Below are 144179 nucleotides of genomic sequence, written 5' to 3'. Positions count from 1 at the left end.
GCACCCCTCTGCCAGGTGGAGCGTCTGCCTGCAGGAAGGCAGGAGGCCACTGTGCAAAGGGAAGCAGGGGCAGGCCTGCCTACCTGCAGTGCTCCCTCCGCATCTGGGAGCCCTCCTTAGCTTTCTTCCCGCCAGTGTGAGGCAGCCAGCAATTTCCACCTTTGCCCGTGGGCTGAGTTAGGTAAACTTGCAACTGGAAAAGTTTGGCTAACACTGTTTCTTTGCCGAAAATAAACCCCTTCCTTGCTCCTTGAGGGCTGAAATGCCTTTTACAGCAACAGCAATTTGGGGGGGAAGTTCAGTCCTGGAATGCAGACAGCTCTGGGAGACAGTACAGGCCTACATATTCACACCGAAGTGTAAGTGACTGAGAGTTCCTGATGGAGCCACAGTAACCAGATCGAGGCCACCGGAAAGGCCACTGGAGCACATCATGGATCAACCTTGCTGACTGCCTCTTCAGAGAACTGAAGCTGAGTGTAAGCTCTAACACTCCTTGCCTTAAAAAGCAAATTTCTAGCCATCTCCTGACATATTTCTAACAAACACTTAATATTTATTGACTTAATATTTATGTGACAGGGTCTCTGCCCTCCCCATCAGCTTCCAACACTACTAACCAGACATCCCAGCATTTGCAGGAGCCTCGCAATCTGTCTGCCTCTCTCACACCCCAGCTTCCCTCACTTCTCTTCGGAGCATCCACAGCGAGAGGGCAGCAGCGAGAACGGTACTGGCTAGAGCCAGAGAGCCTCTCTGTTCCAGAACCTTGGAATATCCGCCCCTCCCAGCCCACCTATCCTCACCCCACTCTCCCTAATAGAGGATTTCCATTTCCACTGGTTAAAAATCAAAATAATAAAAAGAGGGAAAATATAATTCTGGAATTTTATTCACCCAAAAGGAATGATGCAAAGGCTGTGGCAGAATCAAGCTTTGGGGCCTGGGCGCGTCTTAGGGTGCAGCCTTCTCTGAGCGTTGCAGTCCCCCTCAACCTCTTTCCCTGAAGCACCGACACCTCCCCTCACCTCCCGTGAGCCCCCACCCCCACCCGGGCCCTTCCTGACTTGTGACTGCAGCCCCTGGCCGCACACGGACTCCAGGCGGGGTTCACACGGGGCTGCTCTACCACTGATGCCATTTAGGGCTTCACTCCTGCAACAGAAGCCCGAGAGAGTTGCTGCTGTGTCCCAGTGGCCCCTCAGAGGCAGTGGGAAAATAAGCCATCTGGCCACAGAAGGGGCAAGCCAAGCACCACTGGCCTTTCATTGCCTGCTTGGGCTCACCCAACCAGGAAGCTGCTTACAGCCACACAAAAAAGCAGCCTATGGACGCGGCCAGATTTCAGCCTGGGCCGGCCACTCTCCTGTGTTACCGGAAATGGGACCTGGCCCTTAAGAGGTCTGCCTTGGACCTATGGGTAGTGCGTGCGTTCTTCACTACGTACAGAAAGATTTCACAACGTGAGTCCGGGTGACTATGAGGGTACATTTATTAAAGCTGGGGACGAAGAAACAAGGAAGGAATTAGCATAGAAGAAGCAACTGCAGAGCCTAAGCGAGGCTGCCCTGGATTTCTGGGAATGTTATAGGGAAGAAACAAGCCTAGGCAGGCCTTTTCTCTGAGAAGTCAGAGAAAAGGGGACCTTGGAGACAGGTTCAGGGGGTTGCCCCGGATGAACTGCTGCTCCCCATTGCTGCCCTGGTTACAAGCCTGGCAGGGTTTCCGAGAGTTTAGGAGATGCAGGTTTGTGGGAGAAGAGGGGAGGGGAAAGTTGTGAGTGAGCTCCCAGGAGGGGGAGGGTAAGTGTGCACTGGATCCTCCACCCTAAAAGCTTTTAAGGGTAGAGAGTTGAGGGGAGGTCCCAGAGGAGGGTCTGAATCCAGTTCCATCAGCTTTGCAGGTGAGCCCTCTCAGGGTGGTGATCTCTAACTAATTTGTGGGCTCCAGGGCAGGGGTCATTACCTGATGCACCTGCGCCAGAGGTCAGCTGCTGTGTCCCTGGTCTGGTTTTGCTGCTTTTCTGGGTCTGGAGTAGAAATACAACTGAGGCCTGCCTACATGTTAACTCCTAGATGTTATGTCCAGGAAGGAAAGGCCAAGGGAGGGAAGGGGACCCTAAGAGCGAGGTCCTTGTTTTCCCAGTTTTGCCCCCTGCATGGCCCAGGGGCTTTCTACCCTGGTGACCCTCTCTATCTGGCTACATACTGCTTGGCCATTGGTCTCCATTTCCCTATTCCACTTGCTAAGCCATTTTCCTAGCTTCTCACTGACCTGCATTTCCCCCTCAGAGACTCCCAGCCCTCAAGTCTTTTAGGGGTGATTTAGGAGAGTGGATCTTCAGTAGTCGCTTCCTGCTGACAGGGGTCGTGGCCCCTGCCTGATATGAGGGAGACGAGGGACTGGGGTCTGAGACTGGAACCGGGAGGCTGCTGGGTGACTCTCCCCATGCTGGGATGGGCCAGAATCCCTGAGGCATTGTGATACGCAACTGTTGTATCCTAGAGGTGACGAATTTGAGAAGAGGGCTAAACAGATGTGGCCCAAAGATGAGGAGGAGAACTGTAACTGCGAGGGGCCCAAGGAGGAGTAGCAACCAGGCAATGGCGGGGAGAGCAGACCTCACAGCGTCCGGGATGGAACTGGCAGTAGGGTCCTCTTTCCAAAGTTAGGAAGCCAGGTGGGCTGGCCATAGATTTTTCTGGTGTGTTTGTCTACTTGACCTGAAGAGTTGACGTAAGTGCAGCAGGTTTTGGTGATGACTGCACGTACCCCTCCCTCTGATGCCCACAGGTCCTTGAGGGCTGGTCTGCTATCTAGCACGACATCAGCAAGAGAATCTAGAGGCCGTTGTAAGTTTCTTCTTCTTTTTTTTAAAAAGTGAACTGGTTTTATTCCACGCAGCACCAGTACAGGGTGCTGTGGGGGCCTGTCCTGCACCCACTGTGACGTGGCATGCTGGGACTCGGACTACTGACACATAAGCCAGGCCTCTTGTCACCTGAGGGCCGGCCTGTGCTACGGGGGGCCCAGGACCCTCAGGGTGAGTGGGCCCACCCCTCTTCTCAGCCGCCAGGGCCTCAGTACCCACCTCCCCGCTGACCAGCAATGACACAGAACCTTCAATGTGATCTGTGGCTGCTAGTGCCACCAACTGCCTGCTCTGTAGGAAAGCCCATGTGCTGCAGCTGCTGGAGATGTAGAGAGGAGACAGAAGACTTAGGCAGCCATAGTGAGCTCTTGAGAACCTGGGCTTGCCCCTCAAGGAGCGAGGCCTGGATCCCCTCCTGCAGCATCTGCTCACCTAGGGCTGCCCACAGTAGGGTCCCTGTGGGGAAGCTGAGCCTGGTCCAGGCCAGGCCAACCTCTGTGGAGCCGTCCCAGGTCAGCTGCATGGGCCCCAGGCCTGGTGGAAATTGGGCTGAATCTTGCTGCGGGACCGAAGCCTAGGGAGGCCATGTGAGGAGGTCCAGGGGTGAAAAGCCTCACTCCAGGAAGGGTGGAAGGCAGCTCAGCCACACTGCCTGGGGTGGGAAGGAGCCTGAGCGGCCAGCACTCAGCCAAGAGCCTGCACAAAAAGCCCTCCTACAGCAGCTACAGCCACCACTCAGAGAGCTCCAGCCATTAGAAGACCCCAGCTGTGTAGGCCAGGCCAGCAAGGAAGCCACAGAGGAGATGCAGGACGGGTTGCTCAGAGGTGAGCAAATGTGTCAGGATGAGCAGTAGCCATGGTGACAGCCATGGTGGCAGTGCCCCATGGGGCCACCTAGGGTGGTAACCTAGCCCCACCAGCATGGCCAGATGGATAGGCATGTACCTGCAGCCGGCAGCTGCACTGAACACCCTGAGGCCTACCAGCAGCCAGGGGGAGCAGGGTGGAGGCATGCAGAAAACACAGCGTGCCCAGGTGGCACTCCTGCCACCAGCCCACTGTGGGCAGGAGCAACAGACTCAAGAGCAGGCCGGGTAGGGCCGTGTGGCCCACAGCACTGGTCAGCAGCCGCTGTGTGTGCCAGGGGTCCAGCAGCAGCTCCAGGGCCAGGGCAAGGCTGGGTCCGGCCCCCACCAGCCACAGACTGCTCATTAGCAGCATCAGGACTGAGGAGGCAAGAGGCGGCACTGGGGACAGTAGGCCGGGGGGCTTCTGTCATACACGGCTTGGCTGAAGGTGACCAAGGGCAGCCTTGGGGCTGCGTGCTTCCACAGAGCCCCAGCACAGCCCCTCTGGCCCTAGCCCCCCTTTCCACAGGAACGTCCCAGCATCCGCTTCTTCCCATGGTGCATCCCTGGGCAAGCTGTCCAACTTCTGAGTCTCCTTCCTTTTCTGTGAATGGGGATTAAGAAAATCCTGCCCTTATTGGGAAGCCGGAGGGCAGAATGGGAAGGACCTGGAAGAGTCTTCAGGGCAATAGAGAGTGGGGGGTCCCAAGGTGTGGGTCAGACTCAGCTTTGTGACTAGGACAAGTATCCAAATTCCTTGGGCCTCAGCTTCGCATTTGCAGCCTGGGGTGCCCCCACTCTCAGCCCACCAAGAGCCAGGCAGAACACCCATCTGGGAGTAGAAACTCTAGCTTCCCAGAGAAGTCTGGGCACCCTGAAACCGTTCTGCTCACTCTGGGGAGTGTGACCCCCAGTCAACCGCCCAGCGCGCCACCCTTTTCCCTGTCCCACTGTAAGTTTTTGAGGGCATCACTGGTACTTTTTTCTAGAGCAGCTATACTGTCTGTCAAATTGCATAAGGTGGCCTCATGGTAGACAAACCTTCCCCGTGGAGCTGCTGGACTGTTGGCTACCCCTATGCCAGCTGCTATGTGGATTGCCCTGTTATTTTGAGGGTGAGTGGCATTGTAAATAGTGACAGAAATCCCTCAGGGGCCAGGAAAGCCTAAGGCGTACTGGCCTTGAAATTGTGTGTTGCTAACACATTGGTAGACTAGAGCAGGTAATGGTTGGTAGAACCCGGTATAAGGTCTGCTATCATAAGGTCAGGTACTTTGGGGGTGTCCCAGAGAAAGAGATATCCATGAGGGCACATGCCTGGTGGGAACATGTTGTCAAACACCAGGCTTGTAGGTGACACCCAGTAGGTGTCTCCCTCGCAGTCAGGGGAAAAGGGTGCCCCTTCTATGCGGGGGTCCCTTGGCTCTGTGGGGGCTCTGTGTGCTGTGGCAACTTGGCACACGAGTTTCCAGCTGACATTAGCGTCTCCCTGCAACAGCTGCAGGTGTTCCAGGGTCATTCTGAGACTTAATTTCCTAGACCCCGGATTGGCTTGGTGCACACCTGTGTGTCACATGAGGGGTCCAAGAAACACTGTTAGAAAAAGACTTTGGATATATCAGAGATGGTACAGAATCATCTAGTTCGAGCTTATTGACACATTCGTTGGTGGTAAAACAGTGACAGCGGGGTTCCCTGAGGGCCCTTCATAAAAGCCTCAGTACCGACTGCTTGTCAGTCTGATCAACAACCAAGGTTGGACTGGTGCAAGGGAAGCCAGTGGGAACTGGAGGGAGATTAATGAAAAAGGACAGACCTTTTCAAAAGTGTGGGGGGACCCGGAATGTAGAATCAGATTTGAGGGGTCGTAGGTTGAGACTGGGATGGGAAAGCCATTGCAATCAGCTGTCTGTGGCAGATCCAGCAGTTAGAAAGTTGATTTCAGGTGGCAATGATATTGGAGAAGTTCACTAGTATATTTGCCTGCCATTCTCCTTGCAAAGGTCCCAAGTACGGCAGGGACATAAAATCAAGAAAAATACACGTTGTTGGTTGGCGGAGGGAGAGCTGAGACCTTCCCTGAAGTCCAGCAAAAACAGGAGAAATATCAGGAAAACAATTACATTAAATGCCTAATCACCATGACACTTCTCTGTGACAGGCTCTTGTTTCTTGAAGAGGAGCTCGAGGTCCTCAGTGGGTTCACAAGCCTAAGTCTTTGGTTGTGGTTCCCACGGGGACTCATTTAATTTGAGAAAAGTGAACCCAACTGGCTCTTCCTGCAAGCTTCGCTGCAGTTGGGGCGCTGTGGGTAACATGGACTCCAAGGACTCAGAGGTTCCTTGGCACAGCTTGGCTAGAGTCCTTCCCAGGGTTCGATGAGCTTTTCCCACCTCACCCAAGGATTGGAGTCTGCGTGATGAGTGTCGGTGACGGTCGATTCCCAGAGCTGGAGCCTGCTGCCGTGTGGTCCTGGCTACAGGAGGCCTGTCGTCACTCTGTAAGCTTCTTGGAAGAGCAAACCTAGGTGAGATTTCTTTAGCAAGTATTTGGCCACCTCAGCTGCCTTTTCTGTTCTGGTAGGCAAGGTTTCAATGCTTCCAGGGAAAGTGTCTGCAAACACTAGCAAAAATTTCAGTCGAGCTTTGGGGGCATCTGAGTGAAATCAGTTTGCCGATTCTCCCCAGGATAGGTGCCCCTTGTCTCATATTGGCATCGAGAGGGGCGGAGGAAGGTGACTCTGGGGTTATTTTTGGAGCATATTCCACATCCTCGGGTCATTTCCTTTACAGTTTTATGAAGCCCTTGTGTCACAAATGCCTGGGAGACAAGGGTGGCGAGAGCATCTCTCCCCAGGCAGGTGATTTCATGGAGCATTTTGATGCATTTGCATTTTAAGCTTTGAGGCGATAAAAGTCTGTTATCCCTCAACACCCTGCCTGTCCGGTCTCTAGTGTATTGTCTCTGACTCTCTCTGTGTCCCCCCTTGGTGGCCCCTGCAGTGTATTACTGCCATTTCCCCGGGGAGTGTCACAGCCACCAGGGATACTCACATTTCTTCACAGTGTTTCACGGGGTAGTTTTTAGTTGTTAAAACTCCTCTTTCCTTTCAAATAGCAGCATGGGCATGAAGTATTACCAATCCATATTTTGAATCAGTATAGATATTAACCAGGAGATTTTTTCCTGACTGTAAGGCCCTAGTGAGTGCTATGAGTTCAGGTTTTTGGCCTGAAGTGGTAGGGGAGGGGCTTTGCCTCTGTTGTCCTGAAGACCGACTCTGTCTAGTATAGAACCGCTGCTGTCTGCAAACCGTTCCACTTCAGGGTTATGTAAAGGTTCCTCTTGTAGGTCAGATCTGCTTGAATATACTTGTTCAGTAGTCTGTATGCATTGATGTGCGACCTCGGTTTTCTTGTTTATTGACAGGATTGAGAGTTTGGCAAACCTTTAGGGTTAATTTAGGAGAGTCAAGGAGGAGAGTCCGAAACTTACTTAGCCTCCCCCCCCCCACCCCGTGAACCACTGATGCCTGTTTATTTCCAGCACAGCTTGTACCTGATCGGGGCTGTGCACTTCGAGCAGCTGCCCTCGGCTGTTTCTTGGCCTCTCCTGTTAGAGCAGTGGCTGCTACAACTCATAACTGTATGGTCAGCCAGCTGACCCAGGTCCTGCTACAGGACCTAGCTGTTTTGAAAAGGAAGCTCCTTGCCTTGGAGTCAGACCCGATTTCTGGGTAGGGAGTCCAAGTGCTCTGCCTTTTCTCTCTGCCATGTACAGGGTAAATGGCTTTTCTGGGTTGGCACTCAGGGGTCCAGTCTATAGGTTCTTTGTCATCTCCCTTTGAAGCCTCATGTGGAGGTTTAGCAATGAGCCCGAACCCTGGTCCCCATAGGCAGTGGGAGGTAGCCATTCCTAAAAACCCTTGAAGCTGTCGAGGGGCTCTGAGAGCCAGCATGGCCTGTTTTCTTTGGGGTGACAGGGCCCTGGCTGTTGGAGTGAGCAGGTTACCCTAGGCATTGGACCCACTGGGAGGGTATTTGGGCCTTTTGGGGAGAGACTTTTTGTCCTCCGAGGCCCTGAGGGAGCATAGTCCATGTATATTGGCAAGTTTCTCTAGTTTGGGGGTTAGGCCTTTCCAACACGAATAAGTACTAGGAACCAGGATAAAGGGGGGTGCAGAAAAAGGCGTCCTTTACTGTATTAAATCTAATACAGTAAAATATTTGGCTTCTCCTGGGATTTGAGTTAAGATAGTGGAGGGGTTTGGAGCTATAGGATGGACCAGAATCACAGCCTCATTTTCCTCCCTCAGGTCTTGTGCAAACCAGAGCTCTCTGTTCAGCTCCTGCACTGGGAGAACAGGGCACTGCATATGGACTGGCAGGGCCTGAGAGGCCCACACATTAAATGTCTTTTAGTGAGAGGTTCAGTCCCTCTTAGGCCTCCGGTTTTAGCAGGCTCTGTCTCTTGTTAGGGTAGGACACCCCCGGTATCAGAGATACCCTGACGGGGGTGCGTTTGTGGCCCTGCCTGATATTCCACTTTCCCACACCTCAGGGTTGACGTGCACGAGGTCAGACTCTGGAGTATTATACTTCTGGGTTCAGGGTGAGAAATTAGATTGGCCATCAGGCATCACAACAAGGGTTCATTATATTTTATGGCTGATATTCCTAGGGTGGTGGTAGTTCCTACACGGGATGAGATGTCCCTCCCTAATAAGCAAATGGGGCACCCTGGAACCACAACGAAGTCATGACTAAGAGTGGGATTTCCGAGGCTGCAGCAGGGGGCGAGGGAGTTTCGAGTGAAATGGTAGCGTTGAGGACGTCCACTCACTCCAGTGATCAAACAGGTTTTGAAGAAAGAGGCCCTGGTGCGTGAGTCAGAGCAGAGTGAGCAGCCCTGTGTCCATTAAAGATGTAAAGAGCTACCTGCCTCATGAAGGCTCACCTGAGGCTCCTCTGGTGTGATGGTCAGCTGGTCAGTGGGGCAGTAGGAGGATGGGGGCACCGTCAATTCTTGGGTCATGGGTGTCCTGACCGTCATTGGTTTAGAGGCTGTAGGTTTCCTTCGGAGCCTAGCATGCTCCCCTTTCCGATGGCCTCCCCTCTTACAGAGGGGGCACGGTCCTGGAGGGGCACGGCGGGGCTGAGTTCGTTGTGGGCTCTCCCTTTCCTAGTGTTTTTCTGGTGCTTGGGAATAGCGTCGCCCCTTTGCTGTTCTTTGTAGCCTGGCGGCCGGGGACCAAGGTGGTGTGAGACTGAGAGCAAGGCTAAACGAGTGAGTCTTTGTTCCCACAGGGTGGCTACACTGAAAACCATTTCTGCCAGGTGCTCAGTGAGGGGTCAGAGGTCCCAAGGTTAGCTTTGTGATTTTCTCCTTATCTCTGGAGCTGCCTGCAGGAAAAAAGACATCCCCAGAAGTGCACCACCCTCAACAGGGTGGTGTCGATGTACTTTTGTAACACTTCAGTGAATTGTCCCCAAAAAGGGCAGGATTTTCAACCTCTTCTTGAGTGGCCTCTTTCATTTTGTCATAATGAACAGACTTAATGGTGCAGATTTTCATCTCTTCTATGAGACCAGTAACCATTATGGGTCTGGCGATCCCTTCCCTCTCATCCTTCACCTGCCCCGGTGTGATAGGGACACCGCCTGGTTAGGTTCCTGACCTGGGATTGCACTCCCCCCACCCCCCCGGACAATGGATGTGATGTTGAGCATGACAGCCACCAAGTCACAGCGCTCCATCACCGGTGAAGCAGTGGGAGAGGACAATCTGTAAGTCACCCCCAGTCAGGTCATAAGTCAGTGGTAAGTGATTAAACCCCTCTGTGAATGTGCTAGGATCTTCTGAAAACCAACCAAGTTTCTCTTTGCAAAGTGTCAGGTCAGACGCAGAGAAGGAAACATGTACAGGAACAATTCCTAGGCCACCAGGTTCCTGGTTTGCCACTTCCCCCAGAGGGAACGTGTTAGGAGTTGGGTGGTATGGAGTCTGCTCCCGGTAGTAGCAGGACTACAAGCTGGGGCAGGAGTCTGCTGCTGTGCAGTGGCAACAGGATTTTACGGTGAGGGCTGCACTTTGGGAGACGAGAGGGGACAAGCTGGGAAGCAGGCCATTCAGCCCCTGGGGTGGGTTCTGTTTGATCCGCGGAGGGCAGAGCCCAGAGGTGCCCTGCCAGGGCTGCGAGGAAGGTGTCTTCTAACTCATCTGACTTTGTGGCACACACATCCCACAGGACTCTCTTAAGTCCCTGTCTTGGTAAAGGGCTGTGAACATCTGAATGTAAGGTATTTCACTCCATTTGCCTTCATTTTCACAAAACAAATCTAACTGGAAAATAGTGTTATAATTCAGAGACCCATTTATAGGCCAGCCCTCCCCATCCCCTAGTTTGTATTGAGGCCAGGAGATATTATGAAAGAAAATGAGGCAGGTTTTTTTGATCCTCACTCTTAAAAAGTGGCCCAATTATTAAGGAGACACCCTAGGGGGGACTCTTGGGGGACGCTTTCTGCAGTGCCCATTTCGTCTCTTTCTGACCTGGTCAGTACAGCTGACACCGATTATGGGACCCCCAGAAGCAGGAGGTGGGGCACAGCCAAGGCACCCAACAGTTATTTCTTAGAGGGTCTACATATCTTCATCTGGGTTAAAGACGTGACCTGAAAAGTTACTTATTATTATATATATAATTTTTTAAAGTTTAGAATAAATCAGAGTTCTTTTCATTGATTTTTCCAATGATGAAACACATTTGCAAATGCATCCCAGTGAGGCAATAACTGTCTCCAGTGATGGAAATCCTCTAAAGACATGGCTACTAAAGTACAGAGAAATCCTTGTCTTCCTAACAGAGTGAAAAAGAACCAAATTCCAATTCTGTTTTTTTTTCTTTTTTAAAAAATATTTTATTTATTTATATTTTGAGAGAGGGGAAGGGAAGGAAAAAGAGTGGGAGAGAAATTCAATGTATGGTTGCCTCTCATGCGTCCCCTGCTGGGAACTGGCCTGCAACCCAGGCATGTGCCCTGACTGGGAATTGAACTGCGATATTGTGGTTTGCAGGCCCACGCTCAATCCACTGAGCTACGCCAGCCAGGGCCTCCAATTCTGTTTTAGCTTAAATTCATTGACTTGAATTTATTATCCAGCTTACCCACATGACTTCCTCTCAAGATTCTTCATCACAGATCTTCCACAGCCTTCAAAACTTTCGACAATTTTCACAAACGATTCAGAAATAATCGTCTTTAGTACATCACACTTTCAATCCTTGTCCTTCAAAAATGCATTTCCAGCCCTTTCTTTCTCTGCAACCATCATGGCTCCTGTGAAAAAGCTTGTGGCGAAGAGGGAGCAAAAATGAGAAGCAGGGTCTGAAGTCCTCCCTGGGACGCACCCACCCTGTGGAAGGTGGAGGTTGAGTGCCGCAGGTTTGGTTTTGAGCAGTTTCTTCGGGAGAGAATCGAATTTGGGAGTGAATGGAAATTTCGCTGGGAGTCTTGGCGGAGGGCTGTAGCCCTTGAAAGAGGCCAAGGTAAGATCGCTGTGATCTCTGAGGTGCCTTCTTCCCAGAGGTATTTGAAATATCTTACCAAAAATATTTGAAAAAAAAATCATCGTTCCTGCTGCACGTAGTTGCTAACCACAAAGAGTTATGAATATGGGGAAGGAAAAAATAAGCTTCTAGAAGGACTTTGGTTTGTCTTTGAGCCTTTTAAGAGATAAATAGGGGAGGTTCGGGGATCTCGAAAGGACTGCTGAGTTTTGATGTTCTGGAGCCGCCCTCTGGCCCAGTACACGCTTCCCCTGCAAAACAACGACGGTTGTTTTTTGTTTTTCATGCCTTAACGGCCAGGTCGCTGCTCAAATGTTTAAAGGACTGACAGTCTCGTCCACTTATTTTTGAAATGTTTTTTGCCATCTGGGTATATATTTCTAAATACATTTTACCCTCCTGGTAAACGATGTTTGGTCATTATTGGTTTCAAGAAAATCTCACTCAGGTGAATCCGAGTAGATTTGATTGATAAAAATATATGTTGTCCCATAATATTTGCAGTTGGAAGGGAACAGGTTCTGATTTAAAAACAGACGGTAGATATTATCTCTACCGTTTGTATGAGCTTACTCTGAGGGAGAGCAATAGTTGCCAGAGGAAAAGGGGGGATTAGGTGAATAAGGTGAAGGGATTAAGAAGTACAAATTGGGCCCTTGCTGGTGTGGCTCAGTGGATTGACCGCCGGCCTGAAAACCAAAGGTCGCCGGTTTGATTCCCAGTCAGTGTGCATGCCTGGGCTGTGGCCAGGTCCCCAGTTAGGGGCCAAGAGAGAGGCAATCTACCTACTGATTGATGTATTCCTTGCACATTGATGTTTCTCTCCCTCCCTTCCCTTCTCTCTAAAAGTAAATAAATACAATCTAAAAAACAACAAAAAAGCGCAAATCACAAAACAGTCCCAAGGAGATAAAGTGCTGCATAAGGAATATAGTTAATAATATTGCAATGACCATGTACGGTGCTGGCTGGGTGCTTGAAATATTGTGAGGGTTGGTTTATGAAGTATATGACTGTCTAACCACTATGCTATACACTTGAAATTAATACAAAATAATGTTGAATGTAAACTGTAAAGTAAAAAAAGAACAGAAAAAGTATGTATAAAGGCCTTAGTAGTTTTTCCTTTTATGGTAATTTCAACTTCTCCCGAACTATTAGTAAAGAAAAGGGAAATGCCACTGGAGCAAACCCATGCCGGCCTCCGCCTCCCCTCTCCTTCCAAACCCCACTTCCGCCTCCTACAATTCCTCCTCCATGGCCTGGCTTCCCTTCTAAAGGCAGACTCCTGCTCAGAAGCCTCCAGTGGGCCCCACCCAGCAATTCTGTTGCCCTGCTCCCAGGAAGCAGCAGGCACGTTCACCGGGACAGTCAGGACCATTCTCCCTGAAAGTTAAACCAGATTCCTTTGCAAACCCATCAGGGTCCCAGAGAAAGGAATGCACACAATCCCTGCTGATGGGAGCCTCCACCCACAGGTCCCCTGGACAGGGCTTGTGTGCGGAGCAGGCTTACTGCCAGCGTGGAGACGGACGTCACGCTGAGGACTCAGTCTCCTCAACCGAATCCACTGTCTGGACTCCCAAATCCTGCTGCCTGTTGGCTCCTGTCCTGTCCCCCTTTTAATAGTGATGTCTGTTGAGTCTAAGACTGGCAAACATTGTTCCTGGGCAGCCCCCAGTGCCCATAGTGAGGCCTCACCTTCCTCCTCCTCTGAGACCTGACCATTCAAGCCTCACCTGCTCTCCTGCTCTCGGCTTTTACACTCTGGGATAGGCAGGCAAGGCCGGGGGACATGGGAGCAGAGAAGGGCCAAGATGTGGGGGAGCTTTGCCCACAGAGTGCCCCGTCCGCTGTGGATGAGAATAAATCATAATCTGCTTGGGGAGGAAAGGTGGCCGATCTCTCAAAGGAGAAGGGCCAGAAGCCTTTTCTTCAACGGGCTTTTGTTGAGTTCATTTTGTGCAGGAATACAAGTAAAGCTCATTAATCATTGTCAGGCAGAAAGGACCAAACAATAGATAGCATACAAAGAACTACTAGGGCTTATTCTGAGTCAGGGTCTGTTAGCTAAAGGGCTACAAATCTCTGGGAAACAAACTCATTTCCTGCTCGGACCCTTATCATTTATTTTATTTTATTTTTTAAAAATAATTTTATATTTATTTTAATTATATTTTATTGATTATGCTATTATAGTCATCCCAACCCCTTTGCTCCCCCTCTACCCAGCACCCAGCACTCCCTCAGGCAATCCCCACACCATTGTTCATGTCCACGCATCACACATTTCCTATACTGTGTTTTACAATCCCATGGCTATTCTGTAAATCCCTATTTGTACTTCTTTTTTTTTTAATTGATTATGCCATTACAGTTGTTCAATTCCCCCCCTTCATTCCCGTCCACCCTACTTCCCCATCCCCACCATTACCCCCCCTTTAGTTTATGACCATGTGTCTCAAGACCTTTAGATTCTATATTTCCCATGCTATTCTTGCCCCCCCATCTATTTTCTATCTACTGTCTATGCTACTTATTTTCTGTACCTTCTCCCCCCTTCTCCTTCTCCCACTCCCCTGTTGCTAACCCTCCTTGGGATCTTCCTTTCTATGTTTCTACTCCTGATCTAGCTGTCCTTTTAGTTTGCTTTTGTTTTAGGTATGGTTGTTAATAACTGTGAGTTTGCTGTCCTTTCACTGTTCATGTTTTTTTAACTTCTTTTTCTTAGATAAGTCCCTTTAACATTTCATATAGTAAGGGCTTGGTGATGATGAACTCCTTAAATTTGATCTTATCTGAGAAGCACTTTATCTGTCCTTCCATTCTAAATGAAAGTTTTGCTGGATAGGGCAATCTTGGTTGTAGGTCTTTGGATTTCATGACTTGGAATACCTCTTGCCAGCCCCTTCTTGCCTGTAAGTTCTCTTTTGAGAAATCAGCTGACAGTCTGCTGGGAATTCCTTTGTAGGTGACTGTCCCCTTATCTCTTGCTGCTTCTAGGATTCTCTCCTTCATTTTAATCTTGGCTAATGTAATGATGATGTGCCTTGGTGTGATTCTTCTTGGGTCCAATTTCTTTGGGACTCTCTGAGCTTCCTGGAATTCCTGGAAGTCTATTTCCTTTACCAGATTGGGGAAATTCTCCTTTATTATTTGTTCAAATAAGTTTTCCACTCATGGCTGTTCCTTTCCCCCTTCTGGTACCCCTATAATTCGAATGTTGGAGCGTTTAAAGATGTCCTGGAGGTTCCTAAGACTCTCCTCATTTTTTTGAATTCTTGCTTCTTGACTCTTTTCTGTTTGGCCATTATTTGCTTTCTTCTGGTCCACTCCATTGATGTGAGTCCCAGTTTCCTTTTCATTGCTATTGGTGTCCTGTGCAATTCCATTCATTTCAATTAGTTTCACCTTCATATGTTTCTCTAATTTGTGGCTATAATCAACCAGTTCTGTGAGCATCCTGATCACCAGTGTTTTAAACTGTGCGTCTGAGAGTTTTGCTATTTCTTCATCGCTTAGATTTATAGATTCTGGGGCTTTGAGATCTTCTTGAGTCATTTTTGGTCTGTTCTCGCCTGTTAAGTGTGAGGAGCGGAGCCTGGGACTCCCAGGTTGCTGGGTTGTGACGCTGTATGTGGAGGCGGGGTCAGAGCGGGGAAATGGCGACCCCCTCTACTGTTTCTCACTGCTGGGTGAGTAGCAGAGCCTTAGGTGGTTCACCAGGGCCGGGCCACTCAGAGTCGCTGGGTTATGACAAGTGAAGAATTTGTTGTTATCAGACTTCCGAAAAGTTCAATTTTCTGTGTTCTGGCTGTGTTTTCTGTTGCTAATATTTAGTTGTCTCTAAACTTGGTTGTGTGAGAAAGCACGGTGTCTCCACCTATGCCTCCATCTTGGCAGAAGTCCGGACCCTTATCGTTTAATTGAGAGCATTTTTAGCAGAGTAGGTTTCGTAGGATTTTATCTATTCTTTCTTAGGCCTGATCACCCAGGGAACCCACCCTTTCCAGCACAGGGCTGCACCGCCCTCTGTCATTCTTTCAGGCTTAAATCAGGCAGGGGAAGTAAGGCAGCTAAGAGATTAGGAGACTTCTTGCAGACAGAATGAGGACTTAGGCTACGTCAAAGCTAAGGGGCAAGGGTCCATCACTCCCTTTTGCTATAGCCCCAAGTCCTTCCCTGGGGGCTCCCCATGATTGTGCCTGTCTTAGGTAGTTCCTCCCTTGAGGAATCTTACTCATCATTGGCTAACTGATCAAGGATTGGGGGCCAGGCAGGGTGAAGGAAAAGAAGTAGCGGTGGTGCCCCTACCAGGAGATAAGCTTTGTCTCCTTAGTGGCTTATGGTCCAAAGGTCGCTCACTCAGCCTTAGCCATGGGGGGTTACAGCTTCTGAAACCAGGCAGGCCAGTTCCCAACACCAAGCTAGGCAGAGCCAGCCAGCTGTGGCCAGGTCTCCACTTGCCCCAGCACACAGCATTCTAAAACAGGTCTGCTGAAAACGTGGCCCACCTGTCCTCAGATTCTCTTGAACTAAGAAGAGGAACAGTCTTCCCAGGCTATTTGAGTTACTGGGTCATGGGGAGACCAGCTGTTCCCCCAGCCCCTACAGCCAACCCTCACTCATGCCTGAGCCTGCTCCACTTTAAGACACTGCAACTCAATATCCACATATTTTCCTGAGTAAACATCACAAAAATCAACTTTTGGTGTCTACTTGGTGTTGGGTTGACTTTTGGAGAAGGGGTCCCCAACCCCCAGTCTGAGGGCCAGTACAAGTCCCTGGCCTGTTGGGAGCTGGTGGCACAGCAGGAGGCGAGCGACCCCCTGAGCTCCACTTCCTGACCCCTCTCCATCACCCCCACGGCTATGGGGGAATTGTCTTCCACGAAACCTGTCACTGGTGCCAGAAAGGTTGGGGACCGCCGTCGTAGATCGTGGTGGGTCTTCCCATTCAGACAGACCTAGATGAGGGTCCCATTAAGCAAATTCCTTGAGCTGAGGATCAGTTGCAACACCTTGAAATGGGAACGCAAACCTACCTTGCTTTATTAGTGTGAGAATTAACCAAAATGATTGTTATAAAGTGACAGTGTCTAGTACAGACATGCAAGTGCAATTTGTTCTCCTTCCCTCCCTTTATCAACCCACGAATTCTCCTTTCCCAGCGTCAGTGTCAGGGGCTGTCCCTCCCTCCCTCCCTCCCTCCCTTCTTGCATTTACATTACATCACTTGTTAAACACCTTCTATGTAAAAGCCGCTGCACGTTGTCCACGCACATAGATAATGGAAACATACAATCTGAAAGCAAGAATTAAATGTTAAGACCAGGATATAAATAATTTGGCAGAAAGCTAAAAGTATCATAAGGGAGGTACAGAGAAAGTGGGAGATTAAACACTCCCTGGCCTCTTGTCAAGTTTAAAAGAAGAAAACTGCCCGGCTTAGATTTTATTTGACAAAACATTTCTCTTGCACTAATGGACACCACCAGGATGATTTTCCCCCTTCCCTACAAGGAGAAAGCCTCGGATTCTAATTATCCTAACCCAGGCAATGGCTCTGTTGCGCCTTTCACTTGACTGTTCAGCAATTAGTTACTCCACTGGGTACCATGTTCAGATTGCAGATTCCTTCCAAGATTTAAATTGGACCGCCCACGAGGGATTGCAAAGCCAACAAAACAAGCTAAATGAGGAGCTGATGGATACATTGAAGACAGCTGCCTCGGGCCCCATGTTGCCGACACAACACAGCGCAGGTGAGCCAGGCAAGTGCGGGCGTGCGGCGTCAGCAGCCAGCCTCCGCCCCTGAAAGACCTCTCCCCACCACCGGAGTCAACGCCAGGAGGAACTGGGGGGAAAATATCTCCCTAAGAAAGTGCCTGACAAAAAGCCTGGAGCTTCGTTTCTCAGCCAATGAGAGAAATTTTGTTGCTACCGAGAAGCTAGGACCGGCCAGGGTGGTGAATAAATGAGACACTGTGTCGTCTCTGAAGGCCACTCCTCACCTCCGCAGGAGGACACTGGCCCCAGGATTCCTGCGAAGACGTTGCCAAGAGAATGCTGCTGATGCTGCCAGTCGAGTTGTTGGGTGCTGTGGCTTCAGAGACAGAAGACCAGACTGCCGCTTGTCCACCGCGTGTGTTTGGGCGGGCTCTCCATTCACTAATCCACAGGTAAGTGGGGCGGCCACCGCCCCCACCCCCACTCCAATGGCCAGATTATGCGGCTGTGACTGTGCTCTTTGGGAGCACAGGAGGCACGAGGCATGGTGGATAAGCCAGTCCTTCTGTTCTGCAGGGTAGATAGTAAACCAAGGCAGGGAGGGGGAGGGACACGTATCACACCCATCAACTCAGCAGTCCTGAGCCTGGTCCCATAAGATTGCCAGTGATTCCAAAAATCACAAGAAAAAGCGTGATAACACAGGAGGAGGAGAGCCCTTGAAATTCTGTATGTATCGTTTCCACTATCTGGGAAAGAAAGCCTTTGCAACTATGTGTTAATATCCCAAGGTCTGGAGAGGGAAGGAGAAGGAGAACCTAGAAGCTGGCTACAGGCATAAAACCCCTAAGATCCCCATAGTTGGGGCACTCGGACTAACTGGGTGCCTGCGTGCAGATTTGTGCTCAGGTGTGCTTCATAAACAAACTTACTGCCTCATTTCCACTATATGGGTCATCTCTCGCCTGAATTAATCTCTAGCGAGCCAAGACAAGAACCCAGGAGGGGGAGCCCCCTCGCTTGGGTCTCACCAGTGACACTTCCATCATTCATTAGCTCAGGCAAGCGGCTCCCGTTCCTGAGCCTCCATTTCCGCATCTGTGTAGAAGGCTGGTTTGTGTGTGGATTAAATGAGAGCACGCACGCAGAAGCAATGGTGCAGACCAGGTTGCTCCTTGGTTTGTATGCCCTTCCCCCAGCAGGGTGTCCAACCCACAGCCCTCAGACGGCATGCGGCCCAGGATGGCTATGAATGTGACCCAACTCAAAATCATAAATTTACTTAAAACCTTTGCTTAGTTCATCAGTGTTCGTAGTGTTTGTGTATTTAATGTGTGGCCCAAGACAACTCTTCTTCCAGTGTGGCCCAGAGATGCCAAAGGCTTGGACACCCCTGCAGGCCTAGAGCTTTGCTGTCCACACTCAGCAGAGTTTCCCTGGGTCTGGGGCAGGGAGTACAGGGTCTCCTTGGGCCCCCAAGCCACAGCCCACATCCTTCACTAGCACCTGAGGCCCGTTCACTACACCAGCAGGCACAAATCCACACTGCGCCTCTGCATGCCTTTACAGGACTTCAGAGTCATTTTCCCAGTGCTGGCTTTGTGAGTTCAGGGGTTTTAACTCTTTGGGCCTCAGCACAAAGAGATACTCTTCTTCCTAAGGCCATTGATAGTTCGTTCATACAGGACCTCTGTGGGAATGAGGGCCAGGCACCCCACTTAGCAGACAAAGTCCACACCAGAGCACACAGTGGAGGGAAGGCTGGATGGAGTGTGGCCCACTCAGCCACCAGCTGGACCCCTCGTGCAAGGGGCAGACATACCATAAACCTGCTCCTGTGACTAAGAAACCACAGGGACTCAAGTTAGCGTGACTTTTGCATGTCCCCCCACCACCCCTAATACTATCCCTTCTCTACGTGTGGACTCAATTTGTTCCCCACTGCTGACGGGCTCCCCATGATGGGTGGGCGGGGTGAAGGGAGGTGAGGGGCATATCCACAGACAGCTCCAGGCAGGGAACGTCCCAAGTTAACAGTCTCGGAGGCAGAGCCTATCCACTGGCGGCGCAGCTCGGCTCACTGGCCCTTCTCTGTGGCCAGGACAATGGCCCTGTGACTGGCAGCCCCTTCAGATCTGCATAGAGGGGCTTCACCAAGAAATGTGGGAGGGCATGGTGAACAGCCAAATATCAGACATCACCTCACTGTCAACGGGGACTGGAGTTTGAGGAAGGCTTAATAGAGGCCATCCAGTCCAGCCTCCCGCAGACACACAGGCACTTACCATCTTTATTCTCGGTGATTCCCTCAGGCCACCTGTGTGGCCTTCGGTGCTTGGTTTCCTCATATCTAGCCAAGTATTTGAATTTGATGGTGGCGTCTGAAGACCCTCCCAGCTCTGATCATCCAAGGACTGTCATAGCTACAAGAAATGAAGCTTTCTTGGGCTTCAGCCCCAGACTGTGCGGGAGCTCGTGCTAAAGTAACCAAAGTAACCAAAGGCAGCCAGGGGAAAGGACTGAAGCCAGGACAGCAGGAGGCCAGCCCCAGCAGAGTGAAGATCAGGAAGTCTCTGGGCCTGGGCATAGCTGGAAGATCAAATTGCTCGTGAATGAGAAAGAACTGGTGTCAAACCATTCGAGTGGTCAGGGTATTCAGGAACTTGGTCCTTAGGCTGCCTGGCCGACTGGGAGGAGTATGGGGCCAGGGGGGCAGGGATTTGGAAGCCCCAGAAGAGGAACCAGAGAGGGTAGAAACTACATGTGAAGTGAAAGCAACTCAGCTTCAAGCCAAGGAGGTTGGGCTTTTCCTTACTTGGCTATTGGGCTGCCAGGGCCCAGGTGGGATGCACAGGTGAACACCTTAAAGCCAGAAGAGGCTGAGTCTCAAGGGTTCCCAGAGGGTGGTGCCCTCTCTTGAGCTGTCTGTCACCTGGGACCTCTGGCAAGCATAGACTCTGGGCAGGAGTCACCACGGGAGACTAGTTCTGGGGTGACGCCTCCACAAGCTCACCGAGCGTCCCGAGCCAGGTGCCTTGGAATTGCTCACGCAGCCCCGAGAGGCTTGGAGGAAGGGCTGCGTTTGAAACACATGAAGCCGGCTGAGGACAAACAGGAGTCTCCCTCACAGAAGGAGGCACCAAGGGACAGACACGGATTGATTCCAAGTGGTCTGAGAGATAATGTTAGTAAGAGAGTCACAAATATCTACTGAGAAAACTCAGAAATGGCCTCAAAAAACCCTATGAGGTAACCCTGAGACGGTCAGCAGGATTCTGCGAAGAAAGCAGTTTGGCCAATGGCTCTGCGAGTCCTGAACTTGCCATTCATCCCCCAGTTTCCTCTCCAGTGAGGTGTCCTTGAAACACGACTCCTTCCCCAAGGGAGTGTGGGTACTTAGGGTGCTGCCCTTTGGAAATACGATACAACTTCTAGAAAAAAGAGACTGTTCGTTCTTCCAGCTCCTTCATTTTCTGGGTTGTCAGTTTTCATACCAAGGGAAAAACTGGTGGGGGAAATGATGAGAGAAGAGAATCATCTTAAGTATTATGGTCTTCTGGGATCTCTAAACCAGGCGGTTACCATGTAGATCAGGTGCTCAAAAACTCAGTTCAGGTTCATAACTTCCTGCTCAGTTAGCCAGTCCCGAGGGGAGGGGAGAGAAACAATTTCCAAATACATAAAAATGTATTACCAACTTCTTTAAAAACTTGTTTTTAGTTTATTGGGGCAACATTAGTCAATACAATTATACAGTTTCCAGGTGTACAGCTCTATAACACATCATCTGTATATTGCATTGCACATTCACTACCTCAAGCCAAGTCTTCTTCCATCACTGTTTATCCCGTTCCTCTCTTCCACCTCCCCCAGCCCCTTGCACTCTGGTAATCACTGCACTGTTGTCTGTGCCTATGAGGTGTCTGTCTTTCTTTTTTGCTGAATCCCTTCACCTTCCCCCAGTCCTGCAACCCCTCTCCCCACTGACAGAAGGAAAAGCCCATCACAGTCCACGCTCCAAGTGTGAACAGTCCAGGTCCGCAGGGAGCAGACACAGCACAAGACAGACAAGGTCTCGAGTTTTTAGATTAGCTGGATTCCGTGGAAACAGTGATCACAGAACAGAGTGGAGTCAAGAGAACTTAATTATGAGGAAAAGAAAAGAACAGAAGCCAAAGAGTGCCCTGGGGGGAAATTACACTAGGCGGGGCCGCGAAGACAGTGGTTAAGAAGAGGAAACATCATCATCCCAAATCATTTACTAAGCACCAAATAAAAAATCCCTCGCCATTTCCGAACATAGTTGTCAGAATGAGTTGTGGTCAGTTGACCCTATGAGGTAGGGAGGACAGCTGAAAGGCCTCATTCCCGGCCTGTCTCCATGTGGACACGCAACCCCATTCTGGCCCAGAAGATGCAAGTGGAAGCAACGGGTATGAATTCCATGCTTTCCCAAAGGTGTCAAAGAACATCCTTGCACCTTCCTCCTTTCTGCTGCCTAAAAATGTGAGCGCCTTGGTGGGAGCCCCTGCTGTTGTCCGGGCCATGAGGAGACCCAGGCAAAAGAAGCACGCACAGTGCAGAAACAAGCCCCGAGGATCCTGGGTCCCCAGTGCCCACGGAGCCTCCTACCTCCAGACTTTGATGTGGAAGGAAAAGAATTTCTTTCCTAATCTACTCATGTATGATGGTCTTGGGCAAGTCACTTAGCTTCTTCTCTATATCCCAGTTTCTTAGTTTGTAAAACAGAATGATAGTGTCTACCTAACAGGCTGAGAATAAACTGAGTGTCATACACAAAGCACAATAAAAGCTGCTATTTTAGTGACTTTTTTTTTATTTAATTAATTTTATTTAGTTATTTTTCAAGTACAGTTTTTTGTCTATTTTTCCCCATCCCAGCCTCCCCTGCCCCTTGCTCACCACCTCCCTCCCATTTCCACCCCCTTTAGTTCTTGTCCCTGTGTCCTTCCTATTTGTTCCTCCAAATCCCTTCCCCTTTTTCACCTTAACTTCCCTTCCTTCTCCCCTCTGGTCACTGTCCCCTTGTTCTCTATTTCAGTGTCTTTGTTTTTTTTTTTTTTCTGCTTGCTTGCTTGTTTTGTTGTTTAGCTTCCTGTTAAAGGTGAGATCATATGGTATTTGTCTTTCAGCACCTGACCTATTTCACTCAGCATAATGCTTTCCAGTTCCATCCATGTTGTTGCAAAAGGTAGTAGCTCCTTCTTTCTCTCTGCAGCATAGAATTCCATTGTGTATATGTACCACAATTTTTGGATCCATTCATTTACTGATGGGCACCTAGGTTGCTTCCAGCTCTTGGCTATTGTAAATTGTGCTGCTATGAACATTGTGGTGCATAGGTTCTTTGATATTGATGTTTTAGGATTCTTAGGATATAATCCCAGCAGTGGAATTGCTGGGTCAAAAGGCAGGTGGATTTTTATTTTTCTGAGAAAATTCCATACTGTTTTCCATAATGGTTGTACCAATCTGCAGTCCCACCAACAGTGGACTAAGGACCCCTTTTCCCCACACCCTCTCCAACATTTGTTGTTTGTTGCTTTGTTTATGATAGCCATCCTGACTGGTGTAAAGTGGTATCTCATTGTGGTTTTAATTTGCATCTCTCTGATGGCTAATAATATTGAGCATCTCTTCATGTGTCTCTGGATATTCTGTATGTCCTCCTTGGAGAAGTGTCTATTCAAGTCCTTTTCCCATTTTTTAATTGGGTTAGATGTCTTCTTAGAGCGGAGTTGTGTAAGTTCTTTGTATATTTTGGAGATTAAACCTTTGTCTGAGGTAACATTGGCAAATATGTTTTCCCATACAGTTGGTTGTCTTGCTAATTTAATACTGTTTTCTTTAGCCACGCAGAAGCTTTTTATTTTGATGAGATCCCATTTGTTTATTCTTTCCTTTACATTCCTTGCTCTAGGGGACATGTCAGTAAAAAAGTTGCTGCGTGGAATATCTGAGATTTTCTTGCCGATGTTCTCCTCTAGGACTTTAATGGTGTCATGACTTACATTTAAGTCTTTTATCCACCTTGAATTTATTTTGGTGTATGGTGTAAGTTGGTGCTCAAGTTTCATTTTTTTGCATGTAGCTGTCCAGTTCTCCCAACACCATTTGTTGAAGAGGCTATCTTTACTCCATTTTATGTTACTGCCCCCTTTGTCGAATATTAATTGACTGTAGAGAGTTGGGTTGATTTCTGGGCTCTCTGTTCTGTTCCATTGGTCTATGTGCCTGTTTTTATGCCAGTACCAGGCTGTTTTGATTACAGTGGCCTTGTAATATAGTTTGATATCAGGCATTGTGATCCCCCCTACTTTGTTCTTCTTTCTCAAAAGAGCAGCTGCTATTCGGGCTCGTTTGTGGTTCCATATAAATTTTCGAAGTGTTTGTTCTATGTCTGTGAAATATGCCATTGGTACTTTAATAGGTATTGCATTAAATCTGTATATTGCTTTGGGTAGTATGGACATTTTGATGATGTTAATTCTTCCAATCCATGAACAAGGTATATGTTTCCATTTGTTTGTGTCTTCCTTGATTTCTTTCTTCAGGGCTGTGTAGTTTTCTGCATACAGGTCTTTTACCTCCTTAGTTAGGTTTATTCCCAGATATTTTATTTTTCTTTTTGCTATAACGAATGGGATTTTTTCCTTGATTCCTGCTTCTGCTGATTCACTGTTGGTATACAAAAATGCCTTTGATTTATGGATATTGACTTTGTAACCAGCTGTTTTGCCAAATTCATTAATTAGTTCGAGCAGTTTTTGGGTAGATTCTATAGGATTTTCCATGTACACTATCATGTCATCTGCAAACAGTGACCGTTTTGCTTCCTCCTTTCCTACTTGGATGCCTTTTATTTCCTTTTTTAGTGACTATTTTTAACAGTTTTATTGAGATATAATTTATACATCATACAGTTTGACCATTTAAAGGTACAATTCAGTAGTTTCTAGCATATTTGCAGAGTTTGGTAATTGTCACTGTAATCTAAGTTTAGAGCATTTTTATCAGCCCCCAAAGAACCCTCGTACCCATTAGTAGTCCGTCACCCCCCATTTCGTCCTTCCTCCTCTCCAGCCCTTGGTGTGGTGTTTCTTTTTAATAGTAAGTTCTCTTTAATCACAATTTTAAGGGTGTTTGAAGCTATTTTGTGGCATTAGACACTCCTTAATTTAAGAGACACATTTTTTCTATTTATTTAGATTGTCTTCAAGACAAGGACCTGACCTTGTACAGTAAAGTAAACCCCATTCACACGTGTTTCCTGGATTTTTCTTTAGATGTTAACATGCAAAATAAAATCATGATTTAAATACACTTTTAGACAGTTTTCTTTGTGTCCATTTTCAATGTAATATTGATTTTTACCAAAGCAAGAAATGTAATTTTTGAAAATCTAATGTAGTGTCGTGCGGTTTGCACTGACAAACAGCAGCTCCCTCCCAGTGCTCCCAGCACCGCCCCCGTCAGCTCTGAGAACCCTCCTGCCGCGATTTCCACATTTTGGAATCACATGCTTATCCTGCTATTCACTAGCTTCTAATTTTAGACATTATTGTACACAAAGAGTGGCGGATTTATTCTTACACCCTTTCCCATCCCAATATACATTGTTGTTTACTATTTTTCTTAAATCACTCATTGGTGTTTAAATTATAACTAAATGAGCGAGTCATAGTTTACTATCATGATATTTACTTTTTAAAAATGTTTTGCCCTGGCTGGTGTGGCTCAGTGGATTGAGCGCCAGCCTGCAAATCAAAGGGTTGCTGGTTCGATTCCCAGTTACGGCACATGCCTGGGTTGTGAGCCAGGTCCCCAGTAGGGGGTGCACGAGAGGCAACCACACATTAGTGTTTCTCTTCCTCTCTTTCTCTAATCCCTTTCCCACTCTCTAAAAATAAATAAAATCTTTAAAAAATTTTGATATTCTTGGAGTTAATGATCCCATCTACCCCCCCTTTTTTCCCAATTGCTGTTTCTTTATAGCTGTTATTAACTCAACCCCAAATTCCTCTTACTGCGCTCAAACACAGCAGCTCCATTTGCTCCCTTTGTGACTGCGCCCATCCTTCCAGGGATTCCTATCCTCCAGTTGGTTTGTCTAGACTTGTGAAGGTTACTTGTGCCACATGCAGTTCTGAAGGACACTTTATCTCCTCCTGCCTACCAAGACGAGCTCGCCCCTAAACCTAGACTTAAGTTCATGGAGCTGAAAGAGGCTTAGAAGTGCTGCTTTGATTTAACCACTTGCCTTGCCTCTCAGAGATCCTCCCCCATTCTCTCTGCTTGAAATTCATTGGGTCTTTTTTCTCCATCTGATTCTAGTGAATGGGGCCACCGAAGCGGTTTCAGGGAAAAGCATTATCAGTGGGTACTTCCCAGGCCTCAGCACACTTAGATCACAGTTAATAATAAAAAGTAAAACACACTAGCGTGCTCTGTTGCTGATTAGAGACTCAGGAGTCAGATCATTAACATGACACTTAAAAGGGCAAGGATGTGGTCAGGTACCTGTTTGGGTGCTGGCATGGACTGATTGCAACACAGGCTTGAACTTTTTTTTTTTTTAGCATCTATGGAAAAATTATTTCTTATAACGATGCAATATTAGACTCCACCTCAGAGAGCACAAACTGGTGGCCCTTGGACAAAATCAGAAATGCAGGCAATTTTTCTTGGCCAGCATTAATTTGAATGCTTTCGGGTTCAGGCATTCACCTTAACTGCACTGTTCTCTGCACCCCACGCCTGCCTCGCCCTGAAGGTGTAGCAACTGAGAATTCTAATAATCCAACCCCGTTAAATTATAGAGGGAAAAATCCAAGGAGGGGTAATTTCAAGACACTAGCTAATTGACAAAGCAAGGACTAACCCAACTCAAACAGCCTTCCTGATACACCACATCGCCACTCACTTCAACTCCCAGACATGTGCCCAGACATGAGCAGGCTCGCTAAGCACATACTCAGAGCAAAGCGATGGAGAGAACCTACAGGGTTATTCCCCGTACGTAGGCTGGATAAAACATTCCTGTCTCAAGACAGGGCGTAACCTCCACGTCAAGCTCCCAGGTTTGAGTGCACCAGCCTTAGCGTCTTGCTCCAAACACTGCTGGCATTTAATTCTAACTCCTTTCAGGCTTCTGGCTGACCATCTCTCTTCTCACTTAAACATAATCCTTTGTCCAAACACGGTATGATGCAATCACTCGGTTAGATGTCAGCATCTGGTGACTGGTGAACTCCTGGGACAATGCAGCTTCTGAAGTGCTCAGTTTCCCAGGTGGGCAGCGGGGGCCCAGGTGAATGCCTTTCGCAGTGTCCATGACAGCCAGGAGACAAGCCTTCCCCAGCAGGGACAGCTCCCACAGCAGAATCAGAAATACTTACATCCGCACCACACCTCCCTCTACTTTCTTTAACTCCTGTTGCACTGCCCACACCACTCGTTTTGACATATTTAGAAAGATTAAATTTATCGCATGTGTACATCTCAGATTCCTGTATTTTAAGCCTCTGAATGAAAAGAAAAAGACAGCTCTGAGACATGTTGCTGGGGTTCAAATCCCAGTTCTGCCATTTCCTGGCTGCGCGACCTGGGCGAGTTACGGAACCCGAGCCTCTGAGTTCTCTCTCACCTGTGCACCACAGATAATACAAGCGTGCACCCACCTTTCAGTATCAGGAGTCGTCGTCTTCTCAGGACTTAGCACACGACCTTACCTTCAGGTGCTAGCAAAGTATTAATTGGCCAAATTTTTTATCCACATTATAATATTCAAGATTCAATGTGGAAAGTCATTTTCATGGTCGATTTGGCTGAGCCAATGTTTAGCAATAAAACATCACATTAGAATTGACACATAAATATGAAGTACTGATTATGATGTGAAGAAAAATGACAAAAGACATCCTGCCAAATGGACGATGCATAATAAAGGTTCATATCAGTGGCTGGACTGAAAATAGTTGTATTAGATTTAACAATCCTTAATTGGGTTGTAAACTATCTCCAGTCAAAATTATTCATAATAAAATCGGTAATTATAACTGGTGTCAACACAAGTGGGATAATACTGGTTAATTGCAATGGTTGTATTTACTGGTTGGTTCTGAACACCAAGGAATTCACTGCCATTGTTCTTTTGTTAGAGAAAGAAATTGTCCAGACAAAATTTTCCTTCTTTCTAAATTTAACCATTTAAGGGAGCTTGTAACTTTTCTTTACCTCTTTGAGTGAACCAAAGGCAGCAGCAATGTAGTCTTCTATTCACCAAGAAATAAGAGTAGAAATAAGAGCAGGGTGGTCCAGTGAAGGCCACCAACCGCACCCCCCCCCCCCAATTCACACCACTGCTGAGTTTCCCAGATAGCGGGATGAGATGTGTGTGGGCACTTCTGTTTGGACAAACCACACGCCAAAGCAAAAATATGGTAACGTACAGTAAATTTGGACCATGTTCCGAATGTTGTCTGACACCATGGACGCTTTGCTTCCAGGGAGGTTGAGAAGCTGCTGCCGCGCAGAAGCCAAGCAAGAGCGCCCGTCCCCTCCTCAGAGGACAGGAGACGCAGCTACTGCAAGGAGTCACGTTCTACCCAGCGCTGCACCAGAATGCTCAGGAGCCTGAACTGGCATGACAGGTAAATTCTGAAGCAGCACTGTCAGGAAGCAGCAGCTTTAGGTGTCAAGGAGAGAAGGGAGAACATCAGGCAGAAAACTATTAAGCCGGCTGCACTTCCAGCTTAATCTAAAAACGTGTTATCATTCTGGGCATGTTCATCTTCTCCGGCCACACCCTGTCTCTTTAACCCAAACGCACTAGGAAGGCAGTAAGAGCTTTTCTTCGGATGCAGAAATTCTTTGTTCTTCCCCATAAGCTGATTAACATTGTTTAATTTCAGACCAGAGACCGGTTTTTCTCCTCACTGGTCTGTCTGCGCACCATTTTAATCAGCAGAATGTAACTAACAAGCTTACAGAGCCGCTCAGTCCTGAATCAGCAGCTCCTACCATATGCTGTGGGTAAAAACATACTTCCCAAAAAAGCTAAATGCAGAAAGACTAAGGATAGAAGATGCGTTTGATACTTAAGAAGTCTAACAGGATGTGCTTAGTATATGGAACACTGAGATTTTAAGAAGTTATTTTTCAAATATATCAATCCTAAAACATCTTTCTTCTCTTGTTACAAAAAAATCAATTAGAAAAACAATTGCACCTTGTATGAACTCCTAGTGCTTTTTTTTTAAAGATCTAAACAAGTTATTTAAAGCTTTTGATTGCCCCATAGTTTGGTAAAGATACATATTTTGCTGATTATGTTATTACGATTGTCCCAACTTTTCTGCCTCTGTGCCCCTCCCTTCAGTATCCCCCATTCCTTCTCGCAATCACCCTTCTTAGTTCATGTTCATGGGTCATGCATGTAAGTTCTTCGGCTACTCCATTTCCTGTACTGTTCTTAAGAACCCTGTCTATTCTGTACCCACAATTTGACTTTTTTTTTTTTCAAAGATTTTATTTAGAGGAGAATGGAGAAGGGAAACAAACATCAACGTGTAGTTGCCTCTTGCATGCCTCCCACTGGGGACCTGGCCCACACAACCCAGGCATATACCCTGACTGGGAAATCAGATATTTTGCAGGCCAGCACTCAATCCACTGAGCCACACCAGTCAGGGGAGGGCACAACTCAACTTCTTAATACCTGTACCTTTCCCCCCCATTCTCCCTCTTCCCCCTCCCACCTGATAACCTTACAAATGATCTTCCTATCTATGATTCTATTTCTGTTCTGCTTGTCTGCTTAGTTTTTTAGATTCAACTATTGATAGCTGTGAATTTATTGCCATTTTAATGTTCTGTTTTGCTCCTTTTTCTTAAATAAGTCCCTTTAACATTTCATATAGTAAGGGCTCGGCAATTATAAACTCCTTCAGCTTTACCCTTACTGGAAAGCACTTTATCTGCCCTTCCATTCTAAATGAGAGCTTTGTTGGACAGAGTAATCTTGGATGTAGGTCCTTGTTTTTCATCACTTTGAATCACTTGCCAGTCCTTACTAGCCTACAAAGTTTCTCTCAAGAAATCAGCTGACTCTTATGGAAACTCCTTTGTAGGTAACTATCTGCTTTTCTGTTGTTGCTTTTAAAATTCTCTCATCTTTAACCTTTGGCATTTTATTGATGTCTTGGAGTGGTTCTCTTCATGTCCATCTTGTTTGAGACTCTTACGCTTCCTGGATTTTTATGACTATTTCCTTCACCAAATTAGGGAATCTTCATTTTTTTCAAGTTCTCAACTTCTTGCTCTTTGTCTTCTCCTTCTGGCACCCTTATAATTTGGATGTCTTGGGGTTTTAGGGGGGGTTCTTTTTTCTTCTTCTCATTCTGATTGTGTATTTGTGTGTATATGTATAATTTTATGTTCTAAGTCATTGATTTCCCAGCTTCATCCACTTCACTGTTGGTTCCCTGAAAAAAAACTTCACTTAATGTAAACTTCATTTCTGCCTGGGTCTTTCTTATGCCATTGACATACCCATTGACTTCCTTGAGCATCCCTATAACCAGTGTTTGGAACTCTGCATCTGACAGATTGCTTATCTCCATTTTATTTAGTTCTTTTTCTTGAATGTTGGTCTGTTCTTCCACTTGGGCCAGATTCTGTCTCCTCACTTTGGCAGCCTGTGTTTGTTTCCACGTTTAGGTACAGCTGCTTTGACTCCCTATTTTAGTAGTTGTGTCCTCTCGTAGAAAAGGCATAACTGAAGGTCTGGTTGGCTCATTAGCATATTCATGATAAGCACGGCTTACTTTAAGGGACTGTCAATCTGGGGAAGACAGCCCTGAGGGGTAACCAGAATGGTTTTCATTTTTCTGACTGGTGATTACACACCTTTTCATGTGTATGTATTACTTAGATTTCCTTTTGCGTAAAGTCCCTCAACTTCATGAAAAACAAGTTTTGAGATATAATTCACATACCATCCAATACACCCATTAAAAAGTCCAAGATTCAATACCTGTTAATATAGGTAGTGTGTGCAAACATCAAAAGTCCATTTTAGAATATTTTCATCTCAAAAAGAAACCCCAAACCCTTTAGCTATCGCCTCCAGAGACTGCCAGCCCTACGCAGCTGTTACTCTACTTTATTTCTGTGCTTTTCCTATCTGGACTCTCACAAGAATGGAATCACACACAAACTTTTGTGACTGGATCCTTCACTGTTTCCAAGTTCATCCAAGTTGTAGCATGTATCAGTACTTCATGTCTATGATGAGAGTAGCATTCCACTGTATAGATACGCTGCATTTTGTGAATCTGTTCATGGGATGAGACATTTGAGTTATTTCCACTTATTTTGCTATTATAATACTACTGTAAACATCTGTGTCCAAGTTCGTGTGAACATGTCCACCTCTCTTGAAATACACCTAGGAGTGGAAATGCTCGTGGCTGAGGAAATACCAGACTCTCTTCCAAAGCAACTGCACCACTTTACATTTCCACAGGCAGTGTACGAGAGTTCCAATTTCTCCACATCCTCCTCAATACCCGTTTTCTGACTTGACTCGATCCCCTAATGGGTATGAAGCAATAGCTCACTGCAGTTTTGACCTGCATTTCCCTGATGACAGTCTGCATCTTCTCATGTGCTCAGTAGCCACCTGCCTATCTCCTTTGGAGAAGTATTTGTTTAGATTCTTTGTCTTTTAACTGGGTTAATGAGTTGTAGTAAGACTCTTCAGTCTTTTTCACTTTGTGATTTTCTTAATTCCAGTATAGCTAAGTGTGTCCAAGTTTATGGAAGGTGTTTGTGACTTGAATCTTCTAAAGTCGAGGTCATAAAAGTATTTTCCTGTATTATTTCCCATAGAATTAAACTAACTACTAAAAGCCTGGTACTTTTTGCCTTGTACATTTGGGTCAAAAATTCACGGGAGTTGATTTTAATATGCATATGGAGTAGGGATCCAATTTCATTTTATTATATAAATAAGCCATCATTCCATCACCATTTATTGAAAGACTGCTCTTTCCCCCCATATTCACAAGGCCAGTCACTAACTTTTAAACTCTCCATCTCTTTCCTGTAAAACAAGAGAATAGTCTAAGTCAGGGTCCTCAGTATGAAAGGTTTTGTTAAAACCCAGATAAGTCTGGTTCTAAGTCTCACCAGAGACTGGGCGGGACAGTGAAGACAGGGTGGAGGGTTGCTCTAGAACTGTGGACTGGTAAGTTCCTTGGCCAATGTGTATGCAGCCAACCTGGCCCCTGCTAGCAATGGACACTTTGGGTAAACCACCGGGAACGATTTCCACGGTTTCTTCTAGTTTTAAGATCCTTCACTTTACAAAGTCTCTGTGTTACTTATTTCTCCCATACCACTTCGGGATGAATATATGTTAAAGTCTTATTAACAAGAAATACAACGCATATCAAATTCCACAAACTACATGATTTTATTTATAAAATTCAACGTATGGCCTACTATCATTGCCCATGTCCATTTAAGTATTCCTCAGTTACAGCTATCATTTTTCAAAATAAAGATCTCTGGAAATGTACTCAGGTAGAGCAAAGTATCACTAAATATTTTATTAAGTTGATATCCCATGGGCATCATTTGCCATCACTAAGAAAAAGGAGTAATATAAAACAATACAAAAGTGTTACAGACAATAGCTTATCAATATTATCTTCAATCCACCAGTGGGAGTTTCTCACGTAGTAACCTTTATTCGTGAAATGATTTCATTCACAAACCCATTATTCTTCGCCACCACCTCTGCTTTCAGCTGTTTTAACTTCCTTGTGATGTTTTCTCCCGACATTTCAGCAAACGGTATTTGCTTCACCTTGGATAAAAACTCTTCAATAATTTTTTCACCTTGCTGAAAAACAGGTGTACGTTCCATTAGTCTTTAAAATGTCTTTTCTAAAAGTCACAATAAATAATAATGAATTGTTTAATTAAATTTCCATCTAAACACACCACTCAATATTTAAAGAACATTCTTTAAATTTTAAGTGTGCACCGTCTAGAATATACAGTTGACCCTTGAACAGAACAGAGGTTGGGGTGCTGACCTCCCCTGGCAGTCGCATATCTGTGTATAATTTCTGACTCCCCCAAAACTTTATTTTAGGGATATTGTATATAATACATATAATGTAAAAATATGTGTTGACTGTTTATGTTATCAGTAAGGCTTCTGCTCAACCAATAGGCTATTTAAAGTATTTATTGGGGGGGAAAAAAAGCACATATAAGTGCACCTGTGCAAATTCAAACTCCTGTTGTTCATGGTGAACTGTGTAGCAGAGCCCTTCATTGACCATATTTCTCTATAGCAAGACATTAAAAGGGTACTCATACATTCAGCTGCTAACGAAAAAGGGGCTGGATACTTTAGCATTACCAAATTCCTCAGTTTTTATAATTGATATATATATAGTCAGTCTTCTAGGAGAAAAAGAACTCAAGGTTTACAAATACGGTATAAACACTAACGGAAAATTTAATACTCATATACAGGATTTTTTAAAATTTTATTTTAATGCCCAGTTATTATCATTCCACAGAATGCTTATTACTTGGCCTGTGGGCAAATTCTTTATCCACATTCCTCATCCATGAAATGAGGATAATACTACTACCAACCTCACAGGGCTGTTTCAAGAATTAAAGAGTAAGTATGTGTAAAGGGCAGTGCCTGGCAAAGGGTGAGCACCATGGAAGTGTCTACTGTTGTGCGTGAAGCAGGTCTGCGTGTCACACAGGGAACTAATTGCTAATAAGTACCTTAAAGGTGAAGGAAAAGTAGGTATCGAAGTAAGATAAAGGAAAAAATACTTCTCTATTAGACAAGTCCACTTTTGTCTCTCTCGGCATAAAATACATTGTAATTAATATTACTGAAAGTGCACGACTTCTGTTCCAGTGGGAAACCGGGATTTTGTGAAAGAGCCTACCTATCCCAGATGACTGCAAGCTGTGGTGCTGACACCAGCCCACTTCACCTGCAGGGCGGCAATCTTCCACACTGAAAGCCGTTAACAAGTTATAACACATTTCTCCTGCTTTACAAGTACAACAGATAAACCATACTTTTAAGATAAAAGTACCATATGGTAACAATCAGCTATCCTTCAAGAACAAAAAACTCATAGGGTAAAAGCTAAAAACGTGCAAAGTAAAAATGCATACCACGTAGTAAATGTTGCCAGAACCCAGCAATGAGTGAATAAGATTCATTATTACAAATCCTTTAATTTTTTAAAAGGATGCTGGGCATAGGCTTGTACCTTTCTGTGTGAACCTCTAATTCCCACCCACTGCTCAGAGGGCCCATTTCTCCCACGAGAATGGAAATGCCCTGCCCACAGAGAGCTTTCCCGAGCAAACATCTGTACCTGCCACTTTATCCCGTAACATCTTCATTACTTTTCTCTCTCCAACTATGTTCTGAACAACTGGAGGACAGGAACTATTTTCAATTATTTGGTATCATCTTAACTAAGCACTGAGTAAACATGCAACCTAAATGGACTTGATCTATTCACTTATGAAGTAACCAAAGATTTACTTGGACACCTGTTAACTCCTCTGACTTACTTATCTTAAACCTGGACTAACAGCCCTATCCCCTCCTTTTTAAATCTGGTATTTGAAAGGTTGTCCTATGATCACGTAGGTGGTATATAGTGCAGAAATCAAAATAATAGACGAAGCAAAGAAATGTTAAGTGAACTCCAATAGTGATCAATCAGTAAGTAAACATAATCACAGGGAAAAAAAGACTCTATCTCAGTGACCTGATACATATATTAACGACAGAGGTTATATAACTACAGAGCCCGTCTGACAAACCTCTCTTTCCAGGTAGCACCTCTTTGCTGCTGGCTCCATTTCATCCTCTTCTCGCAGCTCTCCGAGATTCTGAAACTCCTCCAGCTCCAGGGCTTTCTGCTTAGCACACTCTATTACGTGCCTGGGGAAATTAGCAAGCTCGGCAACGTGAATCCCGAAACTTTGATCACAGACACCTAGAAGAAATCGGGGGCGGGGGGGGGGGACAGGGTGAGAGGCAGGGTAGGAAGAAACAGCAATTTGTATGAATGGAACTTACCCTTCTTACCTCGTCGTTACAAAACTCAATTCTGTATTAGTTCAAACACATTAGCTGAATATTTCAGAGTAACTTAGACAAGGGAATTTTAATTAAGCCTCCAGTAAATAGTGATTATGACTTGGCACCATGTTATAGTTTATCCTTGAAAAATGTAGTAGAAAAATAAAAATAGCAGAGAAAAGGCTTGACAGTCCTCAAAGGCCTAGACAAATATCTGAATCTGAAATTAATCAACTCTATCTCTCTGAGGTTTTCTCCCTTTTATAAGGGAGAGATTAAAAGTACTAAGGAAAATAAATGGAAAAGTGTCACTAACTAAAAAGAGCATTTAATTAAAAATATATTGACTTATGGGACTTCCGCCAAGATGGAGAAGTAGGTGGAGGATCCACCTCACCTCTGTGCACAACCAAATCTAAGAACAACTATTTTTAACAGCAGTCACAACCAAGCCACACGGAAAATCGACAATACGGAGTCCAAAGGACAACTAGATACTCGGCTGGACCGGTACGAGGAGCGAGGCCAGCAGCGGAGCAGGTTAGCAAGAAAAAATTCCCGGGGCGGTGCGCGGAGGCAACCGAGGGCGCTGATCGCCAGTGAGCTGGCTGCCAGAGCGCACAGGGAAGAGGCGCGGTGGGTCGGTCGGCCGGTCACGCGCATTTACGTGCGGAGAAACCAGTGAGAAGGGAAACCCGCGCAGTGCAGCAGGCTCGCACAATTAGGATCGGATAAGCAAGCCCGAGGCGTGTGAGTGACTGGATGCGCTGGGCTAGTGGAGAGGAACGCCATTGCTCCCTCTCTGACCCCGCCCCCACACACAGCGTCACAAACCAGCGACCTGGGTCGCCCCGTCCTGGTAAACAACTAAGGCTTCGCTCCGCTCACTTAACAGCACGAATAGACCAAAAATGGCTCTAGGACAACTCAGAGCCCCAGAACCGATAGACCTAAGTGATGAAGAAATAGCCAGTCTTTCAGATGCACAGTTCAAAACACTGGTTATAAGGATCCTTACAGAACTGGTTGATTTTAGTCACAAATTAGAGAAACATATGGAAGCTAAATTAATTGAAATGAATGCTGATACAAAAGATACCAATAGTAATGGAAAGAAAATTGGGACTCAAATCAAGGGAGAGGACCAGACGGAAGAAAAAAATGATCAAACAGAAAGGAATGAAGAAATAAGAATTCAGAAAAATGAGGAGAAGCTTAGGAACCTCCAGGACATCTTTAAAGGTTCCAACATCCGAATTATAGGGGTACCAGAAGGGGGAAAGGCACAACCACCAGTTGAAAAATTATTTGAACAAATAATAAAGGAGAATTTCCCCAAGATGGCAAAGGAAATAGACTTCCGAGAAATCCAGGAAGCTCAGAGAGTCCCAGAGAAGTTGGACTCAAGAAGGAACACACCAAGGCACATCATAATTACATTAGCCAAGATTAAAATGAAGGAGAGAATCCTAGAAGCAGCAAGAGATAAGGGGACAGTCACCTACAAAGGAGTTCCCATCAGACTGTCAGCTGATTTCTCAAAAGAGACCTTACAGGCAAGAAGGGGCTGGAAAGAGGTATTCCAAGTCATGAAAACCAAAGATCTACAACCAAGATTGCTCTACCCAGCAAAACTTTCATTTAGAATGGAAGGACAGAAAAAGTGCTTCTCAGATAAGATCAAATTCAAGGAGTTCATCATCCCCAAGCCCTTATTATATGAAATGTTAAAGGGACTTACCTAAGAAAAAGAAGATAAAAAAGATGAACAGTGAAAGGACAGCAAACTCACAGTTATTAAGAACCACACCTAAAACAAAAGCAAACTAAGAGGATAGCTAGATCAGGAGCAGAACCATAGAAATGAAGATCTCATGGAGGGTTAGCAACAGGGGAGTGGGAGGAGGGGAAGGGGGGGAGAAGGTACAGAAAATAAGTAGCATAGACAGTAGTTAGAAAATAGATAGGGGGGAGGGTAAGAATAGTAGGGGAAATACAGAATCTAAAGAATTTGAGACACATGTTCATGAAGTAAAGGGGGAAATGGTGGGGGAGGGGTATGCAGGGTGGAGGGGAAGGGAGGGGGGAATAGAGCAAATGTAATGGCATAATCAATAAAAAAAATATATATATATATTGACTTATTAATGATTGGTCTACCCTTTGGATCTGCCTACATTATTTTCTAGAGATGCTGATTCCAGAAAACTGGCTGGATAAATATTTATAATACTTCTCCTAAAAAAGTTATTTACCATTCTTACATAATCTCATTCTGATTCTATACTACTACAAATGACAATGAACTATTTTGACCCAATCTTCATTTGCAGAAAATAAACTGACTTAAGACATTCCTTCCAAACGTTTAATACAGGTGATGCTCACAGTTACAGAGCTTCCATTTTTGCCTCAATTACTTATCAACTCTAAATTGTGAGGGGACTGTTTTTACATCCCATGTACTCTTGAGCTGGATGCTTCACATGACTGAGAGAAACAAATAATCAAAACAGAAGCATATGTTTGATAAACACCCACAGTGAAGGACAAACTTATTCCTATCTTCTCTGCACTTCATTTGGTCTTTTAAAATATACCGAACCCATTTTTATATCACACAAAACACAATAATTTAAAAGCAAGATCTCAACTTTATGCTCAATGCCAAATCCAACTAAAAGCATCTATAGCCTATGTCAATACTAGTAATACAAACACAGTAACTCAAAAGAATTCCTACTGAAGCATAAAAAACACAAAGGATAAAAGAACCAAAAGTAACATCTCATTTATGTGCAACCAAGTGATACAGAAAAACCTGTTCTTGGAAAATCAGAACGCCATCTGATCAAGTTATTCTGATGACTGGTGAAATGTTTAATAAAAACATTAAGAGTATGTTAATTGTATCAATTCAGTAATCTGATTAGCTGCAAGATCCACAAATAACAAAATTTTTCTGAAAGGATAAAATGCCAGTGCAGAGTTCTGGCCACGATGGGAGGCACAGATAGATACACTTTGCCTCCCTGTACAACCAAAAGAAGGAAACAACCAATTTAAAAACAAAAATAACCAGAACTGCCAGAAAATCGAACTGTATAGAAGTCTGACAACCAAGGAGTTAAAAAGAAGAAACGTGTTCAGACTGGCAGGGGGGGCGGGGACGGGCAGCCAGGACAGAGAGGACCCGTGGTAGGTGGTGGCTGCACAGCTGGCAGACTGCCTGGTCCCACATTCATGTTCAGATAAACCAGCAGGAACTGGGGAGTGAGAAAGACGGCATAATCCAAGGTTACAGCTCGGGCAAGATAAGGCCTCAGCACCTCTGGCTATAAAAACCGCAGGATTGTTGCAGAGGAAAAAACTGCTGGTTTCTTGAAAGTGGGGCAAGAAAGAGGCAACCAGCATTGTTCCTTCTGACCCCTCCCCCAATATACAGCTCTGCAACACAGCAAATGGGTTGCCCAGACCTGGTGAATACCTAAGGCCCTGCCCCTTACAATGTAAGGGAGACAGAGATGTGAGGAGACAGAGAAATATGACCCAAATGGAAGAACAGATCAAAACTCCAGAAAAAAACTAAGCAACAAGGAAAAAGTCAACCCATCAGATGCAGAGTTCAAAACACTGGTCATCAGGATGCTCACAGAAATTATTCATCATAGCCACAAAATGAAATGAAGGCCATGCAAAGTGAAATAAAGCAAAACATACAGGGAACCATCAGTGAAGGGAAGGAAATCAGGACTCAAATAAAATATCTGGAACAGAAGGAAGAAAAAAAACCATTCAACCAGAACAGAATGAAGAATTAAAAAAAAAAAAAAAATGAGGAGAGGCTTAGGAACCTCTGGGACAACTTTAAACATGCCAACATCTGAATCATAAAGAGAAGAGGAAAAGCAAGAAATTGAAAACTTATTTGAAAAAATAATGAAAGAAAACTTCCCCAATCTGGCAAAGGAAATAGACATACAAGCCTGGGAAGCTCAGAGAATCCCAAAGAAGTTGGACACAAAGAGGAACATGCTGAGACACATCATAATTACATCACCCAAGGTTAAAGATAAGGAGAGAATCTTAAAAGCAGCAAGAGAAAAGAAAAGAGTAATCTACAAAGGAGTTCCCATCAGACTATCAGCTGATTTCTCAAAAGAAAACTTGCAAGCAAGAAAGGGCTGGAAAAAAGTATTCCAAGTCATGAAAGGCAAGGACCTACATCCAAGATTGCTCTATGCAGCAAAGCTTTCATTTAGAATGGAAGGGCAGATAAAGTGCTTCTCAGATAAGGTCAAGTTAAAGGAGTTCATCATCACCCAGCCCTTATCATATGAAATGTTAAAGGGACTTATCTAAGAAAAAGAAGATCAAAACTATGAACAGTAAAATGACATTAAACTTACAACTATCAACAACTGAACCTAAAAAAACAAAAACGAAAACAAAAATGAACAAAGCAAACAACTAGAACAGGAACAGATGCACAGAAATAGAGATCACCTCTGGATGATCTCTATTTAGAGGGTTCTCAGCGGGGAGGGGGAGAATGGGGGGAAGGTACAGTGGGTAAGAAGCATAATTGGTAGGCACAAAATAGACAGGGGGAGGTTGAGAACAGTATAGGAAATGGAGAAGCCGAAGAACTTGTATGCATGACCCATGGACATGCACTAAGGGGGGCAATGCTGGAGGAAGGAGGCACTGCAGCAGGGCAACGGGGGTGAAAGGGTAGAAAAAAAGAATGGGACAACTATAATAGCACAAAAAATATACTTAAAAATAAACAGAATTGTGCAATGAAAAAAATCCCAACGAATCATTCCTTATATGATAATTACGAACAATTTCAGGATTTCTGCAAACCCCAGCTTCAAATGAACCTGTGCATGTAACATACCTTTAACAAAATCATATAATTACAATAGTTTATTAAACAGTAACAGCTAGAGCCTTGGAACAACAGAGCTTATGGTTACTATATTCTAGCTAAACTGACAAGAAAAGATACTGTCATGGGAGATAGCACAAAATTCCTCTGCGAATACATTCAAGAGCATAAATTATTGTTTCTGTGATTGTTTTAGAATGACTGGTCCTACTACAAGACAGAGAAATAACGTACCGTATCTCCGCCCCCAGACTGTGAATTAAGAGACAAAGGTTTCCGTAAAAACATCAGTAATTCATACTAATTTAGACTGAAGCAAACTGCTGATGATTTCAAGGGTAGAAGTTTCCCGCTGTCACACTCTGAATTCACAGTACACCAGTGGTGTATACTCACCTTTCTTCACCTGATAAAGCATAGTTAAGGTATCTTCAGTAGTTAGTGCCGTGACGTGGAGATTATTAACGGTGGAAATCTGATTGGCCAGGGCAGTAAGTTCATGAAAATGGGTTGCAAACATGCAAAAAGCACCAATTTTTGTTGCAATGTACTCTGATATAGCCCATGCTAACCCAAATCCATCGTACGTGGAGGTTCCTCTTCCTAATTCATCTATGATTATTAAAGAATCTTTGGTTGCAGACCTAAAACACACAATTACGTGAAAATTTCCAAAGTGTATTCATGCAGAAAACAAAATTAAGAAAATATAATAGAAAAGATGTGCCACAAACATAACGCTTATTATTTTAATATTAACATTTCAACAACGTAAATAAAAAGCACTAAAACTTCAGGAGAAAAAAGTAGGCTTGGACATGAACAAGGAACAACTGATGGAAAAGGAAGCAAATGGCAAATAAATCCAATCAATCAAGACTGAGAAAAATAATACCACCATGTAGGGGACTGGTCTGTTTTAGTCTGGCAAATGTGACTCAGCTCTGTATGGAAAACCTACAGAAGTGAGGTGGGGGGCAGGAGGCAGACCTTCAAACTGAGTTTTCCCATGGGAATCTGGCTAGAAAATGCATACAGACTTCTATGGCTTGCTTTTGCTAAAACTCCAACACCCTGGTCTGAAACAGTAGATGTGTACTGTCTATCTTCAAGGTAATTTCCAAAGCCTGCGTAAATTTTCCCAAAGAGCTAATCAGTTTACCATCTTTCCCTTCTGCATGTGTTATTTTCATTTCCTTGATTGTACCTAAAATATAGACAATAATATTCTATGTAATAGATAACAAATCCTTCTTTGATGTATGACCCAAGAAAAACAACAAAAGCTTGTCTAGGCAAGTGTCAAAGTGCTCTCCTCTTGAGGGAGTGGCCGAGGCATCCACAGGCACTCTCCCCTTGAGAGAGTGGCCGTGCTGTTCCCTTTTTCTCCACAGGATTGTTGTCGCCTGTGCATTCATTCTCACCATCAGCCACAACAGGTGGACTCTGCTGGCCAGGGTCCACCACCCCACCCCATGAAGATGGGACAAGGGCATAACGAGGAAGACACTGGGCTACAGGGCTGGTGGTCATGACAGTTTGTGTGCAATACTTAACTAAATGTAAGGAAGGGGCATTTTTCTAAATAAGAGAATTTGACAGTTCATCTACTTACTGGTCATGTATCTATTTTTCTGTGAACTGTCATTGATATCTTTTTCTTATTTCTTTAAACTGTAAGTTATAAATATTAACCTGTTGACAAATTACTATACTGAACAAACAATAATCAAGCCATAATTTACTAAGGACACCAAAAACCAAAAGGCACAGCCTCTGTGCCTTCAGAGAAGCTCCTGAAATGTGAAATCAAGAGATTTCAGTAACCTTTACAATAAAAACCTAATACATTTCAGACGTGGCAGAGTTCCCTGAGGAAACACAACATTAAGCTCACATGACCCCCCCCCCAAATCACTGGAGAAGTGAAATTTCTGTCACTCAGGCCTATAAAGATTGGAAGGGACTTGAGTAAAGGGCAAGAAGGAAGAAGGTGCCATTTGAGGTAGTGTGAACAGTGCAGGTAAAAGCATGGTAGCGGGGAAATCTCAAGAAGACAACTTAAAAACTGGAAGCTTTCCATAACTACCACAAATCACCTTTTCAAGACAATACAGTCCACAAATTATTACACTAGACGGAAGTTCTTAGGTGTTTTGTGAGTGGGCCTGCAAATGCACTTCTCAAAGGACAGGAACACTCATTTCCTTTTCCAGGGGGCTGGGAAATGCACTCACCTGAGAATAGAAGCAGTTTCTAACATTTCAGCCATGAAGGTGGAGACTCCTTTCAACTGACTGTCACCAGCCCCAACCCGAGCCAAGATACAGTCCACGATGGACACTTCTGCCGACTCACATGGCACAAAACAGCCAATCTGTGCCATGAGAATGATCACCCCAGTCTGGCGAATATATGTTGATTTACCTCCCATATTGGGGCCTATAAAACAAATTATATCAAAAAGCAAACTTACTGGTTTATTTCTCATCAACTGTCAGTCCTAAATTACACACTGGTGACTAGTCACCTAGGTAATGTGAGGTGACACAAAAGAGGCAGAACCATACGCTGCCCAAAGATGTGGCCAGAGTTGCTGGCAACACTTCCCTGAAGCGATGCTATTTTCTCTTCAGACAAACCTACACTGCTCCCTTCACAGAGGGGACCCATGAAAAAGGTACCTTACCTACAACTTGACAATAGCCTAGAAAGACCACACAGACACTTTCCCTCAGCTCCCAGGGCTACCTGCAGAATAATGTTATAACATCCAGAAAAGGATGTTATGTACAGGCCTAACTCACAGGACACAGTAACACATTAACACATGGGTTGTTGTTGTGAATGGACCAGTACGGTCAAATCCTTCAAACCACTTAAAATCCACACGGAAATCCTAAGACATGATCATATTCTTGGAAAAGGTACAATTTACATGTCTGGGTTAGATTATGTAAACAACTTGAAAATCCATTTGGGGGAAATGGAATACATTTGCCCAAAGACTCCTAACTCCCTCCCCTTTGCCTTTGGGATCTGGTTAGGATCTCTCAAAAACTCTCTAGTTTGAGACATACTACATTAGTCTATAAACTTGTCTACCTTTTCTTTGAGTTTCACATGAATATAGTGTCATGTCTTTAAAAGAATGGCTACCCTAAACTGAGGTCATTCCAACAGCCAATTATGCTTGATCTTAAATGACCTCATTTTTAAAAGTCTGTCTCAAAGGTACACTTTGAGGAGGAAGAGTTGTTCATTTCCACATACTTGGATTTCCTGGAACAGAAGTTTTATATTATAAATACAGTATTCTTTCATAAGTCTCTCCCTACCTCTTCCAATTCTTCCCTCTAATCCAAACATACATATATTACTCATTAATATGGACATGTTCTTTTTCTAATGTCAAGAACTAGAATTTTCTTCATCAATTTTAAGCATATTTCCACTCCAACATTAAAAAAGGAAACAATACCCAAAATAACCCATAAACTAGGTTTTATACCAGTAATGATGTGGAACATCTGTTTATCTTTTTCAAAGTGAACATCATTAGGAATAAATGCAACTTCATCTTGAACTTCAACACAAGCATGTCTGGATGCTTTCAAAATAATTCTTCCTTGTCCTTTCTCCAAAATGACTGGTCGTACGTATGGAACAGGTGCTCCATTTGACACATGAGCAAAGCTGACAACAGCATCTAGCTGAGCTAACACATCATTGAGTGTCTGCATTGGTTCTACGTAGCCTGTATAAAAAAAATGTGCAAAGGAATACTGAATCATAAAAACATACGTATAAGCAGCTATGAGAATAAATTCAACTTCTCCATTTGAGAACTCAAACTATTTCCTAATTTATGTAATTTTAAAAATTAATAGAAGTTTGCCACAACTAAACTTGAAAATAACACCTAAAACTCAACATGAGGTTAAAATGTGTTGCCATGTCTTAAAGAGTATGATGCCCTCTTACTAAAATCCAGTAAAATATAAAAGCACACAGCTAATGCTCTAACCCGCGTGGCTCAGTTGGGTCAGTGTCGTTCCACAATGTGAAGGGTCGCCGGTTTGATTCCCAGCAGGGCACCAGCCCGGGCTGTGGGGGCCCATCCCTGGTTGGGGCGTGTGCACGAGGAAACCGACCAGTGCTTCTTACACATACTGATGTCTCTCTCCCTCTTCATCTCCCTCCCTTCCATCCTCTCTAAAATAAATAAAATCTTAATTTAAAAAAAGCACACAGCTGCTTATAAAGAAATGAAGTAGATTTTTAAAAAACCTAATAAGGAAAAGCCATCCTAATTTATTGATAAGGATAAAGAAAAGCAGGGTACAATAATATCTGAGGCATACCTACAATTTTAAGAAACACCTTTTTCTAAAATTTAAGAGTCAAAAACCAAAATGGCATTTCACAATTACTGTAAAAAACATGCCAACACCAAGTAGTAAGATACAATGTGACCACCAAGGCCTGTGCATTTAAGACCATTTTACTTCAGAACTTTACCCATCAGTTATCACATACCTAATTATAACATAAATTTAGATCCATTATTGTCACTTAAAATACTTTCAACAAGATTCTACTTTGCTACAGCATTAAAACTAAAAGCTAACTAATTGAAGGGCGTAATGACAGTAACAGCAGAGGTGTTTCTTGGTTCACTCAAATACTTATTTGATAAAGTATGACTTGTCTTTTGGGAAGTTATAAATAAAACTCTGTGTCTATTTGACAGTTCTTGTTTGGTACTGAACATCAATCTGACACTGATGAGCTTACGGAACTTTTCATTATAAACAAAAGCAGATCAGAGACAATGTCTTATTAAGTTTATGGGGGAATAGAATTGAGGTTCATGAAATAGATATGACCTGAGTTTTTACGGTAGTGATCTCTGTATTGAAACTTTCAGTATTTCCTTAGAATTATTTTTATTCCATAGAGACTAAAATCTTAATATATAAAATGAAAAAAAGACAAACCTAAAAGCTATTCAATGTTATGTACATTAAAAAGTCCCTGAGCCCTGGCTGGCATGGCTCAGTGGCTTGAGTGCCTGCCTGTGAACCAAAGGGTTGCCAGTTCAATTCCCAGTCAGGGCACATGCCTGGACTGTGGGCCAGGTTCCCCTGTGAGGGGCGTGCAAGAGGCAACCACACATATTGCTGATTCCCTCCCTTTCACCCTCCCTTCCCCTCTGTCTAAAAAATAAAATAAAATCTTAAAAAAATAAAAAGTCCCTCAAACATGTTTAGGCAATAAAAAATGGTCACAATCAGAAGAGATTCTAGAATTTCAAGCAGTTGAAGGGGTCGGCATAACCGACCCACATGTCCTGTGGAACTACCACACTGATGCCAATGTGTCAAAAGCTCCAAGGGACAGTCAAGAGAATAATGTCCCATTTTAGAAGAACACACATTATGACTTCACACAGCAGAAAGTTTGACTCACCTCTGATTCCCTGGTTCCCCATGAAAGTGATAAAATGTTTTGAAAATAAAAATGAACACAAATGGCCAAATAAAAATAATTCTTACTTTGTTTTACCATTTAAAAAAAAGGGGTAACAGAGTTCACTGTACCCTATCGTGCAGCAAATACGAACCTGTGAGAATTACTTAGACATGAGTGGAGTACTTACTCTAAGTACTTTAGTAAAACCTCTAACGTATCAGTAAGGATAGGCCTATAATAAAAAAACCAAAAGCCTCTTAATGAAGAGGTTTTAATGAAGAGTCCATATTTAGTTTCTCCATTCATCTGGCTCTTACCAATATTATTTTTTTATTGTTCAGTTACCGTTGCCCCGCCTTTTCCCCCCTTGCACACACCTACTCCGTACCCCCCACTCCCACAGACAATCCCCTTAACAATATTATCTTTTTAAATGCAAGATAGAAAGCTACAAAAATGTCCCGCTATGTTTTTTAAAGATTTTACTTATTTACTTTTAGAGAGAGGAAAGGAGGAAGAAAGAGAGGGAGAGAAACATCAGTGTGTGAAAGACACATAGATTGATTGCCTCTCACATGCCCCCAAACTGGGGACCTAAATCCCAGGCAAGTGCCCTGACTGGGAATCGACTTTTCGGTTGTTCATAGACTGGCACTTAATCCACTAAGCCACGCCAGCCAGGGCTGATCCACTATATTTTTAAATAAAGATAGTTTAAAATGTAACACCTAAAATGCATGTTAGACCAAAAAGAGGTTTTATTTAAATTCCGGGTGACTCCAAATATAAGACCTTCAATTTAAAAATGTTAAAATCTAACAGCTTTAACTTACTTAGTGCTTAATGAATATTAATGGTTTTTTTGAGGAAGACTCACAGTTTGGATATATTGCATTTAGAGGGTTCTTAAAAATATAATCACTGAGGAAAATAATTGAACAAGTTATCATAGGATAGTTATGTTACCAGCAAGCAAAAACATAATCTTTATAAATCTTGTTCATCTCAAAAGTAATGTATAAAGTGTATTAAAATCTTTAAGTTTTATTTCTGATTTATAGTAAAAATTCACAGTAGTAAAACAATTTACAGAATTATAAATGCCCATAAGTTTTTAAATGACCTTCACCCCTAAATAATTCAGCATGCATATCCTAAGAACAAGGACATCCTCCTATTTAATAATACACATCAAGGAATGCAATACTAATACCATATTATCTTATATTGAACTTTGTCAGTTTGTCCCAATAATGTACTTTATAGCTATTCCCCAAATTAACCCCTAACCCCTGATCAAATCAAGGATAGTCTATAGCATTTGACTATCCTGTCTCTTTAAGTCTCCTTTAATCTAGAACAGATCCTACCCATTTTTGCTTTCATGACACTGACATTTTTAAGTAGTTGAGGCCTTAAAAAGAATGTCCCATAATCTATTCACCTCATTTTTCTCCCTATGATAACCTCATTAGATGTTTTTATCAATAATATTACAGGGGTGATATTGTGTCCTTCCCTCTGCATCACATATAATGTCATTTGTCCCATTGCCAGTGATGCCAGCTTTGATCACTCGGTTTAAGTATTTCTTTGGTATATTTTTGCAAGGCACGATAAAAGCTGCAGTCACTATCAACATGACAGACAAAGCTTCCAGCTTCACACATCCCCATCTACCCTGCCTGTGCTAAACATACATTCACCCATGCCAAGGGAAATACCATGGTGCCAAGTCATGCTATCCCTTTAATTATAAAACAATCACCACAGGCAAAGGACTCTGAACATCTATAAATGGCACATGGAACTTGAAAGGGTCTGCTTGCCTCACGTATAACTTCTACTTGCTTCTCAGTGGTTTTTATTTCTATAGCCTAGAGCATGAGCCCATAGACAACAGCCCTTGGTGTGTCTTCCCCTTGTTACAACTGCAGTACGTTTTGTGCTCTTTGGCACGTCTTTGTTGTTCAGGGTATTCCCATTCCTTAGTGTGCACTAGCTCAGCCTCCTATGTACTGGAGTCATTTCCACTTACTTTTCCTACCACAGTGCACCATGCATTATGTGGCAGGTAGTCTAACATAATTAACAGTATAACAGCTTTTTATAACACCACTCTTCAAACATCCCAATATTTTTTCTATTACAAAACCTGGTCATATTCCGAATTTGCCGGCTCTATTAAATTTACCTGAAGAAATATTGATGATTTCTTTAACAATGGCATTCTGGGCTTCCTCGTATTCAGTTTTATTTTTGGTATATTCTTCATTAAGAGAAGTCAAAGCACTGCAAATCAAGATAATGATATTTTAAAAATGAAAACATTACTAAAGGAAATGAAAACACTAAATAAAATATAACCAGAATATCCATCCTATAAAAGCATCAAAACAATAATTAAAATGGAAACAGAAGGAGAAAATATACAACTTCACTAGGGAAAGATGTGGTTGGAATTCAATGCATTAGCATTTATGTTGTTTGCAATAGCCTACCAGCATAATTCTTCCTGTAACAATGATTCCATTGGGTAAAATTCTGATCTGTGACCCTTTCTAAAATACTTGAATGAAATAACTCTTCATCCTCACTTAGGATAGAGGCCACGCCCCCTTTAAAATACACCCCTGCATAGTTCCTCCCAATACTGCAGTGTATTTGTCTTTTGATACTAAAGGTTGTCAAAATAAGGAAAGGGTTTCAAAAACTAAACCTTATTGAGGAATTAAAAAAAAAGTTTAAAGTTGAGAAAAAATTGCAGAAGATGAGAATAAAGTGAAGAGAAAGGATTCATTCACTGGTGTCAAAGGAAGGGACTGAAATTAAAAACCAAGGACGAGGGGGCAGAGAAAAGAAGAGGTGGAAGCACTTATCTGAAGAAAGGCATCAGTAAACCGAGACAATAACTGTGAACTTGATGGAATTAACCCATGACACAATATACACATACAGCTTAAGAACAGCACGTGGGCAAGCGGCGGCACAAAACGACTGCCACAAAACACGCCAACGAAAAGAATTACAGAAAGAAAAGCAGGAGGCAAAGACACTGTAAAAGTGAGACTGCTGTGTGAAGGGGCGAGCTGCCAGAGACAACAGCACAGGTGGGCCAGGACCAGACAGGACAGGTCATGATAAACACTTCGGTTTTCTGAATGACAGACAGACATCGGAGCATTTTAAGAAAGAAAATTATACAATCAGATCCAGATATAAAGCAAAGCACTCACTCTTTTGAAGAAAACAAAAATCAACAAATGAATTCTTCACAACTTTTGGAATCACTGTTATCATTCAGTTCAATTTTTATGCATTATAATTAACAAATGAATGATTTAAAGATTATAACACCCCAAAAGTTCCAGCTTATTTAAGCCAATATACATGTATTTCTTAAATGGGGATCTAGTGTGGTGGAAAAACAATAGCTACTAAATTTGGCACTAGAAGATCTAGGTTTGAGTATTTAGCATTTCTAGATGCCTCATCCTGGGGAACTGAGTTTCAGCTTCTGCATCTAAAATAGGAGAGAAATATGCCCAACCTATTTATTTCAGCAAACTGTTACGAGGCACAAACAACACACACTATGTTCATTACTGGAGTGTCTGAACACATAGAATAATAACTGCACGTAACAGACACTCAAAATACTTTTAAAATAAATTCTACTTAAATAAAACCTTAAAAAAAAAATCCTGGCTGGTGTAGCTCAATGGATTGAGCGTGGGACACACGAGAGGCAACCACACATTGATGTTACTCTTCCTCTCTCCTTCCTTCCCCTCTAAAGATAAATAAAAATCTTTAAAAAATATATATTCTACTACAAAGGAGAAAAGAAAAATGCCTTTCCCCACCCAAGTCACAGATTTATTTTAAAATAATTTTTCTTCAACTATGAATAACTTCCTAACGTCAGCCAGGGAAAAGCAGAACAAAATTGGTAAGATATTTTTTAACATGGACCATGATTTTTTCCAAAGCTATAATCTAATGGGTAGCCTCATTACCGTTGGTAGACATCTCCCTAAACTAATTCATACAGCCACTTGATATACCAGAAGAAATTTTTTTACTTGATGAAGGATAGCAAAATTTTCTCAGAAAAAATGAACATGAGAAAATAAGTAAAGCAGAGAAGTGAGGGGGGAACTATCTCTGATATGGAAATGTACAATAAAACAAATACAAGCTTTTTCATGCTGACGAAAGAATGGTGAGACAGATAATATGAAAAATAATCTTAAACATAAACACGAAGCGCCATTTCTGTTAATGAGGAAAAGAGTGGTTATTAAATAAGCGGTGTTGGGACAGCTGACTAGACTTTTGTAAGAAATAGAGCTTCGATCTTACCTTCTGCCTCATTTCAATCAACAATAAATAGGGCAAAACTTCCTTATCACAGAACATTCACATTTCATCAGACAGTAATTTTGTTCTATGGAACTACTGAAGGCTTAACAATATAATACAAGCTTACGCACCTATTGGTAAATTTAACGCCGTTCTTCTGGATATCTACGGTACTGAAGTTTTTATTGTTACGAAGGACTTTTTCCTCCTTACATGTCACGCGAAAATAATATCCAAACTGTGAGTTGGAATCCAGTTTAATCTGTTTGCCGGACTCCAAACCTTCATGATCAGGAAAAAAGGAAAAAGTGTATCATAGATAATATCAATACCCATTGTTCCATATAAATGTTTAAAATAATTAAACCTCAACTTTTACTACATGATAGCATACTGAAAATTAACATTATCTAAGAAAGATACAAATCCTATTTCACTCAAAAGTTACACAAATTAAAGACATCTATAAAATCCTTTAACCCCCTTATTAACGTTCGATTCTGACAGGGAAGCACGGTTTGGGCAAAAAACCGAGGCTATGGGGCAGTGGCCACGGGCAGCACCCGCTGTTCTGGATACTGTTTTGGATGCTGGGGCCGTGACAATGAGGAGATCTAGCCCCCGCCCTTCAGGAGTGCTGCCTGAGGGTTCTTTAGTTAACCAAAGCATTTCTCTGGAAGACAGAGCAAATCAGAGTGAACAAATACACTTTTCAAACAAAAATATGAGACTGACAATGAAACTCGAGAAAAACTAGGGCATTTTTTGTTCAATGTAGGAGACTTCACAAAACAAAGATAGATCAGCTAGACTTGATGCAACAAAGATTTTTGAGTTTATAAAAAGATTTGATTTGTTTATTTTTAGAGACGGAGGGAGAAACAGAAACTTCCACTGGATTCCTCTCACTTTAATGCCCCAGCAGGGACTGGGCCACAGCCCCATCCCTTTCATGACCTTTTCGCCCTGTGGGTCAACAGCTAACGGACTGAGTTTTTCTAAGTCTGTCCTCTCCTTATATCTCATTCAGCAATGTGATCTTTACACCAGAAAACCAGAAGACGGACAGTATCTACGAGTTTACGTGCTGAAGCATGGCTCTCTGATGTTAGCAGCAAACAACTAGAGAGGCAGACTCCACCTGACTGGGGAGCAAGGAGACTGTGAAGAGCTATGGTGTGAGGAGGGTATATTTCAACACTCTTCAAAGGCAAAAATTCTTGAATCTAGCATCTAGTCCATACATGGACTCTCCATGGAAACTATGTGTGCATTGTAAAATATGAAGATATGGGTGTAGATCTCCAACAAGAATCTATAACCTTCCTCGGATTCTCCAGAAGTTTAAGTATTCCTGCTCTGAGGAATCTTCTAGTTCAAATGTTAGGATTCATTTACTCATTCAGCACACATGTGAGTGATGTTCAAAACAAAGAGGTTTACAAATTTAGAACAAAACAGAGTGAACAGCCTGAAGAGTAGCTTAGGGGAATTAATCTAGTACAGCAGGCAGACATTTTAAAAAATTGATATGAATGAGGTGCTCAGAAGCCCAAAGCCAAATCAATGAGCTATTTCTAGTAGAGTAAGGCTATAGAGAAGGTAACATTTAAAACAATTCTTATTTAAAGGACATGATAGGGCCTGCTGGGTGATTTGTTGGCTGAAATGTGGAGTCAGTCAACCTGGGGCTGGAGGGTTCGTAAGAAATGAGTCTGGAAGAGCAGGCAAGGCTTCGAATGTCAAGCATCCTGGTCAACCGTGTTTGTAATTTTATTCTGTACAAAAACGGGCTGGCACTTTAAACAAGGATGCTGGGTACAATCAACTGTGTCTTCTAGGAAAGTAATTCCCACACCAGTGTGGATACTATGTAGACAAGAGGATTAGTCAAACCTTCAAGAATCCATTCTTACCTAGATCTCTAGCTGTACTTATTAATGTTGATTGCATCTTTTTTTCTAAATCATCCATTATTTCTCTTAATTCACTCAGATTAGGATCAAATGAAGGTTTTACAAGGAATTCATGGTTTTCCACCTATAGACAGAACAAAGAATAGTTCACTTTTATTAACAATGGATAAAGACGAAAGTCATTTACTTTCTTTTACTCATTTAAATTTCACTGATGTTTTGAGGTGTTCAGTTACAGCTGTAAGAAGCATCTATTTAATAAGAGATGTAAAGATCTTTTTACCAGAAGCTGAGAGCTCGAGGCACAAAATTATTTGTGTGAAACAGACAGAGTGCTATTGATGCATATGTCACCATTATTTTTATTTACATTTCCTCTTAACGAAGTTCAAAACAGTTTTTCTAAACATTACTAAAGAATGTTTGGTGTTCAGCCCTTGCTGGTATGGCTCAGTGGATTCAGTGCCGGCCTGCAAACCAAAGGGTCACCAGTTCTATTCCCAGTCAGGACACATGCCTGGGTTGTGGCCCAGGTCCCCAATAGGGGACGCTCAAGATACAACCACACACTGATGTTTCTCTCCCTCTCTCCCCCGCTCTCTAAAAAAAACTTTTAAAAATAGTTCTACTACCCTAGAAATAACTAGATAAATATAAGCTTTTTTTTTTTTCCAAATAAATGTATAGTTGAGTTGGAGAAAACCACTCGTCTGATTTCCTGCAAAGTAAGAGAGTCCATGGTGTAAACCAGGCCAGGGCTGGGACATTTAAAACATCCACCTCATGATCAACAGCAGTAATAAGAGAAACCTGCCTGGGCCCTGGGGAAAGGGGAGGTGGGGGTAGAATGTACTCCCTGACAGTGTGTGACGAAAAGCCTGCTTTCATCCATGTTTGGAATTCAAACACGCTGTTAGTTTTGGCAGTGAAAAAGTCTGCTGGTTTTTGGCCATTTCCATTGTCTCCTCCTTCTACAGCAATGAAACTGACAAATTTTCACGAGAAACATAACTACTAAGAATGAATACATTTTGCACCTAGGTGTGGGCAGTGCTAAATTCTGGCCATTAGAATGGGAGCAGAAAGAATGTGTGCCATTTCCAGAATGTGCTCTCCTCTTCCCCTTTTGTCCTCGCCCATTGGCTGGAATGAAGATAAGGTAGTAAAAGCCGACCTGGACCTTGAAGGTAAAGACAGCACACTAAGGGTGCTGGAGCAGCCAGGGAGCAGCCCGGACCCAGAGAGAACGGGGCTGTCCTGCCGGCCCTGGGCTGCTATACCCACACTGTTATAACAGAAAATTTTAACCCTTATTCCTCTTCAAGCTACTGTTTTATATATATGGGGTTTATATTTTAGCAGCTGAATCTTCACCCTAACCAATCTACAAAGCTCCAGACTGAGCAATTAACTTAAAAGTGGTCCTGAGTGAATCACACATTGTCAGTGTATGGCAAAAACAGAAGCAAATTCCCCCCTTCCCTGGAGAAATATATTATTTGCTTGTATAATCTGCTCAGATAGAGCCCAGATATATAAGAATTCATAATCTAAAGATACATAAAAGACAAGGAAACCAGACACTAAAAGTAGAAACAAGGAGCAGATTTAAATCCAAGAAATTTCTGACATGTAATATTAAGTGTATTTTTAAAGTTTAAACAAATATAAGTGAATGGAACACATGGGAAAAGAATAAGATATTACTTAAAAAAGACTAGGAAGAGCCAGAAATGAACCAAACATCTTTTATGAATGAAAATTATAATTATTGGGGAAAAAAGCCCCAACGGACTGGTTAAACACTGTAACGAGAGCTGAAGAGATGATACTCAGTCAGAACATCTGAGGGAATCACAAAGAGAGCAACAGACACAAGGCAGCGAGAACATGAAAGTCTAACATATGCTCCCATCGCGGTTTAAGAAAAAGATGATGAACAAGCACAATACTCAAACACATAATGACTGATGATTTTCAAGAACTGATAAAAGACATGAACTGTCTGATTAAGAAAACACCAGCTCTAACAGGAAAAATAAAAAGCAACCCATTTATGGACGCATGGTAATAAAAATAATCAATATCTGGAACCAAGACTTCTAAACATCAATACTAATGCAAGCCAAAACAGAACAATAGAATTTCGTAGGTACTAAGGAAAAGATAACTGTCAATCTGGAATTGTACACCCATATAAAATACCCTTCAAAAACAAGGGTGAATTGCAGACATTTTCAAACAAACAAAACCTGACTAACTGACCCCCAATAATGGAACTTCTAATGACTATCCAGGAAGAATGAACAGCAAAGAAATTGGTAACTAACTATATGGGCAAATCTAAAGGGGTAAAAAGACAAAACTAAAAAAATATATATCAGCCAATGATGAAGAAATGTAATCTGATATTAGGTATCCTAATATCCTAGTGTTTAGGGGCAAAAATGAAAAGATACTGATAAACTTTAATCTTTGATGAGTTAAGCACACATATTTTCTTAAAATTTGTGAAAAATTTCCATAAACTAGTGTATGTGTTTGTTACAGGATGAGAGAGGCAAAATGGAACTTAAAAAACCCAATCATGAGGGGTTTGGCTGGCCCTGGCTGGTGTAGCTCAGTGTATTGAGTGTGGGCCTTTGAACCAAAGAATTGCAGTTCGATTCCTAGTCAGGGCACATGCCTGGGTTGCAGGCCACTTCCCAGCAGGGGATGCATGAGAGGCAATCATACATTGATGTTTCTCTCCCTCTCACCTTTCCTTCCCCTCTAAAGATCAATAATAAAAAAAAAAATCTAAAAAAACTAAACCAAAAAAAAGGGTCTGGCTGGGTAGCTCATTTAGTTGAAATGTCATCTCACCAAGGTTGCTGGTTCGATCTATGGTCAGGGCACATACAAGAACCAACCAATGAATGCATAAATAAGTGGAAAAACAAGTAAATGTCTCTGTCTCTCTCCCCTTTCCTTTCTCTCTCCCCTCTCTCAAAAAAATCAATAAATAAAAAAATTAAAAACCCAATCAACACAATAGATGGATAAGGGCCCCGGCCAGTATGACTCAGTAGACTGAGTACTGGACCTGAAAACCAAAAGGCCGCTGGTTCAATTCCCTGTCAGGGCACATGCCTGGGTTGTAGGCTAGATCCCCAGTCGGGGGTGTGCAAGAGGCAACTGATTAATGTTTTCTTTTTCTCTCACCCTTACCCTCTCTCTAAAACAAAATAAATAAAATCTAAAAAAAAAAAAAGAATGGATAAGGAAGGCCAGAAAGAATTGGAATCACAAAATGATTTGGTAAGATATCCAAATTGTCACCTTATAAAGAGATTAACAAATTGAATTTAAAAATAAATAAAATGTAGCTATATGCTTTTTAACTTAAACCATGAAGACTAAAGAAGGATGAAAAACATAATGCCATGTAAAACACTAAAAAGGACTCTGGCACAGCACTCTTACCATCAAACAAAATAAACCTAAGGTATGAATCATTACCAAAGATAATGTCCCTAAATAATAATGAAAATTCAAATCACCAAAAATAAACAGCTCTGTGCCTTAAAAACAGGAAGCAAAACTGGACAAAACTATATGGAGAAATATAATTCACAGATCAAAAATTAGTACATATACAATGTGAACAAAACAACTAAAGCTTTATCTAGTGGACAACTAGAGACCTCTGCAACCAAAATTAGGGAGCATACGTGATCCTGAAGTATGTGGAGAAGGTCTATTAAACTGACACATACAAAGCTTAGAAATGTGGAAACTTAATTGTGAATAAATGACAAACCAAAGAAGCAATGATAATGGAATAAACTACTTAAATCTGAGTAAGAAATTGTACCCCTCAACACTCATGGGATGCATTCAACTCAAGTAACAAAAAGAAAAAAAACATAATCTTAAATGCTTACTCAAAAGGAAAAGGCTGCACCCTGACTGTTGTGGCTCAGTCAGTTGGGCTTCGAATCCCAGTCAGGGCACATACCTGGGATGCAGGTTTGGCCCTTGACTGGGGCGCCCAGGAGAGGCACTTCCGATTTGTGCTTCTCTCTCACATCAATGTTTCTCTCCCTCCCTTGCCCTCACTCAAAAAAGAAATAAAATCTTAAAAAAAAAAAAAGGAAAAAAAAAAAAGGGCTAGAAAAATAGTGAACACACAATTAAAGAGGCTGAAAAACAACCAAGAAAAATGGAAAAAAATATATATATACAAGAATTGAAATTAATGAAATAAAAGTGAAGATATAAAAGGATTTATAAATCAACTGATGAATGCATAAATAAGTGAAACAAATCAATGTTTCTCTCTAAATCAATCAATAAAAACTTTTTTAAAAGGAAAAAATAAAATTGGGTTATCTTCGCCACATCTACAGCGAAGCTAAAGACCCTGCTCAGCATCAGCCTGTTGAGATTCCAGAAAGGGCCCCAGAGGCAACCTGTGAAGGGTTTTTAATCACATCAATGTAGAACTCAAGTCTGCTTGGAAAGAAAAAGAGGCTCAAAGGAGCCTGACAAGGTCAAAATTAAATATTAAAAAGAGAAATGGGATACGTTTAGATATGCCTTTGCTTTTCAAATATATTCTGCTGCTTGAATTGCAGAGTATGTTACATACCTGATCCATATCTAAAGTTGTTTCTATCATTTCCTGAAACTTGGAGAAATCCGAACGAAGATCAATAAAAGGCGTCACAAAAACTGCCAACAACAATGACTGATGTTTTCCTGAAAGAAATAAATACATATATATATTTAAAAAGTCCTTTAAAAAAAGACTACAGATAATAAAACTTTGACTGGATAATGAGTATCATTTAATCCAAAAGCAGAAGAAATAGTGCATCAGGTTCCCAAAGTTACTATTTTCCCAGGTATTCAAAGGTGCTTGGTCCTTATTTGTTACAGGAAGGGGAGAGGATCGGGCACCCGAAGCTTCCTGCTGACAAAACACTGTCCCTCCCGTCTGCCTCCCTCATGTGGAGTGTGAGAGATGCAGAGACGGGACGTTAATTGTAACTAAACTACACTTCTTTGTAGATTTGTATTTTTTATTAAGTTCATTTAAAAAAAACAGATTGTACTTATTAGAGACAGGGGAAGGGAGGGAGAGAGGGAGAGAAACATCAGTGTAAGAGAGAAGCACTGACTGGCTGCCTCTCATTCGCACCCTGACCCAGGGACCAAACCCACAACCCAGGCATGTGCTCTGACCGGAATCAAACAGGGAACCTTGTTTGCGGAACGACACCCAACCAATTGAGCCACACTGGTCAGGGCTCTTTGTAGATGTAATAACTCAAAAGTCATTAAAATTAAATGCCTCTAATACACCTTATATCCCTAATTTCCATTTATAATACTACGGTGTTCCAACTAAGAGAGATTAATCAAGTCAAGTATTTACACTGGAACTTTGCTTCCTGCTATTTAAGAGTACATGCTGAGGAATCATGTGAGAAGTAAGTGAAGTCACAGAAAGTCTACAGCATGAAGGGCATATAGTCAAGATCCAGGCGTCAGCTGTGCAGATCAGTTGGTTGGGCATCCCCATGCAGAGCAAAAGGGGGGGGGGCAGTCTGATTCCAGTCAGTCCACATGGGTTGTGGGTTTGGCCCCCAGTTGTGGCGCCTGCGAGAGGCAGCCCATTGATGAAGTTTCTCTCCCTTCCTTCCTCCTTCCCTTCCCCTCTCTCTAAAAACAAATAAATAAATCTTTAAAAAACAGAAAGATCTAGGTACCAATCCCAGCTCTGCCACCTACTGGCTTTTGTGATCTGAAACATATTTCTGAGCCCCCTTTCCCTTGTCTATTACAGTGGGAATAGTAACAATAGCTCCACAGACGAATACATGAGATAACTACACACAACTCCTAGTAAAGTGCTTTGTGCTTAAGAGAAGCCCACCAGTTACCACGTATTATTATCATTATCCCACAAGTATTCTTTTCCTGATCTGCAATAAATTCCCTTATAAGAATTCTGCAAGTGACCACTAGCACTCTGCACTTCACTCCCAAGCAGTAGTGTCCAACCTCTTCCAGGAATACAAGTAGCTCCTGAATGAGAAAATAAAAAACTACTATGAAGTCAACAAAACTGTTGTGAGAATTCATTTTATTATTAATCACAACAGCACCTACATATAGTCAGAAAATAGTACATATGTGTGAAACATTTCTATAAACAACACTTTGCCCACATAATGTCTGTGCTACAATGCCCAGTTCTTTATTCTGAATTAGCTCCTATACTATGGGTAAATAGGGGAAGGATGGCAGGAAACAAAACAGGTAGTGCTGGTTCACGAATTATTTTTTCCCCAGCCCACTGTTTTGAAGTGATCAAGAACAACTTCTCACACAAATTGAAGTTTAAATTCAGCTATATTTGACGACCTCAGAGTAGTTGGATTGATGACCATTGCACTTCCCAATATGTTGGAAATGCAGGGAAGCTGGGTACAGACAAAGGGTGCAAGAACATTTGCAAGTATGTAATTATTTTTCACTAAGTTCTACACGTTGGTTCAGATCCTTAACTTTAATGAAACTGACTTCTATTAGAGGTAAATGCCCTCAGAGGGCATCTCAAAAGATGAAACAAGAGTCCCAGACCTTAGGGCTACAAAGAGCATCTGATGCTGGTGCTGGGTAAAAATGCAACTGAGATTTATGCAGGTTGCTGTTTTCTTAGTTTGTTAGTGCTTTTGTTAGTGATCTTTTTAAAAGATTTTATTTACTTATTTTTAGAGAGGGGAAGGGAGGGGAAAAAAGGGGGAGAGAAACATCAATACGTGGCTGCCTCTTGTGTGCCCCCTACTGGGGACCTGGCCTGCATACCCAGGCATGTACCCTGACTGGGAATCAAACCAGTGACCCTTTGGTTCTCAGGCTGGTATCCAATCCACCGAGCTACACCAGCCAGGGCTTGTTAGTGATTTTTAAAAAATATTTTATTTATGTTTTAGAGAGACGGGAAGGGAAGGAGAATGAGGGAGAGAAATATCCAACGGTTGCCTCTCACACTCTCCCGACCAGGGACCTGGTTTGCAACCCAGACATGTGCCCTGACCAGAAATGAACTGGAAACCTTTCGGTTCTCAGAATGATGCCCAAAGCACTGAGTCACAGCAGCCAGGCTTGTTAGTGATTGATTAAAAAATTTCATATATTTTGATGTCTATCTTAACCCAATCTTTATAAGCTCTGTTACGTTTCTATCATGACTTTATTGGTAAGGTTTTGCAAGAATACATACAAGATATTATTACAAACTACCTGTATAAACTTCAGAACCTGTCATCTTCAAAGTGTCTTCTAGCCCCTCAGACACAACGGACCACCTTGCTATGGCTCTTCTCATACTCCATAAAGCCCTTTCTGCATCAACCTGCTCCTTAGACCAAAAACTTTCACTAGCACCTTAAATTCTTTCCCCTATTTGTAATTTATACCGAGCCCCAGCTGCTAATTACCCACTTGGTTTTTGTCAATTGATTATGGTTTTTTTTAAATTAAAAACAACAGCTTTACTGTCCCTCTCCCCTTTTTTTACAACGGCTTTACATTTTGTCTAACATCTTGGCAAGGCTGCAGAGGTAGCAGCTGCTCTCTGACCTTCACTATGCAGTCTGAGGACAAGAAGAAGAAAGATGTTAGAAAGATGGTCAAGACAAACAAAGTCCCAGTGAACAAATCTGGGGGCAAGGCCAAAAAAGAAAAAGTGGTCCAAAGGCAAAGTTCAGAACAAGTTTAATAACCTTGTCTTGTCTGACAAAGCAACATATGACAAACTGTAAGGATGTTTCCAACTATAAGCTTATAACCCCAGCTCTTTTCTCTGAGAGACTGAAGATCTGTGGTTCCTTGGCCAGGGAGTCCTTAGTACAGTAGTTATTAAACTAGTTCCACAAGCACAAGTAATTTAGATCAGAAACACCAAATGTGGAGATATAAACAACAGATCCCACCAGCTATCCATTTTGAAAAATAAAACTTTATTAAATTTTAAAAAAAGGAAAACAGTTTTATGGGCTATAATTCACACCAAACCAACTATCCAGTTTAAAGTGTACAATAAATTCAGTGATGTGAAATACACACAGATCTGTGCAACCACTGTCACAATCTATTTTATTAGGACACTGTAATCGCTCCTAAAAGAAACAAGGGATTCTGTACATTTCCCTCTAACCTCTTGCCCCTCCTCTAAGCCTAGGCAACCACTAATCCATTTTGTAGATCTAAAGATTTGCCCTTTCTAGACATTTTCCACAGATGGGTCATGTGACACTGCAACAGCCTTCTTTCACTCTGTACGTTTTCAAGGTTCATTCATGCACGTTGTACCACCATGTATCAGCACCTCATTTCTTTTTATTGCAAATAATATTCCACTGCATAGACATACCATTTTATTTATCCATTTATCAACTGATGGACACCAATTGGGTTTTGGTAAAGCTCCATTCTCCAATAGTCATTTCAGTCTAGAAAGCCCTACACAATCTATCTCAGGGTCTTAACTCAAGGACCACAGACCCGTGAATTCAGAGTAGTTCATAACTGAAATCTAGCATGTCCACCATTACTGACAAAGGCAAAAAAACCACAGTCAGTACCTATGTCTTTGTCATCAATAAAAATCCCAGATATACTTTCATATCATATACTTTTCAGAGATAACAAGTATCATTTAAACTCATTATCAGTTCAAAACTGGTTAGCAGAACTTCATTCAGATGTTATTAAATGCAATAATAAAAAATATTTATCAAAGAATTTGTTTTGTAAAATGTACTTCAATACAATTGGTTTCCTTTCCAACTCTAAGTTTTTCTTTTATGCGTTTAGAAACACCATTCTGGAGGGGTGTGGTAAAAAATAATTTAAAAAAATAAATTAAAAAATGAAAACACTCTGAGAAGGGGTTCACAGGCCTCATTAGAAGCCGAAGGGTGCATAGCACAAAAAGGTTAAAAACCTCATACAGGCCTTCCCTCTGTGGCCTCATCTGCCAACAACCCCCTTATTCCCTATATTGACCACTCTAGCTTTGTTTCACTCCTGTCAAGTCAGGTCTGTGTGCCAGCCGTAGGCACCTGCATTAACTGGTCCCACTAGCCTCCCCACAGAGCTTAACAGCAGGGTTCTTCTCATCATCCAAGTTTCACCCTAGACAACTACTCCTTAGAGAGAAAATCCTTGACCCCCAGACCTAGTGTCTTCCTGTCCTCTGACCGAGTCACTCTATCACATCAGTATATTCCACTTTCTTTATTGTACTTATTACTTATTACTACCCGAAATCCTTGCTCATCTGTTTATTGTTTTTATCGTCCACTGTTATAAAACCTCTATAAGAACAGGGACCTCATAACTCACTTCTGTGACTGTACCTCCTAGAACAATGGCACGGAGCAGGAAATTGATAACTGTTTGTTGAATGAATGACTTAATGAAGGGAGCAAGGCACTGCTGAAGCAATCGATCGCTGGTCATTAATTAGCTTTGATATGCACAACACTCATTCAGCAAGGACACCAAAGACCACCCAGGAAATAACTGTTAACTTCTTAAAGGCATTAAAATGTGAAATCCCAAGTAATCTAGTCACTACATTAATTTTTGTAAGAACTCCAGCTTCACTGTCAGCCCCTAGATTCACTGATAACTCCTTGAAGACTTCACTTTTTAGGAATGGTGCTGTACCTCACCAACGGCTGCAATGTTTTAAGTCAACAAGCGTTAAGCAATTACATTTCTACAACAACCTAAAGCATAATTACCCACCGTTAAACATTTCATCTTCATTTACTATGACACAAATTATAACAAATTTCAGGGTTAACTGAAAGCCCATAAGTCTATCGAGAGTAAATGGCCATTAAAATATACCCCTGGAAGGCTGCCCAGATCACCTTCTAAATCTAAACCTTAACTGTATCATTGGTGTATCAATTCTGGGACTTTTATTTCCTCCATCTTATCTATGTTCATGCCTCATTCATAGATTGAGAGAAATACTAAAGAGAACATCTTTAGTGAATTTAGAAAGATTAATTTGCAAATGGTAACACATCAATGAAAATTACTATGGCATATGCATTACCAAAAAATAAAATGTTGTACTTTCTTGATACACCACTTCAGAATGCTCTTTTAACTTGTATAACTTATCTATCAAAATTATATTTTCGGAAGGTGCAATGTACATCATGGTGACTAGCTAATAATAATGTATGGGCTAACTTCTGGCCAAGATGGAGGCATAGATAGATACTTTGCCTCCTCACATAACCAAAAGAAGGACAAGAAATTTAAAAACAAAAAATAACCAGAACTTCCGGAAAATCTAACTGTATGCAAGTCCGACAACTAAGGAGTTAAAAAAGAAACATTCGTTCAGACTGATAGGAGGGGCGTAGACAGGCAGTAGCACCTGGGACAGTTGGAGGTCCTCAGCAGCCAAGGAGACAGCTGGTGGACTGGGTGGTCCCACATCTGCACGGAAAAAATGGGAGAAAACAACTGGGGAGTGAGACAGACTATGCAACCCAGAGTTCCAGTGGAGGAAAAGAAAGCCTCAAAACCTCTGGCTGTAAAAACCTGTGGGGGTTTGTGGTGGCAGGAGAAACTCCCAGCCTCACGGAGTTTGCTGGAGAGACCACAGGGTCCTAGAATGTACACAAACCCACTCACCTGGGAATCAGCACCAGAAGTGCCCAATTTGCTTGTGGGTAGCAGAAAAAGTACTGAAAGCCAGCACAGAGCCAAGCAAGCTGCACTGTTGCCCCTCGAACCTCTCCCCCACATACAGCATCACAACACACTGACATGGGTTGCCCAGCCCTGACCAATACCTAAGGTTCTGCCCCTTACAATGTAATAGGTAAGCCAAGACAAAAAAAAAAAAGATATGGCTTAAATGAAGAACAGATCAAAGCTCCAAAAACAGAATTAAGCGATGAAGAGATAGCCAACCTATTAGATGCACAATTCAAAACATTGATAATAAGGATGTTCACACAAATGGTGGAGTATGGTCGCACAATAGATGAAAAAGTGAAGGCTATGAAAAGTGAAATAAAAGAAAATGCACAGGGAACCATCAGTGGAGGGAAGGAAACCGGGACTCAAAACAATGATTTGGAGCAGAAGCGAGAAATAAACATTCAACCAGAACAGAATGAAAAAAGAAGAATTAAAAAAAAAAAAAAGAGGAAAGGCTTAGGAACCTCTGGGACAAGTTTAAACATTCCAACATCCAAATCACAGGGGTGCTGGAAGGAGAAGAGGAAGAAGAAGAAATTGAAAATTTATTTGAAAACATAATGAAGGAGAACTTCCCCAATCTGACAAGGAAAATAGACTTCCAGAAGTCCCAGAAGCTCAGAGAGTCCCAAAGAAGTTGGACCCAAGGAAGCACACACCAAGGCACATCATAATTACATTACCCAAGATTAAAGTGAAGGACAGAATCTTAAAAGCAGCAACAGAAAAGGAGACAGTTACCTACAAAGGAGTTCCCATAGACTATCAGCTGATTTCTCAAAAGAAACTCTACAGGCAAGAAGGGGCTGGAATGAAGTATTTGAAGTCATGAAAAGCAAGAGCCTACATCCAAGATTACTCAGCAAAGCTATCACTTAGAATGGAAGGGCAGATAAAGTACTTCCCAGATAAGGTCAAGTTAAAGGAGTTCATCTTCACCCAGCCCTTATTATTATAAGAAATTTTAAAGCGACTTATCTAAGAAAAAGAAGATGATTAAAACTATGAACAGTAAAATGACAACAAACTCACAAGTATCAACAACTGAACCTAAAAAAACAAAAACAGAGCAAACAACTAGAACAGGATCACAGAAATGGAGATCACATGGAGAGTTAACAGCAGGGAGGGGGAATAATGGAGAAAAAGGTACTGGGAATAAGAAGCATAAATGGCAGGTACAAAATAGACAGGGGGAAGTTAAGAATAGTATAGGAAATGGAGAAGCCAAAGAACTTATATGTACAATCCATAACATGAACTAAGGGGGAAAAATGCTGAGGTGGGGGGAAGTGTAGGGTATAGGGGAATAAAAGGGAGAAAAAAATAGGACACTGTAATAGCATAATCAATTAAATATACTAAAAAAATTAAAAGTACATTAGGAAAAAAAGTTAACTATCAGTTCATTGAAAAGGATGCAGAGACGGGGGAAAAATATTAAACATGAGGTATTTAAGAAATATATTAAACAGCAACAGATGATTAATTTGATATGAGAAGAGTTAGATACCTCAGTACAATAGCTGTTATGATAAAAAACACCAATAAAATAACCTGCATATTTAAGAGTTATTTCAAGCATTATCAAGAATTTGTGCCCTGGCTGTTAGGACTCAGTGGATTGAGTGCCAGCTTGTGAACTGAAGGGTCGCTGGTTCAATTCCCAGCCAGGGCTGGGACATGGCTGGGTTGCAGGCGAGGTCCCCAGTAAGAGGTATGTGAGAGGCTACCACACATTGATGTTTCTCTCCCACTCTTCCTTTCTTCCCCTCTCTAAAAATAAATTAATAAAGTATTTTTTAAAAAGAGAAAGAAATTTTCCTAATTGCATAATACCATTATATTAGGTTTTACATCAACTTGTTAATTTTAAGAGAAATGAGGAATAATGAGGGGCAAGTGTATTTTTCCCCGCTATTTCTGACGGGGAAAGATGATATAGAGTAAAGCTTTTATCAGTCAATGTAAAAGGACTTTCTGGCCCTGGCTGATGTAGTTCAGTGGATTGAGCGCAGGGCCTGCGAACCAAAGGAATGAGCTTCGATTCCCAGTCAGGGCACATGCCTGGGTTGCAGACCAGCTCCCAGTGGGGGACGCATGAGAGGCAACCATACATTGATATTTCTCTCCCTCTCTCCTTCCTTCCCCTCTAAAGATAAATAATAAAATCTTTAATTTAAAAAAAAAAAAAGGGGCTTTCTGTACTGCTGCTGCCCTCTGCTGTCTCTGAAATTTTGGGTTTTTTTTTCCCAGGAATAACATTAAGATATTAAATCTAGAGTTACCAAACACCAAAAATATCACAAGGTACCAGAAGAACATACCCAATTTTTATCAACAAACTAATATATTTTTAAAACTTTTAAATCATGACTTCGCTTTTCAAGGGAGCACATCTGGTTTATTTTCTTTATACATTGGCCCTACTTTTGGCTTTCTCTTTGAATCAGTAAGACAAGGAGGTATGCTGAATGCTGCAAAGTATTATTCTGGTGCTTTCTGTTTTGTTTTGTTTTAAAAGCTCAAGACAGGCCCTGGCTGGTATGGCTCAGTGGATTGAGAGCCAGCCCATGAACCAAAAGGCCGCCAGTTCAATTCAGGGCACACGCCTGGGTTGCAGGCCAGGTCCCTGGTGGCAGGCGTGTGAGAGGCAACCACACATTGATGCTTCACTCCCTCTCTCCTTCATTTCCCCTCTCTCTAAAAATAAATAAAATCTTTGAAAAAACGAACACACTCAAGACAGGTCAGTTAGGTTCCCAATAACCAGGATACACCTGAAGTCTCCAATATTCATGTTGTAAAAAGAAAAGAACAATGCTCTTAGCAACCATGACACCTGAAGTCTTTCTCCTCTAGTATTTTCTAGGCTGAATAACTTCAAATACCTGGACACCAGTTGCCAAACTGTTGCAAAACTCTCAGCAAATGCATTAGGCCACATACACACAGAGAATGTGGCATTATTGGATCATATTCTATTTTTTTGCCTTCTCCGTAAATGGTACCTTTTCAGGTCCCAAAAAAGGGAGTAAGAAATTCTGCTCTGCATATTCCTTGGGTGATCTTTATCCTACCCTTGGAAAAGCATCAAAGTCAGAAACTGGGGTTGAGTCCTGGCTGGTGTGGCTCAGTGAACTGAGAGTCAGCCTGTGAACCAAAGGGTCACCAGACTGACACCTGTTGATTCCCAGTCAGGGCACATGCCTTGGTTGCAGCATATGCAAGAGGCAACCAATCGATGTTTCTCTCTCACATTGATACTTCTCTCCCTCCCTTCCCACCTCTCTAAAAATAAATAAATAAAACCTTAAAAAACAAAAGTTCTAAGTTGTCTCATGACTTGTGTGATAAGCTACAGGGCAACACAAACCTGTTTTTAGAAAAACATAGCAAATTATCAGAATCACATTTGCTATATAAAGACAGCACATTTGCTAAGTATGTCAAGAGTGAAAGAAAGAAAACAAAAACAAAATCATTTTGTTACCTTCATATTTTTCCAGAGCCTGTATAACATTAGGGAGTTGATTTATGCCCTGATAGAGTCGGTAACAGTCTTGTAAGTTTGCTGCTTGTCTCTGAAATTTCCTGGCAAGTCGGTTAAGATCTGGGAATCGACGAAGCAAATCTTCTTGTAAACTTTGTCTCAATTCTGCATCTTCCACAAAAGCTTCCACTAAATTTAATCTGAAATAAATTACACTAGAATTAATCTTAAATATTTCAGTAGAGAATTACAGTTTGTCAACTAGGCACATAGTCTCAACTAAAAGAACTGAAAAATTCCATGTAAGGATCTTAAATCTTTTCTGAAATGTTAGCTTTTTATGGAGGATGAAAAGCTCCATTAACACTGTAATGTAAGCAGTATCTAACTAGTTGTTAACCAAAGCAATGTTTAGTTGAATGGCATAGGATAATAAAATACAGCCATTTTGTTTAACTGTCATCAGAATGACATTTCTTCAATAGAAGAATTTCACACTGCAACACTGTTGTTAGACACATACTGCACATATAAAACAATAATCTTTAATATAAGAGAATTACCATTCAAAAAGGTTGCCAAATTCAGTATTTATTTAATCAGGTCTTATAAGTTTTAAAAATGCATTCTAAAATTACCTGACAGTACAAAGCCAAAAATTTCTACTTAAAAAACTGAAATGTTTGTTTCCTGGCTAGTGTAGCTCAGTGGATTGAGCACTGGCCTGTGAAACAAAGGATCGTGGTTCGATTCCTAGTCAGGGCAAATGCCTGGGTTACAGGCCAGGTCCCCAATAGGGGACACATGAGAGGCAACCACACATTGATGTTTCTCTCCCACTCTTTCTCCTTCCCATTCCCTCTGTCTAAAAAGAAATAAATAAAACATTTTTTTAAAAAAAGAACTATAAAACACGATGCCCATATTGTTTTTGTAATTTACTGGAATCGGTGGCTTTCCCTTTTTTTCCCCCCACTGCAATCCACAGGAAGGATTTTTTGCATCATGACCCAGAACATGCATGAATAGATATTGTAGAAGGCAGAATATGCCACCTCAAAATGTGACACTTGGGCATAAGAACTACTGTGAGCTGTAAACAACTAAGCAGCTGAAAAAAGAAAAGCTGTCTTCTCCCATCTGCGTAAAAAGCAGGACACACATTTAGTAAAGTGTCTCCCCTCTTTCTTCTTTACCAGGAAGGACAGAAGCTATTCACCCTGGACGATATTAAACCCTTATCAGCCTGAAGATGTCAGCAGGGGGAACCTACATAAACTTTTACTAACTAGTTTCCCAAATATCTGCCTCCCCACAAATTAGCCCTACAAACTCAGTCTTGTCATTCCTCTAAAATTTTGTTGTTTCTTTGCTACAATGTTATGTAAGTTCAAGTGCCAACCAACCCTCTTGTTACTTCTCTCTGCGCATTTCCATAGATAAACATAAATTTCTGCCCCGGCTAGTGTAGCTCAGTGGACTGAGCGCAGGGCCTGTGAACCAAACAACTGCAGTTTGAGTCCCAGTCAGGGTACACGCCTGGGTTGCAGGCCAGTTCCCAGCAGGGGGCGCACGAGAGGCAACCATACATTGATATTTCTCTCCCTCTCTCCTTCCCTTCCCCTCTAAAGATAAATAAAATCTTTTTTAAAAATTAAAAAAAAACAAAAACAAAACATAAATTTCTGTTTTTTCTCTTGTTAATCTACCTTTGTCACTCCAAGCAATCTACAGGGCCCCAGCCAGACAACCTATGATGATGGTAGGATGAAGGAATCTTTCCTTCTCTACAAAATATAAAAAGTATAAGTGTCAAAGAGCAACACTATATATGATGCAGTGATATTTTTCTATCATATTTGACTTATTAAAAATGCTGATTATCACCCACTACACTAATTTCACAACCCACTATTGGGTCACAACTTGAAGTTTAAAAAAAAACAAGTTGTAGATGTTACTGAAGTTAATAGCTGGAAGGTAAGTTTTAACAATCAAAGGCAGAGAAAATGGCCATGGCACAGCAAGTGACTGAAGGTCAGAAGGCCACCTATCAGATGAACAACCTCTTCCTTACATTTGTAAACTACATTAGAAGTAAATTAACCCACAGCAGGTTACACAGGACCAGGGTAAGGAAATAAATTAGCTTTCTAAATCTCTTAACTATTTATCGGTCTCTCCATCAGCATTTACAATTCCTGCATCATCAAAATGTTCATCCAATATATTATATGAGGGAAAAATTTGTGGTCCCTAGAGTAATTACATAATGACTACACATGAGGTCTGTCCAGAAAAAGTCCAGCCATTGTCAATGTAAGGCGAAAGGTATATGTGTCATTGATGTAACCTGGCAGCCAAGGGGAGTGGACTTGAATGCACCTGTGTGAACAATGACGACTTCACTGTACTGGGGGGGCGGGGAGCGGTTACTGTTGAATGAGCATCTGTACTATGTAGCTGTTGCATTCAAAATGATTAAGTGAGCAGAACAACTAATGTGCATCAAATTTTGTATTAAGCTTGAACGTAATAGTATCTTCCGCAGACACTATTTGGATGATTCAGAAGGCCGTAGCTATGGGCAACTGGTGACTGACAGCTTCATCACGACAACACAACTCATTCATGCATTGTGTCTCGTGCAGTTTTTTGGCAAAACATCAAATCACCCAAGTGACTCAGCCCCACTATAGCCCAGAGTCGACACCCTGTGACTTCTGGCTTCTACCAAAACTAAAATCACATTTGAAAGGGAAGAGATTTCAGACCATCAGTGAGATTTAGGAAAATACAACAGGGTAGCTGATGGCAATTGGAGGAACTGTGTGAGGTCCCAAGGTGCCCACATACAATGTACCTTGTATCTTCTTCAATAAATGGCTCTATTTTTCATATTACGTGGCTGGATACATTCTGGACAGACCTCATCTATCTAAAGGATTTCTCAGCCTCGGCAATATTGACATTCCTTGTTGTACGGGGCTATTCTGTGCTGTTTAAGAGCATCCCTGTCTTCTACACATGAAAATGTTTCTAGGAACTGCCAAGTGTCCCCTGGAGGAAAAAACTGCCCCAGGTGCCACTGGTTTAAAGGAACCTAAATAAAAACTCACTCTTTAAAAAATGAAAATAAAGACAAAAATAACTCAAACTCTATAGACTGTCAAGATATCGAGAGACAGCAACTTCTGCCAAGATGGAGGCATAGGTGGAGACGCCATGCTTTCTCTCACAACCAAGTTCAGAGACAACTAAATATTAGCAACAGAAAACACAGCCAGAACACAGAAAATTGAACTTTTCGGAAGTCTGGTAACAACAAATTCTTCAGCCTGACCAGTAAGAGGGGCGAAACCAGCAGCCGGCAGAGCGGAGTTGCACAGGAGGACTCGACCAGACAGACTCAGGCGCGCGGAACCCAGGCTCAGGGTTGAACCTAGTAAGCGACTCAGCAAGCGACCTCGGGGAAACAGCGAAGGAGCAGGGCTGCGGGTTGACTGTGGTCGCGCATTCGTAGGCAGATAGACAAGCGAGGGAGTGGGCGGTGAGACTACGGGACTAAGCAGGCCCCACGGCGAGCGGCAGCAGAGGGCACCGCCATTTCCCCGCTCTGACCCCGCCTCCACATACAGCGTCATAACCAAGCGACCTGAGTGACCCCGCCCTGGTGAACCACCTAAGGCTCTGCTCCTCACCCAGTGGAGCGAAAGGGGGTCGCCATTTCCCCGCTCTGACCACGCCCCCACATACAGCGTCACAACCCAGCGACCTGAGAGTCCAAGGTGCCGCTCCTCACATTTAAAGAGCGCGAACAGACCAAAATTGGCTCAAGAAGATCTCAAAGCCCCAGAGCCTATAAATCTAAGCGATGAAGAAATAGCAAAACTCTCAGACGTACAGTTTAAAACACTGGTGATCAGGATCCTCACAGAACTGGTTGATTATAGCCACAAATTAGAGAAACTTATGAAGGCGAAACTAATTGAAATGAATGGAATTGCACAGGAAACCAATAGCGATGAAAAGGAAACTGGAACTCAAATCAATGGAGTGGACCGGAAGAAAGCAAATAATGGCCAAGCAGAAAAGAGCAAAGAAGCAAGAATTCAAAAAAATGAGGAGAGTCTTAGGAACCTCCAGGACATCTTTAAACGCTCCAACATTCGAATTATAGGGGTACCAGAAGGGGGAAAGGAACAGCCACGAGTAGAAAACTTATTTGAACAAATAATAAAGGAGAATTTCCCCAATCTGGCAAAGGAAATAGACTTCCAGGAAATCCAGGAAGCTCAGAGAGTCCCAAAGAAGTTGGACCCAAGAAGAAACACACGAAGGCACATCATCATTACATTAGCCAAGATTAAAATGAAGGAGAGAATCCTAGAAGCAGCAAGAGATAAGGGGACAGTCACCTACAAAGGAGTTCCTATCAGACTGTCAGCTGATTTCTCAAAAGAGACCCTACAGGCAAGAAGGAGCTGGAAAGAGGTATTCCAAGTCATGAAATCCAAAGACCTACAACCAAGATTGCCCTATCCAGCAAAACTTTCATTTAGAATGGAAGGACAGATAAAGTGCTTCTCAGATAAGATCAAATTCAAGGAGTTCATCATCACCAAGCTCTTATTATATGAAATGTTAAAGGGACTTATCTAAGAAAAACAAGTTAAAAAAACATGAACAGTGAAAGGACAGCAAACTCAGTTATTAACAACCACACCTAAAACAAAAGCAAACTAAAAGGACAGCTAGATCAGGAGTGGAAAGAAATGAAGATCTCCAGGAGGGTTAGCAACAGGGTAGTGGGAGGAGGAGAAGGGGGGAGAAGGTACAGAAAATAAGTAGCATAGACAATAGATAGAAAATTGAAGGGGGGGCAAGAATAGTATGGGAAATATAGAATCTAAAGGACTTGAGACACATGGTCATAAACTAAAGGGGGGTAATGTTGGGGGTGGGGGGTAGGGTGGAGGGGAATGAAGGGGGGAACAGAACAACTGTAATGGCATAATCAATAAAATAAATAAATAAAAGATATCTAGGCAGCTGGCAGCAGATATATTTGTTGTGGTAAGTGGGAAAATAATCTGCTACCAAGCTTATATTATGAACCAGTCACTGGGGCTATAAACAAACACCAAGAATAACTCAGGCACTTATTGCTCTGGAAAAAACGTCTATTGCATGTACTCTAGATTAAAAAACAGAACAGATGTGGCCAAATTACAAAACCCAATAAAGCAAACTAGGCTTTCACAGCTAAGCCTCTGGGCTTTATCTGTACTCTTCCAAGTTTGGTCCAAGATCGCCAGCATCAAAATCACTGGGAGATGGATAATATTACAGAATCCCTGGTGGGGATGGGGGAATTCTATGAAATTTCAATGAGTTTCTCGAGATTCGTACGCACACAACAGTTTGAGAAAAGGCTGAGTCCTAAGGATCACAAGCAATTCCTGAGGTGTAAGGGGTGAAGAAAGGATGAACACTGATGCTGACTGACTTGACCCTTCATCTTTCTTTTTCTCTTCTTTCCCTAAAATCCCACATTCTTAGGCCACTCTCAGATAAATGGTAATAATGCAGAGAGAAGGTATTTCTGATCAAGAATCTTCCTATGCCTTTTCCCTGTTCCTGCTATCTTATCACTGATTCCTCTCAAATGGACCAGAACACGAATCATATGTAATCCACACTGTTCAAGAACACAAGAGTTCTAGTAAGAGTTATTAAGAAGTTAGACATCAAAGAAAGAGGCTTCTAAAATTCACTGTATAAGACAATATACTCAGCCCCTCAATCTTTGGTTTGGATATCATTAAAAGCCTAATAAATTGCTAGTTTCCCAAGTCTACTCAGTACACCATTTCAAAATTAACTACAGTGTCAGTTTATTTTCTAGTTAACCGACATTTTTAAATGAATGCTCTGCTGCTTCCAGGACAATGCCATTTTCACATCACAATTTTAGAAGTACCAAGATGAGTGAACAGACATATGTTTTTGCTTGTTCAGCCACAGACTTTCCATGGGAGGGTACAGGGCAGTGGTAGCAATCCACACAGAGTACGACAAGAAATGTGTTCCTGGAGACGCAAAGGCCCTGAGGAAGGGGTCCTGGGAGCTAAGAGACCAGGGTAGGAGACTTATTACTGTATATCCTTCTGCTTTAAATTCTGACACACATAAATGTAGTTACCTACTCAAACAATTAAAATTAGAAATTATAAATTGCCTTAATTACTTGCAAATACTCAATCTTTCCTATTTCTTATATTGTCACTAAATCCCACTCTTCCCTTATTTGTTTATTTATTTTTGCAGGGAGGGGAAGGAGGAAGAAAGACAGGAAGAGAAATATTGACACGATGAAGATTAATCAGCTGTGAACCAAAGTGTTGCCGGTTCGAAGACTCCCAGTCTGGGCACATGCCTGGGTTGCGGCCAGGTCCCCAGTGGGGGCCGTGAGTTGATTCATCAATCAGTTGCCTCTCACTCGCATGCACCCCGACCAGGGACCAAACCCGAAACCTAGGCATGTGCCTGACCAGGAATCGAACCAGTGCCCTTTCACTGTGTGGTACAACACCCAGCCAACTGAGCCACACTGGTCAGGGCATTACTACCATTTTAAAAGTGAAAAAACTGACACAAAGGTTGAGTAACTTGCCCAAGATAAAAGCTAATAAGTAGCAAAGCCATGTTTTGAACCAATGTACTCTGGCTCCAGAGTTCATTCTCTGAAACGCTATCCATACCATCTTTCCAATAAAATTTTACTTTTATAGTGTAAAACATAATTAATAAATTAATCTAAATCATTACCATTTTATTATTATAATTTAGCACTCTGTGAAGTAGATGCTATAATATAGGTACAAAATTGCATATAAGAGTAAGAGGTACCCTGCCTGGTGTGGCTCAGTGGATTGAGCACTAGCCTGAGAACCAAAGGGTTGCCAGTTCAATTCCTGGTCAGGGCACATGCCTGGGCTATGGGCCAGGTCTCCAGTAGGCGGCACATGAGAGGCAACCACACACTGATGTTTCTCTCCCTTCCCCTGTGTCTAAAAATAAATAATACAATCTTTTTAAAAGAAAAAGAGTAAGTGGTATAATCAAACGGAGTAACTGCATGTTACTCAAAGCTAACAAAAGTATACACTAGTAACATACCTCTCTTCTATTCTGTTCTTATCCATGAGAGGCTGCTTAATCCACTGGCTAACCAGTCTTTGTCCTTGAGGGGTTTTGCACTTATTCAGCAATGCAGCCAGAGACTGAGTGCCAGTGGTGTCTTCAACGGAACCCTGGTAAACAAAAATCACAAAGAACAGCATGCTCATTAGTAAAAATATTACTGTGCCATGAAAAATAATTTTGAGAACAAGAACATTTAATATTCTTCAAATATTAAATGAGAAATTTGCACAAAAGTTCTCCCTAAAGTCAAATTTTCAACCTGTTAACCTGTATTTTGCTGGATATTCCCCCAAACCAAAAGCGCTTTATAATTATGGCAGTTTTAAGACATAAAACTTATTAGAATATAATTCTTAAAAGCTGCTGTAATATAAAAACGTATTCCTAAAGCCAGAAAAAATACCCTTTGTGTATCTTCCAGGTAGAAAAATACAATAATTCAAAACTACTTATCTAAGTATAATATTTCAAAATAGTTAAGGTCCTTAGTGAAATTTTTCAGGATATATCAGAGGAAACAATTTTTTAACCATTCCATTTTTTTCACGTTTTTATTTTTTGAGACAATTTCTTTTTTAATAATCATCTGTGTATTGAACTGTCCGTTCACTACCCCAAGTCCAATCTCCCATCACCATTTATCCCTGTGCCTTTACCCTCTTCTACAGCCCCCACTCACCTTCCCCTCTGGTAATCCCCATACTTTTATCTGTGTCTATGCATTTAAACATTCAATGTTTTTGATCCATGAATTATTTTTTACCTGGAAAAGGTTAAGGGCTCTGACTGCTGCAATATCCAATTTCATGTATTGGCTGAAGTCAAATGTAGTCAGTTCAAACTGTCCAAAGTTTGAATCATCTGATAAGAGTTCTAAAAACTTGATAACTGCAGACAATGATGAAACTGCAACCTAAGATTAAGAATTTAAAAGACTGCTATCACTACAAGTCTAGAGATTTTTTTAAAGGCAAGCGGCAAAATAAAAATAAATTCCAAACACATCGTTTTCCTTGGTGTTTCTTCCCAATCCAAACCAAGAAAATCAAAGTTTAAGCAAATCTCTTAACATTAGAAAATGATTTTCAGAAAATAAAAGTATACTATAATAGCAGCACTGTTCATAAAAGTCAAAAGTAGAAAATACTCAAATGCCCACTAAGAACAAAATGGATAAATTAAAGTCTGGCAAGTTTAATGTTCACCCTAAGGAATACCACACAATATAACACACAATGTACAACTACACGCAATCCAGATAAATCTCAAATATAATACTGAACAAAAGAAAATTAAACACAAAGAATGTGTGTGTGTGTGTGTGTGTGTGTAAATGAAATGATTCCATTTACATAAACAACAAAAATAGGCCAAACAAATCTACACTGTCAGAGGTAACAACCAGGGTTACTGTGGGTGGGTGTAATGGATCAAAGAGTATTTTCAATTCTCAAGTCTTATTTAAGTAACACATTTTGTAAGGCTGTAGCTACCATTAATAGTGATTCCTCTGATGGATCTGGACAAAGAACTCTGAAAGCCTTCTGCAAAGGATTCATTATTCTAGATGTCATTAAGTTACTCTTGGGAGGTGAAAATATCAATGTTAACAGGAGTTTGTAATAAGTTGATTCCAACCCTCATGGATGACTTTGAAAAGTTCAAGACTTCAGTGGAGGACCCTACTTCCGCCAAGATGAAGGCATAGGTGGATGTGCCGTGCCTTCTCACACAACCAAGTTTAGAGACAACTAAATATTAGCAACAGAAAACACAGCCAGAACACGGAAAATTGAACTTTTCGGAAGTCCATTAACAACAAATTCTTCAGTCTGACCGGTAAGGGGCGAAACCAGCGGCTGGTGAAGCGGGATTGCACAGGTCTCGGTCAGCCGGACTCAGGCGCAGAATCCAGACGTGCGGAATCCAGGCGCAGGGTTGGACCTAGTGAGCGACCGGGCGAGCCACCAGGCGAGCGACCGCGGGGGAGACAGTGGGGCAGCAGGGCTGCGTGTTGACTGTGGTCGCGCATTTGTGCGCAGGCGGACAGGCGACGGAGTGGGCAGTTGGACCAGGGCCCGGCGGGTCCCTGCAGCAAGCGGCAGTGGAGGGCGCCGCCATTTCCCTGCTCTGATCCCACCTCCACATACAGCGTCATAACCCAGCGACTCTGAGTGGCCCGGCCCAGGTGAACCACCTAAGACGCTAATCCTCACCCAGCTGTGAGAAACAGCAGAGGGGGTCGCCATTTCCCCGCTCTGGCCACGCCCCCACATACAGCGTCACAACCCAGCGACCTGGGAGTCCAAGGCACCGCTTCTCACACTTAAAGGGCCAGAACAGACCAAAAATGTCGCAAGATCTCAAAGCCTCAGAGCCCATAGATCTAAGCGATGAAGAAATAGCAAAACTCTCAGACGCACAGTTTAAAACACTGGTCATCAGGATCCTCACAGAACTGGTTGATTATACCAACAAATTAGACAAATATATGAAGGCGAAACTAATTGAAATGAATGGAATTGCACAGGACACCAATAGCAATGAAAAGGAAACTGGGACTCAAATCAATGGAGTGGACCAGAAGAAAGCAAATAATGGCCAAACAGAAAAGAGCAAAGAAGCAAGAATTCAAAAAAATGAGGAGAGTCTTAGGAACCTCCAGGACATCTTTAAACGCTCCAACATCCAAATTATAGGGGTACCAGAAGGGGGAAAGGCACAGCCACCAGTGGAAAACTTATTTGAACAAATAATAAAGGAGAATTTCCCCAATCTGGCAAAGGAAATAGACTTCCAGGAAATCCAGGAAGCTCAGAGAGTACCAAAGAAGTTGGACCCAAGAAGAAACACACCAAGGCACATCATAATTACATTAGCCAAAATTAAAATGAAGGAGAGAATCCTAGAAGCAGCAAGAGATAAGGGGACAGTCACCTACAAAGGAGTCCCCATCAGACTGTCAGCTGATTTCTCAAAAGAGACCTTACAGGCAAGAAGGGGCTGGAAAGAGGTATTCCAAGTCATGAAATCCAAAGACCTACAACCAAGATTGCTCTATCCAGCAAAACTTTCATTTAAAATGGAAGGACAGATAAGGTGCTTCTCAGATAAGATAAAATTCAAGGGGTTCATCATCACCAAGCCCTTACTATATGAAATGTTAAAGGGACTTATCTAAGAAAAAGAAGTTAAAGAAACATGAACAGTGAAAGGACAACAAACTCACAGTTATTAACAACCACACCTAAAACGAAAGCAAACTAAAAGGACAGCTAGATCAGGAGTGGAAACATAGAAATGAAGATCTCAAGGAGGGTTAGCAACAGGGGAGTGGGAGGAGGAGAAGGGGGGAGAAGGTATAGAAAATAAGTAGCATAGACAGTAGATAGAAAATAGATGGGGGGGAGGGAAAAGCATGGGAAATATAGAATCTAAAGGAATTGAGACACATGGTCATAAACTAAAAGGGGGTAATGGTGGGGATGAGGGGGTAGGGTGGAGGGGAATGAAGGGGGGAATAGAACAACTGTAACAGCATAATCAATAAAAAAAATTAAAAAAAAAAAAGAGGGGAGCACCCCCCCAAAAAAAGACTTCAGTGGAGGAAGTAACTGCAGATGTGGTATAAGCAGCAAGAGAACTAGAATTAGAAGTGCAGCCTGAAGGTGTGACTCATAAAACTTAACGGATGAGGAACTGCTTCTTATGCATGAGCAAAGAAAGCGGTTTCTTGACATGGAATCTACTCCAGGTGAAGCTGCCATGAAGGCTGGTGAGGTGACAACAAAGGATGTAGAATATTACATAAACTTGGTGAATAAAGAGGCAGGGTTTAAGACGACTGACTACAATTTTGAAAGAAGTTCTACTTTGGGTAAAATGCTATCAAACAGTATCACATGGTACAAAGAAACCGTTTGTGAAATCAAAAGCCAATCGATGCGGCAAACTTCACTGTGTTATTTTAAGAAATTGCCACAGCTGTAGTTAGCAGCCATCAACACTGAAAAAAGACCCTCCTCAGTAAAAAGATTACGACTCGCTGCAGGCTCAGATGATGGTTAGCATTTTAGCAGTAAAGAATTCTTTAGCTAAGGTATGTACATTGTTTTACAGACAGTGCTATTGCACTTCACAAACTAACTATAGCATAGTATAAACGTAACTTTTACATATACTAGGAAACCAAAAAAATTCATGAATTGCTTTAGTGAGATAATCGCTTTATGCGGTGGTCTGAACTGGACCTGTAATATCTCCAAGGTACTCCTGTATGTACTGAACACAAAATAAGAAGTTCAGGACAGCGAACTGATAGCCCAATGATATATTGTATTTTCGCTGTATGTAACACATACCTTTTTGCCCAAATTTTTGAGGGAAAAATAAGGGTGTGCATTATACACAGCGAAATACAGTATTCTACTTATAAATATACTTCAGGTGTACACTTCATGTGTGCTGAGTACACCCTCCTCTTTGTAGTTGAGCCTTGGTTGCTGTTGGCAGATCAATGGGAGGAATTGGCCTTACTCAGGCCAATCAGCTGCAAGGGTTGGCTGTGACCTCTTACCACCTCTTACCGCCAACCTTCACCCCCCCGTGGAGGATCAGCTGAGCAGGTGCAGGATGGTGATGCTTCCATGTGGTCTGTACTGTCCACTGGGCTAGCTGGCCCTGGGGTTTCTCCGGTGCTGCAGGCCAATATCAGCCCCGACCTGTGCTTTGCCAGGGGCCACCCTGCCTGAGTTACAAAGCAACCTGAGATGGCTGCTACTTTGTGCTGGGCTTGGAGACTTCCAGGCGAAGCCAGGCTGTGAATCTAGGCTGCTAGTTCCAGGTCTGGGGCTCACTGAGGCCAGCTGCTGCTCATTTGTTCATATGGAAAAGCAGCCTGGGTGGGCCAGGAAGTTGAGTGGGGCAGAGTCTCTGGGGATCTCCAAAGCGGGTCAAACAGTGTTAACCAGGTTGATGGAGCACCCAGCTTGGGTGACAGGGAAGGCTGTGCCACCGGACCCTACAGGACACCTACTACATTAGGGCACACTACCAAGACACCAAGTTAAAGCAGCTCTACCTAATACATGGAAACAAACACAGGGAGGCTGCCAAAACAAGGAGACAAAGAAACATGGCCCAAATGAAAAAAGAGATCAAAACTTCAGAAAAAGAACTAAAGGAAAGAAAGATAAGCAATCTGTTAGATGCAGAGTTCAGAACATCGGTTAAAAGGATGCTTAAGGAACTTAGGGAGGACCTTGACAAACATGGAAAAGATCCAGTCACAAATGAAGGATACACTAATTGATATGAAGAACAATTTACAGGGAAACAAGAGTAAAATGGATGAAGCCAAGAATGAAATCAACGATTTGGAACATACAGAAACAAAAAACCACCAAGCAGACCAACAACAACAACAAAAATCCAGGAAAAACAAGGGTAGTATGAGCAGCCTGTGGGACAACTTTAAGCAATCCATCATCCACTTCACAGAGGTGCCAGAAGGAAAAGAGAAAGAGCAAGAAACTGGAAGTCTATGCGAAAAAATAATGAAAGAAAATTTCCCTGATTTGGTGAAGGAAACAGACATGCAAGTCCAAGAAGTACAAAGTCCCAAACGAGGACACAAAGAGGCTCGCCTCGAGACACATCATAATGAAAACACCAAAGTTTAAAGATAAAGAGATGGGGGTGGGAGAAAGGGTGAGAGGTGAGGGGATTAAGAAGTACAAACAGGTAGTTACAAATGGCCATGGGGATGTAAAGTGCAGAACAGGAAAGGGAGTAGCCAAAGAACTTACACACATGACCCATGGACAAAACAAGGGTGGGGGAATTGCCTGAGGGAGTGGGGGGTGCTGGGGGGGGGCAAAGGAGAAAAAAAATCAGGACAACTGTAATAGCATAATCAATGAAATATAATTAAAAATATATATATATACTTGATCCCAGATTCATTATAAATGTACATACTTTTCCTAGTTGATAACACAGTCACCTATCAGCCCTTGCCAAACTATAACAAATGTATAAGGCTGCTATAAGAATCTCCTGCTATGTCACCAGGAGACAAAGATAAGAACAGTTCCTAATATCCCTAAAAGCGTCTTCATTTCCAGAGAGGGGAAGGGAGGAAGAGAGGGAGAGAAACACCAATGTGTGATAGAAACACTGATCAGTCAGTTGCCTCTCACATGTACTCCAACCAGGGACTGGGCCTGCAACCCAGGCATGTGCCCTGACTGGGAATTGAACTGGTGACTTTTTGCTCTGCAGGACAATGCCTAAACAACTGAGCCACACTGGTCAGGGCGCTTCTTCATATTTTCAACAGAGACATAAGTTTCTCCAATACTGGAATTATTGCTCAGCTATATTGGCTTTTGATTATGTCACACACACTCAAAAAGAGTAAAAAAGATAGTTTATAAGAAATTATTGGGACTTCCACCAAGATGGAGGCATAGGTGGATGTGCCGTGCCTTCTCACACAACCAAGTTTAGAGACAACTAAATATTAGCAACAGAAAACACAGCCAGAACACGGAAAACTGAACTTTTTGGAGGTCCGTTAACAACAAATTCTTCAGCCTGACCGGTAAGGGGCGAAACCAGCGGCTGGTGAAGCGGGATTGCACAGGAGGTCTCGGTCAGCCGGACTCAGGCGCGGAATCCAGGCGCAGAGTTGGACCTAGTGAGTGACCGAGCGAGCAACCAGGCGAGCGACCGCGGGGGAGACAGCGGGACAGCGGAGCTGTGTGTTGACTGAGGTCGCGCATTTGTGCGAGGGTGGACAGGTGAGGGAGTGGGCGGTTGGACCTGGCCGGCAGGTCCCCACGACAAGCGGCAGTGGAGGGCGCCGCCATTTCCCTGCTCTGACCCCACCTCCACATACAGCGTCATAACCCAGCGACTCTGAGTGGCCCGGCCCAGGTGAACCACCTAAGGCGCTGCTCCTCCGCACCCAGCTGTGAGAAACAGCAGAGGGGGGCCGCCATTTCCCCGCTCTGGCCACGCCCCCACATACAGCGTCACAACCCAGCGACCTGGGAGTCCAAGGAGCCGCTTCTCACACTTAAAGGGCCAGAACAGACCAAAAATGTCGCAGGAAGACCTCAAAGCCCCAGAGATAAATCTAAGCGACGAAGAAATAGCAAAACTCACAGACACACAGTTTAAAACACTGGTCATCAGCATCCTCACAGAACTGGTTGATTATACCAACAAATTAGACAAATATATGAAGGCGAAACTAATTGAAATGAATGGAATTGCACAGGACACCAATAGCAATGAAAAGGAAACTAGGACTCAGATCAATGGAGTGGACCAGAAGAAAGCAAATAATGGCCAAACAGAAGAGTCAAGAAGCAAGAATTCAAAGAAATGAGGAGAGTCTTAGGAACCTCCAGGACATCTTTAAACGCTCCAACATCCGAATTATAGGGGTACCAGAAGGGGGAAAGGCACAGCCACCAGTGGAAAACTTATTTGAACAAATAATAAAGGAGAATTTCCCCAATCTGGCAAAGGAAATAGACTTCCAGGAAATCCAGGAAGCTCAGAGAGTCCCAAAGAAGTTGGACCCAAGAAGGAACACACCAAGGCACATCATAATTACATTAGCCAAAATTAAAATGAAGGAGAGAATCCTAGAAGCAGCAAGAGATAAGGGGACAATCACCTATAAAGGAGTGCCCATCAGACTGTCAGCAGATTTCTCAAAAGAGACCCTACAGGCAAGAAGGGGCTGGAAAGAAATATTCCAAGTCATGAAATCTAAAGACCTACATCCAAGATTGCTCTATCCAGCAAAACTTTCATTTAAAATGGAAGGACAGATAAAGTGCTTCCCAGATAAGATCAAATTCAAGGAGTTCATCATCATCAAGCCCTTATTATATGAAATGTTAAAGGGACTTATCTAAGAAAAAGAAGTTAAAGAAACATGAACAGTGAAAGGACAACAAACTCACAGTTATTAACAACCACACCTAAAACGAAAGCAAACTAAAAGGACAGCTAGATCAGGAGTGGAAACATAGAAATGAAGATCTCAAGGAGGGTTAGCAACAGGGGAGTGGGAGGAAGAGAAGGGGGGAGAAGGTACAGAAAATAAGTAGCATAGAAAATAGAAGTAGATAGAAGATAGATGGGGGGGCAAGAATAGCATGGGAAATATAGAATCTAAAGGAATTGAGACACATGTTCATAAACTAAAGGGGGGGTAATGGTGGGGATAGGGGGTAGGGTGGAGGGGAATGAAGGGGGGAATAGAACAACTGTAACAGCATAATCAATAAAAAATTAAAAAAAAAAAAGAAGTAAATATGCAAAAAAAAAAAAAAAGAAATTATTATGTAATAAGCAAGCACTGCCAAATCATAATAGTTGAAGTTCATTCTAATTTGAAATCTACTTTGAAAATTATAAAGTTTATTTTGTCTTATTTAAATGTACAAGAGCCTCTAATATTTTACCATAAAAATACCTCTCCCAAGCCATACACACCTTGAAGAGTTGAATAAGAGAAACTTTAATCACTGAAAATCCCATAGTTACATTTGCATATTCATTTCTACCACTGAATGTACATAACTTGTGCAAATTTTTTAGCTAAATTGTTTAGATTTAACATTGATTATGCAATTATTATGTGCTGTATACAATTTCACTCTTATTATATACTAATCTCCATAACAATGCTTAGCTAAAAATACCTATTTTTAATCTTATTTAACATATAATGAAACTGCCTCTCAGAAAGATAAAATAATTTACAGAAGATTCCACAGCTTGTACGTTATAAAGCTTTGACTTGTATGTTAAAGCTTGTATGTTATAAAGCTTTTGTCTTTCCCCCCTCTGGTCAATAAACTTTCTCATAGATTTAAGTGACAGTAATCAGGCTCTTTTATATGGACCCAATAAAGCTCTTCCTGCCCCAGGGATACGTTGTGTAATTATGACAGAATTATATTTAAGGTTATGCTTAAATTTTCCCAGTCATTTCCTTGAGTTTTTCACAAGCTTTCATTGATAAAATAAGTGTAATATCAGTGATCCAGAGTTTAGGTTTGAAATATATGTGACAAAAGTAGCCTTCTTTAAAAGTCACTACTGCCCTGGCCATTGAGCTCAGTTGGTTAGAGCATTTTCTTGTAACCAAAAGGTTACGGGTATGATCCCCCAGCAGGGCACATGCCTTGGTTGCAAGTGTGATTCGTGGGACCAGGTGCATACAATCCCTGGTCTGGGCATGTACAGGAGGCAACCAATTGACATTTACCTTTCACACTGATGTTTCTCTTTCTCCCTTCCTCTCTATCTCTAAAGAATGCAGTAAAAAAAAAAAGGCCTTGGGTGAGGATTTTTTTAAAAAGGGTTTTTTTAAAGAAAAAATAAAGTCATCATTGTAACTAAAGACAAATTCACATTTGTAATCCACATACCTGATTCTCCATTTCTGGCAAGACAGCACTATTCACCTGTTCATCCTTTTTGCCTTTTAACAACCGGTTAAGGTCCTGATAAATATCTCTTGTGGAGAAGTCAGTTCTTTTTCTTTCTGTGATCAGAATTCCTCCTCTCTGAATAACCTGTTTTACAAGAAATATTTTAAATTACTATGAGAAAAGCAGTAAGAAAAGGAAAACTACAGCACTGACATATGTGAAGTGACAACGGCTAACAAATTATTAACTGACTTTCTATTTCCATACAAGCAAGACATTACTAAAACATTTATGTGTCAACGTGTATTTTAAAAAATCTATACACTGAACTTTCATAGATATTTAAAATTAGGTTCCCACAAAGCTTTCAAAAAATAGTCCCAAAGGTTAAAAACTCCAAACAAAATAATACTCTTGGTAAGTTGTTTGGATACTCTCTATGCTAAAAATGCCCATCACAGATTTGCTATCTCTCAAGCAGTTCTTACAGTATTTGCGGCCCACAAAAACAAAACAATCCTTGGGGAATACAGCATCCCTTAAGAAATAGCTAATAAACAATACCTATAAAATGGCACAATCAGAATTTTGTTAAAAGAATCAAGTTCCACTGAAACTTGCAAAATAACCCTGAAGAACTACATCTCATTTATTTGATAAATCCATGCTAACTATAGTAATAAATTTTTTTAATGGCCCTAAATCACCTTGTTTCCCCCTGAACTGTAAAAGCACTCCTTTTGTCAAATGTGACTTTGATTTGAACCCTTTATGCCTTGCATTCTCTTACTCTTTGGGGAGGAAAGAAGAGAGGAGAAATGATGTGAAATAGAAAAGTCTTAAATAAAACATTACTGTAATCACATACAGAAAATTCTTACTTTAAAATTTTTATGTTTCCTGAAATAAAACAGCATCATGTTAATTGGAGCCTTCACGTGGCTTGGCTTCTCCTCCATCACTAGACTAATGCTCTTACCTGCCTCAGTTTGCCCATGTCTCCAGCAGTTTCTCCTCCCGGTAAAACACACTCCTTCGGTCCAATCTGAATCAGGAGGGCCTCCAGATTGGAGAACTGATCGTTATCGGGGAACTCGCACAGTCCTAGCTTCCTCTGTATGCAGTCAACGTACCCAACGCCGACCTGTCTTTGGCCATCAACTGTGGACATTTTAACGCCCACAACGCCAATGGAATCTGATGTATCGTTGTTCCCGAAGAGAATGTCTTCAAACTGAGAAAGATTACCAGGAGAAGCCTAAGCAAAAAGAAAGAAAAAGTTTAAGAAACTGTTGACCATAGTTTAAATTTTTACTAGCAAACAAGAATCGCCCAACTTGGATAAATTTAACAAAATCTTACCAGAAAAAAATAATTGCTTATAACCATATATTTGAATAATCACCACCAATTTTCTATAAAGTATTCCCTCTGCTTTTCCAATTATTTTCAGAATACCTGGGTATTATCTCAAAATAATTGTACCAAAAGTGATTTTTGGTTTGAAATTTGGCAGCTGGGTTTATACACACAGAATCATGAAGGAACCAAAGTGATCATCCTGTCAATACTAGGCTTCAATTTTTACTTTCTGCCTTACTATCCAGGGTTGCACATGATCAGTATTTTCACTAAGTAGCTTTAACACAAAGGAGAGCGGTATTATTAGCTTAATACCAACCTTGAAAAGTTTCTCTATATATCAATATACTTATATATAAAACAAAAATTGGCCCTGGCTGGTACAGCTCAGTGGATCGAGTGCAGACTGCAAACCAAAGGGTGGCTAATTGAATTCCCAGTCAGGGCACATGCCTGGATTGCAGGCCAGGTCCCCAGTGGGGGCCATGTGAGAGGGAACCACATATTGATTATTTCTCTCTCCCTTTCTCCCTCCCTTCCCCTCTTTAAAAATAAACAAAATCTAAAAAAAATAAAACAAAAATTGTTCTAAATCAGTGATTTTCCAAATAAAGGGTCCTTGACCTATTTTTAATATTTCAAAAATATTAGAACTATTTCTCTAAGATTACACAGAATAACTAAAAGGTCAAGTTTCTTTGCTTTTGCCTGAACAAGTCTGTGGATGACACTAAAGACTTCAACCTGATTAGCTGATAGGCTGAAGTTAACATAAGGCATTCTGGGGCAATTGACAACCATAGTAATGAAATATGAGACAGTCACAGTCTAAATGAGCAGAGTGACAGCCAAATTCAAGTAGCCAGTAGCCATCCATAATGTTAAATGTGATTAGCATCATAATCATTTATCTTTCCAGAGTGATTGTGGATCTCCTACAGTTATGGGCTGATTAAAATCTGGATCAAAAATGAAAAATTGTTGTCTGATATTCAAACAAAAAAAACCACTGATTCAATCATAAATGTAAACATCATACTTTCACATTCATGCTTTAGATTTACATACAGAGGTTATGAAGCATACCTTAAACCTGCAAAAGTAAACCAGGAGCTAATAAAGAGGGGTTCTTGAGAATAAGTGAAAATGATATGACTGGTAATCCCTGAACTGATGGTATCTAAGTCCTTTCCTGTTCCAAACACACTAACTACTGAGAACATGGAGAAGAAATCAATCACAGAGGTCAACTACTTTAAATATAACTAACACTTTACAACAGAATCAATAAGGTAAAAGCATAAACCTAAATTAGTTTTAGCAGTTATAATCTGAACTACTTTAAATGAAGATACCATCTATTAACCTGATAGATACACGTTTTAACATGAGCCCCCCTCACCTAAAAAAGAAGTAAAAAGAATTCATCTTCAAGGGTTCTGATATGACCTAAAGGACTGACAGACTGATAACCGTGGTAATCACCTGAACTTATGATTCTTTTTGTTGTTGTGACTGAGTTCTGTGAGGAATGAGAAAGAAAACATCATTTTGTGGCACCCTCAATTTTCTCTTAACATCTTCTCAAGACACTAGCACTATCTCCTTGAAGGCACTGAAAGCATGCTTGTCATCCTGGCTGCTGTGGCTCAGTGGACTGAGCACTGGCCTGAAAACCAAAAGGTCACCAGTTAAATTCCGGGTCAGGGCACATGCCTGGGTTGCAGGTCAGGTCCCCAGCTGGGGGCGTGCAAGAGGCAACCCATGGATGTTTCTCTCACACATCATGTTTCTCTCCTTCTCTTCCCCTCTAAAAATAATTTAAAAAAAAAAAAAAAAAAAAAAAGCAAGCATGTCCACAAGCCTTTTTAGACACACCACAGAACATAATCACCATTAAAGTTCCAGACTTAGCCCTGGCTGGTATAGCTCATTGGTTGCGGGTTTGATTCCCAGTCAGAGCACATGCCTGCATTGCGAGCCACGTCTCCAGTGGGGGCCACATAAGAGGCAACTACACACTGATATTTCTCTCCCTCTCTTAAAAAAAAAGTTCCAGACTTATAATTACAATCTAGTCCTGGCCTGTGTGTGAGCTGGTTGGAGCATCATTCTGTAAACAAGAAAGGTCACAGGTTCAATTCTCAGGGCACATGCCCAAGTTGTGAGTTCAGTCCCCAGCTGGGATGTACGAGGCAGCCTGCTCATGTTTCTCTCCCTCCTTCTCTAAAATCAATATGTCCTCAGGTAAGGATTAAAAAAGTTATAATGTAATGGAAGAGAAAGGAACATACAAAAGGTATAAACAAATGACAAATGTGTATAAATGAGATATTTGGAAAAGTGTAAATTTGCATAAAATTACTTCCAAAACAGTAAAATCAAATCCTTATTTAATGCTGTATTCAGCTTTACGTGACAGCTATTTATTATTTATGTTTCCAGCATAGTGACAAACATCAGAATGTTCATACTTAGGATACAGATCTACTGAATTTCTGAGCTGCAATTAAACTGTAATTTTTTTAAATCACATGCTAAACATTAAAATTTCTCAAAGCATTTTAAAATTGTACGTGGTTAAAATATTAAAATACAAAGAATTCCCTTACATTTTAGTTTTTTTCTATGCTTAAAAAAATAAATCAAAAAGGAAGATGATTACCTTAAATGCCAAATACCAATCATTCTCCTTGGAAGCCTTATTTCCAGCTTTGTTCTTATAAACTTCAACTCTATACTGCTGAACTAGAAGAAGATCTTTTACAAAAGACTCAAAATTCATTTTACTAAGCACAACACTCTCCAGAGTCTTTGCTCCTAAAGAAAAATATTTAAAATATGTTAGAAATGTAAAGATTTGAAGTAACGTGTTCCAAGTGCCTAACACACTGTATTTCCCCAAAGCTACTAGGTTCTCTCAGTAATTTATTCATTTGATAAACTGTTTATCAAGCACCTATTAGATGTCCTAGGGACTTCAGCAGATGAGAAGTATAAAACGGTAACTAGAGCCCCCTGTTCCCATGGAGTGGACGAATCAAAAAAAAAAATTGAGAAGATACAAAAATAAAAGAATGAGTAAAAATATATAGCTAACCGTTCTTGTTCTTTCTTACAATTTGTTTTCCACAATTCTGAATTCAAGTCATATATGAACTATGTAGTATTAGGTTGGCCAAGAAGTCTACATGGCCTTTTCCATAAAATAAAAAATACATTTTTCATTTTCACCAGTAACTTCTTTGTTCTCAATTAATGTCTCGAATTGATCGCTATCAACTAAAACTGGTCTACCCAAGCGTGGAGAAACAAATCTCCAGCACAAAACTTCACAAACCGCTTCTGACAAGTTCCATCAGTCAGAGCACCTTCTTCAAAGACTGCGCAAATCTTTGTGCTTTGACTGCATTTTTACCATTCATGAAATAATAAAGCATTAAAATGGCTACACAAAAATTCACCGATTTTGATTAATTTTTTTAATGTACACTGATACAACAGCTATCACAATACTATCTAACAAAATTGTTTCCAATAAAGTTAAAGACAACTAAGCACAACTAGAGTCATCTTAAGGAAAAACGATAAACAAACTTTTTGGCCTTTTTTTCAAAAGGTCCATGAAAAGGAGTTAGTCATTATTAATTGCAAATGTTCTACCTATCTAATATATTCACATAGCTAAAAATTCAAAGGTTCAAAAGGTACAGAAGAGTTCCCTTTCAACACTGTCCCCTACACATCCAGTTCACCATCACGGTGTCATCAGTACGTAAGACGTGTTCCCAAACACAGTCTATGCACACACAGCAAATATGAATAAAACATTACCTGCTTCCTTTCACACAGTTGCTTATCATACACAGTATTCTGTGTCTTGGTGTTGTTTTTAACTTTAATATATTTTGAAGATTGTTCCATCAGCTTCTTTCAGTTTAGAGCTGCAAACAATCCAGTCACTCTTAGGACGCTCCCTAATTTAGCCTCTTACTGATAGACAGAGACACCTACATCTTCAGCCTCTGTTATTATAACAATGCTATCTGAACAGCTTTGTGGTTCACTCTCCAAACATGTGAGGATATCTGTGATATAAAGTCTTAACACTGGACTTCATCAAAGGATATGTGGGATCATGATCAACATGACCAGACTATCTCCTTGGGTGGCTGTGCCAATTCACACCCCCATCCATAATGTATAAATGCTTATACTTCCCCCCACCCCACCCATTCAACACAGTTCTCAAGCTTTCTAGTCTTCATCTTAGATCACTGATCCTCAACAGTGGGCGTCATGCTCCCCAGCAGACAACTGGGAATGTCTGGGTAGGTAGAGGCAGGATGCTGTGAAACATGCAAAGGACAGCCCCCTTGCAACAAATTCATTAGTCAGTCCAAAATATCAATACTGTCAAGGCTGAGAACACATCAAAGTTGAAAAATAGTGTCTCAGCTTAGTTGTGATTTGCAAGTACCAATTTCTTTTCACAAATATAATCACCCAAACTACCAAATTGAATCAAAACTCAATTTTCATGTAAGTAATGCCGATTATTCACTTACTAGCAATTCAGAATATACTTGTACATTATTCTGACAATTGTGGAACTTATGAAAAATCTAACCTAAATTTCTCAGTAGACCGTACCAAGTACACGTATCAAATACAAATAAGTATAAAGATTAATTTTGATTTAAATGTTTTTAAAAAAGATTTATTGTTTGTTTCTAGAGAAGGAATAGAGGGAGAAAGAGGGAGAAAAACATCAATGTGAGACTGAAACCTCTTGAAACATAGACCAGTTGCCTCTTGTATGCGCATGTGCTCCAATCTGGACCAAACCCTCAACACAGGCGTGTGCCCTGACCTGCAGTGAAACCGTGACCCCTCGACACCCAACCCACTGAGCCAGGCTGACTCGGGCCTAAGATTTGTTTTGTACAGCACTTGAGACACGGCTGATACACGCAATATCAATTAGTTATAAGTACTGGACAGGAATCCCCACAGTCACAGACACCCTGAAAACTGGCTCAAATCTTGCTTAAGGTTGTTTCTTATGATCTAGCACAGAACTAGCAAACAACTATCTACAGGGATCTAACAAATAAGCAAAGGAATCCAAAGGAAGAATTAAAACAGAACTGACAGATGACAAATGGCTTCATAAGAGAGCATAAGGGAACAGCAGGAACTGACAAAATGAGCAAAGCATCAGGAAGAGAAGGAATCTAGACTTAATAGGTCAGAAGGAGCAGCTATTCGGCTCCAGCTCACTGCTGAAGTGCAGAGGGGTATTTTGGCCCAGAGTTTGTACCTATGTAGATTTTTCAAAAATAGGATCAAAATCCAATTTTTTTCATGAAATCTCCAAATTTTTAAGTTATAGGCAATTAATTCAAACTTTATCAAAATATCAGTTTTCAATTCAGTAAATTCAAGAGAGCCACATTTTTCCTAAGTCTTCAATAGCCTATTTTTTTGCTCATTTAAAAAGTTGAAAAAAGAAAAAAGCAAGTTAAATGAAAACGATGTTTACCCGAGAGTCTCATTCAGCAAGGCATGTACTAACATTCTCACAGGATATGCAGGATTAAGCCCTACCCAGGCTGCAGCAAATCCACAGCTCCCAACACTCAAGATCAGAACCTCAATGTGAAATGGTGGACCCCATTTAAATGCCACCCCTTTTTTGCCCTGACTGATATGGCTCAGTGGACTGAGTGCTGGCCTGGGAACCCAAAGGTCACTGACTGGTTCCCAGTTCAGGGCACACACCTGGGTTGAGGGCTGCAGGCCTGGGTCCCCAGGTGGGGGCGAGGAAGAGGCAGCTGATGGATGTATCTCTCACACATTGATATTTCTCTCCCTCTCTCCCTTCCTTCCCTTCTCTCTAAAAATACATTTATATCTTTAATAAGTAAATAAATCCTTCCCTTTTTTTGCCTAGCACACAGGGTGACCATGCTGGTTTGCCCAAGACTTTGCCAGCTTTAGTATTGAAAGCCCAGCATCCCAGGAGTCCCCACACCCCCGGGGCAAACCAGAATTATTGGCAAACGCTACCAGCCCACCTAGTTGAACACCCCAGAAATAACATTATTCCTATGATGAAATATCATCATCGAAAAGAAAAAAACTTGCTAAAAAAATACTGAACCAGAGTTAACACAAAATCAGAGAGGAATTTCTCCCAGAAATATTTATAAATGTCATTATAAATATAGTCAGCAACTTCCAGGAATATATGGCAGTGAGTTTCAAAACACTGTTTTTCATTTCATCCTTCAATTTATTTTTTTAAATATTTATTTATTTATTTATCTTTAGAGGAGAAGGAGAGAGGGAGAGAAACATCAATGTATAGTTGCCTGTAATGCGTCCCCTGCTGGGAACTGGCCTGTAGGGAACTGGCTTGCAACCCAGGCATGTGCCCTGACTGGGAATTGAACCGCAATCCTCTGGTTCGCAGGCCCATGCTCAATCCACTGAGCTACACCAGCCAGGGCTTCATCCTTCAATTTAGAACGCAAAATATCAAGGGCAACCCAGCAAAAGCAATTCTGGGGAGAAGGGAAAAAACACAATGATCTAACTGATGTAACTCCTAAACAGCTCTTACTTAACTTGGTTCAGCAGGATAAGCCAGCAGAACTGTCTAGCTAACAAAAGTTCTTCAAAACATTTGCATGTGAATGTTTATCACAGGATGCACAGGCCCTCTCAGATCTACAAGCCCCACCACTCCCCATTCTACACCTGACCACTTTGCACATCAATGTGAACGGCCTGACCCTGAATGAGAAAGTATTCTGAGCAACAGCTGTCCTTTTCAATGACACATTTATCAGAACACAGGTTCACAACTGTGGTGATACCTTAACAGTGGGTGAGGATAAGAGGCTATGAATGAGGTGATTTCCCTCTTTCCCAAGGCCTCCTCTAGTTCCTCCACCCTCCCACAAAGTGAAATGCTGCCAGTTGGATTCCCCATCAGGGCACATGCCTGGGCTGCGGGCTTGGTCCCCTGTTGGGGTACATCTGAGAGGCAACAGATCAAAGGCAACAGGCTGACGTTTCTCACTCTCACACAGATGTTTCTCTCCCTTTCTCTCTCCTCATCCCTTTCTCCAAAAATTAACCTTTTTAAAAAATACTGTTTTTGTTTTTTAAAAAGTATAGGTTCAAAAATAACCCCCATTATCATCAACTGATGGATAAACAAAATATGGCATATTCATACAATGGAATATTTGGCAATAAAAAGGAACGAAGTACTGATAACCCAGATGAAGCCTGCAAGTATCATTAAGAGAAAGAAGCCGGTCACAAAGACCACATATTGTATGATTCCACTTATAGTCAGCCCTCTGTATCTATGGTTCTGTATCCTCAGATTTAACAAACCTCAGATGGAAAATATTCAGGGGAAAAATGATATTGTTGCTAATGTTTACTATGTGGTTACTTCTATCACAGTTGTATCTGTACTGAACATACGCAGACTTTTTTTCCTTGTCATTATTTCCTAAACAATACAGTATTGCAATTTACATAGCATTTACATTGTATTAGGTAAGTAATCTAGAGATAATTTAAAGTACATGGGAGGATATACCAAAGCTATTTACGAATAGTATAACACTATTTACATAAGGGACTTGAGCATCTGGATTTTGGTCTGGGGTGGGGTCCTGGAACCAATCCCCTGTAGACACCAAATCTAGCCATGGAAACTAGATTAGTGGTTGCCTGAGGGCTGAAGGATCAGAAAGAAGGGGAAGTAACTGCTAATGGATACAGGATTTCTTTTGGGGGGTGATGAAAATGTTCTATAATTTGTGTTATAATTGCTTCATGTTGTGAATATCCTAAAAACCACTGAACAGGGTGGAGAAAAAGTGGGTTTACAGTTGTTCATATGGAAAACAATACAATAAGTAAAAGGAATACAAGAATAAACTAGGTGTCTCCCATACTTACAACACTAAATCTACTTTTTCCCCATTTTATGCTTTAAGTAGGTAAATCATATTGTGTGTGAATGATAGCTCAACGAACCTGTTATGTTACAACAAATGTGTCCAGAGTAGGAGTAGAAGTGCAAGGGATCCTCATGGGGTTATCTGGGGTCATTTTTGCAAGAAGCAATGCTAATTAGAAACATAGCTAACCTACTTAGTCTTACCAGATTTCCAGAGTAGCAAAGGAAAAGATTTTGTTAACCCTTTACCCAGGTGGTACATTAAAATAAAATTTAAAATTCCTTCCAACAAACAAGTAAGTTTGGCAGCCTTACATCAACATACATTATAGAAAATATCCTTTATCACACTACACCTTGGACAGTAAAAACTGCAAAACATCAGCTTTTGGGATCCAAGATACTTTTTGTTTTTGAGCCTTTCCCTTTTTCAGCCACTTCAGCCAATTTCTACTAAATTACCCATCTTTTTAGAACTCTTCTTACCCTACTCAAATAAATATAATAACAATCCTTTACCTAAAATGTGCCTTTGGCATAAACCTCTAATTAAGAAACAGAACCTTGGGAATAACTAACATTCACTTCTAATCACCTTTGACCACATTCTCAATTGAATTCAGATGAAGTGACTGTCTAGGTTATTCTATTTTTAGAAATATCCCTGGCAAAACCCAACACTTTAACTTTCACAGGCAGCAAAAAGAACAATTCTGTGGTTTTTTTAAAAATCTAGCCTTGGCAAAAATCTAGCCCTGGCCAGTGTGGCTCAGTGGCCTAAGCACCAGCCTGCAAACCAAAGAATCACCGGTTCTATTCCCAGATCAGGGCACATGCCTGGGTTGTGGGCCAGGTCCCCAGTTGAGGGGGGGGGGGGGCTTATGAAAAGCAACCACACAATGTTTCTCTCCCTCTTGTTTCTCCCTCCCTTCCCCTCTGTCTAAAAATATATAAACTCTTTAAAAAATTTTTAAATCTGAACTCCAACATTGAAAATTTTTGGATGTTCATACTAAATTTCCTTCCCAGTAAATGGATATAATGCTTAGGATCCATCCATTATTCCATTCACGATCTAACTTAGAAAAATAAAACTATTTGGATTATTAACAGGTATTTAGAAAATCAGTCATCCAATCTATCTGATAACATACATGTTTTGAATGCTTCACATATTTTTAAATGCTTAAACTATTCTAAACCATGTAATACAAAGACGAGAGTACTAGCCTGGAATAACAGGAGTCATATAATCACTTTAAATTTGGAAAGCAATTTAGATGGTCATTAACTATGAAGCCACCCATCACACAAGCTCTGGCTGGTCTTACTGGTCCCTAGACCCCTTTATTCTTGCAGAGCGCTGCCCCATCCTCCACACTACAGTGGACATGACATGATCCAACAAGCCACCTTATCTTTTTTTAAATTAAGTCTTCAGACCTCTCACTGCTCACAACATAAAATTCTAACATCTCTTGGCACAACGTAAAAAGTCTTTCATCTTCTGACCCCACCTATCTGGGCCACTTTCTCACTCATCATGTTCTGCTCCAACACCAATCTACCTCTTTTCAGGCCTTCTCCCCAGCAAACTCCTTGTTCTTCAAGACTCGAGTGGAATTTAGCCTCTCACACAATGCCTCTCCTGATGTCTCCAGTCTTTGGTAAGCTTGCCTCTTATGCCTTTTCAACAACTTGTTACAGAGCATGTAACTCCAGTTCCTCACCTTGAATCTAATTATTTATGCCTTGCTCTTCACTACAGTGAGCTCTGTGAAGGTAGGGATATTGCCTTTTCATCTACTACTCCCAGTGTCCATAACCCTGGCTGACACACCAGTACTCAATCAGTTCCTACGTAATGAACGAAACATTTTTGTCAGTGACATCCAAGTTGCATGTGGCAAAGACAGGAGGAGAAACCCACAAAGGGTTTCTTACTCCCCCTAGAATGCTCTTTCCACTCTCACAATGGAGCCAGGGAGGAAAGAGAGCAACATAAAACACAAAGCCCACAAAGGGTGACAAGTATGTAGCTTTCCACGGAGTGATGATGGTGCTGGAGGATGGAGCCAAGTTACAGAGAGCACTCGAATGGCGAGTTGAGGCACAAACGTACATAGCTGCTAAGTGGAGGAGCTGCGACTGCAATCCAGGCAATCTGGCTCCAGAGTATGAGGTCCTAAACACCTGGTGGGCGACACTGCTTCTCAACAGTCCACAGGTCCCCCTGCTGGCCCAGCAATACAAATCGAATGTGAGCAAAATAATAAAGCTGACATAAAATGGTTTCCCAAAACCCCTTCTATTCTAAGTCTCACTTCTGAACAGGCGTTTGTAATAAAAAGGTTTGGCTTTTGATGAGATTCACAGGGCCCAGGTGGGGCCGTAGAGCAGAAATCAACGGGACTGTTAAACAGAATATATTAAAACGCCTCTCACGACGTATAGCACGTAGTGAAGGCTCCCTACACGTTTGTTATTTGTTCAGCTTCCGAGGCAGGGCGAGGGGGGCGGGGTGGCACCCTACCTGGCCAGGCAGGGGCCAGAGAAAGCGCAATTTCCCACAGGACACACACATCCCCATCCCCGCTTCCCTCCGACCAAGTCTGCTATTCACCCACTTCCTGAGAGAAGCCCACTCCGTCCCGATCCTTACCCGCCGGCCCCATGTACTTGATTACGCCCTGGGTCTTGAACACCTCCCGGGCAGCCAGCAGCGCATCCTCGCGGTGCACCGTGTAGAAGTCCCCCCGGTCGAAGAGGCGCACCGTGGTGGTCGGCTTCTCCGGCATGCTCTGGAAGAAGCGCACGAAGCCAAACTCGGCCGCGCTATCCAGCTGCAGCGTCTCTTTTGGCAGCACCGCCATTTCGGAACCTCTCCAAACACTAGCTTACGGGAACTGCACGACCCCACACCCACTAAGCTGTTTCCCGCCTCCCCTTCCTCGACCCCAGTATAGCGTCCGGCCTCTGCAGGCGGCCAATCAGTATCCAGCACTGCGTTTCTGTAGGTGGGAATCCGCTGTCGTAACCAATCATAAATGGACGCGGCTCAGCTTCCCGCGCACGCTGGCGACTCTCTACTGCGCATGCTTGAGCCTAGGTCGCGCAAAGACCTTCGCCGGCTCCCATCCTGAAAATGAATCAGTTCTAGGGGTTTTCTGGACTGCGCGGGCTGGGATTCGGGAGGGTGGGCAGCCATCAGGGGAAGCAATCAGGTGGGGCGTTAAGGCAGGTTTTGCATTTATTACAGACCGGGAAGCGTGGGAGTGGAATCAGAAAGAAACTTGAGAACAAGGGAAAGCTAGCTTTCTACCCTTATTCCCAGTAGTTGTTTAAATCTGAACACACACCCCTCTCTTTCTCTCCTGCCTCTTTTTTTTCTTTTTTAAGCAAACTGCTAACATCAAGGTTTATTTTCTACAACCTCCTAACTGCTTCGTACTAGCTAAATTACTTCTTTTTTAGTCTACTTCTTAATTCATTACAAAATGTTTACATAACCTGCTATATGCCAGACTCTTTAGGATCTAAGGATCACTAGTTAAAAAAGCAAACAAAAAAACACTGCCTTTGTTCACCTTACATTCTAATGAATAGTTCAGTTATATAGTAAGTAAACTAAATGCTATGTTAAAAGATAAGCATTTAAGTAAAATTAAAAAATAAAATATACATGGGGTTGAAATTTTTTTAAACGTTAATAAAAGACCTGAAGGAGGTCCTTCACAGTTACCTGCCTTAGACAAGTATCATACTCTCCTGTTTGGCTAACCCTTCTCCTAAAGAAGCTGCCCCAAACCCTGATTCAACAAGCAGAATGACCCCAGGGCCTTTTCTGGCCGTCACCTACATTCAAGGGTTAGAGTTTCTGAAAGTAGGGTCTTGGGATCTTTCAAAAAGCTCCCTAGATATGACTGATAATCAGCTCAGTTTAGAAATCACTGGCACACAGTTTAAAATCCAACTACCTTCTGAGGCAGAAAACAAGTTTGGATCACCTGATTGTTGGCTATTCAGCAATGCTACATCCAGCCCTGCCCCCCTCCTCTCACCCAAATCCTATGATCCAGGAAGGCAATAAACTTCCCCTTTCCTCTTAACACTTGTGACTTCAACACAAATTTGTGTCTCTGCTCTGGAATGGCCCTCTCTTGCTCTCACAGGCACTTTGTGTAGCAAACTCCTAGTTAGCCTTCAGTCCTCTGCTCAAAGGTCTCAGAGAAAGCTGCCCAGTCTCCCACAGTGTAATTAGTTGCATTATCTTCTGGGGTTTCAATTTATTTATATGTCTTGCTGCATTATTTTAGAAATATTTGTTCACCTGTCTGTCTTGAAAAGGACAGGGATGAGTATTGATGTTTATTTGTAATTAATAATAATAGCTAATGTTCATCAGCATTTATTGACTCCTGGATATTTTCTTTATTTTCATGTGTTTTCTGTGTCAACCTGTTGTGGGAAATACTCGGTTCTTCTTGCTGAGGCAGTAAAGAATTACTAATCAGCAAGTCTATTAGCATGCAAGCAAAGTTTATTAATAATATGTTCTCATGGAAAAAGGTTGGGGGCTGGGGAGAGGAGAAAGGCATAGGTAAAGGACAAGGCAAGAGCGTCAGGTCCTTTGTTCTGAGGACTTAACATAGTTGGCAGGAAGGGTGAGAGAGTTACATATTGATTGGTGGGTAAAGGTGTTGCCAGCTTCCCCTGAGAAAGATTTGATCACCTAAACGTAGATACGAGTGGAGGGCTGTTAATCCAGAATTCTTATCTTTCTCCAGACCACACAGGAGACAGCTAATGAGAGTTGATGCAGTTACCCCAAAGTTATTTATGGCTCTTTCTGTAAGCATTAGGGATCTCCTTGTAAAACAGACAGTGACCAGAGGCAGGCAACTAACCAAAGTTGTTTTATGGGCTTTTACTTTGGGCACGGTGCACCCCTCCTCCTCCCCTTTCTAGACCTTGGGGTGAATACACAGTTTCAAAGGCTTTTTCCTAGATAGAGGAAACAAGACATAAAGGATTTCAAAGACTCCCCTTATCGTGTTTCTTGTGATGTTGGAACACCTGGAAATCTTATCATACCAGGCTCAGGACTGCTGAGTTGGTGAGTCAGACATGTCTCTGTCCTCCTCCTGCCCTGGTTTACTATTTATCCTACATAACAAATCTTTGCAACTCTAAGTGTTGGGAACTTTCCTTGTTTTACAATAGGAAACTAAAACTCGGAGATGTCTAAATCACAGAGTGAGTAACTGGTAGAGCTAGAGTTCAGTCTTGTTGCAGATTCTGTGCGCTTAACCATCTGTGCGCCATAAGGCCTGGCACGTATTAGGTATGCGAGAAATGTATGTAACCCAATGAGCTGTGCATCCCAGTAACCGCTTCTACATGATAACCCACGCCTGAGTGTCATTCCATCTCTTCCCCTCTCTAAAACAGTTCAGAGGCAGGCGGCATTATAAGAAGAATATCTACCTCTAGGGTTCATGTGGGGATCCAGTGAGACAATATAGCTTTGAAAGTATTTTTTGCCCTGGCTGGTATACCTCAGTTGCCTGGAGCGTCATCCCCTACACTAAATGGTGGCAGGTTTGATTCCCAGTCAGGGCACATACCCAGGTTGCGGGTTCAGTCACTGGTCGGGGCGTGTACAAGATGGCAACGAACAGATGTTTCCCTCTTACAACAATGTTTTTTTTCTCTCTCTCTCCCCCTTTCTTTCTCTCTCTAAAGGCAAGAAAAGAAATTGTCCTCAAGTGAGGATTTTTTTTTAAGTATTTTTTAATCTTTTGTAAACAGCCTTTAGTTGTTTACCATCACATTTACCCCCAACCAGACTATATCTATTTGGTAGTTATTTATCAGTTGAGTCTTTTCTAAAAATAAAAAGGATGCCCGCAATTGCCCTGGTCTTAGAGGACAATTCAAAGTAAAGTGAAGGGCTGCAGGGAATGTCAAAACAAAATTCTCACCCCGGCTGGTGTGGCTCAGTGGACTGAGCGTTGTCCCGCAAACCAAACAGTTGCTTGTTTGATTTCTAGCCAGGGCACATGCCTGGGTCGCAGGCCAATTCCCGGGTTGGGGGCATGCGAGAGGCAACCAATCAATGTTTCTCTCCTCTTTCTCCCTTCCTTCCCCTCTCTCTGTAAATAAATAAATAAAATCTTAAACAAAACAAAACTTCTCAAGCCAATTTAAGAAAAGGTTAATAGGGTGGGAAATGAGGGCCTTATGGGAGGACATTTATGTTAAGGTAGGCGAGGGCAGTGGATTTTACTCTGATATTTAAAGATAAACAAGGGAAAAAAACCCACTTCAGGTTATGGGCTAGACACTGCATTCCCCACTTCAGAATATTTGTACAGTTTAGGGTCATATCCCACTGCTGATGGAGATGAGTCCCCAGATGTGAGCCTATTGCAAGAATCCAGTAACTGTGGTTGTTCCTAAGCAACAGTACTAGAGCCACCAGCAAGAATGGGAGCTCTTTCCGTATATCCTTTTGTACTGAGAAACAAACTGTGTTTCAAACCTGAGGTTTGTAGTCTGATGTTATTAGTTGCTCGTTTGGGCAAGTTATCGTTTATCATAGATTTTAATAGGCATAATGTCCAGAAAATTAATCTAGAAGACTATCAGTCTTGGCAGAGGACAATGACCATTAACCAGACTTAGAAGATAACTAATGATTCCAGACATTCTTTACTCTGTACCCAAAGTAATAACAATGATTCTAACATGCTTTCTTCCTACAAAATGCCCTGGAAAAGAGGGACCTTTAAATCATCCTGCTTGGAAACAAGTTTAAAATAAAACTTTGACATGCTTGTCAATTTGAGAGGTAATTTTAACTGTCTTCTTTTTAATTCACGTGCATGAATTAAATAAATGTGCATGACGTTAACAAAAATTCAGTAAGGTACATTTGAAGATCTAACTGGCTTTATTGAGGAATTCATGAATTGGGGAGCATCTCGTCTACCAAGCCAAGAGAAGCCACGTAATCTGGAAGGTTTTTGTAGGCAGAGAAGGGTGGCACAAGAAAGGTATTAGCAAAAGAAAAGAAAGGATTATCTCAGGCAAGGTTACTTAAATTTAGGGAAAAGCCCGGTCTTTTTAATTTTTTTAACAGTTTATTTTTTATTGTATTTTTTCCGTTACCATTTATCCCCCTTACACTCTCTTCTACCTCAAACCCCTGTCTTATCAGGAAAATTACCTCTGCTTCTATTGGTGGGAATGGAACTGGCTCAAATGAAAAACTCGCTGATATTGACCAGAATGTTCCAGATTGACTGGTGAGATTACATTCCTGGAAAAAGGTTGAAACTGCAATTAGAACAGGAAGAAATGTAACTTTGGTGCCATGGGTTCAGCATAAGTGACTTCGTTTGGGGCCTGTGGTTTTCTCTTTTGTTAAATTCCAAAAGTTAATGTCAAATAGTCGTACCTTATAGAAATTTCCTATGTTTTTCAGTCCTGCACAAGAAACTGAATTTCTAAAAATAACTGGTAAGAGGAATTTTGCAAAAATATACCTGGAAGACATGACATAATTGATAGGGGGCAATAAAATATTTATGCAATATGTGTTTTGTGGGGTTTTTTTTCAGATTTTATTTACTTTTAGAGAGAGGGGAAGGAAGGAGGAGAAAAAGAGGGAGAGAAACATTGATGTGAGAGAGAAACATCAATTGGTTGCCTGCCTCTTGAACACGCCCCTCCCCACAGCCCTGCCCCAAGCCCGAGAGAGGACTGAACCTACACCACCAGGCATGTGCCCTGACTGAGAATCAAACCCACAACCTCTTTCTTACTTAGCAGGATGGCGCCCAATCAACTGAGCCACCTGGTCAGGGCCCAACATGGTTGTTTTTAATTTTCCACTATATTTTCCAAATTCACAATAATGACTGTTACTTTTTTATAATCAGAATAAGTATTGGGCAAAACAGTCCATCTACCTACCAAACGGACTTTTGAAAGAAATAATAAGTAAGATTTTAAGCCAACTAAATCTGGAATAGCATTTAGTGAATTTTTAAGTGTTTTAAATAAATCTAAAACTATGATTGTTAGTTCAACATTATATGAGAAATGCATATTCAGCACTGATTTTGCTACCACTCCAGCTTCCCAGATCTTCGTGATGCGCGCGTATTATTCCCAAATCTTCGTGATGCACGCGTATTGTCCCCAAATCTTCGTGATGCGCGTGTATTGTTCCCAAATCTTCGTGATGCCCGCGTATTATTCCCAAATCTCCGTGATGCTCGTGTATCATTCCCAAATCTTCGTGATGCGCGCGTATTATCCCCAAATCTTCGTGATGCGCGCGTATTATTCCCAAATCTTCGTGATGCGCGCGTATTATTCCCAAATCTTCGTGATGCTCGTGTATTATTCCCAAATCTTCGTGATGCGCGTGTATTATCCCCAAATCTCCCTGATTCGTGTGTATTATTCCCAAATCTTCATGATATGCGTGTCCGATCCTCAAATCTTCCTGATGCACGTGTATTATTCCCAAATCTTCGTGATGCGCGCGTATTGTTCCCAAATCTTCGTGATGTGCGCGTATTATTCCCAAATCTTCCTGATTCGCGCGTATTATTCCCAAATCTTCATGATGCGCGTGTCTGATCCCCAAATCTTCGTGATGCGCGCGTATTATTCCCAAATCTTCGTGATGCGCGTGTATTATTCCCAAATCTTCCTGATGCACGTGTATTATTCCCAAATCTTCGTGATGCGCGCGTATTATTCCCAAATCTTCGTGATGCGCGCGTATTGTTCCCAAATCTTCCTGATGCGCGTGTATTGTTCCCAAATCTTCGTGATGTGCGCGTATTATTCCCAAATCTTCGTGATGCGTGTGTATTATTCTCTTATTCAAAAATGACAAGTAAGGCACTGAGATGTCAACCATCTCAGAAGCTGCAGTTTCAGAGAAGGGGTGCCTTTTGGAGTTGGGTATTAAGAAATACATTTTTTTCCTAAGATTGTGTTTATTTATCTTTAGAGGGGAAGGGAAGGAGAGAGGGAGAGAAACGTCAATGCATGGTTGCCTCTCATGCGCCCGCTGCCAGGAACTGGCCTGCAACCCAGGCATGTGTCCCAATTGGGAATCAAACCGCGATCCTTTGGTTCTCAGGCCCACGCTCAATCCACTGAGCTACACCAGCTAGGGCAACAAATACATTTTTTAAACAATGCTGTGGAAATACAATCAGGCTCTATATAATTCGCCCATTTAAATTTGTATGTAATTTAATATTTTCAGGTATATTAACAGGATTGTATAACCATCACCACAATCTAATCTTAGTGCACTTTGTCACTCCAGAAGCAGTTTCATCCCCATTAGCAGTCACTCCCATTCTGAATACACTGACAACCACTAGTCAACTTTCTGTCTCTAAGATTTGCCTCTTCTGGACATTTTATATAAATGGAATCATATAATATAGGCTCTTTAGTTACTGGCTTCTTTCACTTAGCATATGTTTTTAAAGTTCATCCCTGTAATTATATGTAACAGTACTTCATTCCTTTCTATTACCAAATAATATTTCATTATGTGGGTATGTATTTTATTTCTCCATCCATCAGTTGGTGGACATTTGTGTGGTTTCAACTTTTGGGCTGTCATGAAAAATGCTGTAAACATTTGTGTGAATTTTTTGTATGAATGTATGTTTTTATTTCTCTTAGATACATACATACCTTGAAGAGAAATTTCTGGGTTATACTTTAACATGTGTAACTGTAATCTTTATATTTGACTATAATCCATATATTTAACATGCTATTGTTAACATTTTGAGGAACTGCCAAACTTTTCCCAAATGGCTGCAGCATTTTAAATTTTTACCAGCAATGTATGAAGGTTCTAACTTTTTCACATCAAAAAGACATTACTGGCCCCAGCTGATGTGGCTCAGTGGATTGAGCACCGGCCTGTCAACCAAAGGGTCACCAGTTCGATTCCCAGTGAAGGCACATGCCTGGTTTGTGGACCAGATCCCCAGTAGGGGGAGCACAAGAGGCAACCACGCATTGTTTCTCTCCCTCTCTTTGTCCTTCCCTTTCACTAAAAATAAATAAAATATTTTTGTGTGTGGGGTTTTTTTTTTTTTTGAGATTTTATTTATTTATCTTTCGAGGGGAAGGGAAGGAGAGAGGGAGAGAAACATCAATGTATGGTTGCCTTTCGTGTGTCCTCTGCTGGGAACTGGCCTGCAGGGAACCAGCCTGCAACCCAGATATGTGCCGACTGGGAATCAAACCACGATCCTGTGGTTCGCAGGCCCGCGCTCAATCCACTGAGCTACACCAGCCAGGCCCATAAAATCTTTTTTTTTAAAAAAGGATTTTTAATCTGTGATGAGAAAGGACCTTGTCTGAACATAATGATCGCAGATTGTGAGCTTTAAAATGTCACTGAAAAAACAAGAAAGAATTTTTGGTTCAAGGAATGATAAATTATGAGGAAGCAATTAGGAATCTATGGGAGAATTAATGGAAGAGCAGGGCTATTTTATTAAGATCTGTTTATGCAAACTCATCTCATTGTGACTCTACATCTCAGATGCTAAATGACTCTTCATTCCCTGGTACAAAAAGAAACTCCACAAAGGGAAATTTCTGCCCTGCTTTGAGACAGTTACGGGGAAGGCAGAGAACCCTTCCTGCATCTGCTGACTCTCAGCTGCCTTCAGCTCAAAATAATGCTTATGCCAAAGCTGCAGGTTTTGATGTGGCATATCCTGACTGCCTTTGTGTTGAAAGAAGTAGAAAGAGCTGAGATGTGTTAAGAAAGGCTTCATGGAAGAAAGGGATCTTAAGCTGGGTCTTGACTAAGTAGAGTGAATAGTACGAAATAAAATCAATCGTGATCAGATATTAGTTCTGGGAATGGTATACAAAAAGGCTTGAGAGTGGGAAGAGCTTGATACTAGGGAAGCTAGAAATTACATTAATCTATCAAGTGGTAAAGTCTGGAACCAGGTAGTGATCGTGAAGACCAAGGAGGAACCAAAGGAGGCCACGCAGAGCAGCCATAGCTAGATGACACCATTGGAGCCCAGGGTCGGGATGCCACCCTGGGAACACTCCTGTCGCTGCCATTGCTCTCGCCCCATTGGTGCTCATGAGTGTTCCCTCAATTTTTCTTCCTTCTTCTTCTTCTTTTTATTTTTTTTAAGATTTTATTTATTTTTAGAGAGGGGAAGGGAGGGAGAATGAGAGGGAGAGAAGCATCAGCGTGTGGTTGTCTCTTGCATGCCCCACACTGGGGACCTGGCTTGCATCCTAGGCATGTGCCCTGATGGGGAATAGAACCAGAAACCCTTTGATTCATAGACTTGCACTCAACCACTGAGCCACACCAGCCAGGGCTGTTCTTCCTTCTTTTTAATCATAAGATTTCAAGTCCTACATGGGGGCACCTGTTCCCTGGCTACTGAGAGCAGAGGGCGACAGAGAACTGTCTCTCACTAATACCATACACAGAAGTCTCACCGAGTTGAAGAGAGGATGGGATACTGGACAGCCAGAAGGGGAAAGAGTGCCCACTATAGGGCCAGACTGTGAAAGGCCTTGTACACCCACCCTCATTGGTAGGTGAGGGTAGTAGACTTCATTCTGTATAAAATGCTATGATCGACTTTAGGCAAATAATTCTGGGAGCTATGTGAGGTTTAGGCTAGAGAGAGAATAGATTGGTAGCAAAGAGACCAGTGAAAATGTGTAAGAGAAGGCAGATTAGAGGAACATTACTTCCAAGGGAGAATCACAGGGGCCCAGAACTAAGGGAAAAGAAAAGGTAGGAAACAAAAGAATTTGGGACTTGGTGCGTGATGATGTCATCAACTGATTCTGAGAATACAAGAGACAAATTAGGTTTGTGAAGGAAGATGGTGAGATCATTAAAGGCTGGTCAAGTGAAACACAGTTTTGTGTAGAACTAAGGATCAAGGGCAGAAATAGAGACGGTATTTTCATGATCATCTAGGCTTAAAAGGTAACTAAGGCAAGGGAATGGATAAGATCCTCCAGAAAGAAAAACAGGAAACAAAAGGATAAATCCTGAGAACAGTATTTCAGAGTTAGTAGGAGAGGAAAACAACCAGGGGAGATTAATGGTCATGAAGCCAAAGAAGAAAATTTGTAAGTGACATACTGGAGTAGAGAATGGAGCAGTTAACATGGTGATAAACTATGGAAGCTCAAATGGTGAAACACTGGGGAGAAAAGGCCATTGGCAACTAGCAGGTGAGTGTCGACCTTAGCAAGAAAAGCTTTAGAAGAGATAGAAGAGTAGGACAGGGACTACAGGGCACTGGGCTGAAGTGTGCCACTTATACAGGTTAGCTCCCCAAGTGCACCTTTTGCCTACTCTGGAAAAAAAAAAGAAGTTTTGTCAGTAGAGGGCAATGGAGAGACACCAAAAGAGGAGAGGATCCTTCCCTTGCAGCCCCATTGGCTTCCCCAGTGCCCAGCTCTCTCAGAGCCAGGGCTTCCCCATCTTCTGACTCAGAGCATCCGCGGCTTCTCCAACACAATGCTGCTCCTGCAGTGGACAGCAGCCAGCAGCCTCCCTGAGCTCCTGCCCCACACCCCAACATATCTGGGTTGCAGGGCAAAATCTTTTTTTAAAAAGGTACAAATAGGTAGTTTAAGAATAGACATGGAGATGTACAGTATAGGAAACAGAGTAGCCAAAGATCTTATGAGCATGACCCATAGACATGAACAATGGTGGGGGCATTGTCTGAGGAAGAGGAGGGTGCTCAGTGAAGGAGGACAAAGGGGAAAAAGTTGGGACAACTGTAATAGATAATCAATAAAATTAAATTAAACTTTTGCTGGGAACTGGCCTGCAATCCAGGCATGTGCCGACTGGGAACCGAACCGTGATCTTCTGGTTCATAGGCCCGTGCTCAATCCACTGAGCTACACCAGAAAGTTTAGCCAGAGCTAAACTTTTGAAGGAGAAACATCAATTTTTCTTTCACTTATTTACGCATTCCTTGGTTGGTTCTCACAGGCACCCTGACCTGGAATCAAACCCACAACCTTGGCGTACCAGGTAGCCAGGGGTAGGGTTCTTAATTCAAGTTGTTCTTTTCGTGTTTTAAAAATTCTCCTACCAAAAGGAAAATCACTTTGTATAACATACCGGGTGGGACAAAGGTAGGTTTAGTCTTTCACATGGAAATAATACAAATGTAAAAATGAAGTGTTTCGTGTCCTCACAACTGTAAACCACTTTTGCCCCACCCTGTATATTTGTATGATTTTCATTATACCAGATGTTGAAAAACTGGTGCTTCAAACTTGACCAACCATAGAATTTATGGTTCACAAAATTCTCTATTAATTCTGCCTGAAGCTGTTTGCCAAAATGCCAATTTGTCTAAAACAGAATCTTCAGATTCATTCTGAATAAAACTGATTTTCTGTGTAGAAGTTACATATTTACAGGTTATTTAACTTTTTTTTCTTGACAATATATTTGTAAGCGCATGTTCTTTTCATTTTTTTAAATTAATTTTATTTAGTTATTTTTCAAGTAGTTTTTTTGTCTATTTCTCCCATCCCAGCCTCCCCCGCCCCATGCTCCCCACCTCCCTCCCATTTCCACCCCCCTTAGTTCTCGTCCCTGTGTCCTTCCTATTTGTTCCTCCCAGGTTATTTAACTTTTATTAATATGCATGATTAGAAGTACTCATGCAAAATTTTGATTTGTAGTTAGCATTCAGAGTATTTTTTAACCTATTATGTGTATAGTATGAAATTTGATTCAATACAATTCGAAATTAGGAAATTCAGTTTTAAAATGTTTTATTTCATAGTTCATAAAAAAGTTTTTATGTACAAGACTCAAATGTAAGGAGGAAGGCAGCTTTCAGTCACAAATGGAAACATATTTAATGCACATTCTTCAATGTTACGTATAAATAATTTTAACTATGCGACCCAAGTTCTGGAACAATCAGATTCTGGGGTACTGGATCTGCATATATGACACTCATCAAACTGTAAGATTAGTAAAGTCAATTCCAAGCTGCTTATATTTTGAATACAGGTTTCACTGTTACAAATACGTTAACTAACAAAGTAGTCTTCACGGACGTCTCCGTCCCATGCTGAGACATTTGTGATCAAATCTGTCTATTACTTTCCCTTCTTCCAGCAACCACTCAAATGACACAGTTATCCATTGAGTTCCCTGTGCATCTCACCCATCTCCTTTATCTGAAATAGAGGGGAAAAGTGGAAAACATATGAAAACAATTTTCCAACCTTTTGTTCAGAAAAGTTAAAAAAAAAAGTAAAGATGAAAGTGAAATAATTCTCTTCCACATTTGAGACTTATTTAAATTTAAAAAAAGTAAGCTCTCTTACAAGAAGCACACATTAGGTGCACGACTCAGCTGCTGTTTCGAGAGCTGAGGTAGCCCAGGTGAGAGGTGAAAAGAGCAGGTAAGCTAGAGTTTTAAGAATGAATGCAATTTTTATTAAGTGTATATTGAGTAATCCATTTACCTCAGCCTTCTCATACTTTGCCATTCTTTTCTTCCTGGAAATAACCTGAATGAGGAAAAAAAAGATTACTCTCTTAGAACTGCTACTAAACAAAGAGTTGATCTAAATTGAGCGGTTTTTAACTGGTGTGCTGTGAGAATTTTTAAGACATGCAAGACCTGACTATTTAGCCAGGAGCCCTGACCTCTTTTCCCTTAGACTGTTAAGTAAAAAAATGACAACGGCCTACACAACAATATCCATCCAGTGTGAATAAATAAAAACTATACCTATTTTTTTGGTCAGACTGGCAAAAAATATATTTTTGGTGAGCTGCAGAATTTCAGTAATTACTTTAGGTGTGCCATCAGATGAAAACAGTTGAAAATCACTGGTTTAAATTGACACATATGAGCCCTGGCCAGGCAGCTCAGTCGGTTGGAGCATCATCCTGATATGCCAAGGTTGCAAGTTCGATCCCTTGTCAGGGCACATACACAACCAATGAATGCATAAATAAATGGAATAACAAATCAATGTCTCTCTCTCTCAAACCATTAACTTAAAAAGGTATTAAAAAAAAGCTGACATATGCTTTTTTCCATAATTTCTATATGAACAAATTTAATTTAAAAATCTAACTAAAGACATTATACCTTCTTTTTAAAAATTTTATTTACTTTTAGAGTGAGGGGAAGGGTGGGAGAAAGAGAGGGAGAGAAACATCAGTGTGTGGTTGCCTCTTGCGTGCCCCCTACTGGGGACCTGGCCTGCATCCCAGGCATGTGCTCTCACTGGGAATCAAACCCAGCAACCCCTTGGTTTGCATGCCAGCACTCAATCCACTAAGCCACACCAGCCAGGGCTAAAAACATTACCTTTAATTAAAATTCACAACTAAAAAAATGTCTAACCTTCATTTGGTAGAGCGTTATCCCGCAAAGTGAAAGGTTGCTGGTTCGATTCACAGTCAGGGCAGATGTCTGCGTTGTGGGCCAAGGCCCTGGTTGCGGACATGCTAGTGGCAACCAACCAATGTTTCTCTCCCTATTTTCTCCCCCCTTCCCCTCTAAAAGTAAATTTAAAAAAAGGTCTACCACAACCAGTGAAAGCAACCAAAAAATCATCAAGAAAACAGTGAAATTAATCATCCTCAGTAAAACTGAGAGCCTAGTGTGCATTCTTCCACATACTGTTCCATTATAGTACAAACACACATGGGACCATGCAATAATCATGCAATATTTCTGCACAGCCTGTATGCATCACAGGAGCCCTACCAGATCAAAAGCTATAGATCGAACTCATTCAGTAGCCACTTCATTCCAAAGCATGGATACACCATGCTCAGGTTGTCTGCAGATCCATCGTTACCAGCAACACTGCAGTATGTAACCTGACCAAGCTTCCTTTCACTGATACAGGACAGATCAATGGCTTCTATGACTCATCTTCATGTTTTACTCTTGCCATCTAGAATTCTTCTTCTGTGAGTTGTCTATCCATACCTGTTGCCACTCTTTCTTTAGTTTCCTCATCAATTTGTAAGAACTCCGTATACATTATGCATAATACCTACTTTAAAAAATTTATTGAGTTTTTAGAGAGGAAGGAGGGGGGAAGAAGAGAAACATGGGTTTGTCATTCCACTTATTCATGCATTCATTGGTTGATTTTTTTGGTAAACTTTATTTATTTAATTGTTGTTCAAGTACAGCTGTCTCCATTTTCCCACCACACCTTCCCCTGACCCCACCCTCCATCCTACCCCACCTCGGTTTTGTCCGTGGATCCTTTATCCATGTTCCTTGACAACCCTCTCCCTTATTTCCCCCATTATCATTGGTTGATTCTTGTATGTGCCTAGACCAGGGATCGAACCCACAACCTTGGCATACTGGAACAACACTCTAACCAACTGAGCTACCCAACCAGGAGTTAATACTCTTTTTTGTTTTATGCATGATAAATATTTTCCCCCAGCCTCACTGATATTTTCTACTTTACAGTATCTTCGCCATATAAAATGTTAATTTCAATGAGGTCAAGTATACAATATATCTTTTCTTTCACAGATTCCAGATTTCCATCTTTACTTGGTTTCCTTTACCATAAAGTTACATAAACGTTTCCTAAGTTAATTTTGAGATGTTTTATTTTTAAACATTTCCAACAATAATCCACTTGGAATTTGTATATTGCAGCGTGGGTGTGCTGCCCGAGTCCTCTCACGCATACTTTGCCATTCGCACGCTTGGACAAAAGCTCAGCCCTGGTGGAGTGAAACAGGAATTCAACTTTCGTTTTCTTCTAGGTGGATAGCCAAGTGTGATAATTCCACCGAATGGACAATGTAAATTCCCATATACCCTCACATCTACTTCTGAATTCTTCATGGTGGTAAGATTTCCTGATGCTGGAGTATCCTCACATTTCCATACACCCTGCTTGTTCACACAATACATTCTTCTGAAGTACTACTAAATTCAATTTGCTCATCTTTTATTTAGAACTGTTGGCACCCTGGCCGGGTAGCTCAGTTGGCTAGAGTGTCACCCTGTAATGCCAAGGTTGCAGGTTTGACCCCGTCAGAGGACATACAAGAAACAACCAGGGAATGTATCAATAAGTGGAACAACAAATCGATGTTTCTCTCTCTCAAATCAATAAATTTAAAAAAAATTGAATTGTTGCTTTGTGTTAATCATTTTTAACTCCTTTCTATGTTAACCTTAATTTGTGTTCTGTTATTTCATTTCATCAAATGGCCTGGGGATTCAGGTGTTTTTGCACTAATCCTGGCAGGAGTGTTGTACTGTTTGCAGTGAGGAGAACTGAAGGCTATTAGCTGCTTGACGGCAACATAACTGACCTGTGAGGTGCCCAGCTACAAGCTCTTCTCAGATTAGTATCCTTCCTTGCTTTATAAGGTGACTTTTAAATAAAAAGGGACCCGAAATGCAATAGATTCACTTACTATAGAGAATTATTAATAAAAAAAGATGAAGATTTTTGTTTCATTTATATCATTCTGGAACGTAGATGTAGCCTTTTGATACTGTCGCCTTGCCTTGAAAGAATACACCCTAAAATGAAATTTTACTTGTTCTGTACTCACCAGCACAACAATTCCAGCAATAAGTGCTATTGTCACAACCACAATGACAGCAATAATACCAGCTTTTAGACCCTGCATTGAAAATTCAGGTGGTTTTTCATCAACATAGTAAATTGTAGTTCGACCAGGATCCAGATCCAGTAGTTCCCCATCTATTCTCAGGTCCATTTTCTTGGAATGGAACAAGGATTCATCTTTAACCTATATTGAGAAGGAGAAAAGCAATTTAAAATACAGTAGTACCTCAGTAACCCACCGTTAATTCATTCTGACCAGTGACAAGCAAGCAACGAATGATGAAGCATTTTCTCTTGTGGGGTGGCACGTCATGACTCATGCAAGATTTAGCAGGTGTGACGAGTGGTGAGCAAGTGCCGAGTGCTGAAACACCTTTTCTCATCCCAAACCTGGGACAAGTACCAGGGTTGATGAGTTCTGAAGCTGAAGAGTACCGAGGTGTGACTATATTTATGAAAACCTGGCCTCACCAAATTACATGCCAATTATAAACCAAAGGAACTGTTGCCAAGGATCTTTATGGTTTTGGTGTTAACAACCTTATATTGAAACTTAGAAAAAACATCATGGGAAATTTTCAAACATATACAAAAGTAGAAACAATACTATAATGAGGTCCCATGTACCTACCACCAGATTCAACAATGTAAGCACACAGCCAATCTTAGTCCACCTGTTCTTCCTTCTGTCCTTCCCACCTTTCCCCACGCCAGACTTTTTTTTTTTTTAAGATTTGATCAATTTTTAGAGAGGGGAAAGGTGAGAGAAAGAGAGGGAGAGAAATATCATTGGGTGGTCACCTCTCAAGTACACCCTAAGGGGACCTGGCCCACAATCCAGGCACGTGCCCTGTGCCCTGACTGGGAATCAAACTAGCAACCCTTTGGTTCTCAGGACAGCACTCAACCCACTGAGCCACACCTGCCAGGACACAGGCCAGATTATTTTGAAACAAATCCTAATTTCATCAGAAAATAGCTAGCTATAATATATTAAAACTTAAACAATTTTATCATACAGCATTTCACATATAACTCTTATTCATGAAAACAGGGAAAGGTTATACACACAAACTAAGCACCTATTGAGGAGGTAGTAGACAAGAATTATGTGAAGATATTCTAGGCAGAACAACTTGATAAAAAGGTATAAATATACAAACAAGTAAGAAAGGTGTGTAAGAAAGGTGAACGAGAGTGACAGGGAAGATAGCATTAATTGCTGCACAAGAACCATTTGAAGAACAGTTAGAGATATGGTTGATTTGTAAGTGGAGCCGCCGACGCTGCAGCTGAACCCAGGCACCTTTCTCTTTGGCTTCCTTCTTTTTCTGATCGTTTCCTTCACACGTTTCAGGAAGCTGTCTCCACTCTTAGTGCTTAATGGGCTCAATCCGTACATTAATTCCCTTGGCAAGAACCTTGCCCTTAACTAGTTTGTTTACAACAACGCCCACTGCCTGCCGGGCGACACTGTAGACTCTCCCGGTTTTGCCATGGGAACCTCTGGGGGCATCCTTTCCGAACGGTGCCCATTCCCTTGATGCCCCCAATACCACCTTTCTTGCAGGTTCACATGCAAGTAGCCAAAGGAACAACTCCATGTTTTCTAGAAGGCCCAGAGAACATGTAATGGGTACCTCTCCTATTTCCCTTTGTGCTGCTCGTTTTGGTGAATTACTGGAAGATGGTGGTTCCGGCCGAAAAAGAACACTATATTTCTAAACATCAGAATAAAATGAGCAAGAGTTTACTCACATCTTTTTCAAAGTAATAAGCCACATCAGCTATGTCCACATCGTTCTGAGTTTTCTGAGAAGAATTTTGCATCAGATCAATAGTGATAATATCATTTTCATACTGGGGGGAAATTGAAAAATACAAATTAATATTAACATAACCGAATTCATAAAAATAATGTTCAATAATCTGAACATTCACTATTTGATTTTCTATGATCTATATGTGTCAATGTTCTTTCCACTAGCAGATAACTGAGTTTATCACTAATACTTTTTAAATCTTTGGACAAAACTCTTAGGGAGGTCTTTAAATCTATCCAAGGGAATTAAGACAGCAATTCAAACAATGTTAATTACAATGCATGTTTTCTTTTCAAAAGAGAATTTTCTTCTCCTGAAAAGCTTTTAGAATCAGATATTAAAGCACTGTATTGGGTTAGAATCACTCTAAAACTAAAATGCTAAAGAAATGCAATCCAAAAAGCAATATGCATTTATCACACTCTGCTTTCAGAAGCAAAATAAGCGTTCCTTCCAAAAAGTCTTTTTAAAAACACTAACTTTAATCTAGAGAAATTTAAAAATAAATTCATACGGCTCTGAAAGAGTTCCAGAAGGACCAACAGTTAAAAGGACTAGCTCCTGAAACCGAGGGAGATGGGAGCTGGGCACACGGAAGGGTGTGTCAACTGCAATCACAGAGAGCAGTCTCCCAGGGTAAGAAGACCGGCGTGTGTTTGGAATATTAAGATATACTACATTTTCTTTAAGGGGAAACAGTTTTTCAAGGGCTCTCAAAGAAAAACAAAGGAGGGAATTTGCTTTATGATGTGCCATGGGCTGAAACTACTACTCAAATGCAATTTAATCACCACCAAAAAATCAGACCCAAACCATACCACTTCACCAACTTTCTGCCAGATCTCATTTGCTTAAAAAACAAACAAACAAACAAACAAACAAACATCTTACCAGAATATTTGCAATATATTTTGGATCCAGTTGATAACGAGTTGTGATTACATCCTTGAATGCACTATAAATAATTAGAGATTGTGTTTTTTTAAAGAACGGTCATATTATACAACATTAAGAAGCACTACATTAACTAAACAGATAGCTCAAAGTCTGGAATTGTCATTAATCAAATTTGTTGAAAATTTTATATCATTTTGCAAATATAATATTAAATTCAAGCAAGATATCCACTGATGCTAAACCGTTGAGTTCCACTTTCATTAGAAGCAGGGTACCAAGTATCTGCCCACAGACTATACTTTTTAATTGAAAAGAGGAAAATGGTAACTCAACAGTGGAGAAACCTGGTGACACCACCTTAACCACAGGTAGCATCATCAGTACAGGGACAAGATGACATGTCTTTCCTGATGTGAAATGCTTTCGAGTACATACTATTATTTAAGTGGGTTTTTTTGGTCAAAAATGTATGGCTTGACAGTCACTATATTAAGACCATGCTTATGTCCAGAGACCTAGTTCTCCCCCCAGGACTGGTTTTATAAATGCTGACACTAAACCAAGGGGGGAAAAAGTATAACCTGTACTTTATTATAAGAAAATAACAAACCAAATGTGAGAGACATTCTATAAAACGATTTGCCCACACTATTCAAAAATACCAAGGTCATGAAAGACAAAAAAAAAAAAAAAAAAAAAAGGCCAAAACAGTATCCTGAATTAGAGACAATAAACAGTCCTGAAAACTAAATGCAACGTGTGATCTTAGATGGGGTCAGAGGGTAAAAAAATGTTATGAAGGGCAATACTGGAAAAACTAGTGCAATATGGGTAAGTTTTATGAATTTGATAACTGTACCCTGGGTTATGTAAGAGAACACATTTTGTTTCTAAGAAAAGATATACTAAAGTATTCAGCAGTAAAAGGGCATGATGTCTACAATTTGCTCTCACCTGGTCATAGGAAAAAATATACCTGCTAGGTAGAAGACATACAAAGCACACACACACATACACATGTAAAAAAAAATACGGCAAACGTTCACTGGCGAATCTAAGTGAAGGGTACTACAGAAACCTGTACTATTCTTACAACTCAATTTCAAAATAAGGTTAAAAGTATTATGTATAGTATCTTTTTAGGAAACACGAAAAAACATTGAGACTTGTCTCAGTTTTTCTAATGTAGGATGTAAGATCTGAGCACCAGTTGTGCAAATATAATGCATTTCATAGCACTTACGTCTGCAAACTTTGAATATTATAAGGTTTTTCTCTTGTTTTGTGTTTTAGTTCAATGATGATCCAGCTGTAAATTAAAAAGACAGTATAAACTATATGCACTCAGACTTTTATATTGTTTTCCTAATAAGCTAGTAAAGGTAACAGAAAAAGGATTTATACAAGTGGTATGCCTTTAATTTCTTCCTTGGCCCTCACATATCCTTCATAAAGAATTCACATAGCGGCTCTCCCTGTGGAGTGCGCCCAAGCCTTTTCCCACAACCACAGCTTTCCCCACACCCCTTCCCCAGGCCTCTCTCTCCCCCCTAGGCTCCAAGGGCCTCTCTTTGGCCTCTGTAACTTGTTTTCTAAGCCTACCACTTCTACCTTTGTGGCTTTCTAAATAAATTTTTCCTTGTATTTAGGGGGAAAAAAAAGAACTCATGTAGGAAGGGACACCTTTCTAACACTGACCCTCTGTCTACAAATCCAAGGTCACATTGGGCAATCGTCAGGTGAAGACACAGAAAGGTGCAGAGAGCAATAAAAAAGTAACCTGGAGGCCCCGTAAAACAGAAGCATAGAGAATGCCTGTCTTGGTTTTGATACCTTTTCAGTTTCTAGTTCTTGCCAAAAAATTCTTTGTTTGCTTATGCTAGCTTGCTATGCTACCAGATAGCATGCTATCATAAAGGAAAATATACAAAAAATAAAAGTATGTTGTTAGTAAATTCATAAAATATCTCTGCCAGGTTAGAGAATAACTGGTGCCATCAGTTCTGCAGAGGTAAACTGGGTAACTGAGGCAGGATGGAGACTGTTCACTCTACACTCTTTTAGCTTTTGACTCTAAACCATCGAATTGTGTGACGTACTCAAAAAAAATAAGTTTAATTGATTAAACGAATCTGGAAAGTATGAAAACAGGTCATGCAGGCAGCCCAACTCACTAGGTCCTCACTCGCTCGGAGCAGGTCTTTTCCGTGTCCTTGTCTGTCCTCCGGACCCCGGCAGTGTTCACACACCAGCACGTGGTGGTGCCATTGCACTGCTTGGCCTTAAAGAGCCCGTGCTCATCACAGTCAGGATCATAGAGCCCATCGTTATTCTGAATCGCACCTTCAGGTTTCACTCTTCTCCCAGACTTTGTATGAGACATTTCTGCCTTCATCACCAAACATTTGGTAGCCACTACAAAAAAAAAAATAAGCCTATCATCTTACTAAAAAATAACTGCAATTTTATGCTTAAGGAAAAGAAATTTTAATTTAACTCCAAACCTCCAGGGCCAAAGATTACTGTAGACTTACAGGTGCCACGCTCACTTTCCAAAGATAAGAAGCTTTCACGGATATGAGATAATTGACAAAATAACAGGATTCCTATTTGAGCCAATAAAAGGCTTCCCAATGCAAAATACACCCATTAAAGAAATACAAGTCAAAATAAAGTTTAAAGGCAATGAAGATATTCTACTCACGTGTTGTGCAAATGACGGAATTTTGTGTACCAAGTGAAGTACATTGGCATTGACGATGTGAGTTCAGAAAGCAGTCTGTGGTCAGTTTGTAGTTTTCACAGACACAGTCTAAGAGGGGAAAAAATCCACTTTAAAATGTGAATTGAGTCTCAACTCTGGTGTCCCAGCTTAATTATATTCTAACAATAGCACCTAAGTTACAGGGACACAAAGCCTTAAAAGGTGATTCTGAATGTTTTCTTTTTCGGCTGTAGTGACACTGGCTGACATAATTTGTATGTATTATACAGACACTGTCTAATTTGCACGCATTCCCATTTTGATTTTTTTTAAACCAAGAATACAGCCCTCCAACATCACATTCAGCTTGGCCTTTATGATGCTCCCAGTGTCGGCTCCTTCCCTCTTTCCCATCCTGGTAAGATAAACCTTTGCCTGTCAGCTACCGACCCTTCTTCAAAAATCAACAATTCCATACCCTTCCTTCCTTTTTGCTTTGGGGCTTAATGGGAACAGATTCGGTCCTTGGGCTGTAATTACATCTTAGAAAAATTACACTTTCAAATTGAATTTGGTAGCACCTCAGTATGTGGGCTTCCTAACTAAATTAAACCCGGGTACCCAGCTTTGCTGTGCATCCTGAGTAATGGTGTCAGTTTAATAGTTATATCCTCAACTATCTCAAAAGCAAATTTTAACTTCAAATTGGCAAGCCCATCTAATTTCTTGTCTAAGGAAACACAAATCATTAAAAACAAAAAATTAGTATGACAAACCAAAGAATTTTATTTTTATTTTTTAAGATTTTATTTATTTATTTTAGAGAGAAGAGAGGGAGAGAAACACCAATGTGCGCTGCCTCTCGTACATTGCGAATCCCCTACTGGGGACCAGGCTCACAAACCAGGCATGAGCCTTGACTGGGAATTGAATTTGAAGGCTGGCACTCAATCCACTGAGACACACCAGCTAGGGTAAAACAAAGAATTTTAATATTGATCCTTCATGTCTCTAGTTGGCTTTCATTTTTTCCTGTTTAAGTTTTAATCAATACTAACCACCTGCCTGATCTGACCAGCACTAAACTCAATATTAGGGTCACAGATGTACAGTGGCCCTCCTCAAGGAGTTAAAATCTGACACAGAACTGTACCTGCTCAAAGCATTTTTCACGCCCAAGCAATGTCAAATTTAAAACAGACCAATAGTTACAGACTTTCTGAACGTAGGTCTATAGCAGCTATCATCGCTTTAAAGCAATTTAAGGTTTAGGTATTTAACCCCAGAAGTATTCTAGAAAACCATGAGTTGATTAAACTGCATAATGTTTAAAGTGTAATTAACTCGGCTGTGCCCTGCTGGGGAGGGTATAAAAACTTTTCCAGAAACCTTTGGCCAACTGCCAGGGTACTTCTGCCCACCATCTTACAGAGGATGGCAGCCAAGACATTTATCCCAGAGTAAGAAACACTGGAATCAGCTCAGGCTGGTGTGGCTCGTTGGATCGGGTGCACCACACATTGAAGTTTCTCTTTCTCCCTTCCCCTCTTTAAAAAAAAAAAGAAACACTGGAATAAAACTACATGTCTGTCATTTGGATAGTGGTGTGACCTTCCACAATATAGATTATGTCACCATTTAAATCGTGTTTTGCAAGACTAAAACTGGAAAGCTCTGGATGTAATATGGGAACAAAAAAAAATCAAGATTAAAAACTGTGTGTTTAGATTTAGGGCAACGTTTAGAGCAATGTTTAATAAAAATGCACCCTATTATTAATTACAAGATTCTCTTGAAGTGGCGGGATTATGTTTTTTTTCAATCCATTAGGGTTATCGATAGTTCCGGTTTCCCTATAATAATAAACCTGGCGTTACTTACACGCTCTTTAGAAAATGAAAACCACCTACACGCCTGGCAGTCAAGGTCCAGGCGGACTTTCTCCCGCGAGCAGGTGAGGAGCGGCCCCGACGGCCTCCCGGCAACCACCTGTTTCCTCCCGAGGCAGACATCCGGGGCCCGCCGCAGGTGCTCCGGGCGGGGCGGACGGGCAGGTCGTCCTCTCGGCCTCGCCTCCCGGCCCGATCTGGTGCCGGCCACTCCACAACCCCAGCGCGCTCCCGCACCCTCGTCGGACACTCAGTGCTAAGAATCCCCGCACGCAGCCGCTCCTTTCCTTGCCCGCCCCTCCGTCCTCGTCCCGAACCACTTCCCTACTGAGGAATTCAAAGCGGCCGAGGGAGGCTGCTCCCTCGGGTCCGCGCAAGTGGGCGCCTTCCCACCGCCTGCCGAGTGGTAGGCTCTCCCGACGGAAACCTGCGGCAGCCCTCCCCTTGCCCGCGATCTCCGTCGCAGGTGCCGGGGGGCCGACACACCCCTACTCCAGGCCCAGGCCATCCCCTAATTCCGCTCCTTACCGTTTCGAGCCACGGCCACCGCCGTCGCCGCAGCGAGCAGGAGCGCGAACGCGAGGACGTGGGGGGGCGCCATGCTGCGCGCGAGCCGAGCGGGAGGGCGCGAGGCGGCAGGGGCTCTCGGGAGGGCGCTGGAAGGAGCCCGCCGGCGGGCTGGGCCGTGGGACGCGCAAGCGTGCACAAGACCGCTGCACGATGCTCCCCCGGGCGGGTAGCAAGACGCGAGCTCTTCGAAGGACAGCGAACTATGGGCGCAGGGCGGAGCGGAGCGAACTTGCTGGACCTGGCGGCCCCGCCTCCGGGCGCCAGTCGGGGTCTGCTTACCACTGTCCTACGGTTCTCCCGGATGAGTCACCGCCCCAGGGTGGAGGCGGGAAAGGGAGCAGGTTCCCCTCCCCCACCCGCTGCGCGGTCGTTGGGGCACCACCCCTTTCAAGGTGTGCACCCCTCCCACGGAGCCATCAGATGCTTCCTCCCGCGGAGGCCGGTGGGAATAGAAAAGGTAAAAGGCTGCGGCTGTGACAGCCAGTAGGGGGGACCTTTGCTGGCCACAGAGGTTTGAAAATATTGGGGCTTCTTTTATCCGAGAGAGCACGACTCTGAAACCTTGAAGAAATGGGACCTGGAGGAAGAAGAATGTGGAAGTTAAAATGGAATACAAAGAGAAGCAGAGAACCCTCGAACCATACTATAAAAAAGACCTTTGAGCTTTACCTAGCAGTTTAATTGTACTCCTTTGAAACTAGTAAAAAAAAAATTATATATATATATATATATATATATATATATATATATATATATATATTTCCTTGGCTCCTGGAAGATGACAAATTTCTATGTTCTCAATCATTTTTCCCCCGTTTTTAGCCCTTGGAGATGTAAGAAAAGTTGTTCCCAAGAGCCAAGTGCTAGAAACAGATTTTGATTAATGTTAGAGAACAATATTTATGAGTTTTTTTTAAAATATAGGGAAGTAGAAACGACAGTCAATTTATTTTAGTGCAAATGAATTCAAGTTACAACACTAATATTAGTCTTAAAATAAATGTAATGACTTAAAGCCTTCAATGACACCATATGTCTTTAAATTTTGGTTAGGCGTAATATTATGATCTTTTTATTTATTTCAATCTTTTAAAAAATATTTATTTTTAGAGAGAGGAAAGGAGGGAGAAAGAAAGGGAAAGAAACATGGATCAGCTGCCTCTTGCACATCCTCCAACTGGGGACCTGGCCCACAACCCAGGCATGTGCCCCGACTGGGAATCAAACTATTAACTTCTTGGTCCACAGGCCAGGCTCAATCCTGAGCCACACCAGCCAGGGCTATTTTTTTAAATCTTTAGAAAGGTTTATTTTAGCCCAAGCTGACAACTTTTGCCAGGAAGCAAGATGTCCAATGCTCCTTAAGCTGTTTTTAAAAGGCTTTTTTTTTTTTTCCTGCTTAAGAAACCATTGTAGTAAGAATTCAAAAAAGGAAAGGTGAAAAAGCAATTTTAACATTCAACTAAATTAATATATAGTCAGTAAAAAATTATGCTTTTATTGAGCATAATTTCATTTAAGTGTGTTGTACTCCCCTGTTGAAAGCTGATTAATGTAGTCACATTGTTACACTAAGCTGTATCATTTGAATTTCATTTGGACATTAAATAAGCTATCCACTTGATTATCGAAGTCTTAAGGAAATCCTATCACTGTTTTAAATCTGTAAATTTCAGTTGCTAGACCTAATATTGGAACTTTGTGATCTGTTCTGGGACTTGAAGTGAAAAGAAGAGTAATGTCAAATCAGGAACAAGTTAACCAGATTTTTGTTGTCTTCTGCATTTTGTATGCTTTCAGGAAGTTACACACAGCCAGCTTCCAAACTATACATCCTTTTTTAAAAGAATCTTTATTGTATTTTTTCCATTATCATTTAGCCCTCTTATACTCACATCCCCCGGCAATCACCACACTGTTGTCCATGTCCATGAGTCCCTTTTCCTTTTTGCTCATTCCCTCCACCCCCACTAGCTGTCATCCTGCTCTCTATCTATGAGTCTGTCACCATTTTCCTTGTTAATTTAGTTTGTTCATTAGATTCCACATATGAGTGAAATCATACAGTATTTGTCTTTCTCTGACTGGCTTATTTCACTTAGCACAATGTCCTCCAGGTCCATTCATACTGTAGCAAAGTTTTCTTTTTTTATTGCTGAGTAGTAGTCCATTGTGTAAATGTCCCATAGTAGTTTTATCTACTCATCTGCTGATGGACACTAAAGCTCCTTCCATCCAGAATTAACATCATCAAAATGTCCATACTACCCAAAGCAATATACAGATTCAATGCAATACCTATTAAAGTACCAATGGCATACTTCACAGAAATAGAACAAACACTTCAAAAATTTATGTGGAACCATAAACGACCCCAAATAGCAGCTGCACTTTTGAGAAAGAAGAACAAAGTAGGAGGGATCACAATACCTGATATCAAACTGTATTACAAGGCCACTGTAATCAAAACAGCCTGGTACTGGCATAAAAACAGGCACATAGACCAATGGAATAGAGCAGACAGCCCAGAAATCAACCCAACTCTCTACAGTCAATTAATATTCAACAAAGGGGGCAGTAACATAAAATGGAGTAAAGATAGCCTCTTCAACAAATAGTGTTGGGAAAACTGGATAGCTACGTGCAAAAAAATGAAACTTGAGCACCATCTTACGCCATACACCAAAATAAATTCAAGGTGGATAAAAGACTTAAATATAAGCCATGACACCATTAAAGTCCTAGAGGAGAACATTGGCAAGAAAATCTCAGATATTTCACACAGCAACGTTTTTACCGATATGTCCCCTAGAGCAAGGAATATAAAGGAAAGAACAAACAAATGGGATCTCATCAAAATAAAAAGCTTCTGCATGGCTAAAGAAAATGATATTAAATTAAAAAGACAATCAATTGTATGGGAAAACATATTTGCCAATGATACCTCAGACAAAGGTTTAATCTCCAAAATATACAAAGAACTTACACGACTCCACTCTAAGAAGACATGTAACCCAATTAAAAAATGGAAAAAGGACTTGAACAGACACTTCTCCAAGAAGGACATACAGAATATCCAGAGACACATGAAAAGATGCTCATAATTGCTAGCCATCAGAGAGATGCAAATTAAAACCACAATGAGATACCACTTTACAACCAGTCAGGATGGCTATCATAAGGCAACAAACAACAAATGTTGGAGAGGTTGTGGGGAAAAGGGGACTGTAGTTCACTGTTGGTGGGATTGCAGGCTGGTGCAACCATTATGGAAAACAGTATGGAATTCTCTCAGAAAAATAAAAATCGACCTGCCTTTTGACCCAGCAATTCCACTGCTAGGATTATATCCTAAGAATCCCAAAACATCAATATCAAAGAACCTATGCACCACAATGTTCATAGCAGCACAATTTACAATAGCCAAGAGTTGGAAGCAACCTAGGTGCCCATCAGTAAATGAATGGATCAAAAAATTGTGGTACATTTACACAATGGAATTCTATGCAGCAGAGAGAAAGAAGGAGCTACTACCCTTTGCAACAACATGGATGGAACTGGAAAGCATTATGCTGAGTGAAATAGGCCAGGTGTTGAAAGACAAATACCATGTGATCTCACCTTTAACAGGAAGCTAAAGAATAAAACAAACAAGCAAGCAGAATAAAAACAAAGACACTGAAATAGAGAATAGGGGGACAGTGACCAGAGGGGAAAGGGGAGGGAATTTAAGGGGAAAAAAGGGGAGGGATTTGGAGGAACAAGTATGAAGGACACAAGGACAAGAACTAAGGGGGGTGGAAATAGGAGGGAGGTGGGGAGCACAGGGCGGGTTGGGCTGGGATGGGAGAAATAGACAGAAAACTGTACTTGAAAAATAAGTAAAGAATATTAAAAATAATAATAATAAAATAAAGCTCCTTCCATCCCTTGGCAATTGTAAGTAATACTGCAGTGAGCATAGGGGTGCTTATGTTCTTTTGAATGTATGGTTTCCTTCAGATATATTCCCAGAAGTGGGATTGCTTGATCAAAAGGCAGATCTATTTTTAATTTTTTGAGGTAACTCCATACTGCTTTCCACAGTGTTTGCAACAATCTGTACTTCCAACAACAGTGCAAAAGCTTCCCTTTTCTCCGCATCCTTGTCAGCACTTGTTTGTTGATTTACTGATGACAGCCATACTGATAGGTGTGAGGTAGTGTCTCATTGTAGTTTTAATTTGCATTTCTCTGATGATTAGTGATATAGGGCATTTTCCACATGTCTATTGATATATTCAGGCATGTCCTTTGCCTGTTTTTTAATTGGAGTGTTTGTTTTTTTGGTGTTGAGTTTTGTAAGTACTTTATATGTTTTCGATATTAATGCCTTATCAGATGTATCAGTAAATATTGTCTCCCATTCTGTGGGTTGTATTTTTATTTTGTTAATGATTTCCTTTGCTGTGCAAAAACCTTTTTAGTTTGATGTAGTCCCATTTCATTACTTTTTCTTTTCCTTCTCTTGTCTAGGTAGATACACCCAATATACACATACTTTTAACAAGAATAATCTAACTGGTTATTTTGGCTTTACTTGCAAAATGTTCCATCGCCAGGTTTTAATCTGTTATTTAATCAAGAAGCACCTCATCTTATAAGGTCGGCAGCTTTTTATTAAATTGTTCATTGCAGAAAAATGAATTGAGTAAACATGACTATTAAATAATTACAAAATACCACACTAAGCTCTGACTCATAATATCTGAATATACATCCAAGATATTTATTTTTATAGCTCTTCAACACCTCAGTTTATCATTCACTGCTCAAAATTACTCTTATTTTATGCTATGCTTGTGAATCTTGTGTAGTTCCAGTGCTATATTTAAGATTATTTCTTTTTTTTAAAGATTTTATTTATTGATTTTTAGAGAGAGGGTAAGAAAGAGAGAAAGAGGGAGAGAGAAACATCAATGTGAGAAACATTGATTGGTTGTCTCTCATATGGCTCCCACCCCCATCCCACACTGGGGATTGAACCTGCAACCCAGGCACGTGCCCTGACCAGGAATCAACACATGACCCTTCGCTTTTCAGAACAATGCCCAACCAACTGAGCCACACATACCCAAGTATATTCCTAAAATTACTATTAAATTTTACAGATGTTGGTTTTTAATTTTGAGAATAGTTGGTGTGATAGATAATATTTAACTAAGAAAAAAGTATGGCAAGATTAAAAACTATATCTAAATATTTTTTGAATTTTTAAAGTAATTTTTAAATTTTCTAATTACAGTTGTCATACAGTATATTAGTTTTAGTTGTATGCCCAGTGGTTAGACATTTATATATTTTATTACATTTTTAGAGAGGGGGGGAAAGGAAGGTGAAAGAGAGGAAGAGAAACATTGATGTGAAAGAGAAATATCAATTGGTTGCCTCTCACATACCCGCGACTGGAGACCTGGCCCACAACCCAAGCATGTGCCCTGACTGGGAATTGACCAGCAACCTTTCCATCTGCAAATTAGCACTCAGTCCACTGAGCCACACCAGCCAGCGCAGGCATTTATATAATTTATGAATAAATCTAGTACCCATCTGATACCATACATAGTTGTTACAATACCATCGACTATATTTCCTACACTGTAGTTTACATCCCCATGACTACCAATATAACTACCAATTGGTACTGAATCCCTTCACCTTGTCACCCATCCTCCATCTTACCCCCAATCTGGCAACTGTCAAACTGTTCTCTGTATGTGAGTCTGTTTCTGTTCTGCTTGCCTATTTATTGTTTAGATTCCACATATAAATGAAATCATATGGCATTTGTCTTTCTCTGACTGGCATATTCCATTCAGGACAGCAGTTTTCAACTGGTGTGCCGTGGCACACCTGTGTGCTCCAAGATTTTTAAAATGTGCAATACCTGACTGTGTACTCAGGGGCACTGACTTCATTTCCCTTAGGTTGTCAAATAAAAAATGACTACAGCCAGTGTAACAATAGCTGCCCAGTGTGAATACCCTGTATAGAACCATAAATGTATAGGTCATTTAATAGAGTTGCATCTTGTTGGTTACGTGGCATAATAAGGCTGCATCTAATTGGTTAATTCTTAGTACCAGAAATCTTATACTTATATACAAGTATAGATACCCGATTCTTTTAAAAAGTTACTTTGGAGCAACAAGGGTAGGTAATTACTTTTTTTTTTGTAAAACAGTCAGAATTATACCTATTTTTGTCAGATCGGCAAAAAATCTACTACATTTTTGGCATGCCACAGATTTGTAATAATTAGTGTATGTGTGCCATGAGATGAAAAAGGTTGAAAATTGCTGCTCAAGGTCCATCCATGTTATTGCAAATGGCAAGAATTCATTCTTTTTTATGGCCGAGTCATATTCTATTGTGTTTATATGAGACAGACCGAGCCCTTTCTAGATAAGATTAGATTTTCATCCGTTGACCTTCAAACCCTACACCCAAGCAGTGGTCAGACAGAATGGCCCCAGTAATTGCAGTGTATTACCTTATTAGGCAAAGAGACTCCCAGGACACTAATGAACGCTCGGTTTAGCCCTAGAATGAGTGTTTTATAATCTTACCCCTGTTACAGTAGTAAAAACAAACCCCAGGGTGGAGAGCTAACATGCTAATGAGACATGTGATACGTGAAGAAGTATGTAATTCCACTGTGCAAGCCTCAAAGAGATCCTGCTTCTATGTACTTAGACATCACATTCAGACATCATCTTTCCTGCCTTTACTTCTGTTATTTTTTTAATTTTTATTTATTGATTTTAGAGAAAGAGAAGAAGGGAGAGAGAGAAACATCAACTTGTTGTTCCACTTATTTATGCATTCATTGGTTGATTCTTGTAAATCTCCTGACTAGGCCTTGAACCTGCAACCTTGGCACATTGGGACAACACTTGAACCAACTGAACTACCCAGCCAAGGCTACCTTTAAAACTGTTCCCCTGCCTTTGTTTAGGGAGAAACAGCCACTTCTTTCTCCCTTCGGATGCTGTTTCCTGTGCACGCATGAGCCTTTTAATGAACATCTCACCTGAGTACTATTTTTAAGTGAACTCTCTTCATTTCCATCTTATGACTTTCTAAGAACCTTGGTTGGACACCAGGATCATAGGCACCAGTCTTCTTTATCCATCCATCTCCTGGTGGACGCTTAGGTTGCTTCCATATCATGGCTTTTGTAAATAATGTTTCAGTGAACATATGGTTGTGTGTCTTCAGTTTAGTGTTTTGGGTTTCTTTGGATAAATAGCCAGAGGTGGAATCACAGTCCTTCTTTGTCTCTTGTTAGAGCCTTAATTTTAAAGTCCATTTTGTCTGGTATAAGTATTGTTACCCCAGCTTTTTGTTTACTTGTTTTTATTTTTTGAAATATCTTTTTTCAACCCTTTTCTTTCAGTTTCTGTGTCTTTCAATCTGAATGGAGTTCTATAGACAGCAATTATAAGAGGCTTGTTTTTTTTCAGCTTCCAGTATCATTTATTTTTCCTAGAATCTAGATGCAGTGAACTGTAGCAAGACAGTGCTCAATACTATTTAAGCCTCATTTTAAGTTATTTAAGCTATCTCATTGTTTATACATGTGAACTCACATTTCAGTAAAAATGGAAACTAAAATTTGGCATAACAAATACACGTGGATTAAATGCTCTTATCAAAGAACATGGGGTGGCTGAATGGATAAGAAAACAAGACCTTCCAAAAAATTTCATCCTTTGATAAAAGCATTTTGATAGGAGCATTTAACCCATTTGCATTTACAGTAATTGTTGATAGATATATATTTATTGCCATCTTATTATTCATATTTTTTTGAGAGATAGGGAGAAACACTGAATTGTTCACCTACCCATGCATTCATTGGCTGTTTCTTGTATGTGCCTTGACCAGGGATCAAACCTGCACCATGAATATATGGGGATGATGCTCTAACCAACTGAGCTAACCAGCCAGGGCTTATTATTCATATTTTACAATTAACATGAGCTGGTTACTCTATTTAATTTTTCACTTTAAAGACAAGACTAAAATAAAAGCTACTGAACTTTATACTTCAATCTGAAAGAATCAAAGAATAGCTATAATTTTTAAATACCTTCAACAAATCAAATATTATTCGTATGAGCACTAATGAACTATATTGAAATGAGATAAAATATAAATGTCTGATTTTGTACTTCATTTAAAGTTTTACCACTGCAATCAGTTACAGATGGTTTACTCCGAAAGAGGCTGCTCTGAAGACTGCAGACTCAAATTCTGATAATGGTTATTCAAAATTGAATTTATGGAATACCTAGAAAATAGGTTAAATTGGAACCAAGTTGTCAGTTTTATAATATTCATTAACACAATTGTTTAAAGATATAGAAAGTTATTGTTTTAATGCAAATCAGGAGTTTTAAAATCATCTCTAGTGCTTTCAACTGTCAAATGATCATAAACCAAAGGCCCAAATAATTTCAAATGATCAGGTATTCTTTGGGCAACAGTTCTCATGCATCATTACATTTTTTTATTTAAAAAAATTTTTATTTATGTATTAGAGAGAGGAGAAGGGAGGGGGGGAAAGAGAGAGAGAAACATTGATGTGAGAGGGAAAAATCAACTGGTTGACTCTCATACATGCCCTGACCAGGGACCCAACCCACAACCCAGATACACAACCCAACCCACAACCCACAACCCAATCTCTTCACTGGTTTATAGTCTGTTTTCTTTTTCTGTATGTCTTGAATGTTTGTTAGCATCGCCGAGGAAACCATCTGGGCTGGGAGGTTCTTTGCAGGAAGATTTTTAATTACAAAGTCAGTGTTTGAAAAAATGAAAGGTAGTTCAGTTTTTTTTGGTTTCTTTTTGTGTCTGTTTTAATATTTGTGTCTTCTAAAATATTTTTTCCATTTTATTGAAATTTTATAATTTATTGGCATAAAGTTGTTTGTAATATTCCCTTACATCTTTATTGTTGTTCTATTGCAGTTGTCCCAATTTCCCTCATCGCTCTCCCTGGCCCCTCCTACCCCCTTATACTTTTTAGTATTTGTAGAATATGATGATATCTTTCCTTTTATCCTTATCATGGATAATTTCTATCTTCATTTCTTTTTTGAAAATTATCAACTTAGAGATTTATAAATTGTACTTTTTTTAAGAACTAATTTTTGGTTTTCTGATTTTCTTCTATTGCTTATTTCTTTTCTATTTTCTTGGGTTTTCTCTCTTATTTTTAATGTTTCTTTTTTCTACTTATTTTGGATTTAATATGCTCTCTTTTTTTTTACTTCCTAGGTTGAAAGCTTAAAACAATGATTTTAAACCTTTCTATTTTTATAGGATAAGTATTCACACTTCTAATATCCCTGTGAAGCACAACTTTAGCTGCAGCCCACAAATCTTTATCCGTTGTGCTGTAATCATCATTCATTCAAAAATCACTGCTGATTTCCTGTATGCTTGTCATTGATTCATAGGTTACTAAGCGTGTGTTGTTTAATTTCCAAGTACTTACAGATTTTCCAGATGTCTTTTTGTTGTTAATATTTCATTACAGTGGGGTCAGGGGAAAAACTGGGTGATTTCAATACTAACTTTACTAAGACTTGTTTTATGACCCAGCACAAGGTCTGTCTTGGCGAAGCTACCACGTGCACCTTGAGAGGGATAAGTATACTGTTAGCTGGAATGTTTACTTGGTTGATAGTGTTGTTCAGGTCCTGTATATTCCTTCTGATCTTGTGCCTTTAAAAAAAAAATTTAAAAGCAGCCCTGGCTGGTGTAGCTCAGTGGATTGAGTGCGGGCCTGCGAACTAGAGGGTTGTGGTTTGATTCCCAGTCAGGGCACATGCCTGGGTTGCAGGCCAGTTCCCAGCAGGGGACGCACGAGAGGCAACCATACATTGATATTTCTCTCCTTCTCTCCTTCCCTTCCCCTCTAAAGATGAATAAATTTTTAAAAATCTAAGAAAAAAGTTTAAAAACATTTTTTAAAATTACAGTTGACATTCAATATTCTTTTAGTTCTGGGTGTACAGCATACTAGTTAGAGATTTCTACACCTTATAAAGTGCTCCTCCCAACAAGTGTAGCACCCACCTGGCACCATACAGAATTAGTATAATACTATTACCTGCATTATTATTATAACTATTATTATAACTGTTACCCGCATTCCTGTGCTGTACTGTACATCCCAAGACTGTTTTCTAACTGCCAATTTGTACTTCTTAATCCCTTCACTTTTTCTACCCAGTCCCTCAACTCCCTCCCATCTCTTCTATCCATTATCAAGAGGAGGGTATTGAAATACGCAGCCATGATTGTGGATACTATGGACAAATCTATTGTGAACAAACATTAACTAGAGATCATGCTTGTTAAGAGCTTTTTCCTTCTGCAGTAAAACAATAAACAGAAAAAAAAATTTAAGTGTAGCATTAAATGAGATTAGTAAATGTATACATCTATGACCTAGATGCTTACCAAAATAAATATGACCCTCATTTTCAGAAAGTTTTATTTTTCCCTTTCCAGTCAATCCCTATTACCTTCAGATGCAATCCTAATTCTAATTTTTTTTAATTAATTTTTAAAGAGAGAGGGGAAAGAAGAAAGAGAGAAACAAATTTGTTGTTCTACTTAGTTATGCATTCATTGGTTGCTTCTTGCATGTGCCCTGACTAGGGATGGAACCTACAACCTTGGTACATTGGGAAGGTGCTCTAACCAACTGAACTATCTGACCAGAGCCCTGATTTTTTTTCCACCATAAATTAGTTTGCTTATTCTGACACTTAAGGCCAATGTCAGGGTCATGCAACCTGTGCAGTCACTCGGGACCAATTGCTTAGAAGGGCCTCACACTTGGTATAATGGCCTGCTATAATAATTTTGAAATTCTTAATATTTTAATCAGGGGCTTGCAGTTTCATTTTGTACTAGGCCCTAGGAATTATGTAGCTGGTCCTACTAGAACTTGCATATAAGTAGAATGAAACCATATGTAATACTATTTCTGTAAAGCTTCTTTCATTCAGCATGTTTAATAATGTTTTTTGAGATTCATCATGCTGTATGTGTTGACAATCTTTTCTCTTTTATTGCTGAACAGTATTTAAATGTATGACTATGCCACAGTTTGTTTATATATTCTCCTACTGGTGGACACCTGGGATATTTCCAGGTTTTGGCTATTATAAATAAAGTTGTTATACAAACACATTCTTGTGCAGGGTTGGTTTTTTTTTTTGTGAACACAAGAATGCCTTAGACTAGGTGTCTCAACATGGGGCACTATTCAAATTTTGAATAGAATAGACTTCAAAATATTTCAAGAAAATTGCCTTTACTCACTCAATGCCCTGTTATTATAAAAACTCCAAAAGCCTTCATACATGTCCAGCTTTCTGTGGAAGGCAGTACCACTTCTGATAAAGAGTTGAAGCCTCAAATAATAGCACACTGCACCTTCATTTCAGCAACGTATTTGAGCTAATATGATACTGCTATAGATAAGATAGAAAAATGCCTACTGTACACAAAGTATGCCAGAGAACAGAAAGGTCAATGGGACTAGAATTTGGTGATGGAAAGGGGAAGGGCTTGGCGCTGGCCTGGTAGCCCAGTTGGGTAGAGCACTGTCCTGATAAGCCAAGGTTGCGGGCCAAGTCCCTGACTGGGGCACATACAAGGATCAACCAATGAATGCATCAACAGATGGAACAACAAATTGGTGATTTGCTATCTCTCTCCCTCCTCTCTCTCTCTCTAAAAATCAGTAAATAAAAAATTTTTTAAAGGGAAGGGCTTGAGGACTTCAAAGGAGCTGGATATTTAGAAGGAGGAAAGCAAAGAAATTGTTTGGAAATGGTAAGCAGAACATTTACACCTCCTGGCCGTGATGTGTGGGGAGAAGTAAAACCAGTTTCTACCTGAGGGGAGTGCTCAGAAGATGTGGCAGTCAGGGGCAGCCAGGTTCATTGACTTCCAGGAGGTGGAGGGAATCTTCCGAGAAGAAGAGGAATCTGCCAGGACCTTTGAAGGTGACAGATATTGGAGTTGTAATGGGCAGAGTGGAAGAGTTTAGGGAGGGTAGGAAGTGGTTGCTTCAGGGGAGGTGAGGAACTCAGGAGTCCTGGGATGAATATCCAATGTTGATACCAAGTGACTCAGAAGGCTTGTTTTTCTGGTGATGACTGCGATACATGGGAATATGAGGCCCATAAGGGTTAGCCTGACAGGCTCTTGGAGAGAGATGGAAAATGAGCCTGAGTTGTACGGATTCTGAATAGCTAACAGGAAGGTCAAGGAGCTCCGGAATGAATGCCCGCCCCAGCAGAGGGTATTGGTGGTGACAGGGATGGAAAGGGATGGAAATGGTCTCTCTGGGAGGATATGGTAAAGTAGGGGCTACAGGTGACCAATGATAGCTTAATGACCACCTGAATGGTTGAGTCACCAAGGTGGAATTCCATCCTGGTAGAATATTCAAATATAGATTAGGGAACAGGCGTAGATTGGTTTGTCACTCAACCTGGTTCACTCCCATAGAAACAGTCTGTCCATAAATTTATTTTTTTAATTTTATTTTTCAATTAGATCGGCACTCAATATTATTTTATATTAGTTTCAGGTGTATGGCATTAATAAGCATTTATTGGTCACCTACATTGCGTGTGACTTAACCATTCAACACTCTGAAACCAATACTGTTCTCAGAGCCACGCCTAGAGAGGAACCCATTGGTTCCAGAGGTGGTGCTCTGGCTTGGACTGAAGGAAAAAGAATGTAGCGAACAGAGATGAACTTCAACCTTTGCTTTATCAGGATCTGAGAGGGGTGAGGTCTTTATGGCGGGTCATTTACAGCGTCTGCAACAGCTCTTGGTGAAACCTGAGTGCCTTCTCAGTGTTGTTTAATGACGTCTCTGAAGCAACCAATTAGGCTATGTAACCGTGAGGAAGTTCTCTTCTGGTAATCTCCAGTTATCTCCTGGTAACCAGACAGAGTCAAGCAGGGCCGTTTCCGTGGGTTCCTGTGTTGCTGGTTGGGAACTATTGCATTGGTGCCTTGTAAGGCATGAGAAAAAAGCAGCAAAGAAAACTACACATTTATATGGCTTTTCTTTCTGGAGTGATGTGTATGTCTCAGTAGGGGATGCCTGAGAGGTCTGTAGAAAGTCAGAGTGTATGACAAGAGTAGACTAAAAGTCACAAGCTTAATGTCATTGGTACTCTTAGTCAGGATGAGTGAGTTATTAAGTGCCACAGTCCAGCTGAACCATGTACAACACACCTCAATGGATATAATACTGATTCAGAATGTATTCAACTTGATAATGTCTGGGTTGTCCCCTGTCCTAGTTGGTGCTAAGATCAGCAGTCATTGAGGATTGAATGAATAAGGTAGAGAGTGATTGCTGTGAATTGGTAGAAGGAACTGAAAGAAGAAAAAAATAAGGGTTGTGGATTGAGGAGGAGGCAGGGAGGATATGTCATGTCTTCGATGGTTCCCTGTTTGTAAAAAAAAAAAAAAAAAATAGAAGAAGGGGAACTTCCAGGAGTCTGTAGGGAAGTTTTGTGAACTGATAATGTCCAGACCGCATTTCCATTTCTGTGCAGGATTTATTTGGTGAATTAGCAGCAGGTTATAATAGTGGAGATGATGATGATATGAAGCTCTATATAAAGCAAATCTAGTCTTAGCATTTCCCTCCATTACGGCCAGCTGGCAGGACTTGCTGGAATATAGCTAGCAGCTAATGGGTGGTGAGTTGAGTCATTTACAGAGTTGGAGCACTGTTAGGGACCAAGTTTTTATCTCCAATTTGGTCAAAAAGACAGCCCAGAAAAAACAGCATGTGGGTCTAAATACTACAAATAGTTCAAAGAATACCTCAGATTGGTGAAGTGTTTGTGAGCCATCTTGACAGGAGGACATCACGCTTTATTTCTATCTTTAAGTATAAAAGGCTTTGTTGGAAAAAACAGAGGGCAAGTTGAATGGAAATCGCTTCCCGGTGGAATTATGCAAATATAGATCAGGACACAGGCATAGCTTGGCTTGTTTTTCAGCCTGGCTCAGTCCTGTAGAAACGGTCTGCCCGTAAATTTATTTTCTTAATTTTATTTTTCAATTAGATCGGCATTCAATATTATTTTATATTAGTTTCAGGTGTACGGCGTAGTGGTTAGACAATCATATAACTTACAAAGTGATTCTCCCAATATTTCAAGAACCCACCTGGCACCATACATAAGTATTAGAATATTATTGATGATATTACCCAATTGCACCTTAAATTTTGTAACTACCAATGTAAATTTATTTGATGCATGTTTTTGGGCATAACATGGGGGCAGAAATGTGAAAGCTGGCCTACAAATAAGACTTAAGGGGATCCAAAATTGGCTACTAAGAATGGTATTTCAGGACTAATTGGTGGGGCAAGGAGACAAAATCATAATCAACAATCAAACTTTGAGTCTCCACACGAGACCTGTGGAGACTCAGATTCAACAAGAAAGGATTTTTAAGGTTCTCGGTCACTGTGTACCCCTCGGGGAGTTTCTAGCTCCAGTAGTGCGAGAGATGCCTACACAGATAACTCCAGTCCATAGGACCAATAGAATCAGGATCGGTCTGGCTACCACCCAGTTCTAGACCGTAATAAATGTTAATGAATCAGACTGCTTTCTTTTTTGCAGCTTACCTTTTAGACTTTTTACTCTTGTGGAGTTTCGGAGCCTAATCTGGCTACTGATCTGAAATCTTCCTTAGTAGTTAGTTAATTCAGCTGATCATTTAGAAAGGAAGAAAAGGGGGAAATGAGCACTTGGTAAGCACTCACAATGTGCTTTCTTCATGTCATCTTAGTTCATCTTCACAGAGACTGTATCACTTATTTCCATTTGCAAATAAGAGCACTGGCTAGGCAAAGCTGGCAATGGCCAAGATCCCACTGGTGAATGGAGCAACTAAGGTTTGACCCTAGGTATATGTGACTCCAAAACCTAAACTCTTTCCCCATACCATGTGGCTGCAGGGCTACCATCTCTAAAATTTATGTCTTAATAGTCAAAACCTAGAGAAATGTTTATTTGTGTATCAGCTAAGCTCTGGCACTTCATAACTTTCTCATTGATTCCTGAAGGAACTTGCAGTGAGGAGCTCATCTTTATGGGGGGACTTTATTCTTTGAACTATGGTCTCATACTTCCTATCTGAAAGGCTATAAAATATGTTGTACTTTGCTTTCTTCTTGTGAAAACGCCCATGAGAACAAAAGCAATAAGGAAGCCGAGCCCTTGTAACTCAGGGACCTTCTGTGCCTGCTTCCTGCTGGGGGGTGGTGGAGGAAAGAGAATTCTGCCTGGGGCTGTGAGCTCCGCACTCTCTTTGGGATGCTGTTGATTTCTGATTCCTGCACATCATACCAACAAGCAATGTATAGAAACAAAGTCCCGGAATTATACATGAAGAGGCATTTAGGCATAGGCATATCACATGTGGGCACAGGTCTGTTTATACACAGACTGCTCAGAATTGAGAAGGTATATTTTATTTACTTATTTATTTTTAGAGAGAGAGGAAGGGAAGGAGAAAAAAGGGAAATATTGATGTGAAACAGAAACACTGATTGGTTGCCTCTTGTACTCTTTCCGATAGGGACTGAATCCATAACCCAGGCATGGAACCGGTGACCTCTCGCTTTGTGGGCCAATGTCCAGCCAAATGAGCCACACCAGTCAGGGCCAATTTGGAAGCTATATTGGTTGTGGGTCAAGGGCCACATCACATCAACCCATCCCCCCATGGTTTCAGGGGAGAATTCCAGATGAGAACCTGATGTAATAAAGCCTTCTGCTTACCTGAGAAATTGTTTCTCTCTCCCTGCTTGCTTTGGTCCTCATTGCAACTGCAATGAGATTAGCAGTTATTGTGAATGTAGAACAGACTGCAAAGAGCCCTAGACCAGTCCCTATTCACCACTCAGACAATGCTCTGAGTGTAGCCTTGGGTCCGATGGGAATTCCTTCACTTGAATACTTGGTTTATACCCAACAGCACCGGGTTAGTTTGTGAATGCTCCACACCACAGATCAATTTTTGCTGTACTGAGATGCGCACTGACCCAGTTAGGCAGCCCCTGCCTCACCACACAGGTGCCCAGCCCAGTGGACTCATGCTCCACGCCCCACCCCTCATGTTATAGCTACAGGTATGCTTCACCTAAGCCACACCCCAAAAGTGAGACCCTAGGTTCTCTGGCTCTTTCCCTGGGCACAGTCCTAGGCTCAAGGGTCTGCTGGGAAACTCAAAGTTCATTTCCTAGTGAGTGACACCTCCCAGGCTAGATGTTTACATTTCTTTGCAGGCCTTCTGGAGACAATGTTTTATCCAAAAGAGCCAAGTGATGGTGAGAATCGGGCAGAGAAGTACGTCATTGAGGGAGGTGTGTGAGGCAGTAGAGTCAAATCATCCCAAGGCTGACATGGGATCATCTTGTGCCTTGTTTACTTAATACACATTTATCGTACTAAGCACTTTAATTTACTTAGTTTAAGTTACACAACTCTGGAATGAAGCATTCATGGCGTCCAGGAAGTAAAAGACATAGGCCCTCACACGCCTCCAGCCCGGGTGGCAGAGAGCAGGCACACTCGTGACGTTACAAATCAGAGAGCTAAACATGAACCCCAGATGGCAAGACTGGAGGACAACACTGAGCTTTTTAGAAGGAAGATGCATCATGGCACCCAGTCTATCCGAGACTGGGGTCTGAGGAGTAAACTAATCTCCAGGAGAATATCTCAGGGGAACATAATTGCTTTTGTTTCAGGGCTCCAAAGTTCAGCCTGGCTACTGATCTCCTGAACACCAAAAAGGGCGATTGTAATTTGAATACATTCATCATAGACCAATGAGTAAGCATTTCAGCTGAGAGAGAGCACTTTGGCTAATAATTAAACATTATTATTATTATTATTATTATTATTATTATATTTTAATTTCTCATACAAGTCCAGTTTTAACAAATTGTAACAATTGAGGCCTCAAGCTATGACACTTCAATAATTGATGACATTGTAGCTAAATTTAACTCAATGAACGCTGTTATCAACCCTGAGTTTACATCTGAGTCATGAAAACAGAGAAATTTTTATTTGTGTATCAGGTAACTGGCTCTTAGTAACTTCAGATTTGATTCCCAAAGAAGCTTGTACATTGGATCCTCAGATAACATTGCTTTGTTATGATGTCAATGATATTCTGTCAATAAACAAGGCGGGTGAGTCTGCTCTAGTTCTCAGCCCAGTACTCAGGCAGGTCAGGTGACCACAGTAAGAAGCTACATGGTCAAAGGTGCTAGGAGAGCACAGAGCAGGCTCTACAGAGGAGAAGCTGCTCAAATTGTCCTGAAGATGGACAGAAAATTGTCAGGCCAATGGGGCGGAGGTGGGAGAGAGCATTTGGAGCAGAGAGAACAGCATATACAAAGGTCTAAAGACGAGGAGCTCTTTCCCACTGCCACCAAGCCATAGGCATCTGTTGGGACAATTGGCACAAGCACCGCAAGGCTGGGGACAAGAGGCAGCCCTACGACAGCGAGCAAAACTAATGAGCCTGGGCACCCTGCGGCCAGCACTCAGATGGGCCCCGCAGCAGACACACAGCCCCCGAGTGGGGAGGCAACAAAAAGGACTGTGACTTGAGGCTGGATGTGGGCAACTTCTCCTAGGGTTCGGAGTGCTGTACAAGCAAAACAAGGATTACTGATGGTCTACAATGCACCCAACAATGAATGGAACTGCTTCACACCAAGACCCTAGTGCAGAACTGCATCGTGCTGCTGGACAGTGCACCGGCCTGACGGCAGTACTGCCCCTGGGCTGCAAAAAGGGAGCCAAGCCACAACTCCTGAGGAGGAAGAGATTTTAAACAAAAAACAATTTTAGAAAACTCGGGTGAAATATGATGAAACAGAAAAGAATGCTACAATGAGCCGCCTTCTAGAGAAGCAGGTCCAGTGGGCCGGCTTCTTGCATGCAGTGCTCCAAACCCAGGCCCGTGCGGCTGAGCAGACGGTTACGTGCAGGAGGGCAAGGAGCCAGAGCTCTGTCTGAGGAAGAGCAAGGCCTGGAAAGGCGAATCAGTCCTCTTTCCTTCTATCTTAGCTCCTGTAATAAAGGTGTTCATTGTTCTAAAAAAATGGGGAACTTGTGTGACAAGTTTGGGAAACTAAATATAGTTGAATACAGTGAGATTATAGGGTTCATACGAGGAGATGATGGGAGAGGAGGCTGAAAGTAAGGAGCAGATGATAAGGGTGTTTGGATTTTATCTAAGGGATGACTAATCCAGGGAGTGGTGTGGTCAGGTGTGTGGAAAATTTCCTCTGGTTGTGATACAGAGGGCTGATTGGAGGGGCAGGGGACTGAGGCCGGAGGATGACATGCAAGAGAGAGGAAATAAGAGCCTGATGCTGGCGGGAGGAGGTCTGGAGACGAGGACTCGGATCTGCCAGATGCTTGGGAGGCAGAGTCAACAGGATGTCGGAGATAAAAAGAGGGAGCAATTTAGGACTCTAGTTTCCTGGGCATGGTGACAGGGTCAGATGGTCATACCATTTTCAGAGACAAGGAGTGAAGGGGAGGAAGCAGGTTGGGCAGTAGATGCTAAGGAAAGAATGAGTTCATATTTGAGTTTGACGTGGTTGGGGACAGATCTTTTAGTACATATCTGAGTTTAGAAGAAAGTCGTTGGATGGATATCTGGATAGATACCAGAATCATCAATATCTTCATAATTGGAATTGTAACTGTGTATGAATCAATATTCCAGGAAGAGAAGGAAAGAAAGCTGAGGTTGGCTCTCTGGGAACCCCAGAGGGACAGATAAAGGCACTAGATTCTTTATAGGATGTTGAGAGGAGACAATTTGGAACAGTTCAAAGAAACTAGTATGCAGAGTTCATACTAAGGCGAGAACTGAAATTGTCCATCGTGGTTGGCCACCAGGAGCTTGCAGTGATTTTAGCAAGATAAGTTCAGTGGCAGGTTGAGGGGCAGAATCTAGAGTAGGTGGGAATAGATGGGAGATGAAGAGATCGAGGCAGTGAATACAGCCTTTCCCTGACCTTGGAGTAAGAACCGCAGGAAGATACACCTTAAGCCTACAAGCGTTTATTTGAGAACCTACTGTGTGCCAGGCATTTGGTTTAGGGAGGGAGGGAGAGAGGGAGGGAAAGAACTGGCGGAGACATAGTCACTGCCATGAGAAGTGCTCTTGCTAATGAGAGAGACAATTATAATTCCCTCAAATGAATGCCAGAGTGGAGGTAGGAACAGGGTATTTTGAGGCCACCAAGGAGGAATAAAGAAAAGGATGAGAACAAATGGTGTGAGATGAAGATATATTTAATCAGAGCACCCAGAAATACCCAAATCCTGATTTCAACTAGCCACCCCTTCCTACACCCACACGTGTCCAACTCATTCTTTACACGACTACCAGTGGAGTCTCCCAAAACACAAATCTGATTGCCCAATCCTCATTCCAGTGGCTTCCCACTGTCCTAAAGAGAAACCCGGGTTTCTAACATCCTCAGGGCTCTGCATGACTTGGTCCCTGCAGCCCTAACAGCCTGATCAAGTCCTCCCTGCTCTAATCTTTCTTCTCCTCCAGCCTGCTTTGCTCTCTCTTCCCCACACCCCGACCCCCCATCCCTACATAACTTTGCCCTTGATTACCTGCGCCCCTGCCTGACCCCCATCCCATCTGAAATGTTCTGCCCACTGTCTAATTAGTGCCTACTCAACCTTCAAAATTCAGCATGATCGTTTCTTCAAAGAAAACTTTACTGACCCTAGCAAGCAGATCAGATGGCCCTAGAGTCCCAAACAGCTCTTTTTTGCAATACTTCTTACATATGTAATTCTGCATTTGGGGATTATTTGAATCATGTCCATCTCACACACCAGACTGTGTTCTGTAAAGCAAGGAGCAGGACTTTACTGTCCATTAGATCTATAGCAATTAATGCAACACATTGTATATGAGACAATAAATATATGATACATGAATAAGTGATGGAATGAATGAAGGTCCTGATAAGAAATACATACAGAGAGGTGTATAGCTGGCAAAAGAATGCAATGTTATAAGTGGGGCTTTGGCCTCAAAACTCAGGTTCTAGGGGCGACCTAAAGTCAAAAATCAAAACAAACCTGCCTTTCCTTCTTTTCCCTTAATTTCTTTTTTTAAAAAGATTTTACTTTAATTTATTTTTTTAAATATTTTTATTTATTTATTTTTAGAGAGAGGGGAAGGGAAGGAGAAAGAGAGAGAGAGACAGCAATGTGTGGTTGCCTCTCACACATCCCGCACTGGGGATCAGGCCCAAAACCCGGTGACCATTTGGTTTACAGGCCCTCGCTCAATCTCATAGGGGACTTAAGAGTTAGAAAATTCTAGTTTAAATAATAGCTAATAAGGTTAGTAATCAATGTATGTAAAAGCTTTTGTTCCAGGAACTGAAGGTATGACCCACCTTGACTCCAGGAGACCATAAGCAGTTCCAACTTTGTTCCTCAGAAGGACTGCAAGCAACTCAAGATGGTGTCTGAGCCATTGTACTCCAGGATGAGATGACCGTCGACCAGTACTGTGCCCAGTACACTGTGCCTGGGGCCCAGCCTAAGACCACTGCCCACGACAAGAATGCTGAAGTCGTTTTTTAAATCCAATTAACATTTCCCTAAATTTCAAATCCCCTTACCACACCTTGTTTATTCCCTGCTATAAAAACCTTGGCCTGGAAAGAAAAGACAAGATGGTCTGTTAGGGTATGAACCTGCCATCTTCTCAGATCGCCAGCCATCTGAATAAAGTGTCCATAAAGATTCAACCCCACCCTGGCTGGTGTGGTTCAGTGGATTGAGTGCTGTCCTGTGAACCAAAAGGTCACAGGTTTGATTCCCAGCAGGGCACATGCCTGGGTTGCAAGCCAGGTCCCCAGTAGGGGGCATGCGAGAGGCAACTACACATTGATTTAAAAAGAAAAAGATTCAATCCCTGTCTCTGCTTATTGGGTTTGGTAGTGACAGGCAGCCCGCACTCCTGGTCGCCTCTTGCATGCCCCCAACTGGTGTGTCCTGAATGGGAATAGAACCAGGGACCTTTCAATTCACAGGCTGGTGCCCAATCCACTGAGCCACACCAGCCGGGGTGTCCCTTAATTTCTTACCTAGATCTTGGCTCTTCCCACTTCAGAGAGTAAAGTCTAGTGATTTAAGAGTGTGATAACCCGAACGACAATGATCGTGTTTGCCCCTATGCTTGGATGTTCTCAGGTCAAATCTGAATATTTTCAAGATGGGCAAATCATAAGCATACGTGGTGGTTCAGGGGAAGAAGTCAAGGAACAAGGTGAAGATCGGAAAGAGAGACAGATGTGGATTCAGCTCCTGCAGAGCCAACATAATTTGTCTTACCCATGTCTGGCCTTTCTGGATACCGCTGGGGGAAAACCACAGTTTGGTGCAAATGACTGGGCACACGCAGGGTTTGGTTGGTAGAGTGGATGCTCCACATGAACCAGAAAGTGAACGTATTATTTAAACATGTACTAAGTTATATGCGAAACTGGATGATGTTCTGCGGGGCAACGAGATCATAATTTATCTTCCCCCCTACACAGAAATCATTTGCATCTCTATTGGACAAAAATCTGTAAACTAATAGAGTGCCTAGGCTGTAATCCATGGCAAATAGCAAAGTCAAAGTTGGATTCTTTCTTCTAGATAAGGAAATAATCTTGGGTGAGCCTGTTAAACCACACCAACCATTGAAGGACAGGCAGTGGTTCTCTTCCTTTGTCTCCAAGTTTGGAGACTTTTCCTTAACATCACTGAAACTGCTGGCAGGTGATACTCTATGAGGTGTAGGCTGGGGAAGAGATAAAAAGAAGTCAGACAAGGTGATAGATGGAGATAAAAGGGAGCAGACAAGGGCAGACAGTCTAGATGAGGTCAGTCCAGGAACAGCTGCTGTAATGAGGGAAAGGGACTGAGGAGATCTCAAGAACATCAGGTTGTTTTGGGAGATAGAGGGGGAGCAATTCCAGGTGTTCCCAGAACCCCAGGTGTAGCCACGGCAGAGGACTGCCGAAGGGGACTGCTGGGTTCCAAATCTGAGGAGCTGGGGGGCTTGTTTTCATGTGGGATGCACTTTCCACATGGACTGTGATTTCTAGTCCTTCCCAAATTAGTCAGGATTTGACTAGAGAAGCAGAAACTTTATGAAGGATGTAGAATAAAAGATTTATCACAGGAATTACACAATTGTGGCACTTGGCAGAAGATGGCAAGGCTGTTGTTTAGCCTTCAATACCAAAGGTCACCATATCGCCCAACAGAAAAGAAGACTGGGCTTGGATGAGAGGGGGACAAACAAAACTTGGGTAGACAAACTAAAACCAGGTTCGGATTTTCACCACTTCCAAACTCGATGCTATGGGTGCCCTGTAGGAGGTGCTAGCACCCTTCACCTGGAGCCACACGCACTTGACCCAGACCATGGAGAAAGTAAAGAAGCTCTAGTGGGAGCCAGAAGTGCTGCAGGTCCCAGTGCTGCTGCAGTGTGAGCTGCCTCCGTGCCTGGTGCTCTGCACCTGCCTCCAGAACATTAAAGTCACAGCTGTTGCTCCACTTATAGCTCCCAAATGCCACACAGATTTCTCTCCGAGCCAAGGCTTCCCTGAAATATACAGGGAAGGGAATTCTGGGAAAGTTCCAGCTCAGCCAAGCTGACACAGAGTCACCACAAGCTTTCAACACTGAGTGCAGTGCCCGATAAACTGTGGTTTTTGTTATCAAAATTACCTTTAAAACAAACCACGGATATCTGCAACGACATGGATGAATCTCAAGAACATTATACTCAGCAATAAAAGCCAGATAAAAACTACATATTGTATGACTCCATTTGTATGGAATTCTATTGTAGGACAGGCAAAGCTGGCCTAAAGGGGTGGAAGTCAGGCCAAAGCTGCTTGGGACAGGGGTTGGGCTGGGAGGGGAAGGACTTGGAAAAGGCACAAGGAAATGGGGGGAGGAGGCTGTAATGGAAATATTATTTGTTTTCATAGAAGTGCGAGTTACACAAGTATGTGCTCTTGAAAAAACTCCCTGAACTGTATTGTATGTAAATTATATCTCAATTAAAAAAATAAAATAGCCCTGGCTGGTGTGGCTCAGTGGATTGAATGCCAGCCTGTGAACCAAAGGGTTGAGGGTTCAACTTCCAGTCAGGGCGCACGCCTGGGTTGCAGACCAGGTCCCCAGTAGGGGGCGTGTGACAGGCAACCACACATTGATGTTTCTCTCCCACTTTCTCCCTCCCTTACCCTCTCTCTCAAAAAAAATTAAAAAAATAAAAATAAATAAAATAAAATAAAATAAAACAAAACAAAATAAAATAAAACAAAACAAAATAAAATAAAATAAAACAAAACAAAACAAAATAAAATGAGCTAAGGACAGACTAACAATCAAGGAACACACAGTACTCATTCCCTTGTATCTCCCTACAGGGAGACTGGCCTTACTGATGGGCACCCTCACTCAAAAAATGGAAAAGGGTTAGGAAAGCCTGCAACTCCAAGACTCCTGTTCTTCAGCCAAATCGGAAATCGAGGGGTGGGGGAAGAAAATTAAAATTAATAAAAGATTTACGTTAAAAAATGCCCCATCTAGGTAGCTGAGCTGGAGTGTCATTCCGATAAAACAGGGTTGTGGGTTTGATCCCCAGTCAGGGCACGCACAAGAGACAACCAGTGAATGCATACATAAGGAGGACAACAAATAGATCTCTTGTTCTCTCACTAAAATTTTTTTAAAAAATTAGAGAAGAGAAGCGGATAGGGACCAAAGACAAAACTGCTAATAAAAAGACTAGGCAGATGAAGGAGGATTTTTATTCCTCCTTCTTAAATTTCTCCAAAATTTAAGTTCAGTCTGTTCAATAGAGATTTTTGTTTCTAAGCTGTATCTAGGAATGCTGAGAGAGAGAAGACTCACAAACATTCCAAACAATGGAAATCGTCATAAATGTCAAGTCAGAAGACGTAGTTTCATTGTACTCCGTATTCAGAGGAAATGGACTCTGTGGCCTTGTAGGGACCTGAGTCTCTGGGGCTGCGGGAGACCCAGGAAGGAAGGAGAGACCCCCAAGGAGGGGCTGGGGGCTCCAGGAGCTTACAGTGGAAGTGTAACAGTGAAATGCTTCCTCTCTCTGGTGGCCTTCAGGCTAATAGCTCCTGCTATGCATGCTAATTAACTAGAGGAACTCTGCTTGAGGCTGGAGAAGCCCCTGTGTCAGTGAAGAGGTGGGGGAATTGTGAACAAAGCAGGACTCCAGAACCGGACTCAGGTGAGTGGGGGTCGGCCCGGAGCAAGGGGATTTAGAAATTCCCCTTTGCCTTGGACCCCTTTTCTCACTTGGCTATCACAGTCCCACCTCCTCACCTCACCCTACAAGATGCCCGAGCTTTGAGCTCTCTTAAGATGAATTTGAGAATTAGCTCCTTGAGCTGGGCCTTCTCGATCAGAAAACCTTTCCTTACTCCCAAACTCTGACCTGTTGAATACTGGCCTTTCTTTTGAAGCATCGGGTGCATGAACCTTGTACCTGTAACAAAAGCCTTTCCCTCCGCTCTCTGGTCTCGGCGTGGCGAGGAGACTGGATGAGCAGGTTCCCTAAAGGCCCTCACAGGCCCCATTACTTGGAGTCCTTTTACAAGCTCGGGTTAATTTTTAACTTCCCTGTGGTGAGCTAAAAAACAAAGGCCAAAACTCAGACTCGGTGACGGGGCATCCTCACGCCCAGGCTAATTTCTAAAGCTCTCGTTCTTTGTCCCAAGTCTCCTCCCCTCTCCTTTGTCTCGAGGTCCCGGGTGGGCTGAGAGAATGATCACGTGGCACCGGTGGCGGTGGCGCTGGGTTCCTGGCAGTGGGCTGGGCTCCCCGCTGGGACCAGGGATCCCAGTGTTTCGGGGAGGCTGCCCCATTTTTTCTTCCCCCCCTTTTGTTTCTGCTGTGGAAGTGGCTGCGTGTCCACAACCCGGGGATTCCCCAGCCTCAAACTCCAGAATCCGATTTCTTAGATTTCAATATTTTTAAGATCAGTGGAAACTTTTTAAAAAAGCAACATTAATCTAATATATTACTGCAGAAAGCAAGCTTTCTGTCTCTCCCTAAAACTGATGCTCACTAGTACTTCTCAGATCTGGAAAGACATGTGTTTTTTTTTTTTAACTTTAAATAATTTTTTTATTTTTCAATTACAGTGAACATACAATAGTCTATCAGTTTCAGGTGTACACCCCAGTGATTAGAAATTATATAACTTATTAAGTGATCATTCTGATAAACCTAGCACCCATCCGGCACCATACATAGTTATCACAGTGTTATTGACTATATTCCCAATATTATTCATCACTGGGACTATTCTGTCACGACTGCTTTGCAGTTTTTAATCCCTTCACCTTTTCTACTCGTTCCCCAACCCCCTCCCAGCTGGCTTTTAAAAACCAGTCACATAAAAATAAAATAAGAGTGATGGGGAGAAAATGCAGACAACTGTAACTGAAGAGCAATGAAGTAATTTAAAAAAAATAGATAAAAATTTTAAAGAAAAATAAATAAAAAATGAAAACAACCAACAAGTCACTCAGAATTCTTCCTTTCCCTTTTTCTAATGATACCACTTCTTCTTTTTTATTGATACCACCTTCTTAAAGGCTTCTTCACACACCACCCAAATGATTGACATATGAAGACTTATTTCCCGAGACAGTGTTCTTACTTTGTTGAAACCGAATAGTAAATATTTCATTAACGCTTTTTTTCCCTTTCCTGACTGAGCTGTCAAACCTCAGAGTCAGCTTGGGTAATATACAGGCGAACAGCTCCTCTCACTTACAGGCTTAGAGTGGACACAACTGCTGTTTATTTTACGTCTAGAAGAATTAAGTGCAGTACGCACAGCTTAAAAACTTGCCATGAACCTGAGGAAGGGGGAGAGCTGGACTTCAGAACCTGGTGACCGCCACTTTCTGCTCTGAGGTAGAGCCAGAAACATTTGGTAAAATGTGGCCCAAGGCGTCCCTGCCAAGACCCGTGGCTGCTCTAGGGAGATGGGACTGGTTGCTCAGTTGCCCAAACAGACAAGTCCAAACTCTGCCTGTTCTGAGGTGAGCAGCCTGAAAAGAAGGGCAGACGCTGTGAGGAGGGGTGTTCGGTGGGAAAGAAACTCAGACAATGAGTTTAAGCAAGAAGATCTCACGGAATGGACAGCTGCCTCTGTGAACACTAGACACCCAGGGTGGTTGGTGGAGTGGTGGGCGGCAAAGTTGTACAAGGAGAAGGGGTGGATGGTCAGGACTTACTGTTCTTGGGGGAGCTTGACATGGCCAATTGCTGGGCCCCAAGTCCATTTGTCCAGGCGGATGGTACAATCCCAAGTTCAGCATCAAGTTGTATTTTGCTGATACCCATTTTTTTTCTGGAAGCAGTCACCTTGGTTTTTTCTCTAGGAGCCCTGACTACTTGTGACTTACACCTTCCAGGCTCAGCGCCCTGCAACAGGCAAGGCCAAATGCACATGCTGAAAAATACTTAAGAATTCACTTACCACCCCCCCCCAAATTCACTTATTTCCCTAACTGGTGTGGCTAAGTGGGTTGAGCATTGTCTTGCAAACCAAAAGGTCACTGGTTTGATTTCCAGTCAGGGCACATGCCTGGGTTTTGGTCAAGGTCCCCAGTGGGGCAGTGTGCGAGAGGCAACCTATGGATGTTTCTCTCACACATTGATGTTACGCTCCCTCTCTTTCTCCCTCCCGTCTTTTTTTTTTTTAAAAAAATCACTTATCAAACCTCAGCACTATTGATATTTGGGGCTGGATCATTATTGTGGGGGCTTCCCTGTAGAACAGTATTGTAGAATATCTTGCAACATCCTCTATTCATTAGATGCCAGTAGCATCCTTAGTTTTGACAACCAAAATATCTCCAGACATTGCCACACATCCCTGGATGGCAAAATCATCCCCAGCTGACAACCACTGCTTTAGACAAGGTACTGTCCATGAACTTCTTCACTAGGCTATTGTGATGATTGGTATCAGCTCATCAAGCTACAAGAACAAAGCCAAGAAACTCAGTATAACTTCATGTCGAGTTTAAGAGGGATCCTGCCCGGTTCTACCTTAGGTTCCAATAAATCTAAGGGTTGGTCAGCCCAGGGTCCTAGGCTTTAGAGGGTCCAGCTCTAGGCCTGTTCTAGCCACGTCCCTTCCCATGGTGAGGGTCAACAGGCCCAAGAGAACATGCCCACTGGAGCCCACATCTCCCTTCTAGACCACATTC

General features: G+C 41.8%; 2 protein-coding genes, 2 non-coding genes and 1 pseudogene across 4 annotated transcripts; 2 read left to right on the top strand and 3 right to left on the bottom strand.

Annotated features, from left to right (window-relative positions):
• Positions 1-2324: 2324 nt before the first annotated feature.
• On the bottom strand, positions 2325-8772 carry LOC119060895 (rhomboid domain-containing protein 3-like; annotated as a pseudogene).
• A 22723-nt stretch (positions 8773-31495) lies between these two features.
• MSH2 (mutS homolog 2) lies at positions 31496-94120 on the bottom strand. Its single transcript, XM_037161262.2, has 16 exons — positions 93811-94120; positions 85824-85978; positions 82776-83054; positions 81794-81940; positions 73099-73248; positions 72309-72442; positions 65127-65326; positions 55476-55585; positions 50843-50966; positions 49058-49208; positions 46756-46853; positions 42598-42843; positions 41324-41528; positions 39483-39730; positions 33931-34106; positions 31496-31951 (listed from the first exon to the last, which is right to left on the bottom strand). Exons 1-16 carry the CDS (start codon positions 94019-94021, stop codon positions 31781-31783), a joined length of 2805 nt encoding a protein of 934 aa, XP_037017157.1. The 5' UTR covers positions 94022-94120; the 3' UTR covers positions 31496-31780.
• A 7414-nt stretch (positions 94121-101534) lies between these two features.
• On the top strand, positions 101535-101611 carry LOC119060931 (small nucleolar RNA SNORD107). Its single transcript, XR_005084697.2, has one exon. It is a non-coding gene; the product is annotated as a small nucleolar RNA SNORD107 (small nucleolar RNA).
• Positions 101612-105015: 3404 nt separating this feature from the next.
• On the bottom strand, positions 105016-117091 carry EPCAM (epithelial cell adhesion molecule). Its single transcript, XM_037161272.2, has 9 exons — positions 116669-117091; positions 114252-114359; positions 113722-113962; positions 112791-112856; positions 111542-111605; positions 110586-110687; positions 108811-109011; positions 105714-105758; positions 105016-105422 (listed from the first exon to the last, which is right to left on the bottom strand). Exons 1-9 carry the CDS (start codon positions 116739-116741, stop codon positions 105381-105383), a joined length of 942 nt encoding a protein of 313 aa, XP_037017167.1. The 5' UTR covers positions 116742-117091; the 3' UTR covers positions 105016-105380.
• Positions 111991-112107, top strand: LOC119060928 (small nucleolar RNA SNORA72). The gene has a single exon (XR_005084695.1). It is a non-coding gene; the product is annotated as a small nucleolar RNA SNORA72 (small nucleolar RNA).
• Positions 117092-144179: the final 27088 nt, after the last annotated feature.

This window comes from Artibeus jamaicensis, unplaced genomic scaffold (assembly GCF_021234435.1).
Source record: "Artibeus jamaicensis isolate MK-2021 breed Jamaican fruit bat unplaced genomic scaffold, CSHL_Jam_final contig_465, whole genome shotgun sequence".
Taxonomy (NCBI): domain Eukaryota; kingdom Metazoa; phylum Chordata; class Mammalia; order Chiroptera; family Phyllostomidae; genus Artibeus; species Artibeus jamaicensis.
This window is presented reverse-complemented; position numbering and strand designations above follow the sequence as displayed.

What these genes read in the sequence shown, in the direction of transcription:
- MSH2 (XM_037161262.2), bottom strand. Translation starts at nt 94,021, where the DNA reads ATGGCGGTGCTGCCAAAAGAGACGCTGCAGCTGGATAGCGCGGCCGAG. An exon ending in ATTGGTATTTGGCATTTAAG is followed by an intron (nt 83,055 to 85,823) that starts GTAATCATCTTC and finishes CTTTTTGCTTAG; the next exon opens with GCTTCTCCTGGTAATCTTTC. An exon ending in ACATGGGCAAACTGAGGCAG is followed by an intron (nt 81,941 to 82,775) that starts GTAAGAGCATTA and finishes CTTGTAAAACAG; the next exon opens with GTTATTCAGAGAGGAGGAAT.
- EPCAM (XM_037161272.2), bottom strand. Translation starts at nt 116,741, where the DNA reads ATGGCGCCCCCCCACGTCCTCGCGTTCGCGCTCCTGCTCGCTGCGGCG. An exon ending in GGTGGCCGTGGCTCGAAACG is followed by an intron (nt 114,360 to 116,668) that starts GTAAGGAGCGGA and finishes TTCCCCTCTTAG; the next exon opens with ACTGTGTCTGTGAAAACTAC. An exon ending in CAAAGTATGAGAAGGCTGAG is followed by an intron (nt 105,423 to 105,713) that starts GTAAATGGATTA and finishes CCTCTATTTCAG; the next exon opens with ATAAAGGAGATGGGTGAGAT.